This window comes from Triturus cristatus, chromosome 6 (genome assembly GCF_964204655.1).
Source record: "Triturus cristatus chromosome 6, aTriCri1.1, whole genome shotgun sequence".
Taxonomy (NCBI): Eukaryota; Metazoa; Chordata; class Amphibia; order Caudata; family Salamandridae; genus Triturus; species Triturus cristatus.
Genome location: NC_140589.1, coordinates 1423448841 through 1423593019, shown reverse-complemented (window position 1 = coordinate 1423593019; position 144179 = coordinate 1423448841). Strand labels below are relative to the sequence as shown.

Here is a 144179-nt window from a genome sequence, read left to right as displayed (position 1 = left end):
CACAACAACAGCCATGTCAGCTACAGCCCCTCCCTCCACGGAGCAAGTACAGCCAAACGCCTGGAAAACTTGTCACATCCAGGGTGCATCTGCACACCTCAGCTTCAACATCCCGCGCCCCAGCCACATCACTGTCCACCTGAGATAGCTGCAATGGATCACTGTCTGCTGCAGGATGACCTTCAGACTCCTCACCCACACTCAGGAGGCAGTCTACGACCCCAGACCCCAAACCAACCTTGGACGTCTGTCATCCAAGACCCCATTGGGCCAACTTCATGCATCCAACCTTGCCCTGGCCAACATTCTTCACATCCACTGAAGTCCAGCATGCAGGACATAGTTCTCCCACCTGGCTAAACATACCTGGGACTCCCTCCCCGGGCACCTCCACATGAGCCATGTCCTCTACACCTTAATGATGCTCTTCCAAATTGGTCTGTCTGCACAGTATTGCAAGCCCCCCCTCAGCAGCTTGAGGCCATCACGGGTAAGTCTTGGGATCCATGTCTGTATTGGATGATACATTGTGACCCATGTGTGGCCTGTACCGGACTCAGATCCCAGGGTATGGATGGCTGGAGATAGTTCAACACTCAGGCATAGTTTGACATTTCCCCACACATATGTTGTGGACTCATGCAAAATGACTGCAACATCTAATTAAAGAAATATAGTTTTATTCTCGGTGGGGGGCGTCTATTGTGGGTAAAAATAGGTGCTATACAGTGTGCCTAGAATCCAAAGTTCACATGGGGAGATGGGATCCTTTGCATTTGAAGTCATCAGAGTCCAGAACACAGTGTTTGTCATCATTGGTCAGACTGTGACCAGCAAGTCCATGTGGCAGAGAATGTCAGTGAATAAGGTGCTGCTGTTGCGCATGAAGGCCAGGTGCCAGGCCAGGTGACCTGGGAGATGTGGATGGTCCGCTGCCTCTCACGGTCTTTTCTGTGGACGACCCACCTTCCTCGCGGGACCCTCAGATGCAGGCCTTGATGATGCTTGGGACGCTCCGTCGGCCGAATCCTCCTCCTCCTCTCTCCTTGTGGCTGGTGTTGGTCTTCGTCTGGTGGCACAGGGAGGGTTGCCAATGTTGTCGGCGATCCGACGGAGTGAACGGCTTATGTCCGTTTTTACCGACAGGAGCTCAGCCAGTCTTGCCTCCATCCGTCCTTGGTGTTGTTGTTGACTGGCGTGTTGCTCGGCCTGCTGGTTCTTAATCTCTGTGAGGGTCTCCACTACCTGGCTGATGGCCCTGGTGTCACGCCGGTATGCGTCCATGATGTTGCATATGTGTAACATACCGGTCCCTTCAGCTGGCTGGTCAGGTTCTCGCCTCTGCCTGCCTCCACTCCCACCACCCCTGCCCACACAAGCCTGGCCTGCCGTTGTGGGCACATCGGGTCTACGGGACCCCTGAGGGATGGCAGTTGCGGGGTTGCCTGCCTCCTCCTGGGTGCCCGGCGAACCTCTTCCCTCCAGGTCAGACTGGCTCAGTTGTTCAGTGCGGGCAGGTGTCCTGGGTGTCTCCTGGGATGTGGCAGGAATGGGGGTGGTGGTTGGCACAGATGTACCTGAGGCAGGTGCTGCAGGAGCTTGGACACCAGAGGGTCCAGGTGGGTTGGGGTCATCCGCGGAGTGTTGAGAGGCGTCGCTGCCGGTGGGTTCAGGTTCCTTCTGAGCCTGGGACTGTGATTCTTCCCCCCATTGTTGGGGGGAGATCCATGACGTTGCCCTGTGTGAGAGAGAGACAATGTTAATGCTGTTTCATGCGACATCCATGTTTCATACATATTCAAGTTGGCACAGTTCCTCCAGGTAGTTGTATGTTCCTAGCATTCCCCTCACTGTTCACTTGTGGATGGGTATGTTGCGGGGGACAGATTGATATGTACTCCTGAGTGTTTGGCTTGGATGCTTCTTTGGCTATGGTTTAATCTTGTTGTGTCACATGTCCATTGTGAGAGTGGGTAAATCCATTGCCTGCCCCTGGGGTGGGTGCTTGTGTAAGGGGTGTGTGTGACAGGGCCTGCTGGTGGGTGTAGTGTGATTTGGCTGTGGTTCTCCCAGGTGATGTATCTGTCCCCTCATGGTGCATGCTGGGATGACAGTGAGTGTGAGTTCCTGTCATAGATATCTGAGCTTGTGGTGTTGATGTTTGAGTTTACAGTGGTCACAAGAGGGCCTTGTGCTGGCTACAGCAGGGCCAAGTGTCAGCTACCTTATCAGTACTTTGCCAGTCCCTGTGCATTGAGCATGGTACAAGGGTATGTACCTGGACCATATGGGCTGAGGGCAATGGTGTCTGATTCAGAGTTGAACAATGTGTTTTGTGAGGCCCACCCTCCCAGCATCCCGGACATCCAGTCTTGGGTTTGTGCTTCGTGTAGCCTGGGACATGGCATGGGCTTGCTTTGTGGATGGGGCATACACATGTTAGTGGAATGAGCGTTGTTTTTGAGTGGGGTGGTGTCCAGTGAGGGCTTGGGGGTGGTTGCGTGCATTTGGTGTAGTTGGGGTGTGGATGCCATTACCCCCATGTTACGTAAGTTGTTTGTGTACTCACCAGGCTCTGCAACTCCTTCGACTCCGTGTACTCCCACCGGCGGAAGCAGGGCTATCACCTTCTCCTCCCAGGGATGGTAATGTACTGGTATGTGGGGCAGCCCACCTCCAGTGATGTTGCTCTGGGCGTTGACCTCGTTCATTTTGCGCTTGACTGCCCTCCGCAGATTAGACCACCTGGCTTGGCATTCATTCCTGGTCCTTCTGATGTGCGCAACAGCATTCACCCTATCGACGATCCTCTGCCACATGCGTGATTTTTCAACTATGCTGGTCTGTCTGACCAATGTTCCAAAGAGCTGTGGCGCGACTCTGATGACTTCGTTGACAATGTTGTCCAGCTCCTCCCTTTTGAACTTTGGATTCTTGTCTGTGGGCATGGTGTGGGGTGAGGGTGTGGATGGTTGTGGGTGTGTGGGTGTGAATGTGAAGGTGTGTGTGGGAATGTGGAGAGGGGGTTTGTGTGAAGGAGTGTGTGTGAAGGTGTATATGTTAAGGTGTATGGGTGCAGTTGTTGGGGTGTGCTCTGTAGCTGCAGTGAGTCTGTTGCAAAGGCTCATGGTTTGTGTGTGTGGGCCCTTTTTATTGGTCCATTTGTGGGTGGGCCTGTGTTTGAATTTTTGGTGGGTGTGTTATAAGAGGTGGCTGTGAGTTTGGGCCTCTGTTTACCTGTTTGGATGTGCCAGGTCAGTCATTTTGATGTTTTTTGTACTGTAGACGTGTTTTGTGGTGTTGTGCGAGTCGAATTGACCCTCCTTGTGCTGTTTTACAGTGTCCTGGTTCAGTACGAGTCGTTTTCGCCTCTGTAAGGTGTGTCCATACTCGATGTTGTTGAACCGTGCTCGCATACGCAATGTTGTTGTAAGGTCCGTACATACACGATGCTGGTGGACGGTGCTGGTGTACGGTGCGTCCAAGTACGGGGCTGGGGTACGGTGCTGGGGTACGGTGCGTCCATGTACGGGGCTGGGGTACGGTGCGTCCAAGTACGGGGAAGGGGTACGGTGCTGGGGTATGGTGCGTACAAGTACGGGGCTGGGGTACGGTGCTGGGGTGCAGTGCGTCCATGTACGGGGCTGGTGTACGGTGCGTCCAAGTACGGGGTTGGGGTACGGTGCTGGGGTACGGTGCGTCCATGTACGGGGCTGGAGTACGGTGTTTCCAAGTACGGGGCTGGGGTACGGTGCTGGGGTACGGTGTGGGGTACGGTGCGTCCAAGTATGGGGCTAGGGTACGGTGCTGGGGTATGGTGCGTCCAAGTACGGGGCTGGGATACGGTGCTGGGGTACGGTGCGTACAAGTATGGTGCTGGGGTACGGTGCATCCATGTACGGGGCTGGGGTATGGGGTGTCCAAGTACGGGACTGGGGTACGGTGTGGGGTACGGTGCGTCCAAGTATGGGGCTAGGGTACGGTGCTGGGGTACGGTGCGTCCAAGTACGGGGCTGGGGTACAGTGCTGGGGTACGGTGCGTACAAGTACGGTGCTGGGGTACGGTGCGTCCAAGTACGGGGCTGGGGTACGGTGCTGGGGTATGGTGCATCCATGTATGGGGCTGGGGTATGGTGCTGGGGTACGGTGCGTCCAAGTACGGGGCTGAGGTAGGGTGCTGGGGTACTGTGCGTACAAGTACGGGGCTGGGGTACGGTGTGGACATGGTGGGGTACGGTGCTGACATACGGGGGTACGGTGCTGACATACGGGTGGGACGTGCGGACATACGTGGAGGGAGAGGGGGGCTGTACGACTCGTATCCCGGGCACAGGATACGAGTGGTACAGAGTTCGCTCCGTACGGGACGTTTTACATACGCTCGTATATTCGGAAGGGTGTTACGGATCGTACTTGTGCGCTCTGACTTCAGTTTTACGATTTGTATGTAAAACTGTCTGGGTACGTCTCGTAGACCTTTTCCCGTAGAGATTCGTATGTATTTTTCACGTACGGATCGTTCTTCACCGGTGGGACGTTACTTGTACGATTCGTACGTAAAAATATACGGATACGAGTCGTACGGGAAAAATTTTTCCCCGATCGGTATCGGCACCTGAGTTGGTGTAGAGCACTTCTTGTCATTATTGGAAGCTATCAGGTTAAGATTCCTATCTGTTGTGATCGACAGAGATTTGGTGCAGTCATTAATTTTGGGTTTGCAGTTTTTTCTAGTGAGTAGAGCCAGTCTTAAACCCAGGGGTGAATGATGCAGCGGGCATGGGGAGATGAGGAGGAATACAGTTTTCAGAAGGTACATCAGCCATTCTTGGTAATCTTTTAGAATTCAGTTAGGTGGGCGTATATCATCCAGAGACTACATTTTTTAAAATAAATCTGTATACCGTCGGCGTAAAGATAATAAGCAAGATTCAAATTATTTAAGACTGCGTTCAGGGCTTGTTGTATAGATTTAAAAGAGTAGGTAATGTTGTCGAACCCCGAGGGGCTTCTGGGATTACAGGAGTCATACTTGATAGGGTCTCATTCAGTTTACACTGTTGGGATTGGTTGTGTAGGTTTATAAGATAGCCAGCTTATGGCTGTGCCATTAATCCCCATTCTCGCCTTCAGATTTTGATAACATGTAGTTCTTGACTGCTTCAGATAGGTTGAGGAGCATAAGTACGCAGGAGTCACTTTTATCCAGTATAAGAAGCATATCATCCATGATCTGTAGACTATCTGTTTCTGTGCTATAACCAGCTCTGATTGGATGTGCTCTAGCAGAATACTGTCAATAAATTGCCTGAGTTGAGCCAAAACCTCTCCAAATCTGTTGCCAGGAAAAGGTGGTTAGTCACTGGACAGATAATGTTCTTCAGGACCAGCTCATGATTTCTTCAGGGGGGAGTAAACTGCCCTATCTGAAGGCAGTCAGAGACTTTGCCTTAGGTCAGTGAAGAATTGATCACTTGAGTCCAGAATCAGGGATAGTCTTTGCCTTGTTTAATTTAGACCTAAAGAAGGAGGTTTTCACCATAATGATGTGTTTCTTTTATCTTCTCTTTCCCCTCCGAATTAGAGTCAGATCTAAAATTGAGGGCTTTTATCTTATTAGAATAGAAATTGCATATGCTTACGCAATGCTTTATGTAAGTTAGCATTTGCATTTCATTTCCAGGCGTCATTTTAGGTTGTTCGAAACTGATCTCGTTCAATTCCGAGAAACGCTCTCCTCTGAGTTTCGTTTCTTCCTTAGGTTTTGTTTTAGTAATGAGTGCACTGTTCATATTAGCGCATAACTTTCTCGCTAGATAGAGGCCCACTCCTGCTTGTCTGGTGGCGGGCCCATGATAGAATGACCATGGATTATGTTAGTTTGTGTCAGATCCAAAAAGTTGAAACCTTTTTTGTATTTTACTGTTTAGTTGCACCTGCTTGGAAAATTCCACTGTGGACGTGTTTCAGCTTGACTACAAAATGTACATAATTTGTCGTAATGCTTGTCGATTTCAGTTCCCTCTGTAGCTCTCCTAGCAACTGGGTAGATGGGGCTCCACTCTGAGTGTATATGAATAAACGGTCTTTGGTTTGTATTCTCTACCATCTGACTGACTCTTCATTTGGTGCGGAAGGTTGAGAGGTAGTCACAAGTGACCCGGGAAGCCCTAAATGGGTTACTTCCTTCAATCTGTACCCTTTCCCGCTAATGAGGGATTTGCCTTTCTTTGTTAGGACCCTCACTGTTCCACGAGCAGGAGAGTTTGTGTTTTTTGCCTTGTGAATTTCATGAGGGTCATCTTGTCTGTTATATTTGAAAGATTTTGTTTAATTTTTTTGTGGTCTATTCAGGGGATGGAGATGCAGCATTGTCTTCTCGTCCACCTTTCTTATTCTTGTGTCCTTGATCCAATGTGTAGGTCTCTAGACTTGACTTTTGTTGTTAGGAGAGAGGATGTGGCCTAATGGCTAGGGCGGTCAACCTCGAAACTGGGGAACCGGGTTCGAGACTTGGCAGGGACGCTCAACATCCTGCGTTTCTGGGAAAATAACTTAATCTCTCTGTGTCTAACAAAAAAAAAAAATGAATGTGTCCATCTGTAATGCAACTGGTGCTCATGCAAAGCGTTCTGATACCTTTGGGTCTAGTTTGACCTATATAAAACTCCCCAAAAAATAAAATAATCTTTTTTCTGAGATGGCAGAGGATTATGTTGTGGTCAGACCAATCCACTAGTAGTATGACGTCAATGGGAAGAGACACTTCTTTTGCAACAAGGAGGTCAAGATAGAGCTTCTCATGCAGTTTGAATTCACACAGATTGAAGTAAGGTTGTTTTTGCTTAGAAAGTCTTTTAGTTGAGATACCTGAGAGTATTTAGTGTAATTGAAGTGCTGAATAAAGGCCCCCATGAAAATGATGGTGGTAGTGCAGGAGGAATTTCTCAGTGATAACATCTAGTAGTTGCTCAAAGACTAGTTGGTTGTCATCCAGTGGTTGCTAAATGTTGAGGATCCTGGCCAGAATCACTTCTGCTGAAGTAAGTTCTACTTCCAAATATTTGAAGGCGGATTGATTATCAACTTCAAAACATTAGAATTGGATGAAGTTTCTGAGAATAACTGAACTCTCCACCAGGGTACTCCTCCTAGTCTAAGCATCTGATGGTAGATTGGGAGGACTCAGTATGTAGTTCCAGCGAGCAGATATTTATCCTGGTTTCATTGAGCAAAAAATGTCAATGTCGTCAGGGATCTCTATGCAATCTAATACAGATCTGCAGTGATGCAACTTGGATTTAAAGGTAAATTTGGTAGAAATTGAAGTTTGTTCCCAATCAATTGGAACAAGGACGAGATATTTAGGGTTTGTTCTTTTCCTGTGTAATCATGACAAGCATTTTCTAGACTGCTCTGACATTTTTGTGTGAAAAGGATCTCAGCGTTATGCGGGAGTTTTTGGATGGGTGGGTTGTTGAGCTATAGGTTTGTAGTAGTGAGCCAATATCTTCACTAATTAGATAGTGTGGGCTCTCCTAGGCCGGTGAGCTTTGTTGTCTCCAGGGATGAGGGGCAATGAGTGGACAGAAACGTTGTTCTCTAGGCTTCATGTTGTGGATTTGGGAGGTTGCAGTGCCCTGAGAATGACAGGGGTGGAACCCTGTTTACAGAGCAGACATTAACATATTATTTTTTCTTTCCTTAATAGTCAATCCATATTTTAATAAATATGGTTAAATGATAACATCTTCCATCAGATTCATAAGTACCCCAATAGATTTTTTTGTATGATGGTACAGTTATAAATTCACAATCCATTGTGCAACACACAACTCCCTACCAATTCCGTTGCCAGTTGAGAGATTCAGTTTGTTGTAAAATGATTACACTGGCAGCTTCAAATGACCAGGATCCTTTCATGGAACTTGAGGTTTGAATAGGCACTGCTTATGTTTAGACAATTATGTATTCTATTTCACACTGCTTTTGAGATTAAATACTTTTTTTACTTTTTACATTTTAGTGTTTTACTAGGAATATACCCCCATCAATTCCTTAACGATTCCTCATCATAGTAAAGCTACATTTTGGAATCACCATCTGGATGAGTTAACGATTCTTGTTTAGAATCAGCTATGTGTGTAACTACATTGTAACCTCAAAATATTTAAAATATAAAGATAGCATGGAATATGATTATCTATTTTCCCACACTATAAAATAACCCTCTCACATTATAGGGTTTTTCATACTTGAAACATTGTTTTTGCTTACCATTTTTTTTGTTTCAGGCTTTATGAATGGTAATGAGTAATGTAAATGAGCATCTTTTGTGTGGTGTACCCACAGCGTTTTGCCTTGACTGTCTTTGCAGGCTGTAGAACTCTGAGCACTTTACTCCTGCTAACCAGTGGTAATGTGCATGATGAGCTATGGATACCTCTATTTGCATAAATACCTTACCTATAAGTCTTAGTATGTGGTACAAAACAGTACTCAAGTAAATTAAATGTCACAAGTGGACTGCAGCATCCTTTGTCCACTACAGCGACAGTGTAAACATGACTGCAAACATACCATTTTCATCCTGGATGTGCAGTTTTAAACTGAAAATTCGACCTTTCAAAATAACTCCTTTTGACAGGCCTAAACCATCTTTATAAATATTTTTTAGTCATGCATAGGTAGTGCTTGTGGCCTATAAGGCAGGGGCACGGTATTGTAAAGTAGGACATGTAAAACACTAATGTTAAATAGGTTCTATGGCCATAAACATTTATTTTCACCGTAGCAGGGGTGGCTGTTCTATAGGAAAGCATTGGGATACAATATTACATTTAATAATGGTATTTCTGGCTAGGAAACACTTACGAAAATAATTCTCTGATTTTTTGAAATATTTTTTATAATCCCAATTCACTGGTGAAGTCAGATTTCCAATGCCTATTTCAGAAAAGATTATTTTAGAAAGCCCTTGATCTTCATACCTGTAAGGACTGTTTGCCAACTGTTTGGGAGAACCACGCTCCTGCTTTGTTCTTTTATTGGCACCCTGCGCCCTGTGAACTTTCGTTGCTGCTGTCACCACTGCCACAACTCGCGTTTCCCTCTTCGCGAGAAACGCTCGCAGCAGGGGGGGGACCGAGGCCAAGAGGCAGGCAGACTACACCGCCCAGAATTCATCAGGGTCCGTAGCCGCCTCCTTGTCCCGCCCATGACAGGGAATAAATTGACTAACAGCTACGCGCATCGCGGGAGCCCTTGATCTTCATTCCTGTAAGGACTGTTTGCCGACTGTTTGGGAGAACCACGCTCCTGCTTTGTTCTTTTATTGGCACCCTGCGCCCTGTGAACTTTCGTTGCTGCTGTCACCACTGCCACAACTCGCATTTCCCGTTTCGCGGGAAACGCTCGCAGCAGTGGGGGACCGAGGCCAAGAGGCAGGCAGATTACACCGCCCAGAAGTCATCAGGGCCCATAGCCGCCTCCTTGTCCCGCCCATGACAGGTGGAATAAATTGACTAACAGCTACGCGCATCGCGGAACGCGTGCGGGAACGAGCCCGGGCGAAGCCCGGGACAAGGGCGGGGCCGTCTGCAGCCGTCCGAGGCCGGGGGAGGCTGGGCTGGGCCCCCCCTCTTGCATCTGCAATCATTTGGTACGTTGAGGCAGCACCCGCTCTCCGGTTGCTGCGTCGCCCGTCCCTGCTTTTGGAAGGCTGTTGGGAGCAGGAGTTGCTCACAGCCCTGGTACTTTGAGCTTTGTGGGGCCACCCTGTGGTGTCGGAGGCGGCCAGAGGGAACGGCGCAATAGCAGAGACTCGCTCTCCCAGGAGTCCCTGCCTTGGACAGTACACCCGGTCCGCGCTGCCTCGGGGCCACGCCCACAGCCTGTAATACACAATATTTTAGTGATCTCGATCCCCGCTGTGCGGGAGCCCAGGCAAAGTGCCGCGGCCATCCGGGGCTGCACGTGGCAGGACTGGGCCACCCCCCTGAAATCGTGACTGTTGTCATCAGGAAGCTCATATTATTAGTTGTCCTTAGCTGTCTTAGGTCATTGCTAGGGGTTTTGTTTCTACATCTGGGCTGGTGTTGTCTTAGCGATGTCAACCCGCTCAGGCAAAAGCCTGAGGAGGGGCGGGGGGAGGGGAGGGGGATGGGGGGGTATGGTTGGCACCATGGACCAGTTTATTACCCGTGTGGCCAATGTTATTGACAAAGAAATCGCCATGGCTGAGCGGCGGCTATCTCGAGGTCCCTCTGGTTATAGACGGTCATCGTTGGGCTCGATAGCCTTGGTGCCCTCCCCAGAGCGAACACTGGACCCACCTGTCCCTGCCCCTTCTCCCCTGGACCATCCCCGTGTGGCCGCCCTAAGAGCCAGTATAGACGGGCTGGAAATTTTGACGGCCACGGCACTCCATGCTGAAAATATTGTGGCCTCAGATTTAATGGCTAGTGAGGCAGCCATTTCCTTGTTGCCCCTGGCTAATCCTTCTATTCACCCGATGTCGCCCCCCCCCATCGGCCCTTGTGGTGCAGGCGGAAATACATCCAGTCCCCACTAAAAGGAAAATATTGTCCACCCCACTGAAAGGTAGACTGGTTAAAGACCACAAGAGACCCAGGTGGGTTGGCGTCAGGATGGGTGGTTTACACAAGGCAGTGGGGCGGGATCCTAGCCCGCTACAGGGAGAGAAGGGGGAGGGGACATCTGGAGGGCCAGTGGCTAGTGTCTGTAAAGAACAGACTGGTGGCCTTGCAGCGCCTCTACCCCCAGATTCTCTCCTAATTGTAAACATGGAGAAAATGATGAAATCCTTACTCCTCCCGGTGTTAGATAAAATCAGGGGGCTATCAGAGCGGGTGGATAAAATGGAGCAGGCAATCCTAGACAATTTTTTCTCCCTAAAATCATTTATTAAATTGCAGCTAAGAATTAGGGAGGATGGGCCAGGGGGGGGAACTGACAGTAGGGAGACCCCTATAGTTCAACAAGGCACAGCTACCACAGCAGGCATTATACCAGTTGTACCTGAGGTGACTGATCGTAATTCGCACCCTACCGTTATGGCTGCAGGGATAGCGAGGAAACCTGGGCCGTCAGTAATTAAGCCTGTAGAGAAATTAAAGCCCTCTAAGGCCGCTAATAACATCTCAGATAAAAAGACAGCATGTACCACAGTTTCTGGAATCCCTGGTAAAGCAAATTCTATCACCCCAGCTGCCATTCCAGTAGCCCCTAGTACATCTGAGACTTTAACACCTAAACTAGCTAAACCTGCAAAGGCCCATGTACAGCAGACAGGTGAGGGTCTTAAGGGTGGGAGGGCCCACAATGTTAATCTCCCCCCTGACTGCCAGCCCTTTGTAGCTGTGCTGACTGGGGTGCCTGTGCTTAGCCCGGGCAAGCGTGAGACATTTGCTGAACTGTATAACAAGATCCTATTTTGGCTTAAAGAAAACAGACCCTTGGCCAAACTTTGGGAGGGACGGATCATTCATGTAAGGAGTGTTGGCTGGATAGGCACTACGCAAAAAAATATAAGTGGGGATTGCATCATAGTAAACTTTGAGAATCCAAGGGTTGCTAGCTATGTATGCAGTGGACCTGTGAGGGAGCATAACCTAACAGGTAGCGGGGGACCAATTGGCATTCGCGACCTTAGTTACTTTAATCCCCCAAATTTGCCAGTGAGGCCAGCCGGAACCCATATGTGGGAGGACTGGGACGGCAGACAGACTCGTGGAAGTCTCTCCCAATTTAGCCTATTCAGTAATACCCCTTGCCAGCCGAATGGTCGCTTTTGGCAAGGCTATTGACATGCAATCTGCCCAACACGGGAGATGCATCACGAGGCATCTGGGGAGACATCAATTAATAGTCTAAACTTTGGAGAGGAGTTGGTGAGATCACCCACTAGCACCCTTTTTCCACCAACTATCTCTAGGGGGCACTCACCGGTGGCTTGCCCCGAAGCACTTGCGCCGTCTCTGCTCAGTAGGGAGTCAATTGAGGGGGACATTTTAATTACGGATGCTGTGACGTTGCCTATCATTGAGGTGGCTACTGTCACTGCTAATGCCCCCCCTGTAAGTGAATCAGCAATGGGGTGGGGAGGGGCTGGCAGTGTGTCCCTGAAGGTAGCTAGCTGGAATATAGCGGGCCTTGCACGGAACATAAGCATACCAGATTGGAATGTATTTATAGAATCGTTTGGGATTTGCCTGTTCCAGGAAACCTGGTGCTTGGAACCTCTACATAAGATGGGTTATAACACCTATTTTGTCCCTGCCATACGACCGAGTGGAGGGAAGGGGCGCCCCTCGGGAGGGTAATTAATCTGGGTAAGCATCTCCCTGCGGTACTCCATTAAACGTATAGCTACTAAGTCACCTGACCTTCAGAGGCTAACAGTGAGAGGGCCATGTGGAGGGAGAGTGCTTGAAATCCTTAATATTTATGTCAGAGGCACACGGGGAGGCTCGTCCACTCTGCCCTTAACTGGCATTGACGAGGAACTCAGAAATTGTAGCGCTGATTACCTCGTCATGCTAGCGGGGGACTTCAACTGTACATTTGAACCCCTTGCCGTGGATGATGTTCTAGGCACCAGAGATGATGATGTAAGGAGAGGTATCCCACAGTTGCAAATCACGCCAATTAGAAGATGGACCCAAAGTGCCATCGACCTTAATGCCCTCTGCCTGGAGCATGGCCTTAGAGCAACAAATGGCAGATCTAATTCAGATCAAATGGGGGCCCATACGTTCAACAGAGTAGGGCATTCCTCACGGATTGACTATATTCTGCTGAACTATCGTTTGTGGGCTCACCTGGTGGATATGGTGGTCCTGCCGTCCATTGACAGTGACCACAACCCTCTGTCTCTGTCTTTGTCCCCTCTGTGGATGGGATGTTCCCTACCCCCAATCCCCCACGTGTGGAGAACAACACATGAAGTGTGTCCCTCTAATTGTGGTAGGCGCCTGAAATGGAAGAATATTGTTGGTAATGAGGGAAAGATCATGGAGGTAAAATCTATAATGGCTAATATCGTACCTCGTTTAGATTCCCCCTCTATCAGTGCGCAGGAGGTACCCACACTGTTTGCCCAAACTACGAATGCACTAGGCGAACTGTTCTTAGTCCATAATGCGGGAAAAAGGGATAACAAAAGAGGCGGCACGAAGGGCAATGCTGGGTGGTTTTCACCTGCTTGTCGCGATGCCAAAAGGGAATTAATAAAGGCAGTGAAATCCAAGAATGGAGCCCTGATAAGTGTTGCAAGGGGCAATTACAGGAGGGTTATATTTAAGGCAAAGGTAGAATGGGAGAACCAGTTTTAGTACGACCTGAAGGTAGCAAGCCTAAGGAAGGACTCGAAGGGTTTCTGGGACCTATTAAGAGCTAGGGATAAACCAGTGGATACAATGATAACATGTAACATACCGGAGGGCGTGTGGTTAGACCATTTCTCCCAGCTCTATACAATGGTCCCGGGTAAGGGGGTAAGTTTGCCAGAACAGCATCCCTTAGTGTCCTGCGAGTTTAATGATGAGCTCCTGTTCACAGCCAAGAAAGTGGTAGGGGCGATTAAATGTCTTGTCCCCAACAAAGCAGCAGGCCCGGATGACATACCAGGGAATTTGCTACGCATTAATCCGGAGGAGTGGGGAAAACATATTGCTGCCCTACTGAATGCTAGTTTTGATGGGGCAACTTTCCCGGTCTCATGGAAGGGTGCTGAGGTCGTCCCAATTTTTAAAAAATGGAGCCGGAACGACCCAGCCAATTACCGCCCCATAAGCCTTTTAGACTCTTCGCAGAAGGTGGCGGTAAAAGTGGTCTTGGGCAGGGTATTGCAGTGGGTTGAGGATAAGGGTATTCTTTCTGACTTCCAGGCCGGTTTTAGATCGGGTATGGGGACGATAGAGCAATCCTTCCGGCTTATGATGCTGTATTGGAAAGTGGTTGTACTGGGCAAAGGCAGTCTGTATCTCGCTTTCATAGACCTGCGGACTGCCTTTGACCTGGTCCCACGCAGCCAACTCTGGAGTGTGCTCGATGAACAGGGTATTCCTCCATATCTACTAAGCATGCTGATAAAACTGCATGCTGATAATTTTGCACAGATCAGGTGGGGTAATCAGGGGCAAAAAACAGCACGAATACCTGTAAATAGAGGGGTACGCCAGGGATGTGTTTTAGCCCCCACTCTGTTTTCATTGTATGTCAATGGAGTGGTGGAGCACCTGCTGCAACATCCTGCAGACGCACCATCCCTGGCTGGCAGAAGAATACCTACCCTCCTATTTGCAGATGATACCCTCCTGATCTCTAAAACCCCGGTAGGCCTGCAGAGTCTGCTAACTAGCTTTAAATCCTTTTGTGATGCAAGGGGGTTAGTTATTAATACAGGGAAAACCAAGTACCTGGTCCTAAACCCTCCGAAAAAGATAGCTAAACCACCGACCTTAGATTCTGTTTCCCTCGAGAGGGTTACGGAGTTCGATTACCTTGGCATTCGTCTCTGCGACGCTATGAGTTGGAAATGTCACCACCAAAAGATGCTGCTGACCCACAAGAGGGTGGTGGGTGCCCTTCTTAAGGAACAACGTGCCTCAACCCTCAAACCCATTGCTCCTATTCTAGATATCTATAGGGCAAGGGGTGTTAGTGCAGCACTTTATGGGGCCGAACTCTGGGGGGTACATAATGTGGATCAGTTATCCCGTTCAGAAAGTAAATTCCATAAAGATCTAATGGGGCTCCCCTATAGTACCCCAACCCTTCCACTGCTTTTAGATATGGGTACTCGGTCAATTAGTGACCATGCTAGACTCCGTCCTCTCCTCTTATGGGAGCGAATCTGGAGAGTTCCAGAAATGTCTAGCTACGCGGATGGCTTAACTGATGTGATGGGGTTGCCAGGCTGGCCTAAGATCTGTTGGTTGAGGGAAGTCAAGCGTCTTCTCGTCAATCTTGGCCTTGGCGATGCCTGGAACAATAGAACTGCCCCCCCAAAGTCTGTCCTGAAGAAGATATATTGGATATGGGTAGCCGATGGTAGAAGTAGTAATGCCAATTTGTGCAGGACCACCTTGGATTTCCTTTTGGTAAAGGACGTGTCTTTTTGCGAACCATACTTGGATGTCATTACAAACCGCAGGGACAGGGCTCTTTATTTCCAATTCAGGGTAGGTCTACTTCCCGTTGGGGAACTGACCTCTAGGTGGAAGGTTCCGGCCCAAACAATTTCTTCTTGCCCATTCTGTGAAAATAGGACAGAGTCAGTTCCCCATTTGTTGTTCGAATGCCCGGCTTATGTAGACCCCCGCAGTAGATGGTTAAAGCCACTCTGTAGAGAACTTGGATTAAGACATTACAAGGAGGCCTTACGTATATTGAAAAACGACCCACGGCACCTCTTTGCTTGTGGCTTAGCAAAGTTCCTAGGATGGGCTTGGCGTATTAGATCAACTAGGCTTTTGTATCTTGTTTAATCTGTATTTTTAACTGCTCTTATCTAATTTATTGGTGCCACTTGTAGTATGAAATGTAAGTTTATTTTCCTATGTATTGGCTCCTTTTATTGTTTTATTGTTTATTAGTCTATGTACTGCTTTTTAAGATATTCATCATATCGAAATAAAGCCAATTGAATGTTATTTTAGAAAGTTATCCTTTGCCTACCAAAAGCCTTTATTGGCCCATTTGCATGAGCTCCAATTGTCATCTGGCAGCTGAATAGTCCCTTTGTTAGGATGTGAAAACTGCACATAGAGCAGGACAAAGACTTTCAGTGGGGAGGTCCGTCTGTTCCTCTGGCAGGGTAAACATCTGGGCTGTGACCAGTAACTTGATTTCCTGCAAAGAGGTCCAGCCTGGCAGAGATAAATGCTTCTTTGTTCTTCCATTCAGTGGGAGATGATATAACCCCAATATTGGTTTAAAGTGACCACAGAGGAGGGGTTGCTCATTTTCTTGGCCACACATCCGAGGTGGGTATAGGAGCTGTGCACAGGGCAAGAAAGTGCTGCCATTTTGGTTTTAAGCAGAGAGGGATTGTTTGCAGTATGGTACACAGAAAAGCTGCAAAAATGTGGAAGGAACCTTTTGGTTTGGGAGGAGCCAGGAGTCACACCTACCCACAGGCTGATGCTGATGCAAGGCATAAATATAGCACCCACATTATCCTCTTCAGAACACCTTCTGGAACTGTCAAAGGGCAGAAGAGGACTAGATCTGCTATTTGTGAGCTGGGCAGAGCCTCGAAGACTGGACATTTCTCCCTCTTTTATCAAGGTTTATAAATGGATATCCTGTTCAAGCCACAGGGACACAACCAGCACACTAGAGGCCCTTCCTGCAACTGGACCTGCTCTGGACACTGCTTCTGGGGTGAGCTTTGATCCTCAAGTTCTGTTCCTGATGTCCTGAAGTCTTGGCTGGTGTCGAAGTGTACACCTCTTAACTTTTCTTGAAACCTGGCACTAAGATTGTGTTTGTTATTTTGGCTTTAAAGACCTCCAGTAGATAGAGACCAACCTTCCAAGCTGATCTGAGAAAATTGCACTGAGGCTTGGCCAAAGTTTCCGGTTCCTCCCGCTTTGAGCTTCTCCGCAGCAGCCAATCTAATTCAGTGGGACCACACAGTGAAGGTGAACTATTGGTGCTCTTGCCGCTTTAGACTTGCAGCAGAAAGTTAGTGGCCCCAAATGTGGTAGGCCACACATTGGATTTGGTATTTAATACCTACTCTGATTTGATGGCAGGCACTCCTGTTCCTTTGGTCTGGACGGACAATTATTTGATCCCAATGTCATTTAGCCTTTCTTCAAAACAGTACTCGCTCAGAAAACATCATCCTTGGTCTAAATAGAATGTAATCAACTTGTTATTGAATCTAGTTAATGATCCCCCAGCATTTGCGGGCAATTTGAGCTGTTTTAACCAATAATTGGCTTTATCAGCTATTGACTCAATTGCTCCTGTTACATGTTGGCCATTTTCTAGATCTTGCCCTCCTCCCCATGGTTTTCAGATTCCATGAAGGCAGATAAAGCCAAATCTAATAAGTTTGAACAGACATAGAGAAAGCAGTGTAGCAATACTGATAAAGAAAATATACAAATCTGCCTCAAATGGTTATCTCCATGCCATTCATCAGGCCAAAGATGATCATTTCCTTAACCAGATTGCAGGTGCTGCCAATAGATACAGAGAAGTATTTAAAACTGTTCAATCTTTCCTAATGCCTAAAGCATGCAAGCATATGTCACTCTCTTTAATAAGTTATGTGAAAATATCTTGCTCTTCTTTCAGGAGAAAATTGAAACGAATCAATGCAGACTTTAATGTGAATGCAGACGATATACCTGACACTGACCCTTCTTCATTAAGCAACAAGCCTTAAGGACAAGTTCTATCTGACTTTGAAAGTATTTTATAGGATATCTCTGCATAGGCTATCCTCAACTGTTGGTCTGGTTCACCGTGAGAGCCATGCCCTCCTTAGGCACTAAGTAAGGTCATGCATATTCTGAATCCAGTCATCAATGACCTTTTTAATCGTTCATTGAAACAGGCAGTAACCCCAAAGCCAGGAAACACATGCAGGTTGTTCCACTAATAAAAGAGCCTTTTGCAGACCTGAAAGTTTGAGAACACTTTAGACTAATCTTTCTTTTATCAGCATAATCTAAAATGCTAGAGTGGATAGTGAATGCTCAGATCAATCAATATGTTAAGGCTAATCATTTATTACATAGGACTCAGTCTGGTTTCCAGCATGTCATAGCACGGAGTTGGCTTTGCTGGAAATGTCAGTTTATCAAAGTGAGCTTTTGAAATGATGTATCATTCCGTTCTGTTTGAGCGTCTTGGAAGTAGTAGCATTTGTGGTTCTGCCTTATCAAGCCTATCTTATCTGACCACTTTCAATCCATTCACCTTCTTCTTTCTATGTGTTCTAGAAAGTTCTTGAGTCACAGTTGCCCACAAGGATCTGCGTTTAGCCCTATTCTGTTTAATGTTTACATGGCCCCTTTGGCAAGCATTATCCAGCCTTTTGGTCTGAAGGTGGTGTCTATTTTGACATTATCCAGCCCTTTGGTCTAAAAGTGGTATCTACTTTGTCATCTTTAAATTGGACAAAATGCAGCTGCTAGGCTTCTACTCAATATTTACAGACAAGATTCCATCTCTCCACATCTGAGGAATCATCATTGACTCCGGGTGCATCAGCGTATGAAGTTTAAATGCTTACTGTTAATCTACAGGGTATTTCATAGCAGTGGCCATACCCATCTGAGAAATAGAGTCGGTGCATACCCCCTGCTCTAGATCCCTAAGATCCTCTAATCAACTATTACTTGAAAGTACCCAGAGTGCGACAAGCACTTTTAATTTGATTATCTTCCTGGCCCCATAAACTGTGGGATTGCCTTCTGCTTAATGTTCGCACCTCTTCCAACAAACAAATATTCAAAAACATTTAGCAGACTTGGTTATTCCACAATACTCAGCAGCTGTAAATCATTCCTCATTTGAGTGCTGGCAGCTCAAGGACATCTTTTCAATATTTGTGCAGTACGCATAGGGCTCATTCATTTATTCAAGGTATCTAGCCTCCTAGAGACCACTTTGGCTACAGGCTGCAGCATTGCCCCATTGGAAGAATCAGACCTCCAAGACAGCGACTAAGTCCAAACATAGAATTATTTGTCACGTTAAGGCACTAAAGTATCTGGCCAGCAAGGGACCTAATTGGGCTAGAAATTGCAATTGCTCCCTCTGCAAGCTTTCCAGTCAGAAGTCTAGCAGCTATCCAATGTCGTAGAGCCTTTTGCCTTGCCCCACTGAGGATTTTTTAACTACCATTTCTGAGACTGACTCCAAAAGGATCATTTCCAACCGGGTCCGACCTGGTTTCAGTATACATCCCACACTCCAGCATGGTTGGCCTTAATTTGTGCCTAGTTACTGGTTACGCACAACCAGATGACTGCTTAACACTTTTTTAGTGCTATTTATGTTTTTTAAATTCACAGCTTCATAGCTCCGGTTTCCCTTGTTGGATGTTTGTCATTTTAGTGTCAATGTATTTATTAAAGTTTACTCTATGTTTCTAAATTGGTTTGGAATTGTTTTTCTTTTGTGTTTTGACTCTATTGCTTTTTTGGTACTGCATACATATTTTATGCACTGCATCTAAAATAAGCCTGTCTGCTCTGTGCCATAGCTATCAGGCGGTCAAGCTCAGATTGATTTAGTGACTTTAATAATTCACCATAACAAGGATTTTGGTTATTGCTCAAGATGGGTCATCAGCCCCTGTAACTAATACCCCGATTTCCAACATGTAACATAACTTTATTTTAATTACCTGACTGAGGATATATGTTTTTCACAGATGAGCATGGGACCAACAATCAAAATTTAATGATTTTGATTCATTGTGATAAATATATTCACGATGTAGGATTAGTGTTACTAGTAGCCAAGAGTATGAGGATAAATGTCACCAGAGTTGAATCAAATTTAAATAACTTACACATCTGCAATATTATCTTTGGCTAACTCTAAATATATATTTTGTTTGTTATTTCCTTTCATTGGTTAACCATAACTCATTTTTGATAGTATTTTATTCTTGCTACATTGTTGGTAAGGACACTGTGTCCATGGCGTCTATTGGCAGGTCATATTCTCTGGCACATCATCTCAGAGACAGTATTCCATAAAACAGTTACCATCTTTGCAAGACTCTCCATGTGTTGTCATTGTCAAATTTATCATAATGCTTGTGGGACCACAATACTTAATACTGCAAGTGCTCTTTGGTGCAGGGTTTAAGGACCTTTATGACATGTTGGCTTTCCGAATATGTCAAAATGACTACATTTTAAAAACTTGAATCATTAAGTAAATTTAATATCACATATTGAATATAATTACTAACCGGCCTAAATCACTCTTTATGAACCTTAGCACAATCAATAGTCCCTTTAAAAGCCTGTTCCTACTTAGCCAGAATCTACACATTCATGACTTGAGACATGTAAGCAACAGTTCAATAATCTTTAAATGCAGATATATCCTTAAAATATATATTTTTTTAAAAAAGTACTTTAACAGGACAATTTCCTTGATGATTCTTAATATGGGATAAAATACCCTTACAATGTATTATATGTATATTTAAAGTCATTGAGGAGCTTTGTGGTTCTATATAAAGAAATGAGACACAGGGTTATATCTTCAAAAGTTCAATGCACTCCATGTTGGCTGGCAATCAGTTTTGAGTTATTAATTCCATAAAATGAATAACTAACTCATGACACCCTACACCTTTTCTTTTTTCTAATTCTCTTGCTTAATAATAGAGATTTTCTGGTCATGGATATGTGGACTAAAGGTAGATTTTTTAATTTTTAAGAAATAGAAAATATTTTACACAGCTTATATTGTAAGTAAATAAAAAGAAATTCTTGTTTTTTAAATATGTAGTATTCATTTAAATTTCTACTGGCCTTTCTTCACCTATTTCACTTGTGTAACCATGCGTACTACTCAAATATCTTCTCACACTATGATGGACAGTTTAACAAAGTTAAGGATGAGGGAATCTAAAAGGTTAGGTAACCTATTAATTGTGTAAGAGACAGCTTTAGTTCTGTTTAACAAATTGCTTGTCATAGTGTGTCAACTGTACACGGTAGTGGTGGAATGACAAAATTTGATTTGTTATTAAATTTGGAACAAGCAGGATTCAGTTAACTGGTGCTACTTCAGACAAGCACACCATGAGGATGAAGAAAGTGTTGCAAAAACTAAGCCTTTGGCTCAGCTCTACAAGGTTTGTTTTCACACCCACGGGTGACATGAGTGAACTTAGTTTAATGCACCAGCGCTGAATGTGAAAAACAGCCTATGGTAGCCCCGCAGAACCCCATCGAATACATAAATGAGGTGGTGTCAATGCTTTTGGTTTACTAGCAAGGAGCAGTGGTAAGCCAAATGATCATTCATTAATAATTTACACACTCAAGATCAGTAGAAATGGAAAATGTGTAACATATTTATTTTAAAATAGTTATTTTAAAATGCTCAGATCTAGTGCACATAATATTGGTAACATCACAGAAGATAATATAAAGCAGATACACTTTTCAATAACAGTGAAGTCATCACAGTTTAAAAATTGCACACCCTCTATGTGCTATCTCTGAACACTGTGCTAGTTCTAGCGGATTCATAAATATTAAGCCTGAGTTTCAGAGGTGGTGTGCATACCTGGAAAACATGGATTGTTGCCTGTTTGGAACAGTTTGTGAGCTGTTTCGAGCACAAGGGCAAGAGCTAAAAGACTACGTCTGTGTGAGAGCACAATCCAGACACCAGTTAATGAAGGCAGATTTGAATACTTACCAGAGCCTCAGGGAGTCTTGATGGAATCCGGTGCTTTGCTCATCTGGATCTGCGATCTGCATCTGTGACCTGGGTGAAGTTTCTCTCCTGACAGCCGGTCAGATGGAAGTCCTTACATACCAAATCTGATCAGAGATTGGAATTTCTGACATAAGAGGATGTCAATTCAGACTACACTATTGGGCTATATGTCTACTCCTTCTTATTTGATCTAGACATGGAGATAAGTAGACACTTGACCCAGTCTGATATTGCATCAGGTGGTATACCTATGCTATCAGGCAATGCCCTGACATAGTTCTTAGAAAACCAAGGTCAGACGAAATCTGCATCACATGGCAGGCATGACAATCATTTTACATAAATTGAGAAAGATGGCAATGTCCCTGGTCTAAAATGGTGATCTCCATAATCTAAAATGGCAACCTCCATTACCTGAGAAGGATTCAGAGCCAAACGTAAACAAGCTGAACATGTTAACTAATGTGGAGACTAAAGCTAAAATGCTACATGTGCTGTATGTGTTTAAGAAACTAAAACTAAAAGAAAGAAGCTTAAAAGAAAGCGATTAAAATACATAAAATAATATAATTATGGAGGAAAACAGTCAGAAGATTTATGACATTCTTGGAATAAATTATAACCTAAATAGTCACTAAATTATCACTGAATGTGTTTTGATTGATGTTGCTTATCAGAAATATTCATTATACAGTTAGAGAATAAAAGCACATGCCAGCAACTAGCATTCGATCAATTAATCACTTTTTACATGTTCAATAACACATGTCATCAAACTGAAATGGAAAAGGGGTACAAACAGTATTTTGCAAGTCGCAAATTTTTGAGACTCGCAAAATACTGTTTTGCGACTCAGTATTTGGGAGGGGCATTCCCTTCAAAATAGCGATTCCATAGCCATGTACGAATGTTGTGTGACTGCAATTGCTGTCGCTGAACACTTGAAAATTACCACCTACTTCAAGTAGGTGGTAATGCTTTCGCAAATAGGAAGGGATCTCCAGGGGACCTGTTCCCCTTTCCAAAACATTTCGGGGCAGATTTATGAGCCCCTTGCGCCACTTTTGCGTCACTTTTCCCATGTTAAAAGTGACGCAAAAGTGGCGCAAGGGGCTCATAAATCTGCCCCTTCATTTTTTAAAACAAATTGCATCCTTTTTACCTTTAAGGAAAACAGGCTGAATTTAAAGAAAAAAAGCTGCTTTATTTAACCCCTTCGCTGCGGCGGAAATTCCGCCGCAGCGCTGGGGAGTGCGGGGGAGCAGCGCGGTGGCGCGGTGCTCATGACGGAGCCACTCCGTCATAAGCCACGGTTGGGCTGTGCTCATGACGGAGTGGTTCCGTCATGACTCCGCCCACAGCGCTAATCGCCCGCACAGGCGGGGAATTAGCGCCGCGTGGGCGGCGCGGCCACCAACGGCCGCAGCATGACGGAACCACTCCGTCATGAGCACACGGCAACCGTGGCTCATGACGGCGTGGTTCCGTCATGAGCACGGAACGAGTTAAAAGCTGTCCCATACATGGTGGTCTGCTGAGCCCAGGAGGCCACCATCCCTGGGAGGGCCAGCCATTCCCAATGGGGTCACAAAATGTGAGTGGCTCATTAATATTCATGAGCCTCGCATTTTGCGACCCCATTGGGAATCTCAAACAGTGACCAAGCCACTGTTGTACATGCCAAAAAGCGAGTCACAAAAGCGACGCAAGTTGCGAGTCGCTATTTTGGCAGGTCGTACGTCTGGCCCCCAATTCCTTACTTTAAGTACCACCTTTATCATTTATATCATTGGGTGCCCGTGTAAATTATGGTACATAGGAAGCACCACTCTTGGCCAAAAAAAGAATCTTAGAACATATGAGGGCCATCAACAACAGAGACCCCGAGTATCCAGTAGCCCGACATTTTGAGGACAAACATTTTTCAGGAAGAGGGACTCTAAGTACATTATTGACTTCCAGACCAGGACAGGACAGCCTGGGTTGAACCAGGCTGTCCACCTCAAAGAGAAATTATTCCTTTTGACTCCATACACGACTATTCCTTCATCTGCATGAGAAAGCAAACTGTTCATTTCGTATGCAATGCATGCATAATGTGTTTTTAACTTTATCTCTCTGATGCTGACAACTTTCTTTGTTTTCTTCTTTGTAGGAGGAAAGGAAGGGACCCATCACCAGACACTCACGAGCACAGGCTTCCCTACCCTTTTCTTCATTTTCACTTCTGCGATACCATCACAGATAAGATGCCCCATGCATGATTACATTTATTTTTTGTGGATCATTGGTCATTGTGCAATGTTAGTCAGTAGGAGCCTGGGCACTGGTCCATTACCCATGGTGCAGTCACTTTGAGTGTCTTCTTTGATGCCAGGCACTTTACATTCCAGCCTGGACTGACCCAGACTAGGTGGGAATAGATTCAGCAACACGTCTGCATGCAGGCACTTTGCCTCCACGCCTAACAGCCTGCTGTGGTTTGCTGTCTTTGGTCTGGTTTCAGGACTATGCCAGTACTACTTTGAGGCACTTTGCCCTGAGCAGTTTGCTATTGCCACACAAACTTTACCACTTTGGTGTTAGTATACATTATGAGTTACATGTGTGGCTTATTTGCCTGGATTTCGTTTAACACATTCCTCATTTCCTTCTTTAATGTCTATCATACTCTTTTAAGGACACCCTAGTGGTGACGTGAACACATGTGACCAAGGCTGCTGGGTAGCCAAAACGCGTTGTGTGAATAAACAGTTTTCTGCAATACAGTGGTTCATTGTGATACATCCTGAGAGTGCGCCTACTTGGCCTTTACATATATATATAAATATAGTACTTACCGGCGGGTGGCCAGTAGGTAGCTATAGTTGGGACTTCATTTCTATTAAAAGTTGTTTTTCAGTTGCCTATCAATGTGACACTGGTTGATAAATCTTCACGAAATGTTCCAAAAAATACGACACTCATGCCAGCTTGTGTCTGGGAAGTTATGGGGTGGACCATCAAGTAGGGGCTGAGAAAAAGGGGGGGGGGGGCAAAATGCATTTTTCCCATGTTAATTTCCATAGGACCTTTTAACAAGCCTACAGACCGAACTGCTGGACAGAATTACACAGAATTTGGGAGGAAGGTAGATTTGGTTAAGCAGATCACGCTTGCACTTATTTGGTGTAAATCTGTTCAGTAGTTTTAGAGATATTACCAGGAAAACAAATGTGTATACATAGGGACCTCCGTGGATCCACTCACCACAGCAAAGTGCTGATTACCTGGCTGCACCTTCACATAAAAGTTGCAACCATCATTTTGTTTGTCAGGGAAACAGTCTCTGGGATGATATTGTGTTTGCAAATTGAATAAAGGGACCAGCTGAGATGTTTCCTGACCCCTTGTACATGTTGCAAAAGAGAGCTGAGTATGTATCCTGGGGTCAAAAATTAGAAAAAACGTTTCCTTTTGCAATTCACGAAATCTGCAGATCCCTCACTGGGCTCAGCATGAACCCACGTGTAGCTCTTTAGCACGACTGAAAAAACAAATATATATATATATTTTTTATTTCTACGCTCGCCTCCTCTCAGAGCTACTCATATACCCATACAGATACTGCCACACCCACTCACATACCCATACAGACACTCTCCCATCCACTCTGACATCCATACAGTTACTATCACACCCATTCACAAACCCATACAGAGACTCTCAGACCCATTCACAAACCCATACAGAGACTCTTACACTTTAACATTCAAATACCTATCCAGACACTGTCACACCCATTTTGATTTAGTGCAGAGACTATGATGCCCATTCACAAACCCATACAGAGACTCCGACACCCACACTTACATCTATACAGAGTCTTTCACACCCACTCACATACCCATACAGACCCTGTCACACCCACTCTTACACCTATGCAGACACTGTTACACTCATTCACAAACTCATACAGAAACTCTCACACCAGTCTTACATTGATTTATACACTTTTATACCCAGTCATATATCCATACATACACTGTCACACCCATTCCCATATCCTATAGATACTGTTACACCCATTCACAAACTCATACAGAGACTTCCACATCCATACAGAGACTTTCACACCCAGTCACATACCCCTACAGACCCTGTCACACTCAGTCTTACAGCTATGCAGACATTATTTCACTCATCCAAAGACCCATACAGAGACTATCACATCCACACTTACATCTCTATAGACAGTTTTACATCCAGTTACACACCCATACAGACACTGCCACAATCATTTAGAATCTTATAGACACTGGCATATCCATAGAGAACATTCACATACCCATACAAAGACTCTCACATGCACACATGCACACTTATATCCATAGAAATACTTCTACACTCAGTCACATACCTATTGAGACTGTGTGATACCCACTTTTATGCAGACACTGTTACACCCTTTCACAAACCTTTACAGAAACTCTTACATCCACACTAACATCGATAAAGACTTCTCACACCCAGTGTTATACCCATGCAGATACTGACACACTTATTCACAAACACACACAAAGACTTTCACGTCCACAAATAACATACATATATATTTCTTGAACCACTCAAATAGCCATATAGACAGTGTTACACTCATTCAAATATTGTACATACAATGTTACACCCATTCAAAAGTACACACAAGCACTGTAACACCAAGCGTTACACCTATATAGACACTTTTATAGACACTCAAACAGTGATGTGAAGAGTCTCACACCTAGTGGTATAGTCATACAGACACTGTTACAACAAGCAAAATATGCATTGAGATACTTCTGCATTTTAAATCAAATCCATGTAGACTCTGTTATACCCACTTTGAGATCCATTCACAACTATCTTCTAGAAATAATACATTTACTGTTTTGCATTGAATGTATGCTGTTGGTTTGTGGATCTGCGATGGATCTAGCGTGTCTCACCGGAACCACAAAAGTACATTGGAACTAAACACATTTATAAAAAAATATATATTGAGATGTTTTCAATAAAAAATTGCTAATATTTTTTATTTCAAAAACCATTTGAGAAATGTATTATAAAATATAAAAAGTATTAGTTAAAAAAATATATTTAATAAAACCCCCCCAAAAAAGCTAAAACTCATATTATATATACTTGCAATTAAGCCATAAAAAATGGAAGTATTTAGAAAAAAACAGTTGTTAAAAACACAGCTTTAAAAATATTAAAGGATTCCTGAAACAACTACTATTGAAATAAGACATAAAAGTTAAAAAAGATATCACAAAATACTGTAAAAACAATTTACAAAAAAATAAGTCATACTGAAAAAATACAAATTAAAAAAAAACAATAGAAAGTCACTGAAAAAAACAAAGTTTACAGTGACGATATAGTTAGGCTGACACTTCACTCATACAAAACCTGAGAAATTCAGCAGTTACAATTCAGAGTTGAAAATAAATTACGTCCCCGCAATGCACTGCTTATGATCTCACATATTACATCAAACATGACATAGTCAATGCCATCACTGATGACACCTCAAATGACATCACTGATGACATCATCCACAAACCACTCACACACCCACTGACATCCTCATATAACCTCTTGTATACCCACTCACACACCCACACAATCACTCACTTACCCATATACAGCCCCATACCAGTACTCACATACCAACTCACTCCTCCATAGAGGGACTCACACACCCACTCACTCACTTGTACAGCTACTCACACAACCATGCACTCACCCTTACAACTACTCATACAACCAGTAACTCACCTGTAGAGCCAGTTATATAGCCATACCCTCATCCATACAGCTACTCACACACCCACTTACCTATAGTCACTCACACACCAACTCACCCACCCACTCACCTATACAGCCTCTCAACACAGCCCTCACCCATACAAGCACTCACACACTAACACACATACCCACATAACCACTTACATATCCATTCACACATCAATACAAACACTCACACATCTTCTCACTCCCCCATACAGTCATTCACACAGACAATCACTCTCCAATCACACACTAACTCACTTAGCCAAACACCCACTCAAACAGCCACTCACTCACCCATACAGCCACTTACACACTCTGTCACTCACTCATACAGCCGCTCAGACACCCACTTACTCACCCATGCAGTAACTACACAGCCATTCACCCACCCATGCAGCCACTCACACGGCCACTCACTCACCAATATAACCACTCACACAGCGACTTAGTCACCCACACAGCTACTCACACACCCACTTATACACCCATACAGCCACTCACATACGCATACATACAACAATACATACAGCCACACAACCACTCACATAATATATATCAGAAGCAGTATCACTCTGTTGTTGTGCACCTATTATACTAATTTAACTTTTGTAGTAGGTTAGTATGTATGTTTAAAAATAATAAAATCTTAGAAAATTCTTATACTCACTGGATGATGTCATCAGAGATGTAATTTTAAATGTCACTGACCATGTCTTAGCTCAGGTATCTATAACTGTTAAATTGTCAAAATGTTAAATAAAAAGCTTTGTAGGAGTAAAACGTCAGCCTAATTATAATGTTCTGTTTTTTTCAGTGAATACATATATATATTTCCTTTCTGATATGGAATGCAATCCTGTCACCTTTGTTTTCTTTCCACTAATAATGTGAGCTCTCCACTGAATTTGAAGTATGAACAGTGTCTTTTAGTCTTTGGCAACTGAAAGAGGCCTGAGACAGCTTGTGAAAACAACACAGCAGCTGCTAGATTAGATAACAAGGCTCTCAATTTGAAGGGAGCATAGAAAGCACATAATTTTCTGATGTTGCTGGAGCAGACAAGCACCTCCTTGACATGGAAGTAATCCAATGAAGAAGAGATGCCTTGTGGCCTTACTCTGGCGACAGCAGGTTTTGGCACTGCTGGTGGATTAGTATTTAGAGATCATGATGACCCGTCAACATCTGCATGCTTCAGGTTAGTGTAAACTATTTGTTTAAAACAGTTCCTTTGCTTGTAGATTGAAAATGGCCCAGTGCTCACATGCTCACAGATAGTTGCTCCGAAACTAGAATGCCATTTTAATGGCACTGCTTCTCTGTAGATACTTGTATTCCATGATGCTTGTATACAGAATTGAAATTGCTGTGCAACAGGACAGGCAAGTCAATAGGAAATTCAGTTTTTTAAAGTTTTTTAATCTCATATGAAAAAACACGCTATTTTCATGGAAAAAGCAATTTTTTGCATTTTGAGATTGTTAGCAATGGGGGTCTCTAATTGGCGGAGGTATGTACCTTTCCCCAAGTAGGGGCCCTTACTTCTAGTCAGGGTAAGGGAGTTACATACTTTAGATAACCCCTGCTCACTCTCTTGGTAGCTTGGCATGAGCAGACAAGCTTATCAAAAAGGCAATGTGTAAAGTATGTGTACTCCAAACACACAGCAAAACAGTGAAAACACCACAAATGGACACCACACCAGTTTAGAAAATAAAGTACCTTTATCTAAACCTAACAAGACCAACACGCCAAAAATTCAACATACATGTATTAAGATATCACTTTTGAAATGGTTACTTGCAAAAATAGTACTTGTAGAAACAAATAAGTCCAACGGGGGCTATTACGATGTTGTTACAGGCATAAATCTAAAGTATGGTGTCAACCACGAGGTGCGCGGCGTCAGGCACGGAGTACCATGGACCCCAAATCAACAGTACCTTGGAAACAAAGTCTATGGACTATGCACAGCATCGTGGATGTGAGGCGTTAGTGCCGAGGTGAAGCAGCTTGCCTGGTTGCCACTGGGAAGGCGAGAGATCGAGTCTGTGAGGAGGTGAGGCATCAAATCTAGAACAGGGGAAGTTAGGCAGCATCGGCGGTGAGGCATTGGTTCCGCTGAAGCGATGCAAAGTCGAAGAGTTTGTGAAATCACCCTCGTCAGTTATCGGCTCCGCGATAACGAGATGCTGGCACTGGCAGGGACAGCGTCAGTAGGATCGCTGGAGTCAGGAAGGCTGTTAGCTACAGGCATTGAAGGGCGTTGGAGCTGTGGTACAGGCGAGGCAGTGCATCATGCACTTCACGAGTACTGCCCCTGACCTTGGTGCAGGTCGCGGCATCACTGGCAGCATCGCTGATGGCGTCGGAGTTGTTGTACTTGCTGTGCAACACCAACCACACAATTCTCAGGGCCTAGGAACTGGAATTGGTGCCCTTTTGAACACAGGAGTCCACAGAGGAGCCGAGTTGCTGGTCAATGGGTTGCAGGTGAAGTCTTTGTGGTCCTGAGACTTCAGAACAGGAGGCCAGCACACATAGGTTCTTGGAGATTCTTCATCAAGCAGGTTTACAGCAACGTTCCAGTCTTTGTTCTCGCGTTGGCAGGAGCAGCAACTGCAGGCCAACCCAGCTAGGTGCACGCAGCAAAGGGGCAGTACTCCACCTTACAGCTCTCCAACTCTTCTCATTGGCAGCGGTTCCTCTTGAGTCCAGAAGTGATCAAATTCTCTGGGGATTAAGGCCTAATACCTATATCCCATTTTCTCTTTGTTCTCTTTGTGGTAAGGGTCTCTGAGCCCAGTCTAAACCAGTTCTGTCCTTTCTGGTGCAGCGTGACAACAGGAGATGGAGACAACATTGTGCAAAGGAGACACAGCCTATTCAGGTGCAAGTGGAACCCCTCCCACCACTCTAAATGCAGCCAAGGTATATTCAGCCCAGCTATGAGTAACCCAGAAAAGGCCAGACACACCTCAAACCCCTTTGTGGCTGTCTACAGTGAATGCACATCCCCAGCTCCCATTCCCAAACCAACCAGTCAATACACAAAACAGCAGAGGCACAGAGAATGGTTAAACAAGAAAATTCCTACCTTCTTAAAGTGTCATTTTCAAACACAATTTAAAAACCTTCTTCCTAAAAACATGTGTTAGTAAATTCTGAGTTCAGAGAGCCTAAACTTTATTTCTTCATCTTGTCCCAATGGAAAGTTATACTTGTAAGATGTTACAAAGCAACCCCCATGTAGCCTATGGGACAGCTAGCCTTTCAATTGTGAACCACAAAATTGACAGTATTTCACTATCAGGACATGTGACACAGACCAGTATATGTCCTACCTTTCAGATACGCTGCACCCTGCCCATGGTGGTACTAAGGCACATTGTCCCCTTAAAGTTCACATATTTTTCCGCATATTTTAACCATACCGGATAGAGGTAATGGTACAGAATAATTTCCTACTTGCCAGGTGTTAGACTTGGCCATTTTTGCAGGGCCATGCCTGAACTTTTTGCCTTCCTCCTAGTATTTCTTCCGACCTGGTGTTGGTGGTTTTAGGACTCTGGGCACTTTAGCACTGCTGTCCAGTGTAAAGTGCATGTGCTCTCCATGGTAAACATGGTACGATTAGTCTACACCTGTGTGGCGTATTTAATTTACCTATCAGTCCCCAGTAAAGTGGTATCTCATATACCCACGGCCAGTAAATTAAATGCTACTGGTGGGCTTGTGAGGTACGACCTAGTTGTGAGTTGAACTTTGTATCCTGTTCCTTTCATAACCCAAGGGAATATTTGTTTTACTTGTCAAGAGTACCCTACTCCTTTGGCTACAACAAGGGGTCTCTCTCTCCTTTTTACATATTATGTGCACAACCCTTTGGGTTGGAGAGGTTATTTCTGGACAACATTTTAGCTGCCAGTATTGAATATCTAATACCAACCGGTGAATAACATGGATAACTTTAAAACCTTTGGATTCACTGAGGATCGGTTTAATAGACTGATCAACCAAAATCCACGTAATGGTTGCACATATGTGATGAATAATACCAGCCATAAACAATTGGTAAAAATGTTAAACCTTAAGAAAAAATTGATTAGCACAGAATTACATGCCGAATTTTTAATCAAATATCTCAAGGCAGGTGTTATCCCCATTGGGCTACAAATTAGAAATGAGCCGGGGTTGTTTGTTGAGAACAAAACATTTTTGGAGACTTGGACCTACATAGCTAATCGTTGTAGCAGAGACTGGTTAACTCTAATTACTGAGACTGCTCAAGAAATAGTGATTATAGAAATGAAGCAAAATGAGGAGTTGGAAACTTTATTTAGACAGAGTAAAGCATTGGAAGATGCTAAGAAGAAAATAGAAGAGCTAGAACTAGAATTGAATGGATATTGAGAATACCTCACCAATAAAAAGATGAAGAAATTGAGGAAGGATGTGGAGGGATTTAGTGCGGAGGGGGTGTACCCATATCTTGGAAAATAATATTATAACACTAAGAAAGATCAGAGGTGGGAAAAACCTCAGCTCCAAAGATCAATATACTCCAGAGGAGGAAATAAACGTATAACCTTCTCTGAGACATCCGGCTCTAGCAGTGAGGATGAGCAGGCCATAGATCAGGCAGGTAGATCAGTACCCACTTTTGAGAGCGAGCCTTTTTTACGGGGATGCCAGAATCAGGGACAGAGAGGTTACAGGAATTACAACAGGGAGGAGCCCATGAGGAACCATCCACCTCAAAATCATACAGCACAAGATTACCTCAAAACCAGGAACCAGCCGCATTGGAGGTAGACGAATTTCCAATTATAAACCTATCACAAAGGGCCGTAACTGTAGAAGAACAGGAGGTCTTAAAGAAAGGTTTCAGTTTTGTCCCAACAGCCCCACGGAATACATTTGAATTAGAGAAAGATTTTAAAACTTTCTTCAGAAAAATAAGACTCAATAGGTTGTTTGAAGATAAAATATATGAGCCTGCACCCAATGTGACGGGTTTTAAACCCAAATCAACCTTCACACCAAGCTTGTGCCAGGTAGACAAGAATGTAGAATTATTTGAAAAAATTGTGGAAATTGAAATCAAGCATATGAGAGAGAACATCTTTAATTATAACAACAATCTCTCAAAAGACCACAGGGAAGCTCTTAAATCACTACAAGAATGTGATTATATTACTATCAAACCCGCCAATATGGGCAGGGGAATAGTGGTCCTAGATACCATTGATTATGAAAACAGGATGAGAAAACTACTCAATGTAGAAAACCACTATAAACAAATTAATTTCTCTACCATTAGCGTGCTTAAAAATGAGGTAGCTCAGTTACTATATTGGGGTCAGGAAGAGGGATGGATTTGTGAAAGTGAGTACAAATTTCAATTGAACATGCATCTGGTTCTTCCCGCCATTTATGGACTCCCAAAAATGCACAAAGGTGTGTTAAATCCCCCAATGCGGCCAATTGTCAGCAGTTTAGGCTCGATTTTAGAGCCACTGAGTAAATACGCAGACTTTTTTTTTAAACCACTAGGCCATAAACAGAGGTTTTATCTTAAAGATACAGCACATACCATATCCATTTTTGAGGGACAGGGCTTCAATAGGGTGACCCAGCTTATGGTCACCCTGGACATTGAGGCCCTGTACACAAACATCCCACAGGATGATACTATTCGAGTGATTTCATCAATCCTTGATAAATAAGATCTGATTGGAGGTAACAAAGACTTCATCATGGCATGTGTCACGATGGTCCTAAAAAACAGTGTTTTTTATTTAAAGATGAACTGTACAAACAAACGAAGGGGACCAGTATGGGGGACACATTGCCCCCAGTCTGGCCTGTCTTTATGTCAGTAACTTTGAGCAAACCCACATTTGCAACGAAATGGCACCCTACTACGAAAATGTCACCTGCTGACATTGTTTCATAGATGAAATCATTTTTATTTGGAACGGTGCCAGCAGTGACCTACAGTTGTTCCTAGAATGGTTGAATCTGGGAAATGAGAACTTAAGATTCACGGCGCATTTCACTAATACCAGTGTTGACTTTCTTGATATCCAGTTAAAAAGTGTAGAGGATGAATTACATGTGGAGCTATGTAGAAAGCCCTCTGATAAAAATACTTTGTTGCACTACGGAAGCAACCACCCCAAATCACAGAGAGACAACATCCCCTTTGGGGAATTTCTTCGGTTGCGCTGTAACTGCACAACCCTTAAAGACTTCTACCACCATTCAGAGATCTTGGAGAATAAACTAAAAGTGAGAGGGTATCCTAGAAGACTTATTAAACACTCCCTCAAGAGAGCCTGATTTTATGATCGGGACCATTTGCTAGATACGAATAAAGATAAAATAGATAAAGAAATGAGAAGAATTGTTTTTGTGAGTCAGTTCTCCAACATAAGCAATAAAATAAAAAACATTGTCAATATAAATTGGAAGATTCTTAATCATGGAACAGTGACACAATTACAAAAAACACTGTTTTCCTTCAGACGGAAAAAGACAATCCGAAACTCCTTAGTAAAAACATACAAAACAGAGTCAGAGCGTCAAAGAACACTAGGCGGACAGAAGGCGGAGGTAAATTACAAATGTGGAACATGTTCCATATGCCCACACTGCATTGAGGCAAAAGACATGGGGCCAGATGTAGGTAAAATCAAATTTGCGATTCCTTAATAGCGAATTTTACAGATTCACTATTAAGGACTCACAAAATTGAATGTAGGTAGGAATCGCTAAAATATTAGTGATTCCTTAATATTCCTTAATAACGAATCGCAAATTGAGATTAGCTAATAAGGAATACCTATCCATTCATTCCCATGGGCTAGGAGGTCCATAGGAATGAATGGGAAGATATTCACTATTTGCGATTCGCTATTAAAGATTGGCAACTAGAGGGTGCTATTTCAAGGGTGCCAGGGTGTCAAAAGGACACCCTGTTGCACCCCTGAAATGTGCATGTGTGCACATGTGGCGCACATAAATGCCCTAAGGGCATGAATGTGTGCCACATGGCACTTTAAAAAAAGCAGAAAAGTGCTTATTTAAAGGAAATCACTAATTACCACCAACTTGAAGCTGGTGGTAATTAGCGATTCCTTAAGGCTAAAGTGCACTTTCTTTTGTGCTACTTACATTGCATTTAAGGAATCGAAATTTCCGATTTCTTAAATGCAAGGAATCGCAATTTTGTGATTCCTTATTTTGCTAGTAGGTTTAAACTCACCTACATTGCTCGCCTACTGGAGCACAAATTAGCCATAAAAACTAAAAAAGAAAATGCTCCGCTTACAGACCATTTTTTAAGATTGAACCACGATTGTAATCAATTCAGGTGGTTCATTCTTGAAAAAATAAGTATCAGTAGAAGAGGAGGTGATCTGGATACAATAAGGAAAAAACAGGAGCAGTGGTATATGTGCCATCTAAACACAATAGATAATGGACTAAACTCACATGAGGATTGGATGAAAAAAGTAGCTAATAAATAACATGGTTGGTCTCTATTTTCAAATAAATTATTTAGTACTGCCTTTGCTATAAGAGCATTATGTAACTGTGAACTACACTTCCACCACATTGGGTAGAAGCTATGATAATATAGAGAATGAGGCACCTGGAAAGATGACAGATAGATATATAGTTGCATTCGAAATTGACGCATTATGTACATTTGTGATGTTAATTTAGATAACATTAAAATATCTGTACACAATCTAAGAGATAGTCGGAAAGTGACAGAAATATATGCACACATTTTTTAAATACTAAAAATAATGCGTTAGATAAATTACACTGACCTTTGCCTAGGCCCTTTGACATTTAGATTGCTCCCGGTATTGGTATTTCCGGGTTACTATATTAAAATCTACTTACAAAAAGAATAACTTCCTGGTTCATTAGAGGCAGAAGCAGCACATGTAAATTTACCTACAAAAAGAAAAACTTCCTGGCTCATTAGAGGCAGAGGCAGCACATGTAAATGTTGCAAAATAAGAATAGGCCAGGATAACCAATCAGAAGACAGGTAGCATTATTATTGAAACCTGAGTTGTTCTTCTGGGTTTCCTTTACCCACCCACAAAGAGGAGCATTTGTTCGGTGATTCTCTGCAGTTTAAGAGGTGAGAATTGGAAAGGTCTATTTTGAGGAAGGTAGAGAGCGGGAGGCTAATATGGAACTTCTACTAACATAAAAGACTGTAGAAATTTTATTCACAGTACTAAATATAATGGGCCTTCTTATTTTGCCTGTAGTGCAACAAGTTAGAGGAGGTTTAGAATCAAAAAGCCCCTCTACCCTCGTGAACGAACGGACACGGGAGAGTGTACAAGAAAGTGAATATGTAATTACGGTACGACATGGGCTGAGGGTATTGCGCAGTTATGAGCAGGAATGCAGGGACCTAATCATGTTTATGGTCAAAAGAAATAGTCCCCTTCTTTTTCTATGCATTGAAATACAGTAGCCACTCGGCAGGAAATTGAAGCGATCTCTCAGATCGGCCAAAAGGAAGTTAGAATGTATAGGTACATCGAGTGCACTAAGCAGGTGAAATAGTAATAATTAGCCCTTGAGCAACGTACAGAGTTTGTGCCTTATTGAATTCTTTCAGAGTATCTGCATTAACTGAAGAGAAATCGAACAGAAAACAATTCTAATCAGTAGAAGAACTGAACGTACTTATAAAGTTTGACTCAAGAGGTAATGAACTAAATGTTGCAAGTTTGGGGGACAAGTTGACCCTTTAGCAAGGAGATAGGTGGAGATAGGTGTAATTTTTGGTCTGACCTATGTAATGATTTAGCAAGGATCTCCGTTTGATTAAGGTAATAATATGAGATCCATTCGACAATGACTATAGAAATGTGACTCATGATATTCCAATGAATTAAAAATGTTATAGATAGAGGCACAGTGAATTTACAAATGGTGAAATTAGATTTGTTTTAGTGCATGTATACAATAATCGTGTATAATCATCGTGGTTTTTGAATGGTGCTTAATTGTTTTTTAAAGCTGTGCATAACAAAGCAAAACATAATAAAATATAAGGTTTTTTCGTAGACTGAGTTTGCCATTGTAATTAGTATTTTTGTGTAATTTGAACAAACATTTCTCTATATATACTTGCTTTATACAGGGCATATAAACCAAGCTATACAATAAGGAATACAGAGAGAAACAAACTAACTATTGTCTTGATTAAGATGGAATCATAATCAAACCCATCGAAACGCATCAACGCATCATTGTACATAATCCAAGGGAAAATTTGGACCTGCAGATATACGAAAATGAGGCCAGGTTTCTAAACTGTCCCATAGGATATGTTCTTTTGAAAGACAAAGTATACTGTCCAACCATTGTTCTCTTTTGATGTCATAGTATATTGTGTAAACTGATTGTAATTGGGGATTTTACATTTATTGTTTTTATGAATTGTTTTTATCAATTGTTTTGCATAAAACTGTAAAAGATAGGAAGCGTATTGAAATTTTAACATTCTAACCATTTTTTAATAATAAAAGATTTTTGTAAAACTTCAGTGCTATTTAGCAATTGATTCAAATATTAGGTGGAATTTTCCTTGACGAATTGTATTATTGTGCGCCTTGTGAGGTACGACCTAGTTATGAGTTGAACGTGTATCCTGTTCCTTTCATAACCCAAGGGAATATTTGTTTTACTTGTTTAAAGTATTTGTACTCCAAACACACAACAAAACAGTGAAAACACCACAAATGGACACCACAACAGTTTCGAAAATAAAGTACCTTTATCTAAACCTAACAAGACCAACATGCCAAAAATTCAACATACATGTATTAAGATACCACTTTTGAAATGGTTACTTGCAAAACTAGTACTTGTAGAAACAAATAATTCCAACTGGGTCAATTACAATGTCGTGACAGGCATAAATCTAAAGTACGGTGTCAACCACGAGGTGCGCGGCGTCAGGCACAGAGTCACATGGACACCAAATCAACAGTACCTTGGAAACAAAGTCTACAGACTATGCACAGCATCGTGAAGGTGAGACGTTAGTGCCGAGGTGAAGCGGCTTCACTGGTTGCCACTGGGAAGGCAAGAGATCAAGTCTGTGAGGAAGCGAAGCATCAAATCTAGAACAGGGGAAGTTAGGCAGCATCGGCAGTGAGGCATTGGTTTCGCAGAAGCGATGCAAAGTCGAACACTTTGTGAAATCACCTTTGTCGGTTATCGGCTCCGCGATAATGAGATTCTGGCACTGGCAGGGACAGCGTCAGTACGATCGCTGGAGTCGGGAAGGCTGTTAACTGCAGGCATTGAAGGGCGTTGGAGCTGTGGTGCAGGCAAGGCAGTGCATCGTGCACTTCACGAGCGGTGCCCCTGACCTCGGTGCAGGTCGCGGCATCACTGGCAGCATTGCTGATGGCGTTGGAGTTGTCTTATTTGCTGTGCAGCACCAACCACACAATTCTCAGGGCCTAGGAACTGCAATTTGTGCATTTTTGAACACAGGAGTCCACAGAGGAGCCGAGGTGCTGGTCAATGGGTTGCAGGTGAAGTCTTTGTGATCCTGAGACTTCAGAACAGAAGGCCAGCACACATAGGTTCTTGGAGATTCTTCTACAAGCAGGTTCACAGCAACGTTCCAGTCTTTGTCCTCTCCTTGGCAGGAGCAGCAACTGCAGGCCAACCCAGCAAAGCATATGCAGCAAAGGGGCAGTACTCCAGCTTACAGCTCTCCAACTCTTCTCCTTGGCAGCTTTTCCTCTTGAGTCCAGAAGTGACCAAATTCTCTGGGGATTAAGGCCCAATACAAATACACCATTTTCTCTTTGTTCTCTTTGTAGTAAGGGTCTCTGAGCCCAGTCTATCTGCATTGGCTCTTCTCCCAGGTTAAGATCAAATGGTTTGTTGACTTATGATCTACCTCAAAATGTGGAGGGACGTAGTGAAATTATCTTTTTCTTTCTGTTTTACGTTCACACAGTCTTTGATCCATTTGAAAGACCAAATCAATGAGTCACGCAACTTCTGTGTGCCGGTTGGGTATCTGTGTTAAAGAGACTTTCAATTCATCTTTCAATCCTCTATTGAACATGGCCACTCTTTTAGATTCTGGCCAATTGGTTTCGGCCACCAATTTGTTGAATTGAACCAGATAAGAGATTATCCAGTCCAACAAGTTCTATAGGATAACATGGAATTGTGATTTGGCAGATAATCTACCTGTCACATTGGTGATGGAGTAACCCTGCCCACCAAGCTCGTAATCAGGCCCTTAGTTTTTGTTTCCTTGCTTGAGGTCTAAGGGTTCATTGTCTAAAGCTTGAGTCACAGCTCTTCTGTGGAAGATTTGTAGGAATTATGTCTGAAGTCACTCGAAGTTGTATAGAATGAGTTTGTTGCGAGTTACCATAGGCATTGACCAGGCGGCAGTATTACCTGTCAGATAAGACAAAATGAATGACACTCATGATTGACTTTCCACAAAAAGTACTGGTTGACATACAAAACGTAAAGAAAATTGGATAAGGAAAATCTGTGCCTTGTGAGGATACCCATTAAATCTCTCTAGCATGGCTAATGGAACTATTGGAGAAATTGCGCAAATAATCTGAGTGGACAGTTCTGAGGTGGAAGTGATGGGAACACCTGTTGTATTCTTTTTAGGAATGATAGAATGCCCTGCCAATAGTTAATCTGTTCTCTGGAGTAAATGTTGGGATTCTTGATGGGACCTTTTTATTTTCTCTCATAAACTCTTGTTTTCTTCTATTGCAAAATTCAACTGGCTTTGCATATTTCCTAAAATGACAGCTAACCACTTTAAGACATAACCTCCAGCCATTCTGCTCATTTGGAATCTTGGTTGGTGCTTCAATCTGTCAAGAAAATGTATCTGGTGCCAATTGGTTCCACAGGAGCAGAATAGCTTTTCCAAAGCCTTCCAATATATATTCACGCTAGAAACCTTTCAGACTTCCTATTGCTAGTATTCAGTAGGGTTAAGGGGAGTGGCAGAGAAAGAAGAGAGAGTGCCTTAAGGTTCCTGGTGCTGCCTTCTGATTTCACCTCTCAGTTCTCTTCCTGCAAGTTTTCATTTGGGGGAGTTACTTGAATTCACAAGCACCTGAAAACAATAACATTAATAAACATGACAGTTGGCATACAAATACTTCTGTTAAACTACAATATCACAACTGATTTTACATATACAGGAATAGTAATGCAATTAGACTCGTCTGTCATAGAAACCTTCAAGAACTTTTCCCTCTCCTATGCAGTTGATGAGTTAAGTGTCAAACTTTTACTTCAATCCTCTTATGGAGTCTATTTTAATAAGTTCCGCCAGTGGAATTCAGAATAATCGGGACAACTCGTTTAGGAAAGGAGTATAACTCTCTGTTAGTTTCTTCCTTGTAGGCAATGCTTTCTGTCACTGTAATTCAAGAAAACCCTTACTCGGTTATCTGGGAAAAAACTCTTTGCTGACCTGACTGCTGCAGGTTCAAATGAAATTACAAGTTTGTTTCCTTAGGAGAAGCCTCTCAGGAAATGACATTCTCGAATTTTCTTTTGAAGCAAAACCCAAAAATAAACAAATGCCATGAGGAAACTCCTCGGGTGTGCGCACCAGCCTATCTAGTAGGCAGGACCTTAAAAGGAGGAGTTTCGGACTAGTTTTTCCTGTCAGGGGAGCAGGCGCAAAGATGAGACGCTACTCTTAAGGCAACAAATTCAGTTGAAGCGCACCACATGAGATTAGCGCAGGTGCAATGAGGCATGACTGATTGCATGAAATGGAGAAGAAGAGTAGAGCGTTGAATTAGTAATGTGAGTCAAGGCGCCCATGTTGGGTTTTCACAAAGCAAATGGTTGCCCAGCAATTTCAATAGATAGTGAAGGAGAAACCGGGCAAAATATATTTGGAATCTACAACAGGGGTAGTTCTTGACATTGAGCCATTTTCTGGTGCTTTTTCCTTTAGGGACAACATTCATGTTTATATTCCTTACACCAAACTATATCATCGGGCACAGGATAAGCTGTAATGTTGGCAGCGTAGAGATCTTGTCAAGCTCTGTGGGATGAGAGATGCAGTTGAAGTTCTCGAACCACAGGTGTGGAACAGTTCCTTGAGGGACAAAATGTGCATTCAGTAGCAGTAGACAGCAGTCAGCATGGCCAGCCACATGATGGAAAAGAAACACTCTTGTAGTGATCCAGACTGCAATGGATGGCGTAGAGTGACTGTGTTTTTTGTTGTTGTTTTTTTTATTGAGCAGATCCATAACAATTACAATCAAGAATCAGAATTCATTTGAATATGTAATGACAAAGAAAAAGAGATATACCTAGATACAGTACATTTGGAGTTTTGCAAGAGATGTTTCATTTCATTTCAAATATATCTTTAAAAAGGAAAGGCAACAGATAGTAGAGCATAGAATTATTACAGTAGCCTATCAAACATCCATATTGAGTACAAAATAATTTAATAAGATAGATTTCTAAAATTCAATATATTACGAAAATGTTGGATATAAATCTTAAGGTTTAAACATGTTACTTCGAATTCTCCCCCTTCTTAAATATCAGGATTATAATGGATTCTGACCATGATTCCAGTGGACCACCATAGCTACCACATTCAAAGCATTGTTTAAAATAGGGCCCAAAGGTCCGGGACCTCAGTAAAGTAGTCTATTGGGATGCCATCTGGGCCTGGGCCTTGTTATTTGTGCATTGGGAGAGGGCTTCTCTTATCACTAAAAGATTAAAGGTAAGAACAGAAGTTAGATTGGGGCCATTGTTATTCATGGGCAAATGTCTTCCTTCACTCCCATGATCAAATATTTTGGAATAATGGGCCACCCATGATTCTTCGTCCAGATGGCTATCTAGGTTAAGGTCTAGAGATGCTTTCAGAAATGGGGCATTGATTACCTTCCAAAATTCCCTGGAATTTTTTAAGGTGGAAGCCTGCTGGACTTGTTCCCAGGTTTCCTCCTTCAGTGCATGTAATCTGGCCCACGTAGCATCTTTGTAAAGTGTGCGTGAAAGGTTGACCTGTTTCCCATCTCTTGGTTCACTCCTAAGGGTCCTGTGTAGGTTTAAGAGCGCTCTAGTACAATTTCGATCAAACCACCGTGGGGCGGATAGTTTGACGCCTACACCATTTTTTGTTAGGGTATTTTTTACCTCACACAGTATTGACTCAAAAGCAGTCACAACTTTGGTTGGATTATCAATCGTTTCGAGACACGTCATGATTTTGTTATATTTATGTACGTCTACCGAGAGGACGAGTTTCTCCTTATCAATTTCACCCCATTTTAAAACAATAAACTTTTTCCTAGTTATAAGTGGTTTTATATGTTTTGTTTTTTGAACATGTATCCCTTCCCAAACCAGGTGGCAAGATATAGCCGCATGGTCACTAAACGCAGTGAAGGTTACTTTTAGGTCAGTAATAGACTTTTTGAAGGATACCGAAGCAATTACAAAACCCTGAAACATTGGAACCAAACGTATTCTGTAGCAGACCTGTGGACTCGGTAATGGGGTTCATTATGTCTACGTTTTTTTCTAAAAAGGAGTCTATTGAGAGCTTCACCATGCGAGTTGTGGGTGAAGTGCATGATGCCTTCTCCATCCTCATCAGATAATCCACAATTCGTTTTTGTTGCCACGGGACAGCAGTGCACATTCAAAATAACCAACCCATAAAATACCAGGTAACATTTTACAGTTTTTAAATGCTACATTTAATTTCCCTTCAAAACGGTCTACTACTTTTGCCATCTCACCCCCAAAGTTGTTATTGTAATAATTTATTTGAAGTATTTTATTGGCCCCCCAGGCCTGATATGTGTAATATGTTAAAGTATGGGCTATCTTTGCAGTCTATCTGCATTGGCTCTTCTCCCAGGTTAAGATCAAATGGTTTGTTGACTTATGATCTACCTCAAAATGTGGAGGGACGTAGTGAAATTATCTTTTTCTTTCTGTTTTACGTTCACACAGTCTTTGATCCATTTGAAAGACCAAATCAATGAGTCACGCAACTTCTGTGTGCCGGTTGGGTATCTGTGTTAAAGAGACTTTCAATTCATCTTTCAATCCTCTATTGAACATGGCCACTCTTTTAGATTCTGGCCAATTGGTTTCGGCCACCAATTTGTTGAATTGAACCAGATAAGAGATTATCCAGTCCAACAAGTTCTATAGGATAACATGGAATTGTGATTTGGCAGATAATCTACCTGTCACATTGGTGATGGAGTAACCCTGCCCACCAAGCTCGTAATCAGGCCCTTAGTTTTTGTTTCCTTGCTTGAGGTCTAAGGGTTCATTGTCTAAAGCTTGAGTCACAGCTCTTCTGTGGAAGATTTGTAGGAATTATGTCTGAAGTCACTCGAAGTTGTATAGAATGAGTTTGTTGCGAGTTACCATAGGCATTGACCAGGCGGCAGTATTACCTGTCAGATAAGACAAAATGAATGACACTCATGATTGACTTTCCACAAAAAGTACTGGTTGACATACAAAACGTAAAGAAAATTGGATAAGGAAAATCTGTGCCTTGTGAGGATACCCATTAAATCTCTCTAGCATGGCTAATGGAACTATTGGAGAAATTGCGCAAATAATCTGAGTGGACAGTTCTGAGGTGGAAGTGATGGGAACACCTGTTGTATTCTTTTTAGGAATGATAGAATGCCCTGCCAATAGTTAATCTGTTCTCTGGAGTAAATGTTGGGATTCTTGATGGGACCTTTTTATTTTCTCTCATAAACTCTTGTTTTCTTCTATTGCAAAATTCAACTGGCTTTGCATATTTCCTAAAATGACAGCTAACCACTTTAAGACATAACCTCCAGCCATTCTGCTCATTTGGAATCTTGGTTGGTGCTTCAATCTGTCAAGAAAATGTATCTGGTGCCAATTGGTTCCACAGGAGCAGAATAGCTTTTCCAAAGCCTTCCAATATATATTCACGCTAGAAACCTTTCAGACTTCCTATTGCTAGTATTCAGTAGGGTTAAGGGGAGTGGCAGAGAAAGAAGAGAGAGTGCCTTAAGGTTCCTGGTGCTGCCTTCTGATTTCACCTCTCAGTTCTCTTCCTGCAAGTTTTCATTTGGGGGAGTTACTTGAATTCACAAGCACCTGAAAACAATAACATTAATAAACATGACAGTTGGCATACAAATACTTCTGTTAAACTACAATATCACAACTGATTTTACATATACAGGAATAGTAATGCAATTTGACTCGTCTGTCATAGAAACCTTCAAGAACTTTTCCCTCTCCTATGCAGTTGATGAGTTAAGTGTCAAACTTTTACTTCAATCCTCTTATGGAGTCTATTTTAATAAGTTCCGCCAGTGGAATTCAGAATAATCGGGACAACTCGTTTAGGAAAGGAGTATAACTCTCTGTTAGTTTCTTCCTTGTAGGCAATGCTTTCTGTCACTGTAATTCAAGAAAACCCTTACTCGGTTATCTGGGAAAAAACTCTTTGCTGACCTGACTGCTGCAGGTTCAAATGAAATTACAAGTTTGTTTCCTTAGGAGAAGCCTCTCAGGAAATGACATTCTCGAATTTTCTTTTGAAGCAAAACCCAAAAATAAACAAATGCCATGAGGAAACTCCTCGGGTGTGCGCACCAGCCTATCTAGTAGGCAGGACCTTAAAAGGAGGAGTTTCGGACTAGTTTTTCCTGTCAGGGGAGCAGGCGCAAAGATGAGACGCTACTCTTAAGGCAACAAATTCAGTTGAAGCGCACCACATGAGATTAGCGCAGGTGCAATGAGGCATGACTGATTGCATGAAATGGAGAAGAAGAGTAGAGCGTTGAATTAGTAATGTGAGTCAAGGCGCCCATGTTGGGTTTTCACAAAGCAAATGGTTGCCCAGCAATTTCAATAGATAGTGAAGGAGAAACCGGGCAAAATATATTTGGAATCTACAACAGGGGTAGTTCTTGACATTGAGCCATTTTCTGGTGCTTTTTCCTTTAGGGACAACATTCATGTTTATATTCCTTACACCAAACTATATCATCGGGCACAGGATAAGCTGTAATGTTGGCAGCGTAGAGATCTTGTCAAGCTCTGTGGGATGAGAGATGCAGTTGAAGTTCTCGAACCACAGGTGTGGAACAGTTCCTTGAGGGACAAAATGTGCATTCAGTAGCAGTAGACAGCAGTCAGCATGGCCAGCCACATGATGGAAAAGAAACACTCTTGTAGTGATCCAGACTGCAATGGATGGCGTAGAGTGACTGTGTTTTTTGTTGTTGTTTTTTTTATTGAGCAGATCCATAACAATTACAATCAAGAATCAGAATTCATTTGAATATGTAATGACAAAGAAAAAGAGATATACCTAGATACAGTACATTTGGAGTTTTGCAAGAGATGTTTCATTTCATTTCAAATATATCTTTAAAAAGGAAAGGCAACAGATAGTAGAGCATAGAATTATTACAGTAGCCTATCAAACATCCATATTGAGTACAAAATAATTTAATAAGATAGATTTCTAAAATTCAATATATTACGAAAATGTTGGATATAAATCTTAAGGTTTAAACATGTTACTTCGAATTCTCCCCCTTCTTAAATATCAGGATTATAATGGATTCTGACCATGATTCCAGTGGACCACCATAGCTACCACATTCAAAGCATTGTTTAAAATAGGGCCCAAAGGTCCGGGACCTCAGTAAAGTAGTCTATTGGGATGCCATCTGGGCCTGGGCCTTGTTATTTGTGCATTGGGAGAGGGCTTCTCTTATCACTAAAAGATTAAAGGTAAGAACAGAAGTTAGATTGGGGCCATTGTTATTCATGGGCAAATGTCTTCCTTCACTCCCATGATCAAATATTTTGGAATAATGGGCCACCCATGATTCTTCGTCCAGATGGCTATCTAGGTTAAGGTCTAGAGATGCTTTCAGAAATGGGGCATTGATTACCTTCCAAAATTCCCTGGAATTTTTTAAGGTGGAAGCCTGCTGGACTTGTTCCCAGGTTTCCTCCTTCAGTGCATGTAATCTGGCCCACGTAGCATCTTTGTAAAGTGTGCGTGAAAGGTTGACCTGTTTCCCATCTCTTGGTTCACTCCTAAGGGTCCTGTGTAGGTTTAAGAGCGCTCTAGTACAATTTCGATCAAACCACCGTGGGGCGGATAGTTTGACGCCTACACCATTTTTTGTTAGGGTATTTTTTACCTCACACAGTATTGACTCAAAAGCAGTCACAACTTTGGTTGGATTATCAATCGTTTCGAGACACGTCATGATTTTGTTATATTTATGTACGTCTACCGAGAGGACGAGTTTCTCCTTATCAATTTCACCCCATTTTAAAACAATAAACTTTTTCCTAGTTATAAGTGGTTTTATATGTTTTGTTTTTTGAACATGTATCCCTTCCCAAACCAGGTGGCAAGATATAGCCGCATGGTCACTAAACGCAGTGAAGGTTACTTTTAGGTCAGTAATAGACTTTTTGAAGGATACCGAAGCAATTACAAAACCCTGAAACATTGGAACCAAACGTATTCTGTAGCAGACCTGTGGACTCGGTAATGGGGTTCATTATGTCTACGTTTTTTTCTAAAAAGGAGTCTATTGAGAGCTTCACCATGCGAGTTGTGGGTGAAGTGCATGATGCCTTCTCCATCCTCATCAGATAATCCACAATTCGTTTTTGTTGCCACGGGACAGCAGTGCACATTCAAAATAACCAACCCATAAAATACCAGGTAACATTTTACAGTTTTTAAATGCTACATTTAATTTCCCTTCAAAACGGTCTACTACTTTTGCCATCTCACCCCCAAAGTTGTTATTGTAATAATTTATTTGAAGTATTTTATTGGCCCCCCAGGCCTGATATGTGTAATATGTTAAAGTATGGGCTATCTTTGCATTTAGACAAGACTTGGAATTTAAGGGTATTTTTTATTGATGTAATGAAGCCGCCTTTCGCTCGACCTGATTTTGACTGTATAGCTGGGTATGGAAGGTGCAATAACCGTCCATATAAGTGGGGTCTAGTTCCCGGGTTTCTTGTAGGCAAATTACATCAAAGGAAGTTATATACTGAATCCATGATCAGACATCTTTGAGCCTAACCCTGCGATGTTCCATACAATCATCGAAAATGATTCGGTTTGGTTCAGCAAGCTTTATTCGGTATGTACAACAACCAGAAAAGCAAAAAACATATATATACAGATAATTAGATCTTATTATTAAAAAGCAGGTATAGCTAAACAGAAAACGATCCAATCAATTATCACAATAAAATAAAATCAGTTAGGAATCAAAATGCTTTTTCTCACATTAATTTGTTTTCCTGATTGATTTGTGTAGGGTACTAGCTGTCACTACTTGGTGTAATAATTAGGGGGCCCCCTTCATCACCTGTCAATCGCAGGCTTCCAAATTAGCCAATGCAAAATAATTATTGCTGGTTGGCAAAAGGTTGGATATTCGCCTTGGTGGTAGTTGGTAGTTTATTAACTGTGGGTGACTTACAGAGTCCCTATATCCCTTTCCACAAGGAGTTTCGATTGCAGGTTTATAAAAAAAGCCTAAGGTCAAAAGTTTAGTACAACACAATCCCCCCTGATTGTTTTGTCTTAACTTCTCACCTAACCCACCCTTCTCGCCATTAATAAGGTGGTATATGCTTCTGACCACCCCTCCGTGTGTTTATTAATCCAATGATGAGCTTTTAAGATTAATTGGTCAGTTGATTCCTTTCATAAACCTTTCAGCTCTGGGGTGTTAGCCATGATGATCATATAGGGATAGGCTGCTTGCGGCATATTTAGTCTTGAATGGCAAACATGCCCGGAAAGGTCTTCCTGCCCTTTATAGTCTGTGTTTCTAATGCCTTCTGTCCTTGATGGTTGAATAGAAGGCCCCCATGATGATCTCTGTATTAGTTCTGCCTCTAAAGGAGTAGTAACATGAGGATGTGGAAGACAGAAAGTGAAGTATTGGAGCTATTGAGGCATTCTTGATGATTACCTCACTCTGAGATGTAAGTTGGAACACTTGGTGGGGGCCAGTGTTTTCTTGCGATCTGTAAGCTGACATATTGCAGAGATTGTTCAGGACACGCAGATCAGGCCCCTCCAGGGCAGTGTCATTGAGGGTAATTAAGGTGGGAGCCTGGTCGGTGGTTTCTCTCTCTAGTAGGCTCCCCCTCGTGGAATGAAGGAAGCTAAAATGTACTCTATTCTGGTAAGTATTTCCGAGACGGGCTGCAACAACTTAGCAATTATCTGTTCGACTCTGTTGAGCATTTCCTCCTGGTCCAATAGGGAGGACAGAATAGGGTCCGTATCCATAATGCCAGGTTTGCTCGCTCTCCTTCCTTATTCCTTTTAGTGGCCAGTTCTGTGAGAGAATAGGTGGCCCTGGTTGAACATGTGGGGGGTTTAATCAGGCCCTCTGGGTGTGTGGTGATTGAAGTTTCAGCTGGGGTGTCAGTAATTGTCACAGATTGGGCACCAGAGAATGGCCCGATAGAAGGTGGAAGCAATGGAAGGCCAAACTCCCCCGTCGCGTCAGATGGGTGGCCCGGCCTGGAATCCTTCCTGCTCCGACAGGCGTGGACAGGCCCATCCTTGGCCAGGGCTCTGCCCTGGCACGTCCCAGCCGCATCCCACACCACAGGGACACTCTATCCCTAAGAGCATGAGAGAGGCATGGCCATGCTCCGGGGGTTGTGAGCGATACAGTCCTCTCCTTTTCCTGGACTGGGGTAAATCAGCATCCTGCAGTGAGTGGCTATGCCAGCAGCAGGATCACGCTGAGCTTAAGAGTGCGAGAGGGGCATGGCTGTGCTCCGGGGGTTGTGGGTGATGCAGTCCTCTCCTTTTCCTGGACCGCGGGAAATCAGCATCCTACAGGGAGCAGCTACACCTACCGTGGGACCACGCTGCGCTTAAGAGCACGAGAGGGGCATGGCCGTGCTCAGGGGTTGTGGGCAATGCAGTCCTCTCCTTTTCCTCGACTGGGGGGAAATCAGCATCCTAGTGAGCGGCTACCAAATAATCAATTGCCTGCAGTAAGAAACTCGTATTAGCAGCCATTAGCTGCCAGGCGACAAAGCCTGTTTGGTCTCTCTGGATTACGGCCTGAGCCAGCGGAGTAATCTGAATGGCCCACAGCTTCATCAGAAGGTTATAATCGGCAATGAGCAGACTTATGGGTCATTACAAGTTAACGTCCTCAGGATTTTTCCCTTTCTTTTAGAAGCTGACAATTGCAGATTCCCTAAAGTAAAAAGGTAATTGACCCCCCCATCTTTAATGTTATTAAATAGATCAGTCAAAAAAGAGAGCAATTCACCATCAAAGGTTTTGTAAAATTCAACTGGAAAGCTATCATTGCCTGCAGACTTACCGCAAGACATTGAAGCTAAAACAACTTTTAATTCACTAACTGTAATAGTTGACATTAATTGATGCGCTTGGGTAGCCTCAATGGACATTATTTTAACAGAGTGAAAGTACTGCACTATACTTATTGGAGAGGTGGACTAGCTGGTCTTGTATACAGACTAATTATGATCAAAGAAAACCTTTGATACTTGATCTTTATCTGTTAAGAAATTTTCCGAAGCAGGGTTCTTTAATTTCCTTAAATACGCAGACTCTTGTTTTTGCCAGACAGATCAGGCTAAACACTTACTGATCTATTGACTCTCTTCATATAATTTATGTTGATAAGCCTTGGAGCTAGTGATTTCCTGTAGTATAAAAAAAACCTCAATTTCTGTTTGGCTTTTTTGAAGGCAGAGGATTGTCTGTTTAGCAATTTTTTAGCAATGTTCTTTGTGTTAGAATGCCTTATAAGAAATAATACATACACTGGCGTGGCTTTTAATGCCTCCCATATCGATAAAACAGAACCTGTGAACTGATTTAATTGGAAAAATTCCTTAATTCCCTCATCTCGCAGACCCATTGTTCGTTTGCTACTAACGAGCAGTTGAGCTGCCACCTGGGCCTGTCGTTCCAATTAACCTCGAGCTCAATAGTCACAGAGACCAGGGCATGGGCAGAAATCAAATTTGCCCAAATATGGGAACCTGCCCTTGTTACCAAATGTGAAATCAAGAAAAAATGAATGCAGGAAGCAGTGCAATACAGGCTAGGAAAAAACAAGTAAATTGTGTAACAGTGGGGGTGTCAACCCTCCATGGGTCAGTCAAATGAAGATCTTTCTTCATGGTATCAATAACCCTTTGAGTTTTAGGTTTTAGATGTTGATTTGCTTTATTAAAAGTATCCTGCTTCAGCTCCTGAATAAAAGTAAAATCTTCCCCCAAAATAATCGGTGCAACTGCACCAAATGCAATTTGATATATTTGCTTCAGGGGCTCAGGTACAAATGTCACTGGGGCGTAATAATTAACAAGGTTAATTAAAGACCCATTAACCAAAGCCTTTACCCAAAAACAGTGACCCTGCAGGTCCCTTATTATATCACCATATTCACCATCTACAGAATAGAATTTTGATTTTCTAAGCCATTTTCATTATCTATTTCCAAGCACCCTAGCCAAGTAAAAGTAACTCCTCATTTCACAATACACATTGATTCTTCCCCCCATTTCTTCCCCTAAACTACGAATAAAAAAAATGAATCTGTTTTTGATATATGCATGCACCCCTACCCCCAAGCCCCCCAATTGTGACCCGCCAATGGCCCTGGCGGAGCCACTGAAATAAAAGAAAACCCAACAAAAAAACACCCCTGGTGAGAGGGGAAGAGCCCACCATACCCCTCGTACTGTGACCCTATCTAAGGTTGGTGCCATGGCATGGCACTCTGGCACCCTCTCCCTCTCCTCCTGCCCATGCCCTGTTTGCTAATTAATTAATGCAATATCATTTTTAAATACATACTGCAAGGCATCAGATAACAAACATCATTAATAGGTAGACTCTTATCCCCCAATCTCTGTTATTTTGTATTGGAAATCTAATGCAAAAGCTCCTGAGCATTTGAAACATTAGAGAACAGATGAAATTGTCATTTCAGGAGCACCTTCAATTCAGATTATTGTGCAATGCTGGCCTGTACCCCTTGCGCCCTATACAGGTGAAGCATTTTGACAAAGTCCTTCTGGCGTCTTGCTGCAACAGCCGGCAGATCAGAAAAAAGTCGCCACAGGGGTACTTCTGGTGCAGAGAACTGTCTCTGCTGTATTGCCTTTGACAATGCCTGCTCTTTCACTCGATCGTCCCAAAATTAACAAGGACTGTACATGGGAATTTTGAGGTTGTGGAGCATTGCGCTGGAACTCTGTGAGCTCTGGTTAAGGTTAAATCCCCGGAAAATCCTGGCAAAACATGGGACTTGATAAAAGAAGCGACCCCGGAAGCATTTGTTGGCCTTCAAAGCCCTCTAGAACTCCTACAATATGCAAATTGGAGTGCCCTGAATGATTTTCTAATTCTTCAATATTATTTGCTAACAGGGACTGCTGCTTGTGGAATTGACCTATCTCCTTCTGAGTCATGATGAGCTGATCCTCTAACTCTGAAATCCTGCATTCATCCTCCTCAAGCCTCCCTGCAAGCTGCGCTATTGATTCCTTGATTTTATTAAGCCGAACATGGAGGACCACCATTTCAGAGCTTGAGAAGTCTTCAAGTCCCTAATCTCCTCAAGGATAAGACTAAGCATATTTTTAATTTCAAGTTGCCGTGTAGGGGTGTCAATACCCTGCTGGTGAGTGTCTTGCTGAGACCCGGTCTCCAAAATGCCCCCTCCATGCCAGTATATTCTGCTCCTAAACTAATGGTCTGTTGAAAGCTAGATGCATCCGACTGTGGACCTTGAGAAGATACTTCCGGGATTTCCTCTACTCCCCAATTAAACAAAGGGAGGTAACACCAGGGGGGAGCAGGCAAGCCCGTTCCCTGTGAGAGTTCTAATACATCCACATTGGCGGCAGCCTTCATCTTCTAAAACAGCATATATACTTCGTTGATGAAGTCACAGTCTGTTCTGGCTCTACTTCGTGGTTTTTCAGACGACTCAACTATTTCTCCCTGTCAGGAAGCCCCTGACTCTGCTGATGAAACAAACAAGAAGGAATGTGGAGATGTGTTTCCCTCATGTTTGTCTCCCCTCTTCTATTTACAGCCCCCCTTGGTACAATGGCAGGACAGTCCTCTCTTGAGAACCGAAGACGCTATTTGTGGTGACGGTCCCTTTAAACGGTGCCTAAAGGAACCCGGAAGGGCGGACGTCACGGGTCACAGGACCTACGGGGTTATGCTACAGGGAGAGGAGAGAACGCCAGGAGAAGAGTGCGAAAAACTAAGAGAGAAGACGCCGGGTCCAGCAGATTGGAAGCCGGAGAGAGAGACGAGTCCCACACCAGAACACGCAGCTAAGCGTAAAGAAGGCTACGTTACGCCTGAAGGGAACGTGATTATTTCCAGTGACGAGGCGAGGATTAGAAGACTCGGTGACCCAACGCCGCAAATCAGAGATGAAGTACCCTGCCACAGCCCCAGAGGGACATGGCTTTCCCAGGTGCGTGGGCGTGTGTGGGGATATCTTGAGGGGAATAAACAGAAGGAAGCAAGGAGGGAAAGGGGGGAATAGAGGTGAAAGGGACGGATTAACATAAGGAGGAAAAACAAGAACAACACAGCAATTATTTCCACTTTTCAGTCTTCATTTGCACTTTAGCCTCCTCACTTTCCTCTTCCTTCATGTTTTTGTAACTTTCATTTGTCCTCCCACTCCTTCCCTAAAGAAAAGAAAAAGTATCTAACAAAACACTTACCTGAGCCTTTCTTCTGTCCAAGGGACGTCGTTGGCCAGTAAGACCCTTCAAGGGGACTGCATCTGAATACCCTGTGGAAATAAAGAAGACCAGGACATTTCAAAAGTGGACAATAACACGCTTGAAGTCATAATAAAATCCATATATAGACGTATCGTGTGTGCTGAAACCATTTTGTTTGCAACCCTCTCACACTCCCCCAATTTTGAGAGTGCACACCCCTGTATACTGGAGGTTTTTGCACTCCAGCTGGGAAAGAGAACCTAGGGGCTCAGAATCAGAGTGCTCAACTGTTTCTGGCGATGTAAAGCTATACTTGATGTCTCCAGTGGCTGGGCCTCTGCTTGTGGCCATTGTTAGCTCCTTTCCTAGGAGAGAGGTATGATTGGGATTGGCTGCTGTCTGACTTCTACTTTTTTTTGCCCTTTGTATCAAAGCTGCCTTGGAATTGACAGAGGCACCTGACGCCTTGGAATAGTTCTGCATACTTTAGATAATGGCTTGGTGAGCCCTACCAGTGACCCCAGCTTGGTGGTAAAACCTATTGCCGCTAGTAAAACGGCCCCCAGACTTAACTGAGATTATTCTGCCACCAGTCAGGTTTACAACGAGGAGATGGGTGGCCAAACTGTACTACAGGAGGATTTCACGGATCGAAAAGTCTCCCCCTAAACAGACATTGTTTACTCCACTCTAAAACAAATGCAGGGGGAAGCCCAACAGAGAAACCGCAGGGCACATCAGGCTACCAAAAAGCTCCAAGGGTCAACCCAGAAAGTGAGCAAAATCTACTCTGAAATTAAAGAAAGGATGACCCATGTTAAAGAAAGGACAGCAGCATTTGAGGGAGAAGTTGAGAAGCTACATATACACAAGGAGTCGCAGGACAAGCAGTTGGCATATGTAATGTGAAGCTCGAAGAATTCGAGAACCCGCAACGCCGAAACACCCTCAGATTCCTAGGGCTAGCCAAGAATATCAAGAGCAGCAATATGAGAGCGTTTCTGATGGGCCTCTTAAAGGGTGCTTTCCCCGATTTAACAGATTGAAACTGGGATTCTGAGGTAAAATGAGCACACCGCTTCCCGCTGATGCAAACGAAAAGCAACGTGGCAAGACAATATGAACCGTCCAGGGCAGTCTTAGACTTCTTTGGCAACTTTCTTCTCCGGCAGACTATATCAGGATAAAGCAAGGCCAGATGCCAAACGTACTTTTGATGGCCACACATTTTCTGCACGACCAGATTTCTGACACACCACTGTAGAAAGGTGGTGGAGATTACGCCAGCTGATTTCACACTTCCAGGCAACAGGCTGCGGAGCATATCTTCCGAATCCTGTCCGATTTAAGGTAATTTCTAATGGAAGGATCCGGATATTTTCATCAGAAATCAAGGCCCAAGACTATGTGAAGGAGTTTAAGGAGATGAAAGGAGGCGCTGGACCATCTTGCTTTAAATTTGGGGGACTTTTTAATAGGCCCGAATTATTCCTGAAATGTTTCTATTTTTGCTATCTATCCTAAATTTCTTGGTTTTTTCCTTTACTTTTTTGGATTTGGGGCTGGAGCACTGAGACACCTTAAGGCGGGTGGAGCAGGCTGCATCACATAGTTCAACGTTGACCTATTAGCTCGTGTATGGGGAGGGCAGAGGGAGGGGGGATAGGGTTGAGAGGGGGGGAGGGGGTGCAGAGGGGCTGGGGCTTTGAGGGCAGGAAGGGGGAACACAGTAATCTGTGTTGAATTCAGATTAATTTTTATAAGTGTTATTGTTCAAAAAGGCATAATAGTAGAATTGTTGAAATTGCAGCAGCAGGTTCCTCTGTGGAATCTGAAACTTGGTGTAAACCTGTTGAAACAAGCAAGATGGTGGCCGACTGACCGCAGTGAGAGGTGCCCTTGCACTTGGCCCCAAGGCAAAAGGAAGATGGTGAAGGCAATATGCTAAAGAACTCCTACCTTTGAGTGTTCTGGACCCCGGGTGACAGAGAGGCCTGTGGTGGCAAGAATTGCGGGTTTTGGTGCTTGCTGCTTTTTGGGAGGCTGGAGCTGTGGTCAGCATCCTGCAGGGAAGACTGGTGCGGTCAGTTGCGATGGTCCCCTAAACCAACAAGGCACCGAGGGATGCATTGAAGGAGGCTGCCATGCCAGGAGTGGCGGCAGGGTGAGGGATAAGCAATCCTCGGGACGGCACCCTGACAAAGAAAATGGAGGAGGCTGATGCTCAAGCGGCCAAAGGGGTTGAACCAGAGGCTCATTGTAGGCAGCGTGGGCTGACTGCCGACCCGGGTGGCTCGAAACAGTCGTCAATCACTGAGGTTTTCTCCTCAGCTGCTGCTAATGGACCTAAAAGAACCTCCCCTGCCTCTCATCGGTTGGAAGAAATGGGCAGAGCTCATCCAATTGCTCTGCCCGTGAATACAGAGTTGCAGCTGCAGCCTGGTGCTGGGTTGCACAAAGTGGATCCCTCACAGTCAGAGTAACAGCTGCAAGTGGCTAAACTAATTGAGGAGAGAAGTGGCATCCCCGGGCCCTCGGGATCCTCGGGACCCCTGATACGACTGGAGCCCCGGTGGAGGCACTGGTAAGGAACAGTAATTCTTCTGTATCTGTACTTGAAAAAACTGCACTATGTGGGGCTGTAATGCGGGGGATTTTATGAGGACCATGACTAAAAGGTCAGCTCGGATCCATAGAACTAGGGGAGATTTTCTTTCCCTTACGGACGATTCTGAACTTTTGGCTTCAATTATGGGGCCCACAGAGGAAGATTCGGTGTCGGAGGATTCATTTATTAGTCCATGGGGGAAACATAATAAAATAACCACCCAAAAACGTAGTCATAAATCTAAAATAATTGGTCAAGAGCAAGATACCGATAGTAAAACGGCCCTCAGACTTAGATGAGATTATTCTGCCACCAGTCAGGTTTGCAACGAGGAGATGGGTTGCCAAACTGTACTACAGGAGGATTCCACTGATACAAAAGTCTCCCCCTAAATAGACCTTGTTTATTCCACTCTAAAACAAATGCAGGGGGAAGCCCGGCAGGGAAACCGCTGGGCTCATCAGGCAACCAAAAAGCTCCAAGGGTCAACCCAGAAAGTGAGCAAAATCTGCTCTGAAATTAAAGAAAGGATGTCCCATGTTGAAGAAAGGACAGCAGCGTTAGAGGGAGAAGTTGAGAAGCTACATATACACAAGAAGTCGCAGGACAAGCAGTTGGCTGACGTAATGTGAAGCTCGAAGAATTCGAGAACCCGCAACGCCGAAACACCCTCAGATTCCTAGGGCTAGCCGAGAATATCAAGGGCAGCAATATGAGAGCCTTTATGGTGGGCCTCTTACAGGGTGCTTTTCCCGATCTAACAGATTGAAACTGGGATGCTGATGTAAATCGAGCACACCGCTTCCCGCTGATGCAAAAGAAAAGCAACGTGGCAAGACAATATGAACCGTCCCGGGCAGTCTTAGACTTCTTTGGCAACTTTCTTCTCCGGCAGACTATATCAGATAAAGCAAGGCCAGATGCCAAACGTACTTTGATGGCCACACATTTTCTGCACAACCAGATTTCTGACACACCACTGTAGAAAGGAGGTGGAGATTACGCCAGGTGATTTCACACTTCCAGGCCACAGGCTGTGGAGCATATCTTCTGAATCCAGTCCGACTTAAGGTAATTTCTAATGGAAGGATCTGGATATTTTCATCAGAAATCAAGGCCCAAGACTATGTGAAGGAGTTTAAGGAGATGAAAGGAGGCGCTGGACCATCATGATAGGTGCCTAGAGACTCTTAACATGCTAAACCATTAGGGCATTTGCTATGGTGTGGGGTAATAGGGCTACTAGAATGGGGCTTGCTTTAAAGTTGGGGGACTTTTTAATAGGCCCGAATTATAGAATTTTTCCTGAAATGTTTCTATTTTTGCTATCCATCCTAAATTTCTTGTTTTTTTCCTTTGCTCTTTTGGATTTGGGGCTGGAGCACTGAGACACCTTAAGGCGGGTGGAGCAGGCTGCATCACATAGGTCAACGTTGATCTATTAGCTCGTGTATGGGGAGGGCAGAGGGAGGGGGGATAGGGTTGAGAGGGGAGGAGGGGGGTGCAGAGGGGCTGGGGCTTTGAGGGCAGGAAGGGGGGAACACAGTACATGAGGAACACCACAAAAACTAGAAGAGTAGAGGGAATACGGTTGATTGAATTGGAAATCGGGCTAATGTACAAACCGATATGGTCCATATCTTCCTTAAAAACCCTTACAGCTATAGAGGATGAGTATTCGAATTGCAACAGTAAACATATGCGGCTTGAATGATCAAGCTAAGAGACAAAAAGTAGCAATTGATTTGAAAAACGCTCCGTGCTGATAATGTATGTCTACAAAAGACACACATTGAGGGCACAGGGGCGAAGCTAATGGAACAGCTCGGGTATAATCCTTGCATTGATAGCACACAGGAAGCTAGAATAGGAGGGGTTGCTATTTTTATATATATTATATATCCTGGAGGAGAGATATAATATTCAAAAGGTGTCAGTTGGATAAACTGGTACGCTGGGTGCTAGCAGAATGTTGCTATCACAAACACGCTTTTACTATAAGCTCAGTATACGGGTCCATTGGGGATGACCCTGAAGTTTTAGAATTTCTTAATGCTGAGCTGGCGCTGTGGCCATCTCTTGTCATACTTTGTAGGGACCTGAATATCAACAGTCTGGGTGGGCTCTGGGGGAAAGCATTGGCAACTATGTAGGCCGAAAGAGCAAGGTTTGCAGAGCCCTATCATTTTTAACACAGAACAGTGGGCTAATAGATATGTGGCCATATTTAGAGCCCACCGACCCTGGAAGTACTTATTTATCCACCCCTCACAAATCAGTAGTGCGGCTAGATTATTTTTTTGTTTTGCATCAATGGGTTCCGAGGTGCAGCATAGAAAAACACCCTCGAATCAAGTCAGACCACAATCACCTGGATCTGGCTGTCACCTTCACAGGGTTAGAAAGAATAGAGTTAACTTGGGCATTTGAAAGAGGTTTATTGAAGGACCAGAGATACATTATACATATGAACAAATGGGTTAGGGAATTTATGGAAATCAATAGGAATAGTGCAAGCAGTGGGGTGGTCTGGGATGTGTTCAAGGCAGTGGTAAGGGGGGAAATACTTAGCTGTAGCCTGCAATGCCAAAGAATGAAATCTAGCATTTACAAATATTATATAAGTGGAGCTTGTTGCTGCTATAGCTTTGGAGATACTCCTCGAGAACACAGTGCTCAAACTTGCCCTTGCAAATGCTGAAATTGGAGAAATCTCGGCACCAAAGGCAGCAGAGAGATTTCTTACATGGCGACAGGGCTGCTATGAGTTTAATGAATACGTAGGACATATGTTGGCAGTACATTCAAGACAAAAAAGTGTGATGGGAGAGATACTTGAGAATCAAGATGTAGGGCTGAATTTAGTAACGGGGTCCTCAGGTATATGGGAGGAACTCCTCAAATATTATAGGAAATTATATTATGAGGAACAGAAGGTAGAGGAGAACCTAATTAGAGAGTATTTTAGTGGTACCCAACTAGAACAATTTACTGCTGAAGATGTGAATTTTTGGAAGGCCGATTTATAGAGGAAGAATTAAACAGAGCCCTCAGGGACCTCTGGTAAGGAAGTGGGACCCGAGTAGATTCCCCTTGAGTTTTATTAAACCTTTCTTACCACTCAGTGGCCAGACCTGGTAAAAACACTCAACTAGGCACAGATAGGGAACTCCATTCCAGAGTCATGGGCTTGGGCCTCAATTATAATTCTTTTTTAAAAACGGTAAGCCCCCTAGGAAAGCTGGTTCCTGCAAACCCATTACCCTTATGAACAGTGACGCGAAAATATTCTCGAAGGTACTAGCTTCACAATTAAGTTGAATTACTGGTAAAGTGATTCACCCTGACAGCACAGGTTTATACCTGGTAGAGGCACGACAGATCACATCCAAAGGTTGGTAACACTGTTCGATGCGGTGGCTGTCTCAGGAGACCTTATGACTCTGATCTTACTTGATGCCGAGAAGGCGTCTGATAGGGTCTCCTGGGATTATCTGTGGGATGTCCTCAAGCAGTTTGGTATTGGAAAGGGCTTCATCAATGCAATACATGGATTATATAGGACCCCAGTAGCCCGATTAGGATTGAATGGGGGTCACAAAGATCCATTTTCGGATCACACGGGGGACCAGGCAGGGATGTCCGTGTTCCCCCTTCTTTTTAGCCTATATATTGATCCCCTGATTCGAAGGATTGACACCAATAGGAGCATTAGACCAATGAGGTTTCAAGGGCGGGAAACCAAAATTCTGACCTACTCCGATGATCTGGCAGTAGTAACATCCGGTGCCCAATCAGCACTTGTGGTAATAAAGGAGGAAGCTCTGGCATTGGGAAGGATCTCAGGGTATTTACTTAACCAGCAGAAAGCACAGATAGTCATAAATGGGGCAGCTGACTTGGAGGATCATTGGGTGATGCAGGTACCTATCTATCTTGGGATAAACATTAGCTCAGAGATGGGGCAAATGGTAGAGGCAAATATAGCTCCAGTTATTCAAGAAGGACTTTAATAGGATGCATAATCTCCATCTTTCTATTGTTGGGCAGGGCAACATAATCAAGATGATTTTCAAACCAAAAAATCTCTATCTTTTCAGGGCTACACCCCTGGAATTTGAAAAACAATGGTTTAAGGGCTGGAGAATATGACACTTACAAGAGAGAGAGGAGGAAGGGCATTTCCAGATCTTAGACTGTACCATTGGGCTGCAACTCTACAATTCATGCAGGGCTTAATGGGAGGAATGTAGAAGACCGGTGGAGTAGAGTAGGGTCACCAGATGTTTATGAATATTACTTGAAGATGAGGTTCAAAACTGCTTCCTGAAATACAGTGAAACCAGCTATTACAAAAAGTCAGATTTAAAACTTTATCAGCGGAGTTTCAGATTGGGGCAGCCTTCAAAAGGAAAATGGGGCTTGGTAGAACACATTATTATACTCAACTTTATAGAAACCCGATGTTCCCAGAAATATTTCAAGATAACACTATGGCAAGGTGGGAGGGTGCTGGAATTTGGATGATTGGGGATCTTATGGATTTGGGTGGAATCCAGTCATTTAATGATGTTCAAGATAAATGTAGAATTGATAGGAGAGATTTCTTTAAATACCTACAAATATGCAGCTTTTTAGCAAAGAATAAAGGGGGGTCAAAGGGCTTCAGTGAAGATTGTATTATGGAAGAGGTTAGGGAAATTGAAGGCTGTACTATGAGGCATAGTTATGCAGAGTTGTCCCAGCTGAAACAGGATGACCTCAAGAAGCAAGGGGTAAAATGGGAGCACAAGTTAGATATAGAACGTGGTAGTTTGTTTAGACTCCCTGAATTAGTAAAAACCATTATGTGTTCAGCTGGATTACAAGCACAGCACTACAAAACAATGTTTTCATTGTAATGTAATTAGTACAATGGGGGGGGCAAGAAGGGATCAGCTGCCCTCGCTGTAGCAGCACCAAAACAGACCAAGTACATATATTCTCAACCTGCCCTGCTTAGAAACCCTGAAAAAGGAAATAGAAATGTTTTTAGACCAATCTCTGCAAATAAAAGTAACTCTAACATCAGAATTAATGTTGCTCGGGGTTAGCAGTAGTGAAACATTCGAGGCACATCAATACTTTTTATTTCTGGCCATGGCAGTTGCCAGAATCTACATATATATGGCGTGGCTCGATCCGCTGGCTCCTACATTTCCGCAATGGTTAGGGAGGCTGCTAGCTATTTTTAACCAAGAAAAGGGGGTATATGAAAAAAGGATTAGAGAGCAAGAATAGGCAAGTGTAGCTGGGCCCCTATTCAGAGGTGGAAGGAAGAAAGATAGGGTAATAGACTGCAGCAGACTATTTAATTGTGAATGTTGGTATTATGGTTTAACATCTAGTATGATAACAAAATGTTGTTCTTAAATTGCTGGTTTATTGGTTTTTATGGATCTTTTGCTTTGTAATATTGTATGGTATTTATTGTTTCCATCTGTGGAAATTCCTCATGAATTATATGTATAATCAATGCTGGTTATCAAATAATAATAATAATACTTCAAAAAAGTAAACCTGGAGACACAGTACGCTCTGCAGTCCCTGGATTGGTACCCATGATACCAGCATCATTGTACTTTTCCAGGGGGTAGATCTGCCGGAAGAGGGAGAGACTGAGAGGTTCTACTCTAAAGGCCCTGTGGTGTCAAGAGAGGGACTTTTGAATAGAATAGAACACATTATGTTTTTAATGTGAGTGCTGAACACCTTTTTACTTTTCTTTGAATCAGGCAGTGAAAGCTGAATATCAGTCCATGTGCCTTCTACTCCAAGACTCAGAAATGGGTGGTCTATAATATAACTCATATACTTGTTTATCAGGGATGTTTTCTCAAACTTTGATGGCACACTTGTCAGCAGCTTAAGAAACCTTAACATCACAGGTGATAGAGTTGCAATGTGTTACATTACATAGTTCCGTTTTGTATTCTGGGTCAGGGAGCTTTGTCCTACCACCTTCTCAGGGAAATCCAGAAGAGGCATATCCTCTGGAGACCATATAATATGAAGTGCAACCACCTATTACTCCTCTAGGCACATTATTTCATGCTCTCTAGACTTCCAACAGATTATGAAACCAGCTTTCTGCTGCATGCAATACCCCAGCAGTCAGGACTTGTTGAACATGCCAAAGCTTGGTCGCCTAGCCAATTGCTTACCAATCAAAATAGGTTGGTGAATTGCAAACACACCAAGCAGATGTAACATTCCTGTATGCCTTTGAGGCAAATGCAGGACTATTGTCTGAAGGATAAAAAGTGCGCGAGTGGCTTTGATCTTCCAAGTCTTTTTGAAAGCCTAAGCATATCACCATTTTTGGTGACCCAAACCCATGGGAATCTGGAGCCTGCATCAACAGATTAGTTACATCTGTGATTGGCCCTGACATTGTCAATGGATCACCACAAAAGGGCAATCAAAATAGCGTGGTTAGTCTCCACAGGTCTTACAAAAATAAAATATATAATTTGTTGTGAAAAATATTGCATCACTGCACATATCACTGAGGTTTATTTAATTGAGGATGGCTTCCTTAGATACCACTTTCGGTACTTTAGCTTTGACACTGACTTTATGCCGGCATTTACTGACGTATTAACCCCATGTGCTGCCTTGGTTAAATGTAATGTATCTCACTTATCTAAGATCATGTCTCTCTTTCACTCCCGGTTAGAACTTTATCTGAATTGAGGGTGTAAGAGTGATTTGTTGCCTCATCTCCTTTTAAAGTTGCTAAGATCAGCCTCAAAATATCGATGTCAATCTTGGCTTGAGGTTGGGTTACCTGCCGATTTCTTAGAAAGGTATGATCTGCAGCAAAGCAAAGTTTGCTGCAGAGTTTCCTTAAATATTAATTCATTCACTCTTTTGGTCAATAGAAGCTTGTCTCTTAAAGACAGCCATCTTCCCCCGAATTTCTATTGCTTTATTGAGTTTTCCTCTGAATCTATGAATTCGTTTAAGCACTAAAGTCAACAATATACATTGGGCCATATTCTCAAGGAGCTATCGCCAAGTTAATGGCACTTTAGCGCAGCCAAAGTTGCGATAAATGTATCTCCCCATTCACAAGCTGTTGTTAACAGCCGATATCACCAATTTTCCCGCGAAAGCATCCACAAAAAACATCGCCACAGGTGACCCCGGAAACTATCGCTAATGAGATGCAGGGTAGTCGTTCCCGAGCAAAAAGCCGCGACAACACCACTTCACAACATTCACAACAAACAGCCTGATCTGTGATAAGTTCACAAAACAGGCGATAAGGTGCATTAGCACCAGGAAACACCTACTCCGACCTGGTGCAAAGTCAAACTACAACCTGCACCAGAAAAGAGAGCCCAGCCCAGAGCCACACCTGAAGAACAACAGATGCCATGGAGCCACTGAACATGCATGCCGGACACCCAAGAGGGCCACAACACCCACCGCCACCACCCCGGAAACCCCCCTCTCCGGACCCCCCCCCAGCCAAAGACATGCCACATCAACAACACTGAATCATGTACCAAATAACCCGCATGATGTCGCATAATCACATCTGGTGACATGCAAGTGTCGTCACAAAAATGAGCTTCACACATTCACCTTCGAAGCAACAAATTTTAATTTATTAAAATAAACACAGAACAGAAATGAAGACACATGGTGACTCCCCTCGGGACAATCCGTAGGTCACAGCCTGCAAGACAAAAATCATGATGAGAAGGTGTGTCCTGCGCACATCAAGGGACAGAGAGTGAGCGAAGGAGAGAGAGAGAAAGAGAGAGATAGATGGACAGAGAGGGGGAGAGAGAGATAGACGGATAGAGGGGGAGAGAGAAATAGACGGACAGAGAGTGGGAGAGAGAGATAGAGAAAAGAAGATAGGGACAGGGAGAGTGCCTACACTGCGCACCCAGGCCACACTGCTCACCTGCTCCCACCGGTGTGTCTCCAACCACTTGCCGGTATGTAGTGCAGTTCACCAGGTCCCACATCTGAGACAGAGTCCAGATACCTGAATGGCAAAGTACATAAATTGCACATGACACCATCGCCTGTCTGCCCCTGCGCACCCAGGCAGCTGCACCCCAGCCCCTCCTGCTGCCCAGCGGTGCATGCCCGCCCCTGCGCACCCAGGCAGCTGCACCCCAGCCCCTCCCACCACCCAGCGGTGCATGCCCACGCCTGCGCACGCAGGCCTCACTGCTCACCTTCCGCCACCGGCGTGTAGAATAGAGGGCCCACCACTGACTCAGGCCTACACTGCGGTCCAGCAGGGCACACAAAACCTGAGCCATCCGGACCGGCGGGACGGGCCATCATCGCAGGCTGCACACCCGCTCAACATTTAAGGTGCCCCTACCTCGAGTGCACCGAAAGTCACCATCTCATGGAGGGGTACCTGTGCCGGCCGCAGTGTAGCCAGTGCCACCAAGTCTGTGCCCCCACAGTCATGGGCCCTCTATGATTGGGTATCGTGGTGCGGATGCCATCATGTTCCCTCCGGGCCTGCAGAATGCAATGACGCAGGCCCCTGGGCCCCCATGCCTACATGCACACCACACGGATACACCCCAGGAAAGGTTGGAAATGGCGTCGTGCACATGCGCCCGGCCCTTTTTATTGGCAGGGTCACATGTGCTGTGACGCGTGTGCTGGATGGGTGTGGTGTGGGTGTAAACCAGCCACGAGGGAGTGGCCATGGGAAGCTGACAACTAGACCTGTGAGCAGCAGATCCCTACAAGGGAGTCCTGGCACATGTGGTGTTGTTGTCCCTCCCTGGAGCATAAGCGTAGTGGGCTGGCCTGGCGTATGCCACTCCAGTGTAAGGGTTTGAACAATGACCCCGGGGCTCTGTGCGTGGTTCCGTACGGGGCTGGACAAGGAAGTAACAAATGCGTGTGTTGCTTTTGTTGCATCGGCGCCACCCGGACAACAATCGTCAATGTGTCACCCTGTGACCCAAGTCCAACGACATGAGCCACATGGAAGTAAGAGGAATTCACTAACCCTACATTCATCCATGCTACCACACTTGAAAGACCATAGACACAACACATCTGTGTGATTCGGATGTTTAAAGCACATTCAGTGGAGTGTTGCATCTGGTGCATTATAGGGCCATGCAAACCCCACTTTCAAATGTTGGCCCGTGGAGGGAATGACCAGTCCAAAGGAAGTGGAAGAGTTCAGTCCGCAGTCTGATAGCTGTGTATTTGGCGATCAAACAAGTTATGGCAGTCCATGTCGAGGTCCAAGGTGAGTGTTGCAGAGTGTATCGGGGGACAGTGGAAGGTGATGATGCAGAGAGCAGAACCAAGCTGAAACCGGCCATGATTCGGAGATGGATGCTACCGCTTCCTTCTGACCGATAGGGCAGATTCATCCGCATTTTCGTCCTCTGCTGTTTCATGTGCCTCACGTGTGGGTGGTGCTGGCCTTTCTCCAGCACTGTATGGCTGTGACACCTCAGGGCCCGGAGGTGGAATGTCTGCTGCACTGTATGGCACCGACACTTCAGGGGGCGGAGATGTGGATGGAGTGGTAGCAGCAGAATGTATCTGCGCCAGGCAATGTGGCAGCAATGCCTTGAGGATGGTTTTGAGGTCATTGTGGAACCCAGCTACCTCTCGCCGGTGTGCAGCCGTGGAAGCCGCTCTTTCTACATTGGCCCGCTCCATGTTCTCCATGAGCCTCTGCATGAGTCCCAACTCCCGGGCGAGCTCGCTGGAGTCACTCTGACTAGACAGTCGTTCTTGTCTCACAGTCAGGACTCTAGCGATGTCAGACATGGTTCGTTGGAGAGCATGGAGCGGACTGTCGGTGTCCGTTAGGGACTGTGAGTGGTCCCTGATGGGACTTAGACACCCATGTATGGCATCTAGTTTGTCTGCCATGCGGTTGAAGCCCACCCACACCTGTTCAGCCAGCTGCTCCTGGCATCCCAACACACAGCAGTGGAAGGCCATGAGTTCTTCGTGGGGTTCCTGGGAGGCAGCTGTGGTGATAGGTGCTGCCTGCAGTGTGGTCTGTGCAGGGGGTGGGTTCTCCTCGTTGCAGCTGGGCTGCCCTGCTCCTGAAGGTGTGCTGCGGAGACTGTCAACGAACTCTCGGAGGGCGTCGGACTCAAAGGTGTCGTGGTCCTCTTCGTCATCAGAGAAGAGAGGTTGGGACTGCTCTGCTGGTGGTGGTGATTGTCTCTCTGCAACGTGAAGGGGAGATGCAGTTTAACAATGTGTTCACATGTGCGTTGTCGCATTGTACATGTTTACATACAGACTGCATGACTGTGTACATTGTGGCTGTTTCGGAGAGGCTGCCCATTTGCTGTGGGACAGTGGACATTTCGACAACATCATGGCTATGTGTTTGTACTTGTACATTATCAACTCACATTTCCCTGCAATGCCACTTGTGATTGGCCAGTGGCTACACCCAGTCGGCACCAGTTGTGTCCTCTGTTCTGTGGTGAACGTGTTGCGGTTTGTGCCACTTCGTTGTCAATGTTGATGATGTGTGTGTGCCGCATTTTGGGGGCGTCGCCCCTGCAGCTCTGATTTGATGCCCCTTATCTCTTACATGCGGTGTGCCTCTGACTTCTGTGCTCATACAGTGCTGATATGTTGCATACTTGGGCACATAGTTTTCTTGGTGGGAGTTGGGGTCTGGGGCATGATTTGTCCGCAGCTGTGCTCTACTTACTTGTGCATGGGTGCCATTGTGCCCATCTCCCCCCGTCCCCCCAGTCCCTGGTCATTACCCTCTTGCTGTTGTGTACGGTCCTGTTGAGCAGTGTCCGGTCCCCCAACTCCTGCCACCATCTCCCCACTGATGACTGTGGACACCATTTCCTCCATGTCGTCCAGCACCTCCCGTGGCCCAGGACTGCCACCTCCAGTCTGCATTGCTGCCTTCCGGTTGGCGAGTTTCAGCTTGGTTTTGCGCCTGACGTCATTCCAGCGCCTCTTGACCTCGTCCATTGTCCTCTTCAGCACTCCGACTGCATTCACCTTGTTCACGATGGCCTGCCATATTCCATTTTTTGTCGCCAATGACACAATGGAGGTGACGAACAGTTGTTGATGGTGTTCGACCACCTCCGTTATCAGGATCCTGTTGTCCTGCGGACTGATGCGCTTCTTCCTACTCTTCTTCTCCTTGGCCTTCCCTGACCCCGAGGTCCCAGGCAGGTCCTCCGGGAGGCTTGTGCGGTTCTGGTTCTCCTCCGTACTTCCTCCGGCCACATCCATTGTGCTTGGCTGTTGTTTGGCATTTGTTTGTCAGTTTTTTTTCTACTTTTATGGGGATTGTTCCCGCCTGATGAGTGTGAATTGAAGGCCTGTAGCTGGTTTTCACTGACTGCAGGCTTGTAGCTGGTTTTCGCTGATTTTTGTATCGCGCCTGGCCTCATCGCAGCTTATTTTGCGTTTGTGTTTTGCATTTTTGCGGCATGGCCTTGATTTTATCGCGGTCAGTTGACGCATTATCTGGTGACTATCGCATGGTACCGCCGTGTTGTGAATGCCTGGTTAATACGGCGTAAAATTCCTGTGATCAACTGCGATGTTGTAGGTTGTGTAAAGTAACTTTTGCTAAGGTTTTCACTCGTTCTTGAGAATATGCCCCATTGTAAGCTGCAAAGGGCATTAAAAGTGAACCCTAAACTGCTCTAACGTGGGAATTGAAGGATCAGCTTTACATAATGGAAGTAACAGGGACTGTTGCTGTTCAGGGGAGACATGTAAAAAACGTGAGGGAATGTGTAGCGCTTTGAAGTTGCTAGTGCCAAAAGTTACCTGCACTGCAACACAAACCCGCCAATGGCTGTAGAGCCATTTACAGGGGACAGCTCTGTTGTACGTGTATGTGTCAAACATTTAGGAGTTGCTTATAATGTACAATGATTGATTCATAATAGCTTTGTAAAGGCATTGCAAGAAATTGTTACTTGCACTTCATAAGACGAGATACAAACTTTGTATGGAACAGTGTTTAAAAGAAGAAACTTACTCCACCGCAGAATTCTCTGTCGGGGAGGGAAGCTTGCATTCAGCTGTGAAAATGTAATTAGTATAGGAATGGATTTTTTTGTACGACCTTCGTGTAAATTATGTGCATGTAGCCAAAAAGTGCTGAGAGAAAAAAACATTTCTCAATTTGTTTTGTTTTGAACATGCCGTTTTTAGTCCATGCAAGATACCTCAGCCAATGTATTTCACAAAATGTGAGAAAAAATAAATCATTACAAAGGCTTCACTTGCTGAACCTAATATAGCAAGTAAACTCTCGAAAGTACGAAATCCCCAGCAGGGATTATATATTTTTTAGCATAGACTGTGAAATAATCAATTGGGCCGGAGCTGGATAACACTCAGCTAAGCGAAATTACATAAGAACATAAGAATACACAATTTTCCAAGTTTAAGTATTAATTTTGTAACTGTATGTGGTCAGTAACATTCTACCCTAGTCAGGTGTTTATAAAAGCCAGTTATAATTTAGGATGTAAATGTTTTAAGGTATGGATCTTCAAGTGAGATATCAATTGTTTTATTGCACACAAATCAGGACTATTAATAGCCCATAAATAATTTTAAAAAGGAATTTAAAAATACTGAAACCTATTTGAAAAAATAAAGTCGTTAGATACAGTTTTTTTGGGGACACTATGTTTTACCTGACGTCCTCATTTGAAATGTCCAGGGTTATTTGAAATGTATATTTTTATTAGATTGATTTCTAATCCTGAGTTATGAGTGTGCTTGTGTGTGTATATATATATGTATACCATGTAGACATACCAGCCACCGAGCCAGCCACCGAGCCTGCCACCGGCCTGAGGAGGGCCTGCAATGCTCTGTCCGGCCCAGGAGCATCATAAATCCACGGGAGGCGTCCCGCAGCATGGGACACCGTAGACATAGGACTACAGCTCAAAGCTATGCCTGGGCGGTAAATTCCGTTCCGCTCGCGAAATTTGCAGAATTTGGGTAATTTTGCGTTCCACGGAATTGTCAAAAATTCTGCGATCATCGGCCGTTTTCGGAATTTTTTGCTTGTTTGCGCTTTCAAAATGCATGTTCGCAAGATATTTCTCCCTGAGCATGCAAACAGCGTTTGTGAACAAGAAAAAAGCATCGCGAATGGGCGGAACAAGCAATTCCGCTTGTTCGCGGCACTTTTGCGTGCTCGCGGAGATTTTTTCCCATTTCGCAGAGCTTTGCGTAGCGCGACTACGCAAATTCTGCCCACCCCTACTCAAAGCCTGCCACCGGGCTGAGCAGGGGCTGCAATGCCCTGTCCGGTGCCGGAGTGTCATAAATCCACGGGAGGCATCCTGCAGCACAGGACCCTGTAGACATACCAGCTACAGAGGGAGACTACAGCTCCCAGCCTGCCACCGGCCTGAGGAGGGACCGCAATGCTCTGCCCAGCGCAGAAGCGCCATAAATCCACGGGAGGCATCACGCAGCGTGGAACCCGGTAGACATACCATCCACAGATGGAGGCTACAGCTCCCAGCCTGCCACCGGCCTGAGGAGGGGCCGCAGCACTCTGTCTGGTGCAGGAGTGCCATAAATCCACGGGAGGCATCCCGCAGCATGGGCCTCGCCCGGGCATAGCCTGGGCCAACAGCAGGCCCGTCCTGCACCCAATGGTGACAGGAGGAGGTGGGCGGCCCTTGATTGTGGATCCTGACTCGTGGTACTAATTCTGTGCACAGCATCGGATTGACGGGTACTCTATTTTGCAATAGCCCTGAGACTATTCTTCTTTTTCTTCAATACTAACTGTTATTGGCAGGACCTTGTAGAGAGGCTGTGATTAAGAGAGGGCAATTACCTTTTGGGTCAGTAAGTGGGGACCACTTAAGCTTCCTTTAGGCTTACACAGATTGTGAACCATTGGTCCTAGCCTTGCCCAGTATATCCCAGGTGCCTTTTTGTTCCTGTCCCAGGGCACGTCTCTCTCCAAAGAAAGACCCACAAGTGCTATTTGTTCCAACACGATGGATAGAGTTGAGACCCTACTTACGGAATGCCACAAAATTGTTCATACAGCAGCTACTCCATCTTCCCCTCAATCTGTTAACTGTGGAAACTCTGATATCCCCCCTTTAGCTCTCCCCTGTCCCTCCCACTACTAAGACGGCAGCTAAACAAATCCCTCAGATGTTTAAAAAATCTTGAAAGAGTACTGGGAAAAGGGTTAGGATGTAGGATTCCGGAACCAGAACCAGAACCTTTAGTGGGCTGTAGTGAGCATTAGGACATTCCTGTAGAAGTACAGGCAGTCCATTATGAATGCCATAACAGATATGAGGCACTTCCAGAGGAGGCTAATGGAGTGGCGAGTATCTATTGGTGTTAATGATAAGAACGATGAAGGCTCCTACTTATTGCAGAGCTTAAAGGTCACTATTGAGTCCCTTAGGTATGAGATTGCATCCTTGAGAAAGGTGGTTGCTGATTTAGAGGGGAGGGTGATCAGTGGAAAGGCTAATTCACCAGGAAACCAAATAAAAGTACTAGCTAGTGTCCACGAGGCCCCACCCTTCATCCACCCCTAGCCCACTACGAGGCACGATTATGACATAACTTCTGCTATCACCTACATGCCCCACTGTGCTCCACCTCAGTGCTATAGCCGTGATCTTCCCAACTACCCAGGAGGTCGCCCTGGCTGTAATGGCCATAGTGGTAAACTGGTAGCAGGTTAGAAGATTGGGTAGAAAGCCAGAAACAGGAGAGGTGGTACTAGATGTATGTCATGTCATGTTCAATCATCTGAAAGAGGGGTGGGTAAGGACTGTTTTTACACTCAAACTCAAGCCCAAAAAGAAGAAGCAGTAATCTATCTCGTGGAGGTCCCTAAGCTTCCTAGCAACAGACACAAGGACCCTGTCTCACTCAAGAATAAGGTAACCTATTGGTTCATGGAAACACGGCACTGTTACTCCATCATAAGAAAAGATATTAAGCAAGTCAAAAGACTAACACTACCAGGGATGCCAAAAGATGTAGTTAAAGCTAGTTTTTTCAATGGAGCCTTAATAGATGGACTAATGGCAATTCATTTTCGCACCATTCCACTTGCTAATACCTCTATTTCCATTAAATATAGACGTTCCAGGACTATGGCTCCGGGGTCCATTGGGTTTGTCCAGAAGAGAGGGTATTAAGAGAACCAGGTTGTAGAGGGGAGACAGTGATGACTGCAGGAAGGAGGATTGCCATCCCTGGATGATAATGAAATGACCGCTAGTCCTATTTTGGCAAAATCTCAACTAAGATTTTCCTCTTTTTCCGGGTCCCTTGTTAACTCTGATGTTGTTCTTCTCCCAGCCATCGAAGGTTTAAAGGGGGAGGGTAACGGCAATGCTACCTACAATGAGGAAAGGGGCAAAACCCCTGAGCATAGGCTTGATAATACCACTACTGTTGTACTCCACTGGCAGCTAAGAGTTCTGGTATGGAATGTCGCAGGGATCGCCAAATTGTTAGCTGACCCAGAATGGGGCAATTTTGTGGATTTCCACAACGTGATTCTATTCCAGGAAACGTAGAGCCTGCATATTCCCTATAGGTGTGGGTACTCATTTGTGACATTATTGCAATAAGGAAAGAGATGGGGAGACCTTTGGGAAGCCTAGCAATGTGCAGGACTGAGAACAGAAACCGGCACTGGTAAACTGCTTGGCCGCCCCCCCTGGGGTAAGGAGGAGGGTGCGGCCGAGCTGTTTGAAACAGCCAATTTTGCCCGATTTTATCACAGGGGGCTGATTTTGCCGGCCCCCGGTAACAAAAACGGCCACCCTGGGCCTAAAACCGGCCCCTACCCTGGCGGACTACCAGGGAAACGCCCAGTGCCAGCAACTGCCAGACCGGCCCCGAATGTGGGTGAAAATTGCACTTCAGTCCAACGTCAAATTAGTTCCTGTTGACTTCTCGGACATCCTAGTAATTGATCTATACGTAGGACTAAAAATTAGACTTTTTTATGTATACAATAGACTGGCCCTCGGCTCTGAGGAAACAAATACTATTCGTATTTAGACTATGCCCTGTCCGAATGCACCGGAAAAGCCCCTCCACTGGTAACTGGGTTTTTCAATCGTACATTTGAACCATTTGCCCTTGCCCCCTTAGATTTGACCGAGGAGTGGGACAGCCTTTGGCAAAATCCTCTTTTGGGAGTCCTCCCTGGCGAAAGATGTGACAAATTTGGTGGGCAATTTGACCAGAAGTTTATCAACTTTACACCTCTTCTGCTGTTTGAGGAAACCATTGATGAAATTGTTCCACCTCTTGCCTTCCCACCAAACTGATTTGTAATAAGTGGCGCACTAATGATTCCTCTGATGACAAATGTCTAGCTTGTAGAGGAAGCCCTGAATCTTTAGTCCATCTTTTATTCTTGTGCCCCTCTCATAAGACCTTGAGGGATAAGTGGATAATTCCCTTGTGTAGGTTTATTGGCACTGGCCACTACCTTGATGTGCTGATAATTCTCTCTACATTCTCTCTACAGACACTCGTAGAGTAATAGTCTTTGGCTTGACTAAACTTTTGTTAGCCTTATGAATCAAACGCTCTAAATGTATTGTATTATAATTTTTATTCTATTTCTATCTGTATATGTTTTCACGTGTTTCTGTGGGGGGAAAGCCAAGACCACAAACCCCAGGCTGCCAAGTGGCTCAGGACACCGCCAACAATAGCTGAACACTCCAGGAGGCCCATACATTCCACCCAGGGCTCCTGCAGCCCTGGAGCCCGTTTTCACTTATTTCTGCGGGAGGGGGAAGCCAAGACCACAACCCCCAGGCTGCCAAACGTCTCAGGACGTAACCAACAATAGCTGAACACACCAGAAGGCACATAAATTATGCACAGGGCTCCCGGAAAAGCCCGTAAGCGGCTGACAGAGGCTGGGCTGGGCCACCCCTCTTTCATGAAGAAGCCAGCATGGGTGAGCGCAAACTCCTGTGTAGTACTGATATGGCAAAGGCTAAGGCAAAGGTACCACATAAGTGTGCATCCATTATATCTTACTTAACAACTGCCGCTGGAGCCTTTGGAGCCGTTGGAACCTTAACAACTGAGTCTGCGGCTTGCGTTCTTGAGGGCTGCATGGTTGTCTGGGGTTTGTTCGTGGCACCATTTCTTCTCTAGTTTCCGGCAGGTCTGCTTGGAGGTCGGCGGTGAACCAGGCCGCTCTACTGTCGGTGAGTCTGTTTGTGGGTTTCTTGATCGGGGCGAGAGTGTTGGTGCAGTCCTCTATCCATTGCGTGAGGTTGCGGGAAGCTGTGTCGGTGTCGGTGTGGTCGGTCGGTGGGTATTGGGTGAGGGTGGTGATTAGCTGGTCTTCGGTGACCTTGCTCCAGCTGCGGTGGGGGATTCTTTGCTGGTGGTTGTGTGCGGTGTTTTTCTTCAAGTGGAAGTGGATGCAGCGGTGGTCGGTCCAGTGGAGTTCAGTGGTGTGGCTGATGGAGACGCGGCTGCTGGCAGAGAAAATTGGGTCAAGCGTGTGTCCTGCAGCATGGGTTGGGGTCGTGACGAGCTGTTTGAGGCCGAGGTTGGCGAGGTTGTCCAGTAGTGTAGTGGAGTTGCTGTCGTTGGTGTTCTCGAGGTGAAAGTGCAGGTCTCCGAGGAGGATGTAATCTGTGGAAGCCAGGCCGTGCACGCTGACGGCATCTGTGATGAAGTCGATGAACTGTGGCCGGGGTTCGGGAGGTCTGTACCTGAGGGTTCCTCTGAGGGTGGTGTTGGGATCAGTGTGGATCTGGAAGTGCAGGTGTTTGGCGGTTCTGAGGGTGTCTCCGGTGTTGGTCAAGAAGCTGAGGGATTTTCGGTGGACGATGGCGATTCCTCCTCCCGGTCTGTCAGTGCGGTCCCTGCGGGTGATCTTGTAGCCCTCCGGGATAGCTATGGCAATGTCGGGTGCCGATGAGGGGTTCATCCAGGTCTCAGTCAGCAAGGCGACGTCCGGGGTGGATGAGTCGAGTATGTCCCAGAGTTCGACGGCGTGCCTGTGGATGGAACGGGTGTTGATCAGTATGCAACTGAGATGATTGTGTTCCGCTTTGGTGGGGGGGTGAGACGTGCCAGTGTGTGCCGGCAGGTGTAGCTGCAGTTTTGACAGGTGAAGGATCCGTGGGTGAGCTTCGGGGTGGCCTGGATGCAGGTGGTGGATCGGCCGGCATTGAGTGTGAGGAAGGTGTTGGCATCGTAGCGGCATCTGGCATCGTGGTGCTTGCGGGGGCCAGGGGGTCTGGCGCTGGGCGCGGTCCTGGCGCAGACGGGCTTGCCTTCGGCGTGCCAGCGGCACAACCGTGCAGCGGTCGGCATATGTAGGGGAGGGGGTGGGAGCAGCAGAAGGGAGGCGGGAGCGGGATCGATCGGTAGTGGGACCACAGGGGCAGCAGCGGCGGGAAGGAGAGAGAGGGTGGCGATAAACTGGGGGCACAGGAATTGAAAACAACAGTGGCACAAGTGAAAGGGAAATAACACAGGGCACAGGAATGGAATACAAACAGTGGCACAGAGTGAAAACGAATTAATATGGGGCACAGGAATTGAATGCAGACAGTGGCACAAGTAGCAAAATAGATAATGCAGGAGAAAGAGAAACGGTTAAGAGCAGAAGTATCAACAATGAGGGAAGTACCACAGACACCGGAGTACCTGTGGTGAGGTCATGGCAGCCGGCTCGAACCCAGCCGGGAGGGAGCACGAAGCCGCGGGCGGCAGATCGGGTTGAGCTGCTGGGGAGAGTGCTGGCCCTGGCCTGGAAGGTCATGGAGTCATGCGCGCTTCCTCGCAGCGGCTGGCATACGTAGGGGAGGGGGGCGGGAGCAGCGGAAGGGAGGCGGGAGTGGGATCGATCAGGAGGCGGTGCCGCAGGTGCAGCGACGGGAAGGAGAGAGAGGGTGGCGGTAAACTGGGGGCACAGGAATTGAAAATAACAGTGGCACAAGTGAAAGGGAAATAACACGGGGCACAGGAATGTAATACAAACAGTGGCACAGAGTGAAAACGAATTAACACGGGGCACAGGAATTGAATGCAGACAGTGGCACAAGTAGCAAAAGAGATAATGCAGGAGTCAGAGAAATGGTTAAGAGCAGAAGTATCAACAATGAGGGAAGTACCACAGATGGCGGAGGACCTGCTGCGAGGTCACGGCAGCCAGCTCGAACCCAGCCGGGAGGGAGCATGGAGCAGCGGGCGGCAGATTCGGTTGAGCTGCTGGGGAGAGTGCTGGCCCTGAACTAGAGAAGAAATGGCACCACGAGCAAATCCTGGACAACCATGCAGCCCTCGAGAACGCAAGCCGCAGACACCACTGACTCATTCAAACAGCCAAAAGGTCCTCCTTCAAGGAACGCATCAACAACAGCGCACACAATAGCAAGGAACTCTTCAACATTGTGATGGAAATCGCCAACCCCAGCTCCAGCTCCAACGATGTCCCTCCATCACAGGACCTCTGTGACTCTCTACCTACCTTCTTCCACCGCAAGATTGCAGCCATTCACGACAGCTTCAACACTGAGACCCCCCCGACAGCCGCCGACACCCCAGACTCACCGCCCCCCAGGCACACCGACCACCTGACCTCCTGGAACCACGTCAGCGACGAAGACACCATCAAGACCATGAACACCATCCACTCCGGCTCACCATCAGACCCCTGCCCCCACCACATCTTCATCAAAGCAAGCTCCATCATCGCACCCCAACTCCGTAAGATCTTGAACTCCTCACTCGAGACCGCCACCTTCCCGGAAAGCTGGAAACACGCAGGCATCAACTCCCTACTCAAGAAACCCAAGGCAGACCCAAAGGACCTCAAGAACTTCTGGCCCATCTCTCTGCTCCCATTCCCGGCGAAAGTCATTGAGAAGATCTTCAACAGAAAACTGACCCCATTCCTTGAAGAGATCATCACCCTGGACTCCTCCCAATCCGGATTCCACAGAAACCACAGCACCGAAACCGCCCTCATCGCCGCCACAGACGACATCAGGACCCTGCTGGACAATGGCAAAACCGTGGCCCTCATCCTCCTGGACCTGTCGGCCGCCTTCGACACCGTCTGCCACCGCACCCTGTGCACACGCCTCTACAATTCAGGGAACCGCAACAAAGCCCTGGATTGGATCACCTCTTTCCTCACCAACAGAACTCAGAGAGTCTGCCTCCCTCCATTCCGATCCAAAGCCACCAATATCACCTGCGGCGTACCCCAAGGATCATTCCTCAGCCCTACCCTCTTCAATGTCTACATGACACCGCTCGCCAACATCGTCCGATCACATGGCCTCAACATAGTCTCATACGCCGACGACACCCAGCTGATCCTCTCCCTCACCAAAGACCACGTCACCGCCAAATCCAACTTCCACGCAGGGATGAAGGCCGTCGCTGAATGGATGAAAAACAGTCGCCTGAAACTGAACTCGAACAAAACGGAGGTCCTCATCCTCATCTCCACCCCTTCTGCCTGGGACGACTCCTGGTGGCCGACTGCGCTGGGAACTGCGCCGACACCCACCGACCACGCACTCAACCTGGGGTTCATCCTGGACTCTTCTCTGTTAATGACCCAACAAGTCAACACCATCTCCTCCTCCTCCTTCAACACCCTCTGTATGCTTCGCAAGATCTACAGATGGATCCCCACCAAAACCAGAAGGACGGTCACCGAGGCCCTCGTCACCAGCAGGCTGGACTCCGGCAACGCCCTCTACACGGGAACCACGGACAAACTCCAGAAGAGACTCCAACGCATACAAAATACCCCCACCACAGCCACATCACCGCCCACCTGAGGGACCTGCAATGGCTTCCTGTCAACAAGAGGATCACCTTCCAGCTCCTCACCCATGCTCACAAAGCACTCCACGACGCCGGACCAGCGTACCTCAACAAACGATTCACCTTCTACTTCCCCAACCGCCAGCTCCGCTCCGCGGATCTCGTCCTCGCCACCGTACCACGCATCCACCAGACAACCTCTGGTGGCAGATCCTTCTCCCACTTCGCCGCCAATACATGGAACACCCTCCCCATCCATCTGCGACCCAGGACCTGCTAACCTTCAGGAGGCTCCTCAAGACCTGGCTCTTTGATCAGTAGCTGCCCCCTCAGCACCTTGAGACCCTCACGGGTGAGTAGCGCGCTTTACAAATGTCTGATTGATTGATTGATTGAGATTCATAATGTAGAGGAGCAGTTGGGACTGGGAAATGAGGCAACTTCTAGTAATACTTGCCCTTCAGTAGCTCTACACCATGTAACTCTAGGAGCAGACACAGCCATTGATTGAGAAGGGGATAGTGTCTCTATCCGGGACAATTATACTTTGTTGACCCTACAACAGGACCCCGAGTTCCAAGAGGTGGGGAGCCTGGAAAGGAGTACATCACTGGTCCCGAACACAGTCCCTAACAAAAAAAGGAGGAAAAGAGGCTTAAAGTTGGGTCTTATCACAAAGGAACTATCAACCCAAGAGGGGGCTGAAAGACACATGATCACTTTAACACAACAATTGCAGACTCTATCCTGTCACGTATTGACACACTTTTTGGGAAACCTAGGGAGGATCAAATTGATTGTGGTAAGACTGGGCTAGAAGGTATGATGGATAAGCTGTCTAGAATAGAGTTTAAATAGGGCCATTCAGTGGACTCTAGTACTATGGAGGAAGGACAATAATGCCATGTGTAATATTGCCCTATATTTCTCAACTCACACATAATGTGACATCTGTGGGGGAGAAGTGTCATAACACTACCCATCCAGGGCCCCTGAAATTCAATAAGGTTACCTTAGGAACAGTAGTGGTACCCAACAGGGGGTCAGTAGTGGTACTCAATGGGGGCCTGAAACCCCGCACACGCAAACCCCGCACACAACAGGGCTTGGCAAACCACCTACACGAGGGTCTGGTAACGTACGAAGGCTTCACCTACCACCCAAGGCTTCCCCGTTGGTATCGGTACTAATAGGGGTACCTCAGCTTAAAGATAACATCACTGAAACAACAGAAGAGCTCATCCATAAAGTAAAGTTTTGGTGTAAAAAACTCTCCGATGGGGGTTTAGAGCATCTTCACACATTATAATGGCTAGGCGGGTGGGATGGGTTGGATGCTGCCCTAAATCAGAAGAGGGTGATTGTATAGTTATTCATTTTGATCACGTAGCTGGCTGGTTATTTCAAGAAAACTATAACGTGGCCCGGGAGGGGTTATAGGATTACCTCTGGGTCGTTTCTCTCTCCCAGTCAAGGCTGAGCGGACCAAAGACCCGAATGTTTTGCTGAGACAAACGCCAGGGGTAGTTAGTTATGTGCCAGGTGCTAGACCTAGGAACAATTATGGCTATCCCCTCTTATTGAGCACTATTAATCATCCCATAGGTCATTTAATCTCTGCCGATAACAGGAGAAAGGGCGGCAGTAAACAGGCTTGAATTAGTAAATAGATTTATTCCATTGAGCCAGCTGGACAGTAATGATAGGCCTGGGAATAGTTCGCTGAGTTTTGCTACGCGGATCTCCGCAAAGTTTAAAAAAAAACTCTGCAAAGTCCCGCTAGTGGCAGAGTGCAGTGCGAACTGCAGTTTGTGCTGGTATTCCTGCCACTCGGGTAGAAATTCTACCCGAGCGGCAGCTCTCGCTCGCGAGCGGTGAAAAAACTCCGCTGCACATCGCGAAGCGTAGTTTTCTGCACTCAGAGACCTCCACAGAGTGCAGAAAACTCTGCAAACTCCGCGAACGGAGCGAAGTTCACCGCCCAGGCCTAGTAATGACTGACTAACCAATTGTTCCCCTATGCATGGGCAGGTTACAGGTGGCTGTAGGGGTCACATTATCAGTCCCATACTGGAGGAGGAGGTTAGTATGATTGAACAATTCAAGGTACTCAGCTGGAACACAGCAGGGCTAAAAAACTAAATCGATGATGTTAGGTGGAAAGGTGTACTAAGGGAATATGATGTGTTTGGGCTTAAAGAGACTTGGGAAACTGAAAATATTTTTGGGTTGGACGGTTATACAACGTATTTTGAGCCTGCAAGACGCTCTGTAGCTGGCAGGCCAAAAAGCAGTTTAATAACCTTAATTTCTCTAAATGTTATAGGTAACCATTGTAAACTGGACTCTGGGTCAGTAAACTGTCTACTGGTTCAGATCAAGCCCTTTAACGCACTTAAAGTACTTATTGTTAATTTTTACAACTCATTTGATAGAATTTCTGGTATTGGACATTTGGACAGTCTTAATTGTTTTCTGGAGTCTTACAAGGCAAAGCCATTTGTACCATATTTGGTTATTATTTTAGGAGATTTTAATATACACTTATGTCAAAAGAACTGCCATGTTACCGATAGCCTCTGCACTGCACATTTTGAACACACACAAGGTGGTTTTTTAGAGGATACCTTAACGGAATTTGGCCTATAGTACCTCAATGCCATGTATGACAAGGATGATATTCCATCCTTTAAGGGAAGGGGAACGAATTCTACCATTGATTACAGTTTTTATTAACACTGCACTGGTACCACTGGTTGTGGCATATACGGCTAAGTGGTCACATTTAAGTGATCATAACTCCATACACCTCATATTGGCAGGGGGCATCAAGACTAATCCTAAAATAAATAGATGTGTTACTATCTCTAATTCAAAAGCAAAAGACCAAGGCTGTAGCCGCAAGTGTGCAAGGTAGTTCCGGATGAGTTTAATAATGACTTAGTGAGTATTGTTGGAACTGAGATCGATTTCTGCTTGGATGATAGGAAAAGGGATGATGAAATCCTTACAGCATATGCACAGATCTGTAACCAGGTGACCAGAGCCCTCACATATCCACACAAGGAAATTGTAAACAGAAATTAGAGGTTGTTTGATCACAAATGCACAGTTGCCCATCAAACTTTGCTGATCGCGTTAAAGCATAAACAACAAGACAAAACTTTAATAGCTGCCCATAAGAAAACCTATAAGTTGGCTATACACACACGTAAATCTGAAACTAAACATGATGCTTGGATAGATTTATTGTCTGTAGACATCATTAAGAATAGTGCCAAGTTTTGGGAAATCGTTAATAAACCCTTTTACTCTGATACTAAGGGTAGCCCACTGGAATGTAACATGGTTTAGTCACTTTAAACACATATGTGGCGACCCGGAGGACCAAGGACCCCCAGGTATACCGTTTACGGTTGAGGCTTATACCATGGCTTTCACAGACAAAGAAATCACTGTGGCCATCGCTCAAATGTCAAGTAACAAGGCTCCCGGACCAGATGGTGTAACGGCCGACATTTTTAAATCCAACATGACATTATGGTCAAAATTATTAGCTCACGTTTTTAACATGGCCTGTAAATTTGGCCTGCCTAGATCATGGTCCCAGTGAACTATTGCCCCAGGTTTTAAAAAAGGAAATAGAGGAGACCCACAATGCTATAGGCCAATTTCACTGATAGACTCGGCAGTGAAAGTGTTAGGAAGAGCGGTACTCAGTAAACTCACTGATTGGCTAAACGAGACCAACATACTTTCGAAACTGCAATACGGGTTCAGGAAAGGGAGGGGCACCACGGACCAGTGCCTTAACCTGCATCTGTTAGTAGGAAACTATAACATTTCCAAGAAAGGCGTTTATTGATCTCTCCTCTGCCTTTGACAGGGTGAACAGATCCAAGCTATGGGCATTGTTACTAAAACTTGGCGTGGATAGGAATATTGTAAACTTCTTGGCTGACCTGCATAGGAATTTAACAGCTACAGTGAGAATCGATCAAAGGGGCAACCACACGTAGGGAGTACGCATCATAAAAGTTGTTAGAAAGGGATGCATCCTAGCCCCCTATTGTTTACTTTATATATTAATAAGTTGGACTCAGTCTTAGGGGGAGCTAGTAAGGACATTCCGCGTGTGGGGAACAGCTGATTCCAGCTCTACTTTATGCTGATGATGCCGCCTTATTAGCCAGACCAGCGGTTGGCGTACAGTGTCTTTTAACTACCGTTGCCGATTTTATGAGATCGTTGGATTTAAATGTAAATTCTTCTAAATCTCACACAATGATCATGTGCTCTAAACCCAGAAGAGCCAAAACGTACCATTGTGAAGGAAATAGCTAAGGTAACAACATTTTCCTACCTTGGTGTCCTATTTGACGATAAGGGCACGTGGGTACCACAGAAGAAAGCAAAAGAAATGCAATGGCCAGATATACAATAGCGGTTCTTGATTTTGCACGTAGGCTAGGGGCAAAGCCAATACAAGCATTGTTAAATACATGTAGAACCAAATGCAATGCTATTTCAAACTATGGCTCTGAAATATGGGGATATAGAGAAGTTGAGGATATCCAAATATTAGAAAATAAATGTCTAAGAAATTTGCTCTTCGGTGCTACAATCAACACCTTCTTATATAATTCACCAAGAAACTGGCACAGGTTTAGTGTCAGATTTAATTGGAATGGCACCCCGACTTAAATGGATATCTATATGGATAACCCCGGAGCTAGAAATGAATCGCGAAATCATGCGCGATTGTCTAGCACTAGATAGAGCAAGTAGTATCACCTGGCTGAGTTATGGGAAAAGGTTAACAATGCAATTAGGATGGCCCAAGCTATTTAATTACCCAGATAAATTATTGAAGGAAGACTTGTTGTGGGCCGAGAAAACTTACCTACCTATGGCATACATGGAAGAGAGGCCAGGGAATTGATAAAACCAACGGTACGAGCCCATCAACTAATAAAAACTACATGTGCAATCGAACCCTATTTAAACGTAGTAACTAGCTCGTATCATCGCTTCCTTCTAGTAAGATTTAGATTTAATCATTTGCACATATTACTTGCTGAACCTCTGGGGTGGAGAAAGGTGGAGGATACGTTGCATTTTGTTCTGTTTTGCGAGCATTTTTTGCACATCTGAAAACGTTTTATATTACCAATTTTAAGGGGCAAAGGTGTTTTACAGGCGAGGCCAGCTTTTATATAATTACAGATGCTAACCAATGTTTGGGAAATTTTTAACATAGTTAATTTTTTAACTGCGGTGGTTAGAATAAGGAACAAAAAAAGAGAGGGACACCCATGAGCTGGAACATATCAAATATTTTCTTTATGTAATATTTTTAATGAACTATATGATGAATTGTTTGTTTGCTATGTTTAAGATGCATGTTTATTATACTTTGTTTGCTGCTTATGCACATTGCTGTCTTAAAATGATTTTTTGTAGTATGCTTTTATGGTTTTAATTAACCGAATAAAGTGATTTTGACTGACTGACTGACTGACCTTGAGAGGTAAGTGGATAATTCCCTTGTGTAGGTTTATTGGTCCTGGCCACTACCTTGATGTGTTGATAATTCTCTCTACAGACACTCATAGAGTAATAATCTTTGGCTTGGCTACGTTTTTGTTAGCCTTATGGATCAAACGCTCAAAATGTATTGTATAATAATTTTTATTCTATCTTTATCTGTATATATGGAAGAGATTTTTTCTTTTTATGGTTCTTATCTTCTTATCAATTTTAAGTTGTTTCTTTTTCTATGCACTTTTTAAGATTTTACGGGCATTTATCAAGCCCAATTTCACCGCTTTAGCGGCCGTTTTCGGCCGAAAAGCGGCGATTTAAATATCGCTCCATTGTCAAGGACACGCTAACGCATGTTTCCTTGAGTTAGCAGCCGTCTTTTCTCCACTTTGCATGTCAGCGATATATATCGCTAATGACATGCAAAGTGGGCGTTCCTCCCTAAACCTACATAGAAACAATCGCAGACACAACTACTCACTATTTACAATGCAGCCCCGGACCCGCGAAGCGATAAAAAAAGTCGTGCTAAGCGGAGTTACCTCAGGATTTTAACACCTGTTTTATTCTTGACTTAACCATCATTTGCATGGGAGGTGGATTGAATGGTTAAGTGTACACTTTCCTATTAGCAAGCTGTTCAGTAGCGATGTACAATTATCGCTGCATTTCCAACGTTATTGCCAGTTATCGCCATGTATCACAGGATTTTACATCGCCTGTGAGCTAAGCGTTGCAGATACGCCGCTAACACGGTGATGTATTCCTGCGATAAACGGCGATAATGAAAAATGCGCTAAGCACATTTAGCGATAATTATCACTTGTCCTTGTTAATATGCCCCTAAGTGATTGAAAATAAAGTTATGATGATTATTGTATTGATGCATGTCTAAATGTATATTTATTCATTTGAGAGTTTTATATCGCGCTGGCTAGACCAGAAGGTATCAGATCAATTTACAGACATGTGAGCTGAGACCATGGCATAATATCACAGCTGTAACATCTGTTATACATCATTATACATCCATATTTACATATAAAAAACTGGAAACTACAGAGGAATTGAAGACACATTTGTACAACAATGCAAAAGATCCTGTCAGGACTGTGCAGCCGCTTGCTTGTTTAGGGTTAAATCGACAATCTTCAATGGTTAGCCTTCCTTCCGCACCCCAGCCTAACCCTACCCTTCCTGGACCCCAATTAATACAGAAAATAGGCCCTGCCCCTCCTGCCCTGGATGCTAGATATGGCAGCAGAAAAGCATGCAGATTTCCCTGTACATTAATGAGGCGCCTGCCACGCATAGCACCTTGAAACATGCAGCCCTTTGGTTGGTATCGGTGTCAGCTCGCGCTCTGTGCTTCTCTCTAGGGCCACTGCGTGTTCCTGGCCCAGCTGAGAGGACACCAATACTAATTTGTAGTGTTTATCAGGTTTATGAAAACCAGAAATAGAGGACTGCTCATTATAGAACTGCAAGGCACTATAATGCCTTGATTTTGTAGCTAGTCTATTACAGCTTCCATATCATGTTTAGCTTCTATATTTAGAGGATGTTAAGCCTTAAGGGAATGACATGTGGAACTGATTTTTTTTTATCCCACCCCACTTTATTTCTGTACAGGACTGGAGAATACTTTAAAATCCCACTTGCTTAAATAGCTTTCTCTGAACTCTCTCTTTCTCTAACAATTGCAATGTTATTATCTCCTCGCTTTGAAGTACATCTCTTTATAAGGTCTAGAGACCAGTCAACCTCCGCAAAACATTATGTCCAAAAGGATGTCACAAACATCAGATAGATGCGGCCAGAAAGTTATCTTATTATTGTGTGGGGTGCCCACTCCAATCTGTATATAGTTTCGCTAAATTTGAAACCAGATGGTCTTTCGAGATTCTTGTGAACAGTTACCACTTCTCCTGCACTACCCTGAAGTTCTATTCATGTATTGATTACATATATTGTATGCATTGCATGTGTGCACATGTTGTGCGGGTTCGGTAGTTATTAGCCCTTTAAAAGTCATATGTATGACCTATTGTCTTAGTTGCCCATAGACTGATACTAATTAATTCAGCAGGGATGTTACTTGTGGAAGTGTAAAAATGTGTCTGTCAGCACATGATCTAACCCCAGCTGACACGAGGCAGGTGACACTGTCACTCTGTAGCAAACCCTTACTAACATTGTTTGATGTGGGGGCAATTGACCACCAAACCAATGTTGGTGTACTTGATGTCTCAAAGAGACTTCTAGGTCTCTGTAGAGCACCTATGTAACTATATACTGTGTAGGTCTGTATTACGGGTGGGAGGATCTCGCTGAGTTTTTCTCCGTGGAATTCAATCGAGTTTCTCCCACATGTAGTTACTTTGTGTACCTTTCCCAAAGTCAGTGTCCACTCAACACATCAGCATCCCATATTAGTTCCCCAATCCTATGACTTTTTCCCTGTGCCAAGATCCCTCTGTTCATGCCATATTTCTCTGTCAAGGGCCCAGGTCAGTATCCCAAACCCAGGATACCCCTTGTGTCCAGTGTCAGGTATGACTACAGCACTGCACATCCCAGGAAGCCATCCTGCTGCAGGAATGCGCCCTCCTCTACGAGGATGAGCGAGGTGACCAGAGCTTTGGAATTCCTGCAGAGCCAGTTCAGCAGCACGACTGGCGGCAGCGCACCTCTGCACAGCCAGCTGTGCCCAGTGCCTCTGAAGGAGAACGGGTATCACAGCTGATTCGCGAAAACAGGGTGACCCCGAGTGTACACCCTGCGCATGAGTGGGAAGCTCAGGACGGGGTCCCTAACTTCTAACAAACTCCACATGACATTTAACTACTAGTATATAGAAATTCGAGTCTAACCTGGAAAAACTCTGCAAGAGCCATTGCTATCATGATTACAAAATATCTGCTGTCACTATTGGCACCTTGTGAGGTGACCAAACAACCCGCCAGAAAAACATTGGTGACATCGATCATGGTGACCCTGAGAGACCGCCACTCTCCTCCAGTTTCTCTCTCTCTGCAGTCACATGCTATGAGAAGCAGGAACAACAAAAACAAGTGCAGTCTGCCAGAAGTCATACACGCCCCTTTTCGCAAATAGGGAGGTAGTGGAGCAGAAACGATTTTTTTAGCATACCTGCCAAACTCACTCTTATTTACAGCTAGGGACGTGCAAGCGGGCCGCTTAAGATGACAGTTCTTCACAAGCTGTCATACCTCTAGTTTGACTTAATTAAGGCGTTAAGAGTGAAACAAACATGTATAGACCCATTTGCCCTCCTGCTCTGCACTGAGCACAAATAACTACCAAAACAGAGTACTCACGAGAGAGCAGCAGCAGTACTTGGGTGTGGTCCACTTGCAGTAGTAATAATAACGCGGCTCCCGGCTCCACTGCAGGAACGCCATCAGGGTGTGGGTTCAGACAGCTCAGTGTGTCCTTCAGGAGTCACGCAAAGCGCTGCTTCCTTAACAAGCTGGCCGAGCAACATGATCTGGACTACTCAGCACAAACCCAGCATCTTCCCACTTGCTTTGCTCTAGCCAGCCCACTGTCGAGCGGCGGGCATGTGCAGCCGCTAAAGACTGTGCAGGGGGTACATGAAGCTTCTTACAGCCAATTAATAACTTGATAAGCATTCTTCCAACCTATCCTTGATAAGACACCTCACAAACTGGGCAACTGCCCTGGGGTTATGCACCACCTGGAGACTGTGGAACTCCAGGCAGCAACAATATACACACACATCAGTTGCACATTACTCGCATGCGCTCATTGGCTTATTTTTATGCCTGCCAGTAACTGCCTGCAGATAACACAGGTACAGCTTCTCCGACCATGCCCCTGTCCTCCTGTGCTTGGGTATGGTAGGCGACGCCCTGCGACCCATGTGGAGGCTTAAGGCCTGGCATCTCCAAGACTTGAAGTACACTCAAGCTGAAGAAGATGAAACACAAGTATATTTCCAAACTAATGGTGGAACAGTGCACTGTGCTGGCCACCCTTAGAGGCCATGCCAAAAGCATACATAGAGGGAAGAAGAAAGCAAAACACCAAAACATACCTCAACTGGAGGCTCGTGCGCTCTGGCTGGAGGTGCAACTGCCTTCTGATTCCCAGGGGGAGACACTAGGGCAGCTCGAGCTGACCTGCGCATATATCCACCTCCTGTCACTTGAGGCAGTGAGGCAGATTTGGCATGCCTCACCGGCATGGCTGTATGACTTGGGGGACAAAAATGGTAAACTGCTGTATTGGCTGGCTGCAGAGTAACTGGCTGGTCGGGTGATACCAGAGATACTGGACAGCGACGGTTGCCCCCAGTGCACTACCTGTGCCATTGCCAGACATTTGCTGTGTACTGTAGCCGCCTCTATACTGGTGTGCCTCGACCACTAGCAGAAGTCAATACCCCCCTACTAGACTAGGTACCTCTTCAACTGTCTTGAGCTGAGATACGAGCCCTGGACTACCCATTGACGACGGAGAAAATTAGAACCAATATCGTGACCTTGGTGTCCGGAAAGAATCCTGGCCTCAATGGGTACCCTACCTAGTTCTAGGCTAAATATAGAGAGGTTCATGCCCCCCCTTTGCTTGACCTCTACAGGGAGGCAGTTGAGGCGGGTTCCTTTCCCCAAGAGTTTGGCATGGCCATCATTGTTGCCATACCAAAACACATTCCCCCTACCTCTTGTGTTGCTTACCGTCCAATCTCCATAACCAATGGGAAGGGTAAGGTGTTCACGACAATTTCTCCAAACTCTTATACACACAGATCAATGCAGGTTTATGCCTGCCAAGAGCAAGAGACAATGCCCTAGACAGCTTCATGTAGCCCTTGCCCGTCACCACTTACTCCCACCACAGTTAGCCCTGCTCCTCACAGACTTTGATAAAGCATTTGTTACGGTGGACTCGGGGTACCTCTCATGGGTCATGCAGAAAGCAGGGCATGGTCCCTACTTCCATAGCTTCATTTGGGTGCTTTACTCTAACCTGACTGCACTGGTGCAGATTAATGGGGTGGTCTCTGACGAGTTCCCCATACGCCGGGGACTCAACAGGGCTCACTCATAGCACGTCAAGTGTGCATAGATGAAACTCCTCGCTGCCAACAGCTGGTGTGTAGACCTACGGTACCGGATTCGAAACCTCGGTGTCAATGCTGGAGCTGAAATGTAATTCAGTCGTGAAAGCCACCTGCGGTATCTCAAGGAAGGCATGCATCAAGATAGGAATACCCTGGGGACAGAGTCATGCATGAGACCACAAGGGTTCCAGCCTGGAGTCTACGTCCGCTGGCTCTGTACTTCTCATACTTTTACCTGAGGAAAACTTCTTGGAAAATGTCTTTATAGCACTCCGTACAATTTATAAAGCTCTGCCTATTTAAAAAAAAATTGTTCTGCCAAAGTTTGCTAAAACTTTCCTTGAATCATTTATCACATGAAAGTTTGTGAAAGCTGCTTATATAGTCAGGTATGTGTGATTGAAATGTCTCATTGAATGTTGCTAGGTGACCATTTTTCTCTGACAATTACAAGTTTAGCATCAGGTAGAAAAATCTTAATGACATGTATTGTATAGCAAGTTTCACAAATGAATTTGTTTGCCACCATATTATCTGCTGTATGACAAAAAGACATTCAGTGCTAATAATTGGTATGAGGCATGACATTAATTAACCTAGTGAGTCTATGCAATAGGACAAGGAAGGAATAAGAAAGGATCACACTTTACAGTAAAAATGAGCAATTATTCACCTGCTGGCAGAGCCTATCTATGTTACAGCAGTTTTTGAATATTACTTTATGTATGGATATCTCCGTATATCACACATTTATTTGCTGTTTGTTGTTGGATGCTCTATTGACTTGGAGACAGATTCACACACACATTTCGAAAAAGTCAGCATTCTTACTGTGGGTTTCCTCCCATGATTATATTGGACTGTCAGCTTTTTGGAGTTTATTTATTTTTGAACCAATGTATATTGATTTTCAATGTAGCATCACATAAGCATGCAGATCAAAGTCACAAAAACATGGTATATGTTACCCCTAAGAGCCACGTCACTGTATGACAGCATGCTTTGTCAAACAGGAATTCTCAGTCCTAGGTTACAAACAACTGAATAAACAATGAGAACATTTAGGGTGCAACAGCCACGCAATCAAACATATGTAATTAAGTGCATTCATTCGTCAGCCCTTAGAGTAAACTTCCCTGTGGGGCAGTGGCAGGCGTATGCTTATCCAAAACTACTCGTATTTAATATCAACAGCAAGTGAGCGCTCCCCTGATGAGATGGTGATCTGCGGAATCACCAGATGTTCTCATTGCACTGATTGCAGTAGTGGCTGGTGCCCTGTCAGTGGGTTCCCTCAATCAGGAGGGTCCTCTTTGAACTCTTGCAGTTCATGAAGGAAAGTGTTCCATTCCGCCGCTATCGGGACCCTGCGCAGGTGTGGGTCTCCTCCTGCCGGAGGGACACAGACTCAGCCCTACCCCACTTAAGTGTTGCTGCGCACCAGTGTTTTAATTCAGGTAGTGGGTTGGCCTTACAGTGCAAAACAATGGATCTCCAAAATATGAGCAGCGCCTAATCGATAAAGCGGTTGGTAGCTCTCCCAGCCTTTTTATGCCTTAACAAGCCCAGGACTCTCTATAGAGCATAGATCTGTGTGTCCCGTGATTTCAGTCAGTGCTTCTGTGACTTCCCGCCACAATGAGGCCGCCGCTGGACAGCTCCAGAATATGTGGACTATGTCTGCGTCTGGGGCATGACATCCAGGGCACCTTGAGGCAAATGCAAAGGCCCTGTGCAAACGCACTGGACCAATATAGGCCCTATGTAGGATATTGTGTTGGATGTATTGGAACTTGGCATTACAAGAGATGTTGCGTGAATATACTAGAGTCCTATCCCATTCTTTTTGAGTCCATTCTCAGACTATGTCATGTTTGTATTTCTGTCTAGTTGGCAGTAAGGGATCTTGTGGTGTGCATGTTACAGACTGGGTGAACCAGGTGATTAGTTGGCGGCCCGATTCACAAAGGTAAGCTTAGACGTTTGGTTTACACTTAGACCAAACATCTAAGTTTACGACTTTGGAAGTTCACAAAGGATATTTACGAATATTATCTTTATATACGCACTCGGGGTGGATCTGCCCTTTGTTAATTCCCAAAGTTGTAGATGTTTGGTCGAAGTTTCCACCAAACAACTAAGTTTACCTTTGTGAATTGAGTCCATAGTATACCAAGGGATGTGACTTCGTCTCTGTGTCGGTTATCTGCCAGAGTGATTACATTTCAGCTACCAACCTGCTATGAGCCAGGAAAGGACCAGTTTGCAACTTGTAATCCATCTGCATCTGTGCAAGTGGGATTACGCACTGTTTTGGGACAGAGTGCCTAGGGTGTCCACCCCGCAGCTTCCCATTTGGCTCGTCGCAACCAAGTCCCAGAAGGGTTGTATGGAACTAATTCAAATCTCTGGCATGTATTGCGTTAGGGCCGACATTAAGCAAAGACTCCTGCAGAAAACTTGTGCGCTATTGCAAGAGGGTGTTGGACTCATGGGGTACTCTTCCTTGGGGAGAAATATGTCACGCACCAGATGCTACGCTCGATCAACTGTGGGCAATCACAGTTCTTCCAGCAGGCATCCCACTAACCAGCAAGAAGGCCATCGCAATTGCACTGCTAGTTAATGGTGTTCAAAGTTGGGGGCTCCTAGAAAGTTGCGTGTCCACTGTCAAGTGCTGCTGTGGGCAATCTGAGTGAAGTGGAAATAGATATGTCTTAACCCAATTCACCCCCAAGCCTAACGCAGCCAGGAACTCCATCATGATGTCTCTGACCTCCAGTACTCCATGTTGAAGAATGTCTTGGATATAAAGAGAAGTTTGTCTGCATAGAGAGAGACAATATGTATTTCATCACTGATCTGTATGCCCCATGTCTGCCTTTATTGTCTGAGCCACTGCACCAGCATTTCCATTGTTAGAGCAAAGAAGAGTGGTTGTAAAAGACACCCCTGATGTATTCCTCTGCTTATCATTATAGGGTCTCAGATGCTCTGTCCAATCTTCTCAAGGGCTGTTAGCTCATTGTAGAAGAGTATACAGAGGCGTTGGAGCCTTCCTGTAATGCTCATGGAGGATAATGTCCTGAACATAAACTCCCAGTCTACAGTATCATATGCCTTCTCCAGGTCTAATACTAAAAAAGCTGCGTTTGGCCATTAGATCGGTGCTAGTTCCACCAGTCTATGGTGTCTGCGTATATTAAAGTGTTCACCCTGTGATGATCTTACTACATTGTTTATTGTCAGTCCGCAGCATGGACAGCAGGTGATATGACATAACCTCTAGGGGATCCTTGTCAGGCTTGAGGAGGGAAACGATTAAGGTATCGCGGATTGTAGGCAAAAGTCAACCTTCCGTTTAGGCACTCTAATATAGTTCGAGCGTCTTACGAGCCAGAAGACTCATAAGCTTTGAAGAACAAAACTGGGAGTCCATCCAGTCCAGAAGTCTTACAAGTGGGAGTACCCCGGATGGCCCCTCTGATCTCCTGCTCTGTGAGAGGTGCGTTGAGATCCTCCCAGGCTAAAAGGTCAACAATTGGCCTTGTGATTCCATCAAGAAAGTCTCGAACATGGACTTCGCAATTTTTAGGGGTAAAGGGAATAGAGATTCTGGTAATGGATAGTACATGCTGCGTGTATGTCTGCTTGGCTAGTTACTAAGCAAGTCTGCGACTGTCGAATCATGGTGATTGGGGCAATCAGTGTCGCACTATGCAGCAACCATGCCAGCAGGTGGCCAAACTTGTCTCTCACTGCATGAATTTTTGACTGATAGGTCCTAATGTGTAGGCATCCCAGTTGCTCAATCAGCTGGGTATGACACTCCTTGGCTGTCGAAAGAGTTTGTCGCACGGTGGGCTCGATGCACACCTCCACTTCTATGGCAGCTAAAGATGCCACTATCCAAACCGAAGCTTTATGGAGGTCCGCCCTTGCACCCCAGTCACATTGATGCACTGTCCACAGAGTACTATCTATAGTGTTTCCCATTCCACAAGTCTGGTTATAGCTGTACCCCAGTTCTCCATTAGGTAGTGAGAAAAAGCCTTGCAGGTCTTGTTGCGAAATAATTATGCCTCTAACTTGGTTGGCTGTAATTTCCATGTAGGGATTGGGTGGACGCAGTGTACCTCATTTTAGTTGTAGTTGAAGCGGGTTGTAATCTGAAAACGTCTTCTCCAAGTATCCAGCGTTTTATGACTTGCGAGAGGGTCGTCGAATGAAAGAGTATTCGGTCCAGGCGCACATGAAGATCATGTGGAGGCGATAGTAGGAATATTCTCTCACACCAGAGTTGGCCAGCCACCAGTTTGGGGGGGGGTATACCTTGGCCGTAAGGGACCTCACCTGACCCTCCAAGTCAGACACTGTGGGACAGATTTTATCAAGCATGCATTTCATTTGCACGACCCAAGCAGTGAGTTCTCTGTGGTCGTTGCATAGCAGTCTAACTTCCACCATCAGCGCGTCAACTCTGTTGCATAAATCTTGGTGGGTGTCAACTATAGTTGCTATTATTTTGTCTAGTTTACCTTCTGCCAGGGATGTGGGTGTGTCCCCCATCTTCGTTAGTTGTTCAATCCGTTCAGTGGGCTTGAGTTCTGGGCGTCCTAACAACTGGGCTCTCCCACCTCCTGCTGCCTCATCACTCGTGGGGGAGTGCCGGCTAGCGTCAAGATGACAGCTGTATCGACGGGGTAGTGGACTCCCGGGGAAGGGGGAGAAAAGATATGTGCCACTGCATGGTGGGTACCTGACACCGCAGACCTGGCCCTTGTCCCAGGGCCTTCTGCCAGGGTGGTACGAGCAGTCACAGCAGTACAGGGTCTACCTCACAGTTTCTCCCTGGTGTGTGTTCCATCCATGGCACGGATTTGCCCCGGTCAGCCAGAGGCCAGGAGGGCTGCCAAATAATGTCCAGGGCAGGGTGGGAATCACCTGCCACAATTGAAGTTTACGAGAGAAATCTTCCATCAGCCGCTGTCCACCATAATAGCAGGAATCACACTCCCCACCGGCACAGTCCAGGTGCAGCGGGGGGGCACGAGCATTCCAGGCTCTTCCAGCATCCGAGGATGCCAATGGCACAATGACAGGTAGAATGAAATTAGTCACCAGGAGGTGTGAAGAGGCAGCTGAGATCTCCCACCACTCCAGAGGCTGCAGGGTCATCATGGAGTGCCCTCGCCACCTTCAAGAGTGGCTTCCAGTGTGTCCATAATTTACTATTCAGCATGGGCCAGGTGTGCAATGTAAGTCCTTAATGGTAGGGCAGCTGTGGTGCACTGAGACGTCCACCATTGGAGGTCCCAAACATTATTGAGGACTGGTTAGGGAGAGATAGGAGAATCCTCAACCGAGGCCAAAAACACTAGGTGGGCAGGGGTGTTTGCAACACCCTGCAGATGGTCACTGTAGTGTGCTGAGCCTCGTGTAGTGCAGTTACAGTCCTGAGATGCTAGGCAGATCTATTGCAATACCCCATGTTGCCCGTTGTTTTGGGGGCCCACTAGCACAGTCCAGGTGACTCAACAGCTGGTATGCTCCCCTTCTAGAAGAGGCCTGTAATAAGGTAGAAGGGGGCCTCCTATCTGTGGGTTAAAGCTGCCGACATGGCGACGGTGGTAATTTAGGCCCAGTCCAGACTCCCCCCAGTCCCAGCAGATGTATATGTATGTATGTATTTTTCATTTATAGAGCGCACTGTAACCCTACGGGCATCCTGGCGCTAAGACACAGCAATAAAATAGACACAACTGCGGCTGGGCAAAACCAGCAAATTATGCTCTGGGAAAAAGCCAAGTCTTAACTTGCTTACGGAACTGCAGCAAATCCTGTATCTGTCTCAGCTCTAATGGGAGACTATTCCACAGACCCCATGGTAGTTCTTTTTATCGTCCGAATCCTGACCAATTTAGCTACCGCGGAGCGCAAGCTGCGCGTGGGTACATACCAGCTGAACCTACGTTGCAGCGGTTTACGTCCAAGCCCATGAAGAGCTTTGAAGACCGTGCACAAGGACTTAAACAAGATTCTTTGTTGCACCGGGAGCCAGTGCAACTCCGCTAATGCCTTAGTAGTTGATGCATTGCGAGTTCTCATCAGGACGAGCTTTGCTGCTGCTGCCTGGATACGCTGGAGTCGCAGAACCAAGTAGCCAGGAGACTTAAGCAGCAAGGCATTACAGTAGTCCAGGCGGGTGTGAATAGTACACCTGACTACTGTACCTCTAACTTTAGGGGGTAAGAGTGGTAGCACCTTGCGTAAGCATCTGATAATCATGTGCCAGTTTGTGACTACTTTATTCACATGTGACTCCAGGCTAACCTTCTCGTTGAAGCTGACCCCCAAATTGCGCACTGTCTTCGCAGGAACCAGAGGAGTATCCAAGGTAAAAGGCCAAAAATTAGATGGCAAAGCCTTCGGCACTTTACCCACTGCACAGTGCAGGATCTCAGTTTTGGCATTGTTAAATTGCAGAGCATTGTTTCTCAACCAAGACACCATTTCGGCCATACACTTATGAAACAATACTTGGGAGTCAGCGTGGTCCCCCTCCAGGGACACAATCAGTTACGTGTCATCAGCATAATTGACCGCCCTGATGTTATTAGTTTTAATAATCTCCACCAGTGGCCGCATATATACATTAAACAAGACAGGGCTAATTGAGGATCCCTGAGGAACACCATGCTCATTAGGGAAAAAGGCTGATTGATACGGAGGCAGAAACACTGCCTGCCGTCTACCTGTCAGGTAAGAGCGGAGCCATTTCAAAGCCAGATTTGTAACTCCCACCTCCTCTAACCTTAGCAATAGAATGTCATGGTTAACCGTGTCGAATGCGGCGGACAGATCTCACTGTGGTCCGCAATCAAGTGATGAGATGGTGCGGTCCACTTTCCAATGAGTGGGGGATGAGGAAAGCGAATGACGTGACTGTCCTGATGCCGAGGCTTGATTTATGGGCCACCCGTGGCACCCAAGCGCCACTCTCAGTGTTTTAACATTGTGGCATAGGTCGTACAGGTGTAGGTGATCCCCAGGCCGCATGGCGACTCATCATCAACTTCTTCCTTTCATGGGGGGGGGGAACCCATCAATGCACAATGTAACAGCACACTTCAGGCTGCGTGGCTGCAAGGAGGTGAAAACAAAACCTGTACAATGATTTGTGGGGCAAGGCACAAGAAATGTAGAACATTTTTTTATGGACAATACCCCAGTGGTTACTGCTGATGGGTATCACCTTTTCAGGCAATGGATCAAGGTCTTGAGAAGTTATAAATGTTAGGGGCAAGATAAACAGATGTACTCATGGAATTTTTAGATTTTCAGCCCAGTTGGGCTCAAGGCCGATTAAGGAGATGATAGCAATCCATAGGGCCAGGGTTTTATCTATTGTTTCCTCAAACGCTTATTCTGTTTGCCTACTTCAGCCTCTTCCGAGATTATTCATAGAGAGGCAGGACTAGAACTTCTTACAGGTATAGTCACACTCCGTCCCCTGTTGCTTTGGTGTTCCATTTGGTCCAAAGATGAGACTAGTTTTACCAAGTCAATTATTTTAAATTGCTTGTCAATGGATAATGCATTGACTATTCCCTGGCTAAGCTATATTAACTTTTTTTATAATAAATTATTTAAGATTCCTGTCCAGACTAACCCCTTACCGGTAATATCACTTACCAAACTGTCTATTCGAGAACCTTTCCTGATTTATAAAAGGGAAGCCCGGGAGAAATGTGAGAGAGGGAAATCAACTGTCATGTTTTATCTAACACTTATGTTAAAGGAGGGCTGCCAAGATTACTTAACTTATACCTCTAACTTAATGCATCATTTTGTATTAGTCAGATTTAGATTGGGAATCTCTTATCATTTAGTTGCCTTCCTCATCATGAAAATTTGTCCCGCAAATATGAACCCCTGCCCATGTGACGACCAGAGCAAGTAAAGCACTATGCACTTTATATATTTTTTTTGTGACTTTTATTCAAGTTTGAGACGCTATTATTTAAAAACACTTTTGTTTGCACAAGGTATCAGGTTGCATATTGCTCTTCTAAAATATATGCTTGAGTTAAATGAAATAAAGGTCTGTCTCAATGTTGCACTTTTTATTACAAATGCAATTACTATACGTAAAAGTATTGTCACACTGACACAGTGATGATCTTTTGGAATTTAGATGTAAATCTTATCATTTAAAATAATTTTTATACGCCTTTGGCGTGATTAATTGTAATATCATGATGTACATTGAGTGTTGTTTTATCTTACCTTTCTTAATTTTCTACAGTAATTATGTGCAATGTGAATTGTTTTTAATCTGCTCCTGAATACTTTTATGGTTGTTTTATACATACCCAATAAATTTTCTTGAACTGAAGAAGGTGAGTGCGGCTCCGCGGTGCCCGTAGTTTCTACGATTTAGGCCCGTCTACCTAGGGCAAGGTAAATCAGGTGTCGCACTGACCAGCAGCTCCAGTAGGTGTCCATGATATTCAGGATCGCCCTGCAACCTAAGTGCTCCACAGCACGGCACATGGCAGTATGGAGGTTGTTTGGGTTCCCCCCGGCCTCCAGTAAATGGCTCAATTGGTGCTGAGTTATCTTCCTGCTGTAAGTCGTCGCTGCCAGGGCTAACTCAGCGCGGAGTGCAGCAGATGTAGCTGAATCATGGATTGCTGAGCCAAGTGGTCTTACAACATGACTGCCATCTTGCTACGCCTGGCCACACCTCTTAGCTTTTTGGGTATTCATACAGATTCTAGGAACCTACTCATAGAAATCTATCAAATGTAATGATTATCAATCATACCTAGTTACATCTGCTGAAATTCCACAAACTTGGCAATTATGCCACCAGATGGCTATTTATTTGTTTTTAAGTTGAATACATGTGCACAAAAAACAATATGAATTATCAACAAAACTATAAAACAATTTCATTTACTGTTACTGTGCATTTGTTATGAATCGTATTTTGGCATATGAAATATACAGAAAGTAACACTGTATCAAACATTAGCTATAATGTTGCATCTATAAATGCAGTATATCTAATTGTAAGAAATTGAATTTAAGTTTGGGGCGGGCGACTGCTCACCTCAAGGAATAATCACACCTCTTGTCAGAGTGAATTCTTAAATAAATTAACCTGGGCTCGACCACCTGATAGCAATGGCACAGAGAAGACATACTTAACTTAGGGCATTGTGTGGAGTATGTATAGATAACCACAACAGTAATAAAGTCAGAAAGCCAAGCAATAAAAATTCCAAACAAAATTTGAAATATTGAAAAACATGTAAAAACTAAAATGGCACCAAAGTGACAAAGCATCCAATTGAGTGAACCAGAGTTATGAATTTTTAAAGTTTAAAATAAATGTATCTATTTAACGGGGGCAAGATGGCGGCCGCTGCGTGGGCTGTGTAAGCAGCTCTGATCCTCGTCCCGGGTTTGGAAGGAGAAACGAGATAGCTGCTCTCCTCATGGAAAAAGCGAAAAAATGTTTGAATTTCTATATTGAACCGTAATCGGTCTCAACGTGGAGAAATATTGGGGGATATTAATCTCCAAGCTCCGGTGAAGACGAGACCTGCAGAGACTAGGTAGAGGAGGAGTTCCTTACCTGTTTTCTGACGTTCCGGTCAACGACGGCTAACGGCTGGATGGTGTTTGGGCTCCTACGGCTAACAAAAGTGCCAAATTGGTGGCTTTTTCTTGCTGTCTCCCCTGGCGTTTTTTGAAAAGTCTTCAGCGGATGTGGAAAGGCTGTTAGCAGCAGCGATACTCGAGAAATGCCACCGAAAGCATCGAAAGCAGCACTGAAAACAGCGACCTGAAATGCTAAAGCACAGGCGATTATACTGGAGGACTTGCAAAGCGGGGAGGCTGACGAGGCGGATTCTACGGCTGAGACGGGTGAGAGAAGGGGGGATGGAGAAGGTGTGTTCCCCCGGAATTTTCCTAATACAACTTCGAAGAGGGGAGGGGGTCAAATCGTGAAAGAGAAAAATGCTTCAATACCCTCAATAACACCGGGTTTGCCAAAACAGGGAATACGAACTCTTCCAGAAATGTTTGGAAAGCAAACGCCAAAGGATACATTGTTGCAGCACGCGCAAAGAAAGGATACAGGTTTTAACCGAGATAATGATGTATCGGATTCTCTACCTGTAACAAAGTTTATATTAAAGAATTTGGAGCAAACGAAGGAGTCCAGCAAGGAGAATCAGTTTAGTGATAAGCCAGAAGGGTGCATTGTGGGAGTTGAAGTTCTTGAACATTCTTTGCCGAATGAGCCGGTTGGCATTTCGGAAAACCCGATATTGGAGATGGATTCGTTGGGTTTAAATAAGGGGATTCTGCTACAGAATTTATCAGGATCTCAAGAACTGGCTGTTAATTTTTACTCTTTATCATACTTTTCATCAGATGAAAGCACTAATCTAAGTAAGGACTGCTTGGATAACGAAGAGGGGGGAAGTACGGATGATGATGATGATGATGATGTAGCAAGATTGAATATGGGTTCCCCGAACACTGCTGCAACTACTGTCAAAAAAGTAAAAGCAAGGAAGAGCCGACTCAATTATGGTAATCAATTAAAGGCTAACTCCCTATCTGGTTTAGTGTCCCCAGAGAGCAAAATGGCAGGATTGGACTCAGAGGAAGCTTCCAGGTTAAATCTAGCCTGGGGAGCAAACATTGGATCAGGAGATAACTTTATCTATGATTTATAATAACATGATGGAACATAGAGCTTAGACAAAGTTAGATAATACCCGTATGCAAGCAACTTGTCGCAAAGTAAAGAATTCTGTTAGGAGGGTAATTAAAATATGCTCCGATATGGCTCTCAGGGTGACCGAAGCAGAGTCCAGGATCTCTACATTAGAAGACGAATTAGTCGCTCAGAAACTTGAGTTAAAATCTATAAAAGCACATCGAGATGATATTAATTTTAAACGGTCAGAGTTGGAAAATCAAGCACGTAGAAAGAATTTGCGTATTCTAGGCATTCCGGAAAAAAAGGAGAGTTGAATATTCGGGAGTTTGTCTGTGAATTGTTTTCAGAGGGTTTTCCGGAGCTGACTCTTTGGGACTGGTCAACAGAGATACAAAGAGCACACAGGATCCCGTTTAATGTGAGAAAATCAAGGCAAGGAGAGGAAGACAGACCTAGAGCTATTCTTATTCGATTCAATAATTTTTGGGCAAGAGAGGCTGTTTTTGGATTAGCCAGACCGGACAAAAAGAGAACAGCGAAGGGATGTGACTTTTTTGTAAGACCTGATTTTTGCAAAGAAACGGTATCAAAACGTTGGCATTTGCGGCAGCTCATATCTAGCTTTCAAGCGAAAGGTGCAACAGTGTATTTACAAAACCCAGCCAAGCTGAAGATTATTATTAAGGGCCAGATCAGGTTTTTCTTCTCAGAGATTGAGGCTAAAGAGTTCTTACAGTCACTATAATCTATGTGTAGAAATGCATCCTTGTAAGAATTATATTGAGGGGAGTATAATTAATGTGTAGACTCTTAAGATATTATTTTTCCCTTTCCTACCTGGATGATGGGGGGGGGGGGTCTTCCATACTTTTAGGGACTGACAGTCCTTATGCCCTATATGGTGGGTTGGGAGGGGTGGGAGGGGAGGGTGGAAGGGGAAGGGTATTGGGAACAGGGTGAGGGGAAGGTGGAGGGAGAGGGGTGTTGGAAGGGAGAAAAGCCAGCCGCAGCCTTGGTATGTATATGGACTGATTTTTGTATAAGAATTGCACAGATACAAGAGCCAAGTGGTATATTAATTAGTTTAATTCAGGCTTTGAGACTTTTTTTGGAGAAATTTCTTTTTTTTTCTTCCTTAAAATATGGCTAGAAAACTAAAGATATGCACTCTTAATATTTGTGGGTTGAACGGCGTTAAAAAAGGAAAGGTATTAGGTAAACTTATTCAGAATATACATATTGATCTATTATGTTTACAAGAAACTCATATAGCATGGGAAAAAAGGGGATGTTTGAAAAAATTGGGGTTAGAATTGGTTGCTTGCTCCAAACAAACAGGGGTGAAGAGAGGTGTAGCTATTTTGATGAAACGCGGTTTAGGTACATGCATTAAAATGTTGGAAGATAAACGGGGCCGATGGGCTATCTGCGTATTTGAGATTGAGCAGTATAGATGTACTCTTTGTACTGTATATGGTCCGAATCTGGATGATGTGGAGCTTATGAATTTTTTAAATATAGAATTAGCTCAATGGCCACAACCATTAATCATGTGCGGTGATATGACATTCACCTGGAAGCCAATTTTGATATAAGGATTACCTCAATGTATACTGGAAGGAAACCACAAACATTTGCAGCTCTGCGGGAGTTAATTTTAGATCATGGGTTACATGATGCTTGGAATGTTATGTATTCAGATGACCTTGGGTATACTTTTTTTTCGGCCCCACATAATAAATTTGTTCGGCTAGATTATTTTTTAATCTCACGTCAATGCATTGGAAAGATTAAGTTGGAGATTTTACCCAAACTTATCTCTGACCATAATCCCCTAATACTGGATCTTATAATACCTGTGCAGAGGGGAGAAGAAGTTTGCCCATGGTCTTTTGAAAGAAATCTATTGTTGGATGAAGAGTACTGTGAATTTATGGCTAAAGTGATACAAGTGTTTTTTAAATTTAATAAGGGAACTACATCGAATAAGATAGTTTGGGATACTTTTAAGGCTATAGTAAGTGGCGAAACTCTAAGTTTTTCGAAATCACGGCGCAAAAGATTAATGACTAAATATAGAAATGACTTCATGAAAGTCACATTAGCGGAACACAAATTAGCTGAGGCAATTAGATTCGATAAAGACGTAGACCTGGCTATAAAGAGGTCTGTAGCGTATTCTAATGTTGCTGATCAAATTGCTTTCAAATATAAACAATACAAAGAGCAGGTATATGAATTCGGTGAAAAAACCGGTAGAATTTTGGCTAAGAGGCTAAGGCAGAAAACTGTATACAATGATATAGCTAAGATTATTGATGGAAATTGAATTTTACAAGAAACTAAAGAGGGCATTTTAGAAGCTGTACAGATATTCTATCAATCTTTGTATAGTGCACCATTAGACGAGATATCAGACAATGGTGAAAAGGATTATCTCTTAGATTTAGAACCCTTAGTACTGTCAACTGCACAAAAAACAGTGTTATCTGTTCCTATAGTATGGGAAGAATTGGAGAAAGCTTTATTAGATCTAGCTTTAGGTAAAGCCGTGGGTCCGGACAACATCCCCCTGGAATTTTATCGTACGTTTAGAAAGTTACTTAAAAAAGAGTTATTAGAAATATGCCAACAATCTTTTTTGGGAAATCCTCCAGATTTGTGGTCTGAAGCAACTATAGTAATCTTTAAAAAAAAGGGGAGGATAGACACGGACATGGGTTCATATAGACCGATATCTCTTCATAACGCGGACAGCAAGATCTATTCAAAGATTATAGCAAATAGGCTGAACGATCTTATGCCAATGCTGGTGTGTAAGAGACAACATGGTTTTATTACGTATCGCGACACGACAGATCATATTAAAAGAATCATAGCATTATTGGACTGGGCACAGGCCTCTAATTCGCTGGTCGCAGTAGCGTTACTGGACGCGGAAAAAGCTTTTGACCGCGTCTCTTGGAAATTTTTGTGGTCATTTTTTTTTAGCTTGGAAAGGGTTTCCTGTAGGATTTATTAAAGCTATACAAGCTTTATATAATCACCCGAAGGCAGTAATCCGTATGTCGGGTAGACTTTCAGGTGATATAATGATTACAAGGGGGACAAGACAAGGCTGCCCTAGCTCACCCTTATTATTTGCGCTATACATTGAGCCCTTTTTAAATAGTTTGGAAAACAACTCGGTAATCGAGCCGGTTCGAATACATAATGTCGCTTATAAAGTATTTGCATACGCGGACGATATCGCTATTGTTACACCTAATATTAAGATTGCTCTACCTAAGACAGTGGAAGCAGCCGAGAAATTCGGACGATATTCTGGCTATAAATTAAATGTCTCTAAGACTCAGCTGCTTCATTCGGATGCAGGGCGTCCGGATGACATGATGTTTGAATTAGAAGCTACTGATTTGGGAATTAAAATATCTCCAGTAATAGATAATATTGTACGGCTAAATATTGACCCAATAATAGTGTCAGCTAACAAGACCTTAGAAAAGCTGGATAATCTTCATTTGTCTCTATATGGCCGTAGTAATGTGTTAAAGATGGTACTTTTTCCTAAATTTTTGTATTTATTTCGCACAATTCCTCTACTTTTTCCTACAGCTTTTTTTGATCGTATTGACAGAATGTCTTCTAGGTTCCTTTGGAGCTATCACAGGTCTAGAAGAGCCATTAAAAAATGCATGCTGCCTAAAGATAGAGGAGGATGGGGAATACCAAATTTTAATTTATATTACTGGTCTGCTTTTTTGCAGAATATGGGTGTCTTATTTGTTCACAATGCGAAGATTGAGAAATCAGTAACCCCAACAATATATGAGATGGTTTTGGGTGAGGAAGCTCGACAATGTTTAGTACGTATTATCGAACCAAGTTACTGTAAAAAAACTAAATTTAAACTGATTATAGCAGCCTTCGAGATTTGGAGAAAAGTTAAAAAAAGAATTGGCTCTTATCTGTATATCTTATCTGTATATCACTTGGAAATGTCAGTATATAAAACAAAGGGCAGGAGGAGACGATTATTGGGCCAGAAGATATGGTCCCCATTGTCAAAGTGGCTATGAAGTTATTGTTATAATTTGATGACAAAAAAGACTGATTCTTTTCATATATTTGTTTCTTGGCTGTAAGCTGGCATAAAAATTAATAAAATATAAAGAAAAATAAATAAATAAAATAAATGTATCGCCAAAAAGCACAACGCGCCAATGGTAATCAACAGTCGCTGTAGACCGGGACATAGGCGCAGTGCTTAGCTTGTTAATGAATAAGTGTTATGGCCCTTGTCAGGAGACCATTGAAGCTAGCACCACCATTTGCCCCTGCCAGCGCTGCCAACCCAACTACTAACCAACTGACTCCTACATTTGTGACAATTAAGATTAATCCAGTCATCCAAAACTATAAAATGACTTGGGTGGCAGGTATTATTCATTTTTATTGTAAATTGAATTACAGAACAACTCTTCTTGTGCTCAATTAAGAATTAGACAAACAATGCTACCATAAGGCATACCATCATAAGGGTTGGTGCTGAAAATTAAGTGCTGGTGTCAAGCGGTGGAAACCACTGGCTCAAACAAAGCTCTGCTTAGCAGGATTTGAGGGCATCCACAATGGAGACCCAGTTGGATAAAACAAGCAGATTGGTCCCATCAAAATTTGGAAGTTGAAAATTTAGAAAAAAATCTAAGGGGCTCATTAGGATGGCGGGCGGCTTTGATCCGCCCGCCACTGTAGCGGTGATTGGGTCTGACCACCATGTGTGTGGCGGTCCTGCCCATCCAATTATGATGGGACCGCCACTGCTGCGGTCGGATTCTGCATCCTTAACATTGCGGTGGTGGCTGCTGACAGGAGCACCGCCGCGATGTTAAAAAGAGCATGTTGTGCATTTCACTGCACTACGTGGCAGGCACTACACTGTAGAATAGGAGAGATTTGGCACTCCTGCTTATCAACTGGTTATGTCTCAACTCACCAAGTTTGAAACTATTTGTGTGCTATGCTTGTCTTATGCCTGCCTAGCATGTATGACTGATAACTATTGTGGCCGGGTTTTCAGTCACCTGGACACAAGCATGCACTGCTTTGATGATACACTTCATTTTTTCAAACAGTCAACCATATTTCAATGAACTATTCAACAGTATTTAATATCCTACTATTCACACAAAATCATTATCAACACATAATCATTTGAATTTAACAATCAGTTACAAAGAATTTCACTGTTTAACAGCCAATGTATTGATGCTTGTGGATCTTCGCCCAATGCATTTCGGGACAATAGGTCCCTTTGTCAGGGGCAAACCTGTCAATAAAGCACATTATCAGCTTCATATGCTCATTTGTGGTTAATCTACACAGCTGTAATGTCAATCAATAAACGTCACTATGTCACCATATGAGTGCGTCAAAGTCAGTGTCTTGGATGTAGGAAACCTTTCTTAACCATAGTGCGTTGTTCAAATGCAATACATCTTTTTAGTGCAACCACCGATGTGAGAGTCTTTAAAAAACCGTCACCAAACCACACATTTGGCCAGAACCTCGAAATAATGCTCACTCACGTTAGCGTTCTGCTAAATCAGCTTCCTCCCGAAACCACCGAACTCGTCACGCATGTAAACGCTCTAAATATGTGCAAAACAATATATGTAAATTCACTGACAATCAGATAATATTAGCAAATTGTTGGCTCTGAATGCCTCATACTAGGGCAGAACCGTACCTGTTTCCTGTTTCAGCACAACACGGGTGTGCGGATGGTAAGGGGATATCCAGGATATCAGAGGCGGAATGCCTCTGTGATTTTGTAGCCCCCAGTGGGGACATACTTAAAGGAGTAGCCCTCAGTATCAAGTCTGGCTCTCCTAGAGATCAAGCCTCCCCCAAGATCCTAGGAGGGAGTTTAGCTGTTTTAGAGCCTTATATTAGACATCTTCTTGAGCTCTCGTTCTCATCTGGAGTTGTCCCTAAAAGATTTAAAGAGGCTATCGTCATTCCTCTAAAAAAGAAATCGCACATTAGTATGAGTCAGCTGGATAACCTTCGTCCCATCTCTCTCCTGCCTTACTTTGCTAAATTAGCAGAGAAGGTGGTAAACATCCAACTGACTGCTCACATCAATCACCATAACCTTCTTCACCCTACACAATCAGGCTTCCATGCCACTTACTCTACTGAATTGGCACTGCTTTTATCTACTGAAACCATCCGTAGACATGTAGATGCAGGACAGACGGTTGCTCTAGTCCTTTTAGATCTCACTGCCGCATTCGACACTGTTGCCCATCATACGCTACTTCAGCGCCTTGGGGAAGGAGGCATGGCTGGTACGGCAATGGAATGGTTAAGGTCCTTTATGCTTGACCGCAGTTTTCAGGTGTCGCAGAAACCTTTCCTCTCCAAAAGTGTCAAGCTGGACAAAGGGGTCCCTCAGGGCTCCATACTTAGCCCGACTCTCTTTAATCTCTACAACACCCCCCTGGCAGAGATTGTAGGGAAGTTTGGAGTCAGTGTGGTGTCATGCGCTGACGACACACAACTTGTGGTGACTCTTACTCAAGACTCTGAGGAGGCAGCCATACATTTTTCAACGTGTCTTCAAGAACTGGTGTCATGGATGGCCTCTAATTGCCTTAAACTTAATGGCAATAAAACAGAGGTTCTAGTGATAGGTAAGGCTCCCTCGATTTGGTCCTCTGCATGGTCGCCTCAGATGCTGGGTCCTACCCCATCACCTAGGGATCAGGTAAAGAACCTGGGGATGTGGCTAGACACCAAACTTTCTTTGGAAACTGAAACCAGGCGAGTGACGGGAAATTGTTATGGGGTCCTGCGCAGTCTCCGGAAGACCTTAGATGTACTCCCTGTGTCAGCGAGGAAAACGATGGTCCACGCCCTTGTGTCATCTCGTTTAGACTACGGGAATGTTCTTTACTTGGGAACAAATACTAAATGTGTTCAGAGACTCCAGCACATCCAGAATGCAGCAGCGCATCTCGTTCTAATGCTTCCGAGGAGAGCCTCATCCACCAAGGCCCCGGCTTCCCTGCATTGGCTCCCGGTGAGGGAACGTGTTCTTTTTAATGCTATGTGCGTTAGTCACCACATTCTGCAGAAGAAGGGCCCCTCCTATCTGCATGACCTGCATGTCCCCATGCGTTGTTTAAGATCTGGTGGGACGGGTCAGGCCAGCATCCCAACCATCAGAAGAGCCAGGATGGGCGGGCGCTCCTTCCGCTTTTTAGTGGCCACATACTGGAACAAACTTCGATAGGGCTCCGGCTGGAATCATCTGAGACTATCTTTCGGCGAAAGCTCAAGAAGTGGCTTTTCCCATCTGGTAATTCCCCTATCTGATCCATTTCTGCCTAACCCTACTTGCCTCTTGTCGCAGTGCGGGGACACACTAGCTAGTGTAGCCATGCGCTTTTTAAATTTGCTTATTATTATTATTAGTAGTAGTAGTAGTACTGTCCTCGTAGGAGGGCTTAATGCTTAGGGGACGCTGGCTGTATCTGTAAATATACAGAGACCCCGGTTACCGAAATAATAAACATAAATGTAATCTTACACATTTAGTGGATAGGGCAGTCTGCCACTTCTTCTTACCTAAGCGTTCCAGTTGTTCAGCGTGCTGTCTCGGTGCCAACAAAGTTTCTAACTCCTCGCATTCCGATATTAAACAAGAGGGCATGGACAATGCAAGGAGACTTTTGCAGAGAGTAGCATTTTGGATCAAAAAACTGAATACACTTATGCCCATGGGCCTGAATGATAAATTTGAGATGGCATGCTTTTTATAAATAAAAAAAAAAGCAAAAGGCAAAACACATTACACTGCAAAATAAGCAACTTTACATTGAGAAGGGACCTCCATAAGGTAGATAATAATAGTGCAGTTTGTTTGAAACAGCAAAAAGAGGAGTGTGTATAATATGGTTTCTAATGTATGAAACTATGGATATTAGGAATGAGCATTTAATAAGTGAGAATGTTCATAGTAAAAACTGCCTAATATACACACATGAGAGACTGACATCTACTATACACACATTGTCGATTGACATAGGGGATTGACTAGTAGACTCTTTACTGTGGACTGAGTCGAGCTACAAGCGAGTAAATTATTGAATTATCAATGTGTATTAGGAATTTTACTCGATATACATCAGGTTAATTCGGGTTTCTGTCTCCGCGAATATAGTCATACTGGTGTTCTTGACATTTAGATAGTGAATTGCATATTTCAAGATGGCACCCAAAGTCAAAATCTCGAATGTAGTCTCGCGGTACCTCGGACCCGACTACATATCCCTAATATCGGAATGCGAGGAGTTAGAAACTTTGTTGGCACCGAGACGGCACGCTGAAAAACCGGAACGCTTAGGTAAGGAGAAGTGGCAGACAACCTTATCCACTAAATGTGTAAGATTATGTTTATGTTTACTATTTCGGTAACCGGGGTCTCTGTATGTTTACAGATACGGTCGGCGTCCCCTAAGCATTAAGAGCTCATGCGAGGACGGTACTACATAGGAAACAGGTACGGTTCTGCCCTAGTATGAGGCATTCAGAACCAACAATTCGCTAATAATATCTGATTGTCAGTAAATTTACATATATTGTTTTGCACATATTTAGAACGTTTACATGTGTGACGAGTTCGGTGGTTTCGGAACGCTAACGTGAGTGAGCATTCTTTCGAGGTTCTGGCCAAACGTGTGGTTTGGTGACGGCTTTTTAAAGAGTCTCACATCGGTGATTGCACTAAAAAGATGTACTGCATTTGAACAATGCACTGTGGTTGAGAAAGATTTCCTACATACAAGACACTGACTTTGACACACTCATATGGTGACATAGTGACGTTTATTGATTGACATTACAGCTGTGTAGATTGACCACAAATGAGCATATGAAGCTGATAATGTGCTTTATTGACAGGTTTGCCCCTGATGAATCGACCTATTGTCCCAAAATGCATTGGGCGAAGATCCACAAGCATCAATACATTGACTGTTAAACAGTGAAATGCTTTGTAACTGTTTGTTAAATTCAAATGTAAATTTAAATGATTATGTGTTGATAATGATTTTGTGCGAATAGTATGATATTAAATACTGTTGAACAGTTCATTGAAATATGGTTGACTGTTTGAACAAATGAAGTATATCATCAAAGCAGTGCATGCTTGTGTCCAGGAGACTGAAAACCCGGCCACAATAGTTACGAGGCACTACACTGTGCCTGCCACTTGGTGCAGTGAAATGTATACCCTCCCAGTGCACCCACACTTCCCCCAACACAAGGGGGGCCCACAACGGGCCCCAGAAGACATTCTCCGCGAGCCTTTCAATGGTGGTTCAACTGCCACGGAAAGGTTGGGTACCGCCGGCATCATAATCGTGCCTGCGGAGCCTGCTTGGCTCCACCGCAATTGTGAGCATGCTGACTGCTCTGCCGGGTAATCATAACGATTGCTACTGGCGGAAAAGTGGCAGCCGGATTTTCCCTCCGCCGCGGTACCCGCTGCCATTTTAATTGGGCAGTGGGTAAATCCTGTGCAATTGCGGAAGGACCGCCACCGCCTGTCGCCATCCTAATCAACCCCTAAGTCTTCATTTAGTAAGGGACTTCATCACTTTTATCAAATAACATTCCTCTCTGTGTGGGTCTAAGATGGAAATGTAGCCACTGCTGTGGAATCACAGGTCAGATAATGGATGCAGGTTCGAGTTTTCAATTTTTGGTAGAAAATGTTCTCAGTCCTAATGTAGAAAGGTACTTAGTCATTTTTTCGGCGGTGCAGATATATCTGCATGGAAGAAAGTTGAAATTTAATCCAACACCTTTCTGATACTTTTCATTGAGGGTTCCACTGATGCTCTGGAGCAAACATTTTTCAAAGTTTGCAAACTTTCCTCTGGTGTCCGAAAAACCACGGGAGGTCACTTCTAAGGCACCCAGGACCTTAGTGGAGGGAACTTAGAGACTTTCACAGCATCAGGCAGAGTCTTTCAGCAAAGAACAGTTAAAGTCCAGTTGCGGGTAGTCAACTGGGCACTTTAGGAAATAGGCTTCTTGAATCGTGTTGTGTCCCTCTAACTACGCAGGAGGTCAGCCAGACAGTCGAATATCTAGCAGATACATGGGGGTAGAAATCTACATAACAAAGAAGTCACTAGCCAAAGTACACCTCATTTGCAACCCTCCAGGAGACATATTACAATACACAAAATGCTACACTGCAACACCATTTTCCTTGGAGACTTCAACCTTCACTGGAGCAAAAAGATCGACATGCAAGTCTCCACTCTAAACTAATTCCTTTTGGACCATAACTTCATCCTATCATGCACAAGCCCAACTCATAAAAAAGGATCAACGTTTGACCCAATCATATCTAAAGAAGCAGCACAGTACATTGAATCAATCCCAGCCAATTACTGGTCTGACTATCATTCAATCCTATTCCAGCTTAATTCACACACACAGAGAACCAAATGACAAGAAACCAAACAGAAATGCTGAGTTAGAGACACCAAAAACTTGGACAGGAAGGAATTGAATGCACTTTGCAAAAGAAAATCTCACTCCTCCTACTGTAACAGAGAATGTTCTTGAATTAACAAAGCACTACAACCAAACAATTTCAAACATAATGGAGTCAGTAGCCCCACAAGCAGAGCAGAGATGGAAACAGGAACCCTCGACATTGCTTCTACGCAAAGTATGTGATGGATGGAACAACTACAAAAAAAACATCTGGAATGCAAAAGCATCATACTTCATATCCCAACTCAACAATGCAAAGAATTGCCCTAGGCCACTATTTGAAATAGTGAGCCAACAAACCAGGGCAAACAATGTAACCAAGATAAACAATAACTCAGTAGAAAACTGTGAATCCTTTTCCTAATTTTTCAATGAGATTAGAAATTGAAAAAGAAATTGTGACCGACAAAGAAAGATAAAGAGCCACCATAGACAACGATCACCATTCAGTTGATAAATCTATGCCCCTAGTGGAGAACCTTATAGCAAACCACCCCTACAAGGCCAAAAATCAAGCTTTCTGGAGTGAGTTCAAAACACTAACTGTGGAAGAGATCCACAAGACCTTATTATCTGTAAAACCAACTCCTCATTTTAACGATTCTATCCCCTCCAGTATACTAAAGGAACTCAGTCACCTCTTTGCACCCATACTGACGGTAATAGTAAATTCATCGCTAAAACTGCCTGAAGACTGGGCAAGTGATATGCCTCTTGAAAAATGTAGGAGCAGACCCTAAAACACTGAGCCATTTTTGTCGGTGTCAAATATTCCTTTCCTGGCTAAATTGTTAGAAAAATGGGTGCACAACCATTTGCAACAGCATATATATCAATTCAACCTACTCAACAAATTTCAATCAGGAGTTAGACCAGGGCACGGCACAGAATCAGCCATTTTTCACATAATGGATGACACAGTTAAGATGCTAGACAACGATTCATGCCTACTCATCCTCCGAGACCTCACATTAGTGTTTGACATGGTCAATCAAATCAAATTACTAAAATTGCTAGAAAACAGAATGGGACTGTCAGAGAAAGTGCTCTTCTGGTTCACATCCTTCTTGCAAAACTGCTCACAAAGAATCAGACTAGTCAATTCCTTCTCTGTCTCTTCACCCATGAGATGCGGAGTCTGCAAGGATTGCCCATTTACCTCACACTCTTTAACCTATATATGGAACCTCTAAAGGAAATTCTCAAACAAGCAAACCTTTCTACCACAAGTATGCAGATGACAGAATTATACTTAAAGATAGTCTCCCTTGAAGGTGTCATCTAACTAAATAACACTGTAGTCAAAACTCAGTCTTGGGTAGCCAAAACAATCTTAAGCTGAACTCGCCGGAAACAGATTTCTTACATTTTACCCCTCATAACAGCTCCATACACATACATGAGTGGCTCAATTACCTTGACCACTCAACTGCAAACCTAACATTAATGATTCTGCTAAATCTCTTGGTATAACTTTGGACAAGAATTTGAACATGCAAGCACATATCAGTGCAACCACATGCAGTGCCGCAATCCAATTGAATCTGCTGAAGAAAGAGAAATCATTCCTACCACATCAGGACTTCAAATTAGCTGTAAAATTATTAGTGATCTCCAGACTAGAATAGGGATGCGCGACCCTTTCTGGACTTCACAAATCTCAAAGCGATCCTAACTGCTGCAGCTAGACTGGTAACAGGCACTAGACGCTTTGACTCCATTATCCCATCTCTTAGGACTCTCCACTGGTGCCCTCTCAAAGCCAGAACCCAAATGAAAATTGTTTGCCTCACGCATAAAACCTTACATTCTAACGAACCCAGGTGCCTGGCAGAAAAGATTCTATAGGAGGTAGCGTAGCCGCTCCTTCAGAAGCACAAACCCTCTCAGGCTAGAAACACCCCCCTCAGATTCAGAAAACAATAAACTTGCACACGCTTCTGTTCAGGATTTGCTCCTAAGATTTGGAACTCCCTACCAACCAAGATTCAGTCGTACGCATCGATCCACATTTTCAAATAAGACATTAAAAAGATCCTAATGAACAAATTCCTTTTTTAAAGTTGTACTAAGCTTGCCCCATTGAATGCAGTGGATGCCACAATGTCACTAATTCCAGTGCTGGAAAGAAGCCCATCCTTACCGGCAGAACACCTCATAAACAGGGTTCCCCGGGTAACTAGAAAAGATGGAGCTCAGAACAGACTCAGAAAACAATCATGGAGAATCAAACACAATGCCTCATAATCAAAGGATGGACATTTATCAATATTTGTGTTACAACATACTATATACTACTAGAGTCTTCCTGGTCCTTATCATATAAATAATAATAATAAAGGAGTTTGTAAAGCGCCTGGTTACACTAGCTTGTGTGTCCCCGTGCTGCGGCCTAGTGGAGCCAACCTAATGTGTGATAAGAGGCAGGGGGAGACAGAAAGAAAGAGCGCTTATGGCTGGAATAGCCAAGTCTTCAATTTGTTTCGTAACTTGCTTTCAGATATTTCCATCCGCAGTTCCAAGGGAAGTGCGTTCCACTGTTTAGCTGCCAGGTAGCGGAAGGATCGGCCCCCCATTCTTATTCTTTTTATAACTGGGACTTGAACCAGCCCAGCGCCCCAGGAACGCAGGGACCTGGTAGGCATATAGGGGGACAATAGGTTATGAAGGTAATTCGGACCCTTCCTCGTCTGGATTCGATGACTGATGAATAGGGTCTTAAATAGGATTCTTTCCTTAACTGGGAGCCAAAGTAGAGTGGATCGAGCATTTTTAGACGAGGCTCTCCTAGGGAGCATCAGGACTAGGCGGGCAGCCGTGTTCCGAATATATTGTAGTTTCTGAATGCTCTTGCTACTGGCACCCAAGTAGAGAGCATGCCCATAGTCCAAACGAGAGGTGACAAGTGCGTGGACTAGGGTTTTCCTGGCAGATACTGGAAGCACGTCTAGGACCTTCCAGAGGCCTTTCATTATGCCGAAGCAATTACCAGCAACCGTCCTGGAGTGGTGGTCAAAAGAGAGCTTGGAGTCCAGCCATATCCCCAGGTTCTTTACCTGCTCCTTAGGGGCGGGGATGGTGCCCAAGGTCTGTGGCCACCATTTGGGAGACCATAACATGGTAGCCTTACCCACAATTAGTACCTCGGTCTTATCACCGTTTAATTTTAAGCAGTTGTCAGCCATCCAGACAGTAAGTTCTTGTAGGCACGTGGAGAAGTTAGCGGCATCTTCCTCCTGAGATTGGGATAGAGATACTACAAGCTGCGTGTCATCTGCATATGACACGACACTGATGCTGTATTTTTCGATGTTTCCGGACAGGGGGGACATATACAGATTGAAAAGTGTAGGGCTTAATAAAGAGCCCTGGGGAACCCCCTGCCCCAACCTGATGTTCTTGGAGTAGTACGGCCCTTGGGCTACTTGAAAGCTCCTGTACTGGAGGAAGGAGCTTAACCATTTCAGTGCCAAGTTGGCTAGTCCACTTTCCTTAAGACCCTGCAGAAGAATGGGATGGGCCACGGTGTCAAACGCGGCACTAATGTCTAACAGGATCAGCGCCACCGTCTGTCCTGCATCGACCTGTCTGTGGATGGTTTCAGTGGAGAAAAGCAGTGCTGACTCTGTGGAGTATGTAGCCCGAAAACCTGATTGCGTGGAGTGTTAGAGGTTAGCCTGGTTCATGTGCCGTATTAGTTGGTCATTGACCGTTTTTTCTGGAATTTTGGCAACGGTCGTAGATTCTCCAACTGGCTACAACTGATCCCGGGTTTTTTCTTTATGGGCACAACCACTGCCTCTTTCCACCTTTGGGGGACTACGCCTGTAGAAAAAGAGAGTCTAATGAGGTGCCTAAAGTAGGAAGCCAGAATGTCCATACTCTCCTTCATATTTCTTGGTTTCATAGGATCTTTCGGGGAGCCTGACTTGATGCTCAAACCTAAGGCTGATATGAATGGAAATATTCTTATAGCCTACAAACAAGGTAGAATCATATGGAACACCCACATCATGAATAAACTGAACACCATGATTATCTCTCAGCGATTGCTTTAATTTAACAAAGAAACTAATCCATTCCCAAAATTCGAACAAACACTTTCTTCAATAGTGCACGCACTCCAGAAGCTGCTCGTCCCTAATAACAATCCAATACAGTCAAGAAAATGTAACAATCCTAAAGAGGGTATCTCAGGACGGGTGAATAAGCTAATTAGACATCAATTTATAAGCTTCTCAGCCTTCAGGAAGAAAGAAATCTCCACTTTACAGACAAAACGAAAGACAAGCTGATTAGAAAAAGAGATATCATAGATAGAAAATGGGTAGAACTTCAGGTGGCAGTCTCGCTAAAAACAATCAGCTATTCTGGCGCTTAATCGCTAAAGCAACTGCATGCAGAAAATCCCTAAATGCTTCTCCAGTTCGCCAAAATGAATGTGAAAAGTATCTTCTCGAATTCTACAAAGCGTATCTGACCTACTGAGGGGCAGATTGAATTATATATCAGGAGGGCTAGACCCTTTGCCCCGATGGGTCCAGATAAGATCCCCGTAAAAGTTCTCAAAAGCAACCATAAAGGATGGTGCATGTTTCTGGCTCCACGTTTTAGTTACAGCTATGATACTGGTCAAATGGACAGGAATCATTGTCATCCCACTCTTGAAGAAAGGCTCCGGCCTCTCTCCCAGTAACTATAGACACATTGCACTCCTGGATGCAACTGGGAAAATCTTTGCAGCAAGTGTTTGAGGTCATCTAAAAGACTGATCCTTCTCCAGGGGTGTGATTCTGATGGCCAAGGCAGAAATTCATCCTAATCATTCTGTAACTGACAACATCGGACTGTTGCAAACAATAATTTACAAGTATTTTATAATGATAGCCTTTAGCCTGTTTGTAGATTTTTCAACAGCCTTTGATAGGGTCGATAGACTGACCCTATGTAGGAAATTGGTGAAAACGAGGATCCCGGATGCTCTATTAAGATTCACTGTGGCCTTGCATACAACAATTTGGTGTAGAGTCCAGATGGGGATGTGGGGGGTCAGGGTTTTTACCCATAAGATCCCCACTTTGAATGGCCTGAAGCAAGGCTGCTTATTAGCCCCTCTGTTGTTCTCCTTATTCATAAGTGACCTACCCGAGTGCCTCCTAAGACTAAAGAATTTCCCCCCTAAGATAGCTTCACATGACATACACACTTTAATGTATGGTGTCATATTTGGCTTAACACCGATCGGCTTACAACGTTACTTTGATGCCCTCTTTAAATATACTGAAGAAAATGTTCTGAAAGTAAATATTTCTAAACCAAAAGTGGTACTGATCCAGCGGTTTAACAACAACAGACACTCTACTACCATATCCTCACCTGGGCCCATAAACACACAATCTGTGTAAACCGCTGGTCGTCAAGTTTTGAGTTTCTTTTCAATATTTAGGATTAGTCTAAAATACTTTCACTAACCCTTCATGGATCAAAAAGTTCTTTCCTCTGGTCGATGGACCATTAGTTGAACTAGTAGATGGTGAAAATGACATAGTATAACTTACTTACTCTTTTATTTTAAATAAAATAACCACAGACTCCTTTACGATTTTAAAGCTTTATCTAAATTTTAGAGCATGTGAACCACTTCAAAAATACAATACAGTCATCTTCATTCATTGGAGAGAGAATTCAATTCAATAAACACCATTCATAAGCTACGGACTCAAACAATGACAAAATGCTCAGAAAGGAGAGGACAGAGAGAAAAGATTATTTGCAAACTACTGAACAATACTTTACCAAGGATGGTGTGAAAGACCAACCCCCTGGCCAAAGGGCTGGTGAGGGTCCCCTCAGATAGATCAGGAAACAAAGACTTCAGGACAGGATTCAGGACAGGATAAATACCTCTCTAGACTACCGACGACTGCGCCGCAGCCTTCTCTGACACTCTCTACCTCCTCTAGATTCTTCTGCAAGTCTTCTCCTAACCCAATTAATTAGGATAGAAAGTTCTGCTTCAGTCTTTGCACTCGGTTCTTCATCAGCATCTCACAGCATCTCCGACAGCATATCTTCACGCATCGTCTCTCATGCTCTTGTGCTCCGCATTCAGCAAGTCTCCATCTCGTGCTCCAGCATTTGTGCTAACTAACTAACTAAAATTACCTTAATTATACTTTTTGTTCTGCATGCTCCACCCACTAAAGTTTAAATTTCGTAAAAATACGAACTATGATTGGTCAGGCAAGGGGGAAGCTCCATCACACCATGCTTACATGTCATCTAATTCAGTTAAAACATTGTTCACAAATCCATCCCCTAATTTTCATTCATAATTTATTTCCCACCGGCATTCACATTTCATTTGCAACATTTGTTAAAAATCTAAAATCTAAGTCCATTTTGTTGAACTTTTCACCATCTGTTCTCAGACTAGGACACTTTGTGACCTTGGCTTTTGTTCAAACTCCAAGTCATCCTTCCGGGTTCACTTTTAGTTGACATGCGCAGTTGTCACATGGTTCAGCTTACTTATATACGAGAGGCCCAAATGCGCACTAATGATAAAGTCAGAAAGACAAATGTTACTTTAAAAAATAAATGGTTTCACTGTATACCACCCATCTCTACTCTATTCCCTTTTATTTATTAATACTTTTCCTGCATTAGCGTTAGTATAATAGCTTGTTTTCTCTTCAGCAAAGCAGATGCCATGCATGTGAGGTTTTAAGCCGCAATGTTAGTGTCTTCTGCTCATGCGCAAGAATTTCCCTCCAAGCATTCGCTCGTCATACTGCGTAGATGCAGTTGACACATGCACAGTAAAGATTCCCCGTTTAAAGCGGTTTACGTCCTTCGTTCATGCTATTAACATTAGTAGGTGAGTGTCCCTAAATGTGTTAGGGCACACTCAGTGTTGTTTAAATACCCCTCACACACCAAGAATGGCCCATGGTGTCATGCTTCATCATAGGGGTCTTCCCGTCCCGCTGCGGGACGGGGCGTGCTGCGACCTACGACTACGTGGGAGCACTTTTGATGAAGTACTATGTGTGGTGTAAAGGGAGGGTCTATTGTAGTTGTGAATATATGTGTGTTAAAAAGCAACTGGCCCAAGGAGACTGAAAAAAACTTTAATTAGTCCCAAGAGGGCTGGAGCTATTAAAAACAAAAGTGCGGAGTTTGCCTACGTAATGTGTGGTTACTCCTTGTGGGTCAACATGTTTCGATGCGGAGCATCTTCATCAGGACAGGACAAAAAGATCCCTCCCAAATAGGAGCGTGTGCTTAGTAATATACAAAAGTGAAACAGATGCAATAAATGGTGCACGTATATACAATACCTAATCGTATGTATGTGAATCTGCAAAACAAGGAAAAAAAGGAATACTGAATAAAGTTCCTTAGTAGGAGATCGTAGTACCTGTAAATATAGAAAAACATAAAAAAACATAAAAACTACGCAATGTGACTTAGATTGCGTGCTTCAGCTGTAATATTAGCGTTATCTGGAAGGGGTGCAGTGACCTGTAAAAGGAAGGACAGTACAAGACACTACAGAACAAAAAACACACACTCTATGCCTAATCGTGAAAAGTTAATAGTATTCCAAGTGAGAAAAGTGGTTGAAAAACGAAAGACATACTTATATGTAAATGAGGATACTGCCTCATGAACCTAGAACGGGTAGGATCGTAATGGAGCCTCAATTCTAATGGAGAGAGAAAATAAAACAAGGGGTCACGTTGTTACCTCTGTTGACAGAAGTGCCGGGCGAAGTCTGCAAACCGGAGCTGTCTGCAAACCGAAGCTATGGCTCCGTACTTACGTGCCCTGGCTGAAAATCTCAGCTACGAGTCTGTCCCTCCCGCGGTTCCGCTGTGTAATGGAACCAGGGCGGGAGGAGTGTTTATAACGCTCGTGATTAGCTCGGAAAAAGGTTTCAGCTGGTGGCGGCGCGGTGTATAGAAGTGCTTCCGGGTCAGGGTTGAAAAGAAGACTAGACTGCGTGCATTGGATACGGAAGTGAGTAAACAACTCCTCGTAGAATATTAATAGAGAGGAGATGTCGGCAGGGACAATGTAAATGTACCCGCGTGCAAACGCTATATCTAAGAAAAAAGAAGAAAGAAATTCTTACTGACACTGATCGCTAGTTAGAGAAATAAGTCTATGAAGTTATTGATTGCACCAAAGAGGCAAGTATACCTGCGCCGTAATGGGGGGGGGGGGGAAAGTCCAAAACAATGGGGTTTTGGGACACAATCCGGTTTTTCACACCAACACGTTGCTGATAGGTACAATAGAAAAATACCTCCATATTATATCAATTGTGCCCAAGGTATATCGTCATTCAGGCCCTTTATATGAGTGCCTAGACGGAACACCCAACGTTGTTCTTTTTCAAAGAGTCCACGATCATTCTCATCACCTGCCCATGCAGTATGGAATATGTTGGCATGACCACGAGACAAATAAAGGTACGAATTGGAGAACACAAGAGTAATATCCGCTGCAAGAAGGGCACAACCAGAATGGCCACCTATTTTTTGAACATGAACCATGGTGTGGATGAAATCAAGTGGACTATCATTGAACAACTCAATGGTGATGGATTAAACCCAGATCAGTTGACTGGGGGTGAGTGCTTGCAATGTTCAACACTCCGTCCATCATTTCCTTTGGTTTTTACTTTGTTCGCCATAAGTTGGCAGGGTATGCTCAGACGTGAGTCCCTTGCTCACTTTGCCACTGGATTCAAGCAACTCAGTACTGCACGCAGCGAGTGCTCATCCTAGGACGCAAATAAATTCTATTCCCTATGGAGAATTTCACAGAGCACGCCGCAACTGTAGTAAGGACATTGATTTCATCAAAAATGCTAAGGACATTGAAGTTAGATTCTTGAACAGGGGATATGATAAAGATATAATCAATAGAGCGAAAAGACGAGCAAATCAACTAAATAGAAACGATACTTTGAAAACATATCATAACCCTGATGATAAACAAGAACATCAAGTGAGAATGATAACGAATTTTCACCCTTGGTCCCACAAAGTGTTCAATATACTTAAACGTCATTGGAAACTTCTGACATCAGATTCTGATCTTAGCAAAATATTGACTAACTACCCTAGTCTTGCTTACCGGAAGGGTTTATCTATTCGGAATATGGTTAGCCCAAGTTATCCAAAGAAAAATGTGGCTACTATGTCCTGGCTTCAAAGTAGAAGTCTGGGTTTCCATAAGTGTGGAGACTGTAGCATGTGCAAACATGCCTTGTCTGGAACAAAATAATTTTCATATAATGGATCTAGAAAATTTCACATCACCGAGTACATTAATTGCAATACGAAGTATGTGATTTATGTTATCATTTGTAAATGTTCCATGATTTATGTGGGTAGCACAGTTAGAAATCTCAAAACCCGTATTGCAGAACACTTTAGAGCGTTGAAAAATATGGATGATAGATACCCAATAGTACACCATGCATTAGAATGCTCAGAGCAAAATCAACAACAGAGTTTTAAATTTCATGCACTGGAATCGGTATCAAGTGACATTAGAGGTGGTAACCGAGAACTAAAGCTGCGGCAGACTGAAGCTCGTTGGATTTTGAGGTTGCATGCGGTTAAGATGGGAATTAATATTGAAAATGAATTACAGTATTTCTTGGGTACTTAACTTAATGGTAGTATTCCATTCATTCCCATTTAATGCCACTTAAAGGTTATGAAGTTGAATCCAAACTGCTCTTGTAAATTACTGTACTTATATTGTGGAACGTTTTGGAGATTTATGATGTATTCCTCTCCTTATGCCTAACCTAGCTTTACCAGATAACTGTATACTTTTGTATGAATTTAACACTGACAAATTGAATAAGTATTGTATACTATTTGAATTTTGCAAATGTATGCCTTTTCTCACAGAATTCCTACTATGGTGGGGTCGCTTTGGTTTCTGTTATCTATTCTCTTAACTTTTTTTTCGTTTATTGACTCATTCACTGTTTTTTTTCCTTCATTTACTGAATTAATTTCTGGCTCAAAACTTAACTTGTCAGGTAAAGGGTCACCTTTTTTGAGGTCGGTTTAGCGATATATAATACTATTAATAACTTTTCCATATACGCGAGGGGCTTCTAAGCCCTTGTAAGATGGCGCGTTTTTTGAATCTTTTCGCAGTAGGTTGATCCCTATCCAAGATGGCGCTTAAATACAGACGCCCGGATAAATTGCGTACGACTTTGAGTGTTAGTTTTGGTTTGATAGTTGTCGATTAATACTTACCTTACTCACAGGTCCTACTTCGTAAAGTTTATACTCAGTATTTCGGCTATTGATTTTTATTAACCATTTCTATTGACTTAACTTTATTGCTACTCCAATATGGCGCCTATTCAAGGAGGTTTTACACAACCATATAGCCCGTCATCAGAAAGCCTATATATTCCCACACTAACATGGCGCCCATTGCAGACGCCGGAACATAACACGAGTGGTCAAGATACTGGACCCTTCGCTTTACTTTCAGGTATTTACGAGTATATACGTATGATGATTAGTGTATACGGTTCTTGGGTTTACTCGTAATTTGAACGTGAGACTTGGTTATTAGTATAATATTAGCTCTTAGATTTTAGTATGTTTACATTAGCGCTTATGTAGTTGATATATTAGTAACGTGGTCTTGTGGTGCTTTGCTATTAGATTAGAAATACTACTGTTTTATTTAACCTACTAGTGCTTTCTTCTCGACTTTTCTGTTGAGATTGGCAGGCATTTACGCTCGTATACTGGCTGACAGCCTGGAAAATCAGTTTATTTTTGTTTTAGGTTACTTGAATGACACCTAGAACTGAATAATTGCATCGACTGACCTTGTTTATCTTTGAATACTATTGGATTGGAGCCGTCAGTTCTAAGTTTGATTGGTATGTCTTTAACACTTACCTAGTTTGGTTTATAATTTGTTTTAGTTAGTTGGACTGAATATTGAAACATTAATTTACCTGCAGGTCGCGATCGTTATGTCCTTGGCTCCTGGACTAATAATATTTGAAGACTGATAAATACCAATTTGGTGAGTCTTCTGTAATACATGTTTCGTGTACAGGTTTTTTTGAGAGTACTTCTCACTGGTGGTTAGCTTCACTTTACTGGCAGTTTTCTTTCATCTGGTTTTTCTCGGCTTTAGAGACATTTCATTCACATTATATGCTTGTATTATAGCACGGGTCTCTAGCTTTACTTGTTTTCTTTCCATTATTATTATTTCTCCTCATTTATTTTTATTTTACTTGACTATACTTATGCTCAGATAACTTCTATTTTATTTCATAACTACTGGTACTAAGTTCACTGGGTCCTCTCTCTCCTCTTACAATTAGCACCTTCTTTCTGTAGTTTCCCTTCTTTCTTTTATACACAATTTGCAAACTCCAAACTTTGTTGACCTTATACTTTACAATTTTTGCTCCGACCACGATGTTTACCTATTAGGTTTTGTATAGCTTAACTAGCTACATATTTTGCCTTAGTGCTTGATGTTATAATGTTTATTTACTTTCTGTTGTTACATTAAGCAAACTCCTTATGAAACTCGGTTATTTCTTTGTCTCCAGCCCTGATGAAGTCCGTGACCTATTAAGTCAGGACGAAACACGTGTTGGCTGGCAGTGGGCTTGCAGCGAAGAAGTTTCTTTCAAGAAATAAAGACAAAATATGAAAACCTGGAATCTAATTTGAGATATTTTGTTTGATGTGCAATCGCACTTTCACATGTTTGTTGACTTTTTAGAAACCCTTTTGCTCGGTTTCCAAATTTGTTGATGCTTGTGGTTAACTTTGTTAGCCTATATTACGATGTTGGTGGTCGTCGTATTGTTAACCTGTAGCAAGGGTTTGTATTGATAGACTGAATTGACTTATCATTTCTCTGCGCAATTGTCCCTACCACTGAGGGTTTTGGTTGGGAAATCAGTAGAAGCAGTAAAGGCGTACATTTACTTAGGGAGAGTATTTGCACAGACGCTCAAAAATAATTCCCATCTTCAGCATTTGGAATTTTAGGCTACAGCCCATGTAAGTGCATTAAAGAGTTGTTATTATTCCTCTGGAAAGAGACATTTTTATCCACTCCTGGAACTATACCATGCTAAAATCCCTCCCACCCTGACATAGGCATTAGAATACTTACCAATAAACAAATGGCATATTCTGAATAAGAACAAAGGGAAATTACTATGAAAAACAACCACTACAAGTCAGGCCTCTCCAGTTCAGGCACATTGTTTACAATTTTTGTTGACTAGTGCTATACAAATGCTTTGGCCAATGTAATCAGATGGGCGTATAATATGTTACATACATAGAAAAATACTTGGAGCGCTTTCCTAAAGCATGAAACCTTCAAGGTTGTGTCGAGGACTTACACATTAAATGGAAATCTCGCAGTAGCTACATTACACTTCAATTACACTTTATCACTTTTACAGTCTGGGTTGCATGCACCTCTGAAGCTATTTTTTAAAAATATGACACCGCACATAAACGTTGACCTAGACTCTGCTAACTGTTCTCAGTTCTCCCAACACAGGTCCTATACAGCTTCTCTTTAGTTTAAGACCTAGCAAAAATATTTGATATTTACAATAGAACACAGCGTCTGACACTGTATCTTCATGCTTCATTTAGGGATACTGCCTTTAGACGCCTATACTAAATATTGGGACAAAACAAGCTTTAAGATAGGATTATGCAAGCTATGTAGAAGAGGAGAACAAGATTTAGCCCACGTGCTATATGCTTGTCCAAATTACGTTTTAGGAGAAGCTCAACTTTGTTTTAAAACTTATATGTTTTAGATATAATCTATTTACCATTAACAATCTGATTGCCTTAATCAATTTTCCCTCAACTGAATTTGTTTGTTAAACCTTGTATACATTTTTTTTTATCTTTTTCATCACTATTTGAGAGAACTAGTATTTTCTGTTATTTAAGAATCACAACAATGTATTATTTGTATCTGTTCTTATTGCTGACCTCTGTAGAGGTCTAAATCAATCAAGAACAACTTGAATACTTAAGTCTTTAGCTTTTAATCAAGGTTTTTATTAATGTGTCTATTTGTTCCTTGCTTTCTGTTCTTTATTTATATTTATGCTTCTTCAATCACTTGTACGGCGCTCTGATACCCTCGGGTCACATCTATACTTTATAAAACACCCAAAATGCATAAATGAATTAAATTACCCTTGGATTCAAATGCTTTGTCCTGGTTACAAAAGGATGCAGGTCCAGTTCTTCAGGGCTCTTCTCAGGTCACAGACGGCAGGCCAAGTCCTCTTCTGATCATTCACAGGTCCAGAAAGTGCTCTAAGGAGGGTGCCTTGGGGTACCATATTTATGGTTGACCCCAGCTAGTATGTGGGGGTGACTTCTGGGCACTTCCTAACTCATGTGGTAAATGTTCCACAAGGAAACGTTGCCTACTTTTTCAGTATTTCATGTTTAGCTTACTGCAAAAAGGCACAACATATCATGTGCTGTGGTAATTTCCAGATGCTAAAAGTCTTCAGCCACACTAAATGTGGGCTCTGAGGGCTGGGAGTGTGTGTTTGGGAGTGTCAAAGGGAAATCACAAGTGTCCTTCCACATATGATACTAAAATCCAATTTGAGGCGGACCTGGGACCAACAATAGCCAGGAGACAAACATCAAGTGAAAATAAGAAATTTCCCTCAGTGCCCAGACAGGAGTTAATTTAGAGAATTAGTTAAAGTGCCACGCCTCCAGCTTTTTGAGGAATTCAAGAAATGAGGAGGCGACCCTGATGTGTACAGTGAGGTAATTCCATCTTTTGGCCCTATGTTGTGCCGTGTCTTGTACGCAGGCATGATGAGTTTGAACCAGCACTGTTTATATATGGGGGGCCAGTAGAGCTTTCTGAGATGTGGTGTAATGTGGGTACTTCGTGGAAGATTTAGGATGAGTGTTGCTGCGGCATTCTGGATAGTCTGAAGTCGATGGAGGAGAGGGTTGAAGATTCTGGCATAGAGTGCATCACCTTAGTCTAGTCTGCTTGTGATAAGGGATTCTGGTGATGATGCATCTCTTATTCCTGGGTATCCATTTGAATATTTTGTGTTGACCTTTGCAGAAATTTTGAATTTGTCATCATGGATGATTCACAGGTTTCTTGCATGGTTGGTTGGTGGAGTCCAAGCTCTGAAAGCCACAAGCTCAGCACTTCCATCTTGCCGGAGTTGAGTTTCAGGCAATTGGCTTTCATCCACTCTGGTATTTTGATCATGCATTCCGTGACATTGTTTCAAGTGCTGGTGGACTTGTCTGACATTGGTAAGATGAATGGAGTGTCGCCGGTGTTGGAAATTATGGAGATGCCATGTGCTCTGATGATGTCAGTGCGCAGAGTCATGTAAATGTTGAACAGGGTTGAGCTGAGTGATGAACCCTGGGGGACTCCAAAAATGAAGTTCTTAGGTTCATATGTATAGGGTGGTAGTCTTACTCTGTGGGTTCTCCCTGTACGGAAGGCGCAAATCCAGGTGAGGTCCAGTCCTTGGATGCCTTCGTTGTGCAGTCTTCTGATGAGGTTGGAGTGTGATACTGTATCGATAGCACCTGAGAGGTCAAGCAGGATGAGGGCAGAGGTGTCTCCCTGGTGCAGTATGGTGCTGATCTCGTCCATGGCTATGATGAGTGCTGTTTCCGTGCTGTGGTAGCTTCAAAAACCTAATTATGTGTAGTCAAGTAGGGTGTGGAGTTTGAGGTGGTTGGTGAGTTGTGTGTGATTGTCGTCTTGAAGCTGAAGTTAGTGATGTCCTTGTCTGAGTCGTTGATGATATTTGGTTGGTCCATTTCATGGGCATTGCACCAGTTAGATTATGTTATTTTTTTCGAGTTTCGGCTGGGCAGGTCGATGCTGGTGGGTGCTTTGACTTTGGGTGTAGAGGTTTAGAAGTGTATGATGGAGTGGTAGGTCCATGTGTGCTGTGAGGTGGTGCTGCATTTATTGTTGTTGCTATTGGCGAAGGTTGGATCCAGAGTGTGTCCTGCAATGCCATGTGTGGGTTCTGTGATGAGCTGCGAAAAACCAATGTTATTCAGTCCCTCTAAAAGGTCTGTGGAGCAGGGATCTTTGTGGTCTTTATGTGAAAATGGAGACTGACAAGTAGTATGAAGCCCTTGGAGTTGATGGAGAGGGGAGCAATGAAGTCTGAGATGAGGTTGCTGAAGTTGGCTCATGGTCCTGGTGGTCTGCATGCCAGGATTCCTTTCAGGGTAAAGCTGTTTGTTTGAAGGCTGAAGTGCATGTGTTCCATGAAAGGGGTGTCTGAGTCCTTGGTTGTGGTGCATTTGATTGTGTCTGTGTAGATAATTGTGAGCCTACCTCCTATTTTGTGAAGACGGTCTTGGTGTGCAATCTTATGTCCTGCTGGGGTCGTCAAGGTGATGTTGGGAGAAGACGTTGGGTTCAGCCAGGTTTCTGTCAGGAAGAGAGGGTCTGGTGCACTGTTTCTGAGGAGGCTGTGGATTTCTATGGCGTGTTTTCCATGTGAGCAGATGTTTAGGAGCATGCACTTAAGCATGTGTTGATATTGTGTGGATTGAATGAGCCGTGGGTAGCTGCTGTTTGGTGGAGGGGGCTGCACAGATCAGGGGTTGTGGCACTGGGAGAGTTCCAGCCATGGACAGGTGGAGATGGGCTTGCCTTTGGTGCACCTACAGGATGCAAGTGGTAGCCGCCATTAATTAGGTCCTGGGAGGATGTAGGTGTATGAGGGTGGTGGGCGAGACTAGAATGGGTGGGAAGAAAACACAGGAAGAAGCAAGAAGATATTGGTAAGGAGGTAAGAAGGTTGGGGAGGCAGGAGGGGTAAAGCGCTGGAAGGTGGTGGCAGACTGTGAGGACCTGAAGGGGAAAGCGAGGTGAGATAGGAGTAGAGAAGTGGCACAAGAAGAAACAGGCTGAAAGCAGAAAAGGTATACAAGGCAAAAAAAAAACAAAGAGAGGCATAAGAGTGGAGGGAGGAGAAGATAAGAGAGGGCGCAAAAAGGGAGCAGCACTACAATGAAAGAGATTCAGGAAGCACAAAGAGTTGAAAAAATGGGAAGAAACACTGAAGTATAGAAGAATGAGGAAATAGCAGAGCGCATGAAACAAACATGAGAGAGAGGACTGAAGGGCCAAAAAGATGTGAAAAGGAGAGGCAAGAGGCAAAAGAGAGCAGAGTGCTAAAGTGTGAGAAAAGTGTTAAAGTGTGAGGAAAGGGCCAATGGCCCAAAAAGAGAGGCAAAGAGAGAAAGAGGCCCTGAAGCGAGGGTGCACAGAAAGTCGAGAACAGGCACATGGCTTTGTTATTTTGGTGAGTGTCTTTGTCTGAGGTGGGCCTGCTTTCTTATTTCCATCGATGATAGAAAGTAATTTCTCCAAATCCTCAGGCTCTTCGAATTCAGAATTACATCCCTGATATGTCGCAATCATTGTGGCGGGGTCTAGCAGCCCGAACATGGCTCCATCTTTGCACAGACAAATGAGAAAGGATCAACATTTCTTTAGCTTGATAGCAGTTTCATATAAGAAGTAAGCAGATATGCACACTCTGAGACCCTCCTGCTGGAACGGGCTCCCAAGTTTGTTCATGGTTTGCAAGATAAGTCTTGCATACTGGTGCCTCAAGAGGCATGCAATGACAGCTCTGGGTTGATTAGTTGGTCTAGAAGTGTGGAAACAGATGCAGTGCACGCTATGGAGCTCCAGTTTGTCCATAAATGTGACCTAGAGAAGTTTAGGTAGTGGGTAGAGGATAGGAATGAGGCCATCACATCTCCTTCTGCACCTTTAAGGATTCCGTAGAGGCAAATGTCACCACTCCTTGGTCGGTCTTCTAAATCAGTAACATTTTCACTTAATCGTCCCAGCTCCGTGCCCCAGTAAGTTTGTAAGCTGCCTACCTTGTCCATCTCGTCTAGGCATTTATCAAACGTATCCAGTCTTAAATGCATGGCCTGGAATTCTGATTTGAGGGACTTGGCATCCGTGGCCTGGTCTACAACATTGGCATCTAGTGAAGTGATTTTAGCACTCATAACTTCCTTCAGGATCGCTTGAAGCATGTTTTCCGACATGGCACTTACCTTATTGTATGCTTGCAAAGTACTGCCAGCCAGTGCTTCAGCAAAAGACAACTGATTTCTGGGGCATAAGGGCAGGTGTGGGGCTTGAGGCACCTTTGGCCCTCATTAGGACTCTGAGGACAGCATGTTAGTGTGGTAGTTGTGACTATTAAGTGGTAGAGGGTCCTCTGCGCTGGATTAGCTTAGTCCTTTTACTTTGAGGCTGAAAATATCACTTGGTGGGGGCCTGTCTGCTTACAATGGGCAACAGCCTGGGACAGAGAAACAATCAGAGGTATTTTGTCACTACTAAATAGAAAACATAAACAGGAAGGTAGAATGGTTAGAAGCAGTAATAAGAAGCCCTGTAAAGCTGGGTAAAGTAATGCACTTTGAGCGTGATGAAGCCAACAGGTACTGTCCTCTCCCATTAGCGTGGTAGCCGTTTCAGCCTCCCTTCTGGGTGTATGGACCCTCCAATATGGGGAGACCATCCTACCAGTAAAGCCTCTCCTAAAGCGTATGGCCCACCACGCTCCATGCAGAGACAATACAGGCTGCCAGTAACCCTCCTTATCGGCCCTAGGGCACAGCCTCACCACTGGTGTCTGAGTGTGAACAAAAATATTAAGTGGGCTTACGCCAGCGCTTCCCCATCTAAGTTCTCAGTCTCTTCACAATCTGGGTAGTCAGTTGAGCACAGAGGGTAATAGGCTGGGTGGAGAAGTACGGCAGAGGTCCTCCCATATTTATCAACCAGTTGTTCCAAGTTTATGGGAAATTAAAGTCACCATATGGAATGGTATGATCCTAGATGGCCCAGAGTCATTCTTCCATCACAAAGATCGTGGTGGTCGAGAAATAGCCATGTGGTCTGTTTCACCCAGCAAATGCAGTCTGTGGCAGAGCCACAGTTCAGGCCCTCAGGTTGAGACCATTGAGTTGTTCAGCAGAGCTATGGAGGGAGGTGTCCTTTCAGAGCATTGCTCTGTGCATAGTAGGGGTTTATTTTCCTCCATGTCTCTGCTCATCATCAGTGTCTCAGGTACGAGGCCTGCTGTACCTGATGAGGCAGTGCACTATTGTAGGCCAGGCTTGCGTGACGCCGGGAGATTCGTACCCTCCCTTTTGAGAAGAAAGGACTCACTTAGGATGGTTAAAGTAGGTTTATTAAGACATAGAAATGACCCTTGATTGAACACCAGCTGCTTTCCTCAGCAACTGCTCATCTCCCCTCGATCCAGCATTCCAGAACCCCAGCCACTAGGAGAAACAGGTTGCCAGGGAACAGAAGATGTTCTATCAGGATACAACCTTACATACCATAGCAATAAAGGACACAACCCACCCCTCTGCCGGAGCACCTCTGCATCCAGGCATTGGTTGTGGGGTATGGTCCCTGCCAAAGCTATCTTTCCCTTAGCCTGTAGTATTTTCGTGGCGTACATGCTCAGTCAGAGGCTCCCACTTGTTCTACACATGCCAGGGGCCCTGTCGGCTCTCCACATTGATCAGGGTGTGGGAGAATTCTTGGCAGATGCCTCTGGTCACTAATAGGTACCATAGCCTCCAAATCTCTACGTCAGAAGTGCATCGGGTTGCTATTTGCAGGTGTCCCGTGCAGAAGTAGCTTGCTCATGGAGCAGCCATCATGGATCATGTCTCAGCCGAATGCTTGCTAGCAGGTAGGTGTAGATGCAACACTCAAGCTCTTTTTAGTTTTAATGTATAACACAGTAAAGATGATTATTATTAGAGCAAATATACTAATTGTTTTCAATTACTATAACGAGGAGCCATAGGTTAACCACACAGGGCCCGATTCACAGAACTTTGAGACAAAATCCTAAACTTACTACTTTTGGAATTCACAGAATGCACTTACTACTTTTGGTTAAACTTACCACTTTTGGTATTCACAGAAGGCACTTAGTGGTAGTAAAGTTTGTTTACTACTACTAAATGCCTTCTGTGAATACCAAAAGTAACAAGTTTAACCAAAAGTAGTAAGTTTAACCAAAAGTAGGAGGTGCATTCTGTGAAAACCAAAAGTAGTAAGTTTAAGATTTTGTCTCAGATTAGTTCTATGAATCGGGCCCAATATGAGGACTAAAAGAATCGAAAGAAAAAAAATGTCAACTTAAAGTACTAATCCACCAGGCATGGCACTGAATTGGGCTTCTTTGTAGGTGGATTTGCAAGAGAAAAGTTATGTCAATCACTGTGCAAGAAAAATGGTGGCCAAAGCAGGTTCACAAGTTGCCTCATGCTGAAGTGAACAGACACACTGGGGCATATTTATAAAATTTCCATGCAACATGACGTAGCAAGCCATTTTGCTGCACTGCATTGCGTGAAAGGGCAGGAATGCAATGTATTTAACATTATATGGCACTTTCCTGCTCTGTGACTGTGCTGACACACAATATGCTGCCTAGAACCAATGCAGCCATGGTGCCAGGTGTCTGCTTTGAGGGCAGGATTGTTACTGTGTGCGGAAGGGACACCTTCATGCACAAAAATAATCCTCAGAGACTTTTTCCAGAGTGCAGCACACATAGAAGGAGGAAAACACAAGGAGAAATAAACATATTTCTCCTTCTTACGCCTCCTCTAGGGAGGCATAGCAATTACATGCCTTCCCAGGCCTACCACTAATGGTAAATCTAGGAACGCACCAAAATATATGGGTGAAACATCCACGCATCCATCCAAGTAGCACCTTCCTGGGGCAGAGTATCCCAAGGTAGTGACTTGTGCTGCCTTGCATTACTGAACATATACCAAGCCACGCAGGGCCACGCAAGGTGGCCCTTGGTGGCTTGGTAAAAATCTTTCCAGGATTTGAGTTGTCCTTGAGCCCCATTGTATGGCGCAAAGGTGACTCAAACCCATGATAAATATGGGCCACAATGTGAATGACAGTTGAGCTGTGACACAAAGCCCCAAAGGCATATAAATATATTAATTTTTGTATGTATGTTTTTTTGTTTTGATTACATGAAGCTAAAAGCTGTCTCTAGGCCAGATTTTAAAAAGTCATGGGACTGTATCACTTAAAATGAGCACTAAGGTATGGCACATGGGTTTATTTAGTGACATTTTACACAACACAGCACTGTGCTGATTCGCATGAGAGGAACAGAGCAGGAAAGCACCACATCTACTAAGATATGGCACTGTCTTTCACTCTCCCAAGTGCTGGTGCGTACGTGATGTCTAGCATAGATTTGGTACTGGTATGGTTTTCTTCCAGTACAGAATACTATGCTTACACAAACTTTAAAACTGTTGCCACTTTATATATGTGCTGTACAGGGCAGCACACATGCAAAGTCAAAAACGTTTGCAGAAATAAAAGCATTTCTCCATTATAATGCCTCTCTCAACACGCAGTTTTTTTGGCACAAAACCCTGTCTAATATTGGTAGTAGATAGGTCTTTGCATCAAAACCCATGGGTGGTTGCATAGGAATGCCCATGAACACCTCCCTGACACAAAGTAATGCAAAGCAAAGTGCTGCTTTGTGTTACTTTTAGTCAACCTTCCAGAATATAACTTCAAAATAAACCAATTGCCCTGGTTTGCATCACTTTTGTGATGTAAACCCAGCGCAAAATGTTAGTAAATATACTCTAGTCTCTGCCACAGTTTTGGGCTGAATGATGTTTTATAAAATGCTGACTGAGGTACTACTATTTTACCACCTCAATCAATAGTAAGTAGTTGCTTGTCATAGAAACATTCAAGGCACGTGCTGCTGTTGGCTGGAAATGTAGCAGCATTTGATGGCATATCTAAGTATACAACAGAACATAAAACCAACGCAACATAACAACACAGAACATGTGTTGTAATAAATAGTCTCCAAGCAGGAATGAAGAGGAGAGCAAGTTTATTCGAAGTGGACCCTTCAGCCTTCGCTTAGTATAACCCCAACGTTCTAAACCAAGCTTCAGCCACCAACATTCCAAAGGTGGACAAACCCACTAGGAGAGGTAGGGAGGGGGGGAAACACAGGGACAGGGAAAGCGGGAACAGGTTATAACACATCTCCCTGCGGGACAAAGCAATAAACAGTTAAGTTATACTGTAAGTTATACTGTAAACATTTCGTACCCAAAAACTGTACAGTGGAAAGGGAAATTGCTGACTCCCTCGTACCTTTAGAGAAAACCATTCCCCTAAACGAGAAAGCAACCTCGATATATAAAAGCATACAACAATACTGTAACACTTCCATCAATGGGCCCCCACCCGCCATGGATGAGAAGCCAAAGGCCCTTGGATGGGTTAAGGTCCCATTTTGTAGTCTGCTTGCCAACTTGGGGGTCTACGTGTTCTGGTAATTTTGTGTTCCTCACTACCCAGCCTAGCCGTGTTCTGGTCACTCTCACATGTAGGTTTGGTACCGACTGTGCTTGGGCACCCTGCTATGTTATCCATGCTCCACGTGCCCCCATCTTCTAGCACTACAGCATTGTTGTAGACCTTCGTTATCCTTAGCGGTTTCGAAAATGAAGAGATCTTGGATTTAGATAGAGAGGGCCTCTTAACCACCACCCATTGGCCTTCTCTCCACTTTTTTGTAGACGCTCACCAACGGCTGTCGTACCTGAGTTTGTACTCTTGTTGATGTTTCCGAGTCTTCTCAGCCACATAGTTTCTGTCCACCCATACAGGGGTTCCTCCATTAAGCCAGTTGAGCGTAAGTTTAGAACCTGGGTTCCTCCCTTTGAGTGAAACAAACGGTGACACTCCCGAGACCGCATTGGGAGTTGTATGGTATGACCACAGCATCTTCCTAATGGCCTCCTCCACTGGTACCTGAGAGCTCAATGCAAGCTGAATGGTGTCCTTAATCATCCTGTTTGCTCTTTCTACTAGCCCGTTGGCCTTGGGACAGTAGAGTGGTGCCTTGATGTGAGTGATAGTCAGTGTGGTCAAAAACAGCTTCATTTCTTCAGAAACGAATTGAACTCCGTTGTCCGTTATTAAGACCTCTGGTATGCCCTCCTTGGCGAAGGTATCTCTCAGGAAACTTAACAATACCGCCGTTGTGATGGAGGGAACCAGCCTTGTTTCAATCCAATGAGAGTGGTAGTCAATCAAAACGAACAGGAACCTCTGAGATTGGTTCAGTAGATTGAGGGGACCGATTATATCCAACCCCAATTTAGCCCATGGTATAGTAGGGACTTCAACTGGAACAAGCGGGGACTTGCGAATCACTTTGGTTTTGTCGCTGGAACCACACGCCGTGCAGTTCTTAACTTGCTCCTCCACTCTGGAATCCATACCCGGGAACCAGTAGTGCTGTCTGATTTTACTTTTGGTCATACTCCTCCCTGGGTGACCCTCATGAGCAATCTGAATTATTCTTTCGTACATGTCCTTAGGGGGAATGATTTTACTTCCTCTGCAGATGTGCTCACTTACGATGGATAGTTCATCACGCACAGGCCAGAATTGGTGGATAGGTTCCGGCACCTCAGACTTGTTATCCGGCCATCCTGTGCGAATCATGTTCTTCAATGCAATCAGAATGCTGTCCTCCTTTAAGGATTCCTCCCACTCCTTGCGATTGATGGCAGGAATCTCCACCCATAAGACCGTCTCTTCCGGTGGATTTTGCATCGGATCACCCCCGTTCACAGGTAGCCGTGAAAGACAGTCTGCTATCCTATTTTCACTTCCTGGGACGTATACCATGGAATAGTTGAACCCTTGAAGACTCAGCACCCACTTCGCTATTCTAGGAGTAGTACCTTCCAGCCGTTTAGTGGAGAATAACGGTAATAAGGGTTTGTGATCCGTTCTCAACACAAATGGGATACCCCACAAGAAATACTTAAAGTGGTTTATGGCCCAGTAACAGGCCAAAGCCTCTTTTTCCACCGTGGAGTAGTTTAATTCGGCGTCTCTCAATGTTCTGGACGCGAACGCTACCAAGGACTCTTGTCCATTTTTTCTCTGGGTTAGTGCTGCTCCTAGCCCCTTCGTGCTAGCGTCCGTGGTAAGCGTGGTCTTGGCATTGGGGTCAAAAGCACCCAGAATAGGGGCATCCGCGATTGCCTTCTTGATGAGTGTGAAAGCTGACTGATGCTGTTGATTCCACTCGAACTTGGAACATTTCTTTAGAAACTCTCTGAGGGGCTGCACCTGGTCTGCGAAGTTTTTTACGAACTTAGCCATATACTCTGCTAGACCCAGGAATGATTTGAGCTCCTCTTTGTTGGTGGGCTCTGGGGCTTGTTTGGCGGCATCTACCAAACTGGATTTGGGTTTGATTCCGTTGCTTGATATGTTGTGACCAAGATAGACCACCGAATCCACTCCTATTTTGCATTTGTCCCTTTGAGTGGTAAAACCTGCCTTACTGAGTCGGGTCAACACTGCTTCTAAATTTTTATTATGCTCTTCAGCGGATGAACCGTGGATCAAGATATCATCTTGGAAGCAAAGAACTTTTTCCAAGCCTTGCAGAATATGTTGCATGATGCGTTGGAATACTGCTGCCGCCGACGCCAATCCGAAAGGTAACCTGGAGAATTGATACGCCCCATGTGGGGTTATGAACGAGGTGAGAGGTTTAGACTCCGGATGGAGGGCAACCTGGTGGTATGCTGAAGATAGGTCTAATACCGAAAAAACTTTAGCCTCGTGGATTGCAGATAGCATTTCATTTATGTTGGGGAGGGGGTGTCTGTCCACCCAAATATTAGAGTTTAAATCCCTGAGGTCCACACATAGACGAATCCCTTTGTTTCCACCTTTAGCTGCTACTACAATGGGCGCCAACCATTCAGAACTTTCAATTCTCTCTATGATCTTGCACTTTTCCAATCTGTCCAGTTCCTTCTTTAGTGGCTCTCTTGTCAAAAGTGGAATGGATCTAGGTTTATGAACTATGGGTTTAGCATTTGTCTTTAGTTTGATTTTGTGAAGGAAACCCTTTAGGAGTCCCACTTCATCCGTAAACACCTCAGGGAATTTGTTGCATATATCTCTCCCCACGTTGGATCTGTCGATCAAGTACACTGGTTCAGGTGCGTTAGGGTCTAACTTGATCCCCAAATCCTTTTGGTGTTTCCATCCCAGTAGGTTTGATCCGTTCTTCGTGATGTAGACTTCCCCACAGTGGATCTATCTTTGAAATCTATGTTCATAAGTAGCATCCCCACCAGTGGTATAGGATCTTTGTTGTACCCCCCAGGTTTGATGTCAGGCGGCAGGAGTTTATACGCACGCGTACCTGAATTAGCTAGAAAGGTCGCTTCATTTACAAGAGTGTACGGGGAACACGAATCAGCGTAAACTTCGTACTTAATACTGTCCAACAAAATTTCACATTTTGGGTATCCAGTGCTATTACCTTCTGAAAAGTTGGCTACTTGAAAAATTATATCTTCACTGATAGGTTGTGGCTCTAAATCACTCCCTATCATATGGGTGACATTAGTTTTAGCAGTGTGACACACTTTGGAAAAATGACCCCTCTTCTTACACTTGCTACATACGACACCCCTTGCAGCACAATTCATGCTGTTGGCCATATGGTTGGGATTCCCACACCTGTAACATTTGGGTTTATTACTCGCTGCAGCGTGTACTTCTGGACCAGCAGGTGGGAGTTTATGCTTGATGTCTTTGCTAACTATTTTGTGGACACTGCCCTCTGCACATTGTTTTACCTCAACAGCTTCCTTCATTTCATTCATGCAATACGCTGTATGTTCAATGCTTTTAGCGATGTCAATCGCACATTTCAAATCTGGGGCTTCTGCTAGAAGTCTTTCTTGAATTTTCTTGTTGCTAGTACATCTTACTAACTGATCCCTGACTAGAGACTCAGTTAACGTACCAAAATCACATGTAGAGGCTAACCCTCTCAATGCAGCTACGTAATTTATCACTTTCTCACTTTTCCCTTGAATGCGCAAGAAAAATTTGTGACGTTCTAAGACAATATTAATTTTGTCCCCAAATTGTGCCTCCAATTTCAATAACATCAACTGATACACATCATGTTGTACATCACCCTCACCCCCTGCTTCTACATTTACATTGTCAACAATGTCATCAGGTAGGTCATCAAAAGTTTCTCTCCCTTGTTTGCCCAAATTATGTAGTAAGACATGTTGTTTACGCACAGCGGAAAATCTGTCCCCCCCAATAGCAATAAGGTATGATTCAAATAATTTTACCCATTTCTTCCATGGAACTGCTGGATCATCCCCTTCCTCAAGGAATGGAGGAGGTTGTGACATTGCGAATGCAGACATAGTAAAAAGCAGGAGGGAAATAGGAAGGCAGGTACCCAGCGAAGAGTGAAAGAAAAGAAAGAAAGGAATGTGTCAGGAGAAAAAGAAATGGAAAAAATAGGGAATGGAAGAAGAACAGATATAACAATTGCGAATATAAAGATGAGGGGTGGTGCAGTTTCTCTAGTAATATTAAAGATGGAACAAACTGGAGAGCCCCCTCTACTCCCCTCAGCCAGAGGCGATGGAAGGCAAGGTAGTCCAAAGTATATATATAGGGGTGAAAATGTTGAGTTTATGAACTCTTACTAAGAAGCTCTTTCCTGTTCAATAAAAGCAAAACCGCATATGGCCAGCAGGTGGAACCGATGAGGCGAGGAAATGATAAGTAGTGTCTTCTGACAGAGCGTCCTCAGTGAGGAAAAGTTACCGACAGGCTGACGATCAGGACCCCAAGCAGTGTCTCCACACGGAGCGTTCTCAAAGAACAAGTCAGATCGGAACAGCAGGCAGAACACTCGGCAAAACGGTCCCCGTGGAAGTGGAGACTCTCCCGCTGACAAGCTCACCCCAAACGCTCCAGCGCTGACAGGAAAATACCGCAAACACCCTTGTACCTTAGGGACAACGTCGTGCAGAGTCGGGCAGAGTCGTTCCAACGAAGTACGCGACCCGTCCAAACCAACTGACTGGAACTCCGGACACCAGCTCCCGGTGAAGAAATGGGAACAGGCAGCCAATACAGCACCAGCCTCGCAGAACCGGCAACAAGGCTCACCAAGAAAACATCATCCGCTGGCCAGAGGTGGAATGACGAACACCAGCCCCGGAAGCTTGACTCGACGACCGGGAGGCTCCTCGAAGGCAGAACGGAACTGGGGGAAGGGACCAGACCGTCCCCAGCACGGTGAGTACAATCGTCGCCAAATAATGTTGTAATAAATAGTCTCCAAGCAGGAATGAAGAGGAGAGCAAGTTTATTCGAAGTGGACCCTTCAGCCTTCGCTTAGTATAACCCCAACGTTCTAAACCAAGCTTCAGCCACCAACATTCCAAAGGTGGACAAACCCACTAGGAGAGGTAGGGAGGGGGGAAACACAGGGACAGGGAAAGCGGGAACAGGTTATAACAACATGACAGAGCACATCACAGCAAAACATTCAAAATAGAATGCTACAAAACAGCTGCTGTACAACACAACAAACTTACATTTCAACAATGCAGCACAAATATAAATCAACATAAAAACACCAGAATATATCACCGCCACAACAAAATGCCATGCAGCAAATATGCACAAACATTATTGGCACACATTACCACCTCCAGGATGCGGTTTTCATAACACGGTGGTAAGAGGTGTTTTGATCAAACATTGCCCTAGTTTGCCACCAATTACATGAAATAGCACCATTCAAAAATGGTTTATGATCTGATCCATAGTGTATTCAGCAGTTCTTTAGTTTCAGAGCCATTTTCCTAGTCACTTTGTTCGTCTTCTTATTGCATATCCTCATCTATATTAATTTACCTTCATGTTTCCTATTTTTCTACAGTCATCTATGAAGCTAAGGCAGGTTATATCACAACCACTGTTTTAAATGTGATTAGTATGCAACCTTATGTTGCCTGAATGGCCTGCAAGAGGATAATACCTCTTTTATAATGTAACCTATTCATATAGAGAATTGCCACTTTCTAAGAATTTGTATTGAAATCAGGATTGTAACAAAGAAATTAGATTGGACTTTGAAATGCATTCTGTAATACAGTAAATTGATGTGGGGTGCTGTGAAAGAATGTGATTTTTGAAATACCATGGAAAAAGGCAGTTCTACAGCAAACACTAGATTTCAAGTTTATTGGCTGCAAATGTGTGTCTAGGTTTAAAAGCATGCAAAAGATATTTACTTAATTAGAGTACTATTGGCCTGCCCTAGGGTTTGGCGGATGGACCTTCATTCCTACGTCATAGTGGATCTGATCCCGCCATCCGGCCTGTGGTAATCCATCAGCCATATTTAGGGTTTGGCCTAATGAACTGCCATCTGCCATGATGGAGGAATGCCTGTTGGCTTTCCTTCAGTCCTCATTTGGTGCTCTCCCAATCCTCTGTTGTTACACACCACTCCATCAAGGTTATCCATCCGCCGAATATATAGTTGCCCGTCATCAGGGTGGGACGGAGGGACTCTCAAGACAGAGGACATCATGAAACAGAGGACAAGGCATTCAAATCCTCTAGGGATCTTGTTGATTAATGTCAATGGACTCCCTAACTTTGTTAGAAGGAAAAAGGCACTGAGCAATCTGTGGCTCCATTGACCAGACATAGCCATGCTGCAGGAGATTCATCTCCCCCATCTGAAGATGCCAACTAAAGAGAGCCTGCATTGATAGGGTGTGGGCAGCTACTACACATAAAACGAAGCAGACAATGCCATAGACCAACAAAAGTCTGCACACCTTACAAAAAATGGGGGTAGCCACCCTGATCCACAAGTCACTCACCCATAGCATTATTAAAATGTGGGCGGATACAAAAGGTAAATATATTGTTGTACAGCTAAAACTGGGGATCCCTTAATATTACTAGGTTGTGTATATGCACTCAATGGCTGTAAAGGAATATAGCAAGTTACAACGCGCACTTTTACTATGCGGTAGGTAACAACGCGGCCGTTACAACGACCGCGTTGTTACAACGCGATGCCTTTACTACGCAAGTCATTACATCGACTTGTAGTAGATGGTGCTGTAACATTAGGAATGTATAATTTACTATTCCAACTCCAGCCTATGCAACAGTAGGGAAGGTGTTGGAATAGTAAATTATACTATTCCTTATGTTAGAGCGCCATCTACTGCAAGTTGATGTAATGACTTGTGTAGCAATGGCATCGCGTTGTAACAACGCGGTCGTTGTAACGACCACGTTGTAAAGGCATCGCGGTCTAATGACCGCGATGTAAAGGTTGTTTCCCACTGCGCTGCCTTTTTCAGTAAATTGAAAAGGGTTTTTATGCAATGTTGCAAGACTAAACTGGTAGTGGGAGGGGATTGAACTCTGCCCCCTGACCCAATCAGTGGTAGAATTGGTTTTCTTGGCAAATGTAATACTCCAGACAGAGAATATTTTAGTGGGCCGTGGGATTGTGGATATATGGCGATTCAATCACCCTTCGACAAAGGACTACACATTCATATTGCCGGTCCAGAATATACTTCTTTCTGACCCACCATCCCCTTCTGTGATCCCTATTCCAACTGAAATTTTGACTGGAGGGCTATCTGACCATAACCAAGTAGCATTGGACATATCTATCTATCAATTATCCCCCAGCCTGCCTCTGGAGAATGCCAGCCTCCAGGTATCATTTGCCTGGAAGAAATATACGTTATATGCCGATGTCTGGATACATAGGACAAAAAATGAGCAATCATTCACTTCTAAGCAGATGATGTGGAAAGCAAGAAAAGCTACCTGGTGAGGCCTCATGATGAGAAATTCGGCAATAGCCAACAAAAAATGTAGCGCTGAGAGACGGACCATGGAAGGAATGATTCAGGCATTGTTGGCCTAACATAATACAATTTCATCATATGCATTCTACCTACTTCCATAACATGCAGCTTGCTATTTAGGTTACTCAGAGTACTTTGTGTGGGGCCAAAACAGACCCTGGAGCAAACCAAAATATGTGTACACTGAGGGCGGAGTTCAGCAGCTGCCACATATGGACTCTTACTACCTAGAGCATCACCTGTCAAAGTTAGCTTGCTTGTTGCCCAGTGCCAAGGATCTTCTAATCTGAGGAGCAATGGAAAGAGACATTTTAACCGGAATGATGCCTTATACAAAATTAAAGACACATATACTGCATTAGAGAACCCCATGGTTAGGACCAGCTACCAGCTACTAATAGGGATTCAAACCCATTTGGCACCGTTCTGAATATGGAGGGTTCTGTGTCGTTTGGCAGGGAACGGAAGGCGAAGTGTTTACAAACTACAGGCCAACCAATATGAGGAGATACCCTTACACACTTCACATACTTGGGCAATAGCTATAGCCTTGACCACCAGCAGTCATGGAAAGGCTGGATTTATCCTCTTTTTGAGCCTTTAAGTAAGGAGTCATATCAAAAATAGGTAGAATTAGCAATGAGAACCAAGCATAGTAGAGGATTCACACACAATTTAATTGCCTGTGTTCCGTTACCTTGATGATAGAATTCCTCTGATGGTGGGTAGCTTCCATGTGACCTTCAACTATTGTTGACATTCAAGGAAATCCATTTTTTGTCACATATTCCCCACTTTTTGTTCTGGGCATCACATCACATCAGATGTGCATTTTTGTGACATGCCCCTTTTTCTGTACTGTTTTTTTCAGTGACCCCGTTTTCAGTTACATAAGGAGCGCCTCCAACCCGACTTGATACCCTGAAGCCAGTAACCCATTTTTGATTCATTCTGTCTTGGGTTCTACTTGCTGTTTTCATTGCTGAGAGGGTGAGCGGTGATTCATTATCTTTCCTCATTCAACTAATAAGTGCATTTATCTGCTTCATAGTGACATACCGTCTTTTAACAGTGGTATTCTGGGTTTCCCCTGCCTGCACAGGAGACTATTAAGTTAAGGACTGTTAGGTCCTTAACTTCCACATTGTATACATGGGTCGAAATGTCGACGATATAACCAGCATCCTAAAGACAGATGTGCCTTCGTAAAATCGGCCTATGTTTCTTATTTTGATTTCATTTTGTCTAATATGTGAGACCTTTCTCTGGAGAGGCACTCCAAAGTTACTGAAGTAACACGGTTCTGCTACATTGTTTTTAACCTTTTCGTCTATAATCTTCAGATTCGGCCTTTATACTCCTTTCACATCACTTGAGCACTTCTTTGAGTACTTTCTTTTGCACCTATCTGAGCAACCTTTAAGCATTGATTGTATACCAATGAACTTCTGTATACCAATGAACTTTTTTCAGTATAATATAAAAATATAAAGTATTGAATTGATTGTCACAAATAACATGTTCAATTGTGTTTCCTTCTCTCTCTCTCTCTCTCTCTCTCTCTCTCTCTCTCTCTCTCTCTCTCTCTCTCTCTCTCTCTCTCTCTCTCTTGCTCCTGTTTATGGATTATGTTTGAGGTAAATACAGTATTGATTATTGTTATATATCCTAGCCAATAGGACCTATTGTTTTTCTTATATGATTATTAGTGCACATTTTGCTTTCAATGCAAAAAATCATTAACAGAAAGAACTTTTAAATAGTAGTTGACAAACAGCTCACTATGATTGGATAAGTGAACAGCGTCTTCGCCTACTGTTTCCACACACTCAAGATACTCAAAAAAGATTTTCAAATGGCTGCCTGCCAACACTGACAGAACCATCACCCAACTCCTCATCAGGATTCAGGAGCGCGCTGGACTATGGCAAAGCACTGTGTTGCAGAATCAACGCACAACTCTGCAGAGATGCTCAACATCCTGTGATTCTGAGAAGATCACTTAATGTCCCTATGCCTAACAAAATGAATGTGTCTGTCTGTAATGCAATTTGTGCTCATGTAAAGCACTCTATTACCTTTGGGTATAGTTGGCACTATATAAAACAAAAACAAAAAAACTAACAATAAGGGGCATATCAAAAAATCATGCAGTGGACCAAGTCACCTTTCTCTGCTGTGTTATGGGGAAAGGGCAGAAATGTGCAGTGCTTCACATTATAGAGCACATTCCTGTCTTTTCACTGCATTGGCACACAATGTGCTGCCTAGGGCCAATGCAGGTATCCTTGAACCATGGTTGTGGTTTCAAAGTAAGGTTTAAGGGTTCTCTTCCTGGACGTAATTGCCTTGAATCCTGTACTTAGGGGAGGCTATTCCCGAGGTATTGAACCTTATATACCTCAGTTAGTTAGCAGTTAGGGGGTATGTGAGTACCTCCTCTTCCATTTCACAATGTTCTTTCATTGATAGATATAGTTTTTTTTTAGAGATCCGGTATTCATTGCAAAGTGAGGTACAATAAAAGATCTTCAACAGCCGACACGTGTTTTGCCCTACAGGGTCAATCAGACCAGGGCTTTCTCAAGGCTTTTATAGAAATAACATCAAGTTATTCAAATTCTGCTCATGGTAAATCAATCTTGTGACACAGAAATCGTTCGGCATTTACAATTTTACTGCGGTCTGTGTAACAGCATCCTTCCTGGTTCGGTCCGCGAACGATGTATGCGCCATGGTACAAGGGTGCCTACATTGTTAGCAGGATTGTTTTTGTGAAGGAAGGGATACCTTCCAGCACAAAGACAATCCCCTGAGGCATTTTCCTCTTTCTTTGTGTACAGCACACATAGAAATAGTAAACAACGAGGAGAAATAAACATATTTCTCTTTGTTACGCTGCTGCAAGGGATGCATAGGATTTCGAGGCATTCCCAGGTCCACCAGTAACCGTAAATTTGAGAATGCACCAAAGTCGGTGGGTGGACATGTTGGAACACCCACGCTCTACCCATGGAACACCTCCCTGTGTCAGAATAACGAAACATAGCGATTTGCTTCACTTTAGTTTCATCAAGTCAGTCAGGGTCATGCAAGGTGGCCGTGCGTGGCTTGATAAATCAAACTTAAGAGTTGCGTAGCTCTTGCTCTTGTCCATTGTGTGGAGCAGGGGGGGCACAACTTTTTGATAAATTTGACTCTAAGACTCCAGACCATACACAACTCATCAGTCAGACTCACAGTCAAACTGCACCCCACACCCACATTCCCTCGTAATTCAAAGACCTGCACTGGCTCTCAGTACTCAGACTCTTCAAACTCCTCATGCACACACACAAAGCCTTGCACAGCATTGACCCTCCTTACCTCAACAACCGCATATGTCTCCACATACATGCCAGACACCTTCCTTCTGCAAGACTCCTAATTGCACCCCCGCAGAATCTGAGCCAGTGGTCATGCCTTCTCCAAACTCAGGGCCAAAGCCTAGAACAGTCTGCCCATGCATATCAGAGCTGCCTCCTCAGTTCTTAAATTCCACAAGAAACTTCAGACCTGGCTCTTCACCTTATCACAGCCATGGCCTGGCCTATGTAGCTCCTGTTTTCAGTACCAGGATACCCTCCTGGGTGAGTTGTGTGCTCCATAACATCAATAAGATAGCTACCTCTGATTTCATACATATGCAGCTACCTCTGATTTCATATATATGCACCTTCAGGAATTAGTGGATCTTTTCTGAAGACTTTGCTACAATTGTATATTAATTAAATATTTGGTAATAATTTGTAAATCACCATCCTGATAACCCATGTATCTTATACTTAACATCACTGATTGCTTAGTGTACATAGTAACATAATAGTATCAATGATGGGTTGCTGAAATAGTTTCTATTGTTGCCAAAGAAAAGAATTCACGCTCAAAAGTTTGTCCTTGTTCCAAAAATATTTGGCATTTTGTCTAAAAAAACAATTCAAATGTTCAGTTCTCTAACAAGCTTAATTCAAAATGTCTTTTTCTAAAAATGTTGACTTCCAGAATACTTCTCTGTAATTTAATTGTCCTCAGTAATTCTCAAGAAGATGCATTTAAGAAACAATAATCAGGAAATCAGGAAGCAAACAAAGGTTTGTGGCAGCAAAATAACAACTGGATTACCTAGGAAGAACACCATGACAATTGAAAAGTTATCTCCAGTCATCATTGATGGTGGCCACTATTTGCAAACAAAGTGAGACTTCAGTAACTCTGGAACTTGAGGTTTACAGGCAACATTTTATACATTATGTGCTTTCTAAAAATGTATAGTTTCTGCCAATAGCACCACTACTATGCACATACCGCTGGTCTTTCCTTGGAGGTAGTAGCCTCAGCGAGGGCAGGACCTGAGCAGTAGCATAAACCAAATGTCCTATTTCCTTATGTGCTCTATAGCTCTGCGAGGGTGACAAGGAGCAACTGTGGCTCGTACAAAATCTGATTACAAAGGCTGAGGAGGTTGCAAATTTAACCCTGTGAGTGCTTGTATTCACAGAGAATCCATGCCCTATATTTGGGGTCAAAGTTGAATATCAATGGCAGGCATACTAGGAATTGCCAGTTGACCCAGTCCAACACTTTCTTTGCATCCAGAGAAATCAATATTGCACTCTTCCAGGCCCTGGGAATGTTGTCTATGATGTGCCTGAACGTTGTGGTACTAGCTCAACAATTCTGTCCGTTATAAAGCTAGATTGGCCCGTGTCCACCAAGCCTGATGTGAATTTACAGTCTTGCATCAAGAACGCCAGTGAAGATATTTGCATCAACATTCAATGAGGAGATGGGGCAATATGAAATGCACATGTTTGGTTCTTTCCCTGGTTTTGGGTGAATGCCCTCAAGGTTTTCAGGAATATGTTGGATGTCCCTGCTCAACAAATATGTTAAAAAGCTTGCTCAGTTTTCGGGTGAACATGCCACAAGAAGTTGTTTAGAACTACAGTGAGAAGCCATTGGGGCATGGGGATTTCCCATTTTAGGTTTAGATATGAAGAAGATTATTTCTTCAGGTCTAATGGGATGGTCCAGGCTATCAACTTGCGCACTTGTGAGGGCCTGAAATCCACACTCAGAAATCTGGAAAGGTCATTAGGGTCCTAAACTTTGTATAGAGCCCAACAAACGCTTTAGCAATGCCTCTGACAAATTCAACTTCCTATGTGTGTATTTGGTTCGGAGTTTACAAGCAAGTGATTAATCCTCCTTGTTGTCCTTCTGTAAAGTTTTTGTTTTGTCTTGTGTAGAGCGTATTCTACTTTATCAATATCTAGTACTTTGCCCTGAGTCCCCTGATTGCAGTAAGTTTCCACCAGACTTTCTTGACTCCCATTCTCCTATGATTTTCCACTAACTGTCAAAACTGAAATTCCAGATGAGCATTTAGTTCCCTTGTGGTCTTGTTGAGTGGTGTTGATGCAGCTAAAATGGGATCAGTCTACTTCTTTAAGTGAATCCCAGATTGTGCCTATATTGACCTCTCCATTGTTGTTCTCTGCCAGAAATAAATTGATAGTCACTGTTAGTGAGTTCCTTATCTGTGCATTCTGGAGTAGGCAGTCCCTGATTCTCCAATGAACAAATTGTGCCATAGTTCTAAGAGCTTAATCTCTATAGATATTGGGACATGGCCAGATATAGTCACACATCTAATCTCTGAAGAGGTCACTTCATCTTGGATAGTGAAGGTTATAAGGAAGTGACATAGTCTAGCATTGGGTTAATGGTAGTGAGAAAAGAATGAGCAGCCAAATGAGTTAGGGTGTTGGTCTTGTCAGATATCTAGAAGCTCCTTCTGCCTCAATCAGTCATTCATTGTTCTGTGAGAGTACTGGAGTTATCAGCTGTCATTGAGGATCTGCCTCTTGTCCCATCGGTTACTGTGTTGAAGTTCCACCCTATAATTCTGTCTGTCCGTCCTACTTTGAACACATTAGTTATGGCTTCTTTAAGTAAGTGTTTGTTGAAAATGGCCCTTTTGGCAAGGTTATCCCATACTTTTTGCCTTCATCCACCTATTTTTTCAGACCTCATAGTTGTTGACGTTAGGGCTCTGGGCACTTTACCACTGCTAACCAGTGCTAAAGTGTATAAGCTCACTCCCTAAAACAAGGTAGCATTGACTCATACATAATTGGCATATTTATTTTACTTATAAGTCCCTAGTAAAGTGCATTACATGTGCCTAGGGCCTGTAAATGAAGTGCTACCGGTGGGCCTGTAGTTCTACTTGTGCCACCCACCTATGTAGCCCTTAACCATGTCTGTGCAGTATACTGACATTTAAAACTACTTGCTAAACTTTACACATCCCTTTTACTACACATATGTCACCCCTAAGGTAGGCCCTAAGTAGCCCTATGGGCAGGGTGCTGCGTACGTAAAAGGTAGGACATGCACTTTTATGTTTGACGTGCCCTGGTAGTAAGAACCAACCTATTTTGTTTTTCACTACTTTGAGGCCTACTCCTCTCAAAGGCTACCATTGGGAATCCCTTATATACTATAAGTGGTAATTCCTCATTAGAAAGTAGTAGGTTTATCATGCTTGGCATATTTAGAATGGTAATGATAAGTCATCTTTACTGGTGAAGTTGGATTTCACATTACTATTTTAGAAATTGCACTTTCAGAAAGTGGGCATTTCTCTGTGCTTGAAATTCTTTGTGCCTGACAGCCTGTCTCCAATACACGTCTAGGCTGGGTGACAAATGCACTTTTTGCATTCCCTCTAGCCAGTCACAACACAGGAAGGGCTGGGTGTGACAGGAGATTCATCTTCATGTGTCTGCATACTGATAGCCTTCCTTGGCAGGAAGGGGGAGAGGTGACTCACACACACATCGAATAAGTTGTGTCCTGCCCTCACACAAAGGGCTGATTTACCCCCTACTGGTAGTCTAGAGCCAGGGCTGGGCTGAAAGGGATCCTTGTGCACTTCAAAGAGTTTCTTTGAAGTCACCCCTATATCAAAGGCACTTTTGTGTATAAGTACCAGGGCTTTGGCCCTATTTAATCAGTACACTAACGGTCCTGGGAAGATCTCTGCTGGAGTAAAGACTGCTGTGCTGAAAGGATTGCCACTTTGCTGTGGCTGACTCTTCTGAGGAACTGCTTCCCTGCTTTGCTGAGATTCCCTGCTGATCTCTACCCTGCTGAGCACAATAACTGGACCCTCTCACTTGAACTAAGAGTGACTCCGAGGGCTTGCTGGCTTGCTTCCTGTTTTTTTAAGTCTCAGGGACATAAAGGACTTCCTGCAATCCTGCTAGTACTGCTGGACTCTGCCATGTGAGCCCTACCCTTGCCTGAGGTGCACCCTCCAGTTCTAGGCTTCAAAAGTGGGTTCTGCAGCTGATTGCTCTATAAACTGATGCATTACCATGACTGCATTAGAATTTCCATCACAGTGCCACTTCGACGCGGAAGCTGTCCGGTGACCAATCCACAGCCGGAACAGCTCAATGACAACACAGTGGCAACTCAACAACAAAGCTTTGCATTCACTACAGCAGAGCTTGACAAAGATGCAGGACACTGTCTGTTTTCTTCCACTACTTACCATCACTCTCGCTGCAATCTTGGGGG

General features: G+C 44.0%; 1 long non-coding RNA gene across 1 annotated transcript; it reads right to left on the bottom strand.

The window, feature by feature from the left end:
* Window positions 1-42301: 42301 nt before the first annotated feature.
* Window positions 42302-96413, bottom strand: LOC146821487 (uncharacterized). Its single transcript, XR_014962725.1, has 3 exons — window positions 95926-96413; window positions 52162-52232; window positions 42302-42800 (listed from the first exon to the last, which is right to left on the bottom strand). It is a non-coding gene; the product is annotated as an uncharacterized LOC146821487 (long non-coding RNA).
* Window positions 96414-144179: the final 47766 nt, after the last annotated feature.